This window comes from Loxodonta africana, chromosome 3 (genome assembly GCF_030014295.1).
Source record: "Loxodonta africana isolate mLoxAfr1 chromosome 3, mLoxAfr1.hap2, whole genome shotgun sequence".
NCBI classification, from domain to species: domain Eukaryota; kingdom Metazoa; phylum Chordata; class Mammalia; order Proboscidea; family Elephantidae; genus Loxodonta; species Loxodonta africana.
In genome coordinates this window covers 1,728,626-1,865,520 of record NC_087344.1, presented here as the reverse complement: position 1 = coordinate 1,865,520, position 136,895 = coordinate 1,728,626, and the positions used below count along the sequence as shown (strand labels likewise).

The 136,895-nt window shown below is 50.0% G+C and overlaps 2 protein-coding genes and 1 long non-coding RNA gene across 4 annotated transcripts; all 3 read left to right on the top strand.

The window, feature by feature from the left end:
* Positions 1 to 27,406: 27,406 nt before the first annotated feature.
* Positions 27,407 to 32,080, top strand: LOC135230586 (uncharacterized). The gene is made up of 2 exons (XR_010321143.1): positions 27,407 to 27,692; positions 28,201 to 32,080. It is a non-coding gene; the product is annotated as an uncharacterized LOC135230586 (long non-coding RNA).
* Positions 32,081 to 33,724: 1,644 nt separating this feature from the next.
* Positions 33,725 to 46,538, top strand: MKNK2 (MAPK interacting serine/threonine kinase 2). 2 transcript variants are annotated; one of them, XM_064280144.1, is made up of 13 exons: positions 33,725 to 33,857; positions 37,923 to 38,016; positions 38,139 to 38,240; positions 38,322 to 38,419; positions 40,640 to 40,719; positions 41,811 to 41,884; positions 42,066 to 42,170; positions 42,269 to 42,324; positions 42,970 to 43,065; positions 43,620 to 43,814; positions 44,307 to 44,471; positions 45,640 to 45,683; positions 45,823 to 46,538. In XM_064280144.1, the coding sequence occupies exons 1-13, from the start codon at positions 33,807 to 33,809 to the stop codon at positions 46,064 to 46,066; spliced, it is 1,404 nt and encodes a 467-aa protein (XP_064136214.1). In that variant the 5' UTR covers positions 33,725 to 33,806; the 3' UTR covers positions 46,067 to 46,538. The 2 variants fall into 2 exon arrangements, with proteins under 2 accessions (XP_064136214.1, XP_064136213.1); XM_064280143.1 differs by having other exon boundaries at positions 38,139 to 38,419.
* Positions 46,539 to 83,149: 36,611 nt separating this feature from the next.
* Positions 83,150 to 135,916, top strand: BTBD2 (BTB domain containing 2). The gene is made up of 9 exons (XM_064280142.1): positions 83,150 to 83,577; positions 125,406 to 125,525; positions 127,042 to 127,198; positions 129,902 to 130,007; positions 130,429 to 130,626; positions 133,599 to 133,791; positions 134,398 to 134,485; positions 134,632 to 134,778; positions 135,028 to 135,916. Exons 1-9 carry the CDS (start codon positions 83,180 to 83,182, stop codon positions 135,187 to 135,189), a joined length of 1,569 nt encoding a protein of 522 aa, XP_064136212.1. The 5' UTR covers positions 83,150 to 83,179; the 3' UTR covers positions 135,190 to 135,916.
* Positions 135,917 to 136,895: the final 979 nt, after the last annotated feature.

Below are 136,895 nucleotides of genomic sequence, written 5' to 3'. Positions count from 1 at the left end.
AAATTATGGTACATTCACACAATGGAATACTGTGCAACAATAAAGAACGATGAATCTGTGAAACATCTCATAACGTGGAGGAATCTGGAAGACAGTATGCTGAGTGAAATTAGTCAGTCACAGAAGGACAAATATTGTATAAGACCACTATTATAAGAACTCAAGAAAAGGCTTAAACACAGAAGAAAACATTCTTTGATGGTTACAAGGGTGGAGAGGGAGAGAGAATGACATTCACTAACTAGATAGTAAAAAAAAAAAAAAAAAGATAGTAGGTAAGATTTATTTTAGGTGAAAGGAAGGACAACACTCAGTACAGGGAAAGTCGGCACAACTGGACTAAACCAAAAGCTAAGAAGTTTCCTGAATACAACCAAACACTTTGAGGGACAGAATAGCAGGGACAGGGGTCTGGGGACCATGGTTTCAGGGGACATCCAGGTCAGCTGGCATAACAAAGTTTATTAAGAAAATGTTCTGCATCCTACTTTGGTGAGTAGCATCTGGGATCCTAAATGCTAGCAAGCAGCCATCTAAGATGCATCAATTGGTCCCAACCCACCTGGAACAAAGGAGTATGAAGAACACCAAAGATACAAGGAAAATATGAACCCAAGAGAAAAAAAAGGCCACATAAACCAGAGACTCCATCAGCCTGAGATTGGAAGAACTAGACGGTGCCCAACTACCACCAATGACCGTTCTGACAGGGAACACAACAGAGAATCCCTGATGGAGTGGGAGAAAAGGGGGGTGCAAAACTCAAATTCTAGTAAAAAGACCAGACTTGATGGTCTGACTGAGACAGGAGTGACCCCAGAAGACATGGGCCCTGGACTCTCCGTTAGCCCAGAACTAAAACCATTCCCAAAGCCAACTCTTCAGACAAAGATTAGAGTGGACTATAATACATAAAATACTGGTGAAGAGTGTGCTTCTTGGCTCTAGTAGATACATGAGACTAAATGGGCAGCTTCTGTCCGGAGGCAAAATGAGAAGGCAGAAAGGGACAGGAGCTGGTTGAGTGGACATGAGTATGGAGAAGAGGAGTGTGCTCTCACATTGTAGGGAGATCAACTAGGGTCACATAGCAATGTACGTATAAGTTTTTGTATGAGAAACTGACTTGTAAACTTTCCTTTAAAGCACATTAAAAAAAAAGATGGAAGGAATACAGAGTCACTTTACCAAAAATAATCGGTCGTTGTTCAGCCATTTCAGGAAACAGCATATGATCAGGAACCATTGGTACTAAAGGAAGATATCCAAGCTGCACTGAAGGTACTGGCGAGAAACAAGCCTTCAGAAATTGATAGAATACCAACTGTGATGTTTTAACAAACGAATGCTGCACTGGAAGTGCTCACTCATCTATGCCAAGAAATTTGGAATACAGCTACCTGGCCAATCTACTGGAAGAGATCCATATTTATGCCTATTTCAAAGAAAAGTGATCCAACCAAATGTGGAAATTATCAAACAGTATCATTAATATCACACACAAGTAAAATTTTGCTGAAGATCATTCAAAAGCAGCTGCAGCAGTACATCGACAGGGAACTGCCAGAAATTCAAGATGGATTCAGAAGAGGACATAGAACCAGAGATACTATAGCTGATGTCCGATGGATCCTGGCTGAAAGCAGAGAATACCAGAAGGATGTTTACCTGTGTTTTATTGACTATACAAACGCATTCAAGTGTGTGGATCATAACAAATTATGGATAACATTATAAAGAATGGGAATTCCAGAACACTTAATTGTGCTCATGAGGAACCTGTACATAGATGAAGAGGCAGTTGTTCAAACAGAACAAGGGGATAACAGGAAAGATATGGGTCAGGGTTGTATCTTTTTACCATACTTATTCAATCCGTATGCTGAGCATATAATCTGAGAAGCTGGACTATATGAAGAAGAACGGGGCATCAGGATTGGAGAAATACTCACGAACAACCTGCATTATGCAGATGACACAACCTTCCTTGCTGAAAGTGAAGAGGACTTGAAGCACTTACTGATGAAGATCAAAGACCCAGCATTCAGTACAGATTACACCTCAATATAAAGAAAACAAAAATTCTCACAACTGGACCAATAAGCAACATTATGATAGATGGAGAAAAGACTGAAGTTGTCCATGATTTCATTTTACTTGGATCCACAACCAACTCCTCTCTTGGTCATCTAGTGCTGCTATAAGAGAAATACCACAAGTGGATGGCTTTGACAAAGAGAAATTTATTCTCAGTCTAGTAGGCTACAAATCCAAATTCAGGGCATCGGCTCCAGGGGAAGGCTTTCTCTTCTCGGCTCTGGAGGAAGGTCCTTGTCATCAATCTTCCCCTGGTCGAGGAGCTTCTCAGTGCAGGGACCTCAGGTCCAAAGGATGTGCACTCCTGCTCGTCATTCTTGGCGGCATGAGGTTTCCTGTCTCTCTGTTTGCTTCTCTCTTTTATATCTCAAAAGAGATTGGCCTAAGATACTATCTACTCTTGTAGACCTCATCAATATAACTGCCACTAGTCCATGTCATTATATCATAGTGATAGGATTTACAACACGTAGGGAAATCACATCAGATGACAAAATGTTAGGCAATCTTACAATACAATCATGACCTAGCCAAGTTGACAGATATTTTGGGGGGACACAATTCAATCCATGATAACACCCATGACAGCAGCAGTCAAGAAATCAAAAGATGCATTGCCTTGGGCAAATTGGCTGCAAAAGACCTCTTTAAAGTGTTTTAAAGCAAAGATGTCACCTTGAAAACTAAGGTATGCCTGACCCAAGCCACGGTGTTTTCAGTAGCCTCCTATGCATGCGAAAGCTGGACAGTGAATAGGGAGGACCAAAGAAGAACTGATGCCTTTGAATCGTGGTGCTGGAGAAGAATATTGACTATACCGTGGACTGCCAAAAGAAGGAATAAATCTGTCTTGGAAGAAGTACAACCAGAATGCCCTTAGAAGCAAGGATGGCAAGACTAGGTCTCACATACTTTGGACATGTTGTCAAGAAGGACATCATGCTTGGTAGAAGATTACCGAAAAAAGAGGAAAACCCTCAACGACATGGATTGACACAGTAGCTGCAACAATGGGCTTAAGCATAACAATTAAGTGTGGTGCAGGACAGGACGGTGTTTCATTCCTGTTGTACACAGGATTGCTATGAGTCAAAACCAACTCGACAGCGTCTTACAATAACAATACCCCCCAAAGACCCATGAAGGCCTGCACTTCCTTTGGCATCCAAGGTGTGGGGTCAGCTTGTGCCTTATCAACTGTGGCTTCAGGCAACACATGGGTCTGACCTAACCAGACGACTCCTAAGGAATTCTACTAATGTTTCTGGCCCCTGAACTTTGTGGGGATTCACAGCCCATCCTATCCCCTGTAGGTGGGTGATTAGTGCATCTAGACATTCCTGTAACGAACATCTTCAGCAGTTAATATGATGTCATTAATATAATGAAACCAACGGACAGCAGTTGAGGAAGGGGAAGAGAGTCAGATCTCTAGCAACGATACCATGGCAAATAGTGGGACTATGTAGATATCCTTGGGGTAGCACCTGGAATCTCCCTTGCTGTCCCTTCCAGCTGAAGGCAAACTGGTTCTGGGTGGACAGGGCTAGAGGGATGCTAAAAGAGGCATTGGTCAGATCTAACACAGTGTGATATATGCCCAGGTCTTTACTAAGGGTTTCTAACAAGTTACGTTTGGGACTGCAGCATATATAGGAGGGATCCCCTCAAGGAAGGAGCCGCCTGCAGGATTCTTGCTTTCATTCCTGCAGTAAAAAGTTAATTGTCTGGCCCCCAGAAATGCTCAGCATAAATAACATGGTACATACCTAACTCCTGAATTAACTGCTGTAAGTCCTCTCTAGAAGACCACTTCCCAACCATGCCAGGAAGATCCCCCTCATTCGCCCATGCCCTTCTGCAACAAGATGATACTATCTGTGAGGGCACGTATGCCCTCTGTGTTCCGAGCTGTGTGTAAACACTTCTGGAGGGTGGGGTGGGTGGTGGTTATACTGCTCATTTTCTCAGCCTTGGCTCCATTTAAAGAGATACCATCTCCCCTGATATCCTACATGTGTAGTAACCAAGCTGTAATAGTTTCCTTCCCTTTTCTGCTGGAATTTCCCACCCAACTCAGTCAACTCAGTATGGGTGTACTCCCACATTGTCTTGGAACTGGATGGTGGGGATTTCGTGTCTAGGGTCATCAGGCTCCCAGGTGGCTTTCCTCTTATGAGTAATGAACGGCTGTGTCGGCGGGGGGAGGCACTCTGCACTGTCAGACTCCTTCACACTTCCACGTCCAACTCACTACTCAATCCACTCTCCCATGGATTCCACGTTTTCCAGTTGCCTCTCAGCAACACTGCTCTAATCCTTGCTTTTGGTACTTTCTTTCCTCCAGCTTTACAAACCTGCAAGTGAGCATCTCTAATTGGTCGTCTTGCTCTCAGACAAGGCTATTTAATACCAGTCGTTGCTGCACGGGACTGGTGAACATCTCTTTCTAACTGCAACTCTTCCTGCAGGGCTCTTATGCGTGCTTCAGCAGCTAGCTGGGCCCCAGTGGCCAGCTGAAAAGCCCGGAGCAGTGGCCATCCCACGGTTGCTGCCACTCTCATAGCTTACTTCCCACATTATGAAGGCACTTGATTTCCCACAACTGTGCTATGCCACTTGGCATTCTTGGGGTGTCCCTGTACTCACACCGTGGACTGAATGCACCAAGCGTATGGGCCAGACCTCCCCACGTGGAGGTCGCTAGCCAACCTAGAATATTCCCCACAGATGCCTCATGCCCACTCGCCATTTCTTTGATCTCCTTGCGGGCTTGCCCATTGTCCAGGCATGGACCAGTAACTCGAAATCTGTCTCCAAATTGGAGGGTGCTAAGAGACCAAAGAAAGAGGTGGGCAGCTCCAGTGTGGTGGTGAAAGGTCTTTATTAGGGAGATTTACATACCGAGGCAGTAGTCCCCTGTGGCAGGAGGACCAAAGCAGAACTCCACACCCAGCAATAGGGCGTCAGAGGTTTTATAGTGGTGAAGTCAAAGGTGGCTCTGAGCCAGAGGGTTACATAAGATTGCCTCAGCAAGATGACATAACAGGGCTTGGAAAACAGCAGTGAACTAACAAAGCGTGAGGGAAGCCATGTTCGGCCTCGCAAAGTCTGTTTTCCCCTTCATTCTGAACCTTGTTGACATACTTCTCTAACTGAATCAGCCTCCTGTTGGTAAAGTTCTTCTCAAATGGCTGGCTCCTCTCTCTCCAATTCCATATTCTTCCGAATTGTGTCCAGCAATTCCTCAATATCTTACTCCTTTCATACTTTTAGGAAGATCCGTCTCCTTTCATCTAAACTTTTTAGGTGTCTTCACTGAAAGACTTGGTCCAAATTACTGAAATCAGAAGTCTCATTTGTCCTTTAAGCATTTATTACAATTTAGCATATCTTTCTATTAAAACAAACAAACCTACTGCCAGCGACTTGATTCCAACTCATAGTGACCCTATAAGACAGAGTAGAACTGCCTCATAGGGTTTCCAGGGAGTGGCTGGTGGGTTCAAACTGCCTACCTTTTGGTTAGAAGCTGAGCTCTTAACCACTGCACCACATATCTTTATTGCTTTAGGTAGACAGACGACAGATAGATATAAATGCTGCTGTTTTTGTTGTGTGCTTTTCAGTTGATTCAGACTCATAGCGACCCTATAGAACAGAGTAGAACTTCCCCATAGGGTTTCCAAGGCTGTAATCTTTATGGAAGCAGACTGCCACATCTTTCTCCCAGGGAGCAGCTGGTAGGTTTGAACACCACCCTTTTGGTTAGCAGCTGAGCTCTTAAGCACTGTGCCACAAAGCCTCCTTCAAATAGAAAAAAAAAAAAAAAAATTTTTTTTTTTTTCAAATGGATTATATAATTTTGTAAGACACGTGAAGAAATCTACCGGACTTTATATATTGAGACATGTATTTCAAAAGGAAGAGTCAAAATTGAGGGAAATAAAATCTCTCTAAATTATCTTTAAAACACAGCTTTTTCCTTTTAAAACCTTAATGGCACTTTGTTTCTAAGACTTATCTGGAGGTTACTTCAAGGAGAAATAGATAAAACTCTGGATAAAAAAAAGAAGAGCGTATCTAACAGACACCTGTGGCAGTAACGCTGTGCACCTTGGGCCTGGTCCTGGCCATCCAAAGGGCCTTGGGCCATTTCTCAGGTGGCAGTGGCTGGGGATGAGGTGTTTCCTGGTGGGTTGTCCTGTGGCTGCTAAGTTATCCTGAGTCCTGTCCCAGAGCTCTCCCACCACTGCTCACGCCCGCACTGTTAACCCCACCCTGTGTCTCCCTCCGGGGTGCACTCGCCATCCCTCCTGACCTCTGCCCATGAGGTTCCCCAGGCTAGTCCACACCATTTCACTCTGGCTGTTTTCCTGGGGTTCCCGGGACTCAAATCTATGCTGTGCTACTGGGCTCCTCTCTCAGGTCTGCCTAGTCCCAGTACGCACTTTGCCCACTTTGTTGCTCCTTCCAGGCCTGTCTCAATCTGAGTCCTCCGTTTTGCTCCCTCCCTGGGCTTCTTGGTCATTATGATAAAGCTGGTGCTGGCACCTGTGGCCATCTCAAAATGGCCACATTGAGCTGGGCAGCCAGTAAGGATTGGATGGTCTGTGAATACCCACTTCAGATCTCCCCTAATGTGGTGCTCAGCCTGGTTCTCCAATCCTTTACTTGGTGTCCCAAGTTCTGAGATCGCTGATTGCACAGATTTTTAACTGTTTTGTCATCACTGTAGAGGATCATGAGGGAGCTACTATCTGTGCCGCCATGTTGCCCTTCCTCCTCTTGACTTCTGGTTTGAACCCTGCAGATTCCAGAAGAAATGGAACAGTGAGGCTCATTTTTGACAAAGTGTTTTCAGGTCCAGTCATTCGGTGGGTGTATTTGGGGTAAGCATATTCATATATTTAAACTGACATGACAATTTTTCGGCCACACATACAGGTAAGGTATTCATTCTTTTCTAATAAGAAAGTCTACTTTGGAAATAAATCCATTCTGGGCAGTGACTTAGAGTAGGTTCAGAAAACGTTTTTATAAAGGGCTAGATAGTGAACATTTAAGGCTTTGCAGGCCTAAATACCACCTTTGTAAAGACTTAACTCTGCCATTGTAGCTCAAAAGCAGCTGTAGACAATACATCCATGAATGGTCGTGGTCATGTTCCAAAAACACAGTATTTACAAAAGCAGCTGTCAGGCAGGTTTGGCCTGGGGCTGTCTAGTGTGCTGACCCCTGACGTAGAGAGTAAATTCAGGTATAGGCAACAGGCAAGTCACAGAGGACGCTGGAAAATTAACAGAAGAAAACACACGCAGCCTCCTTTTGGCGAGTGGGACTCACCTAGCAGAAGGTCCTGGATAATTATGTCCTTCAGGCTCGGCCCCGCATCCTGGCCAGTGCTGATGTGACTGTCAGACCCTCCGGATCATCCTGACTTTCCCCTACACCAACCTACCCCATTTAAAAAAAAAAAAAAAAAAACTTGCCTTTGAGTCAACTCAGACTCAGGGTAGGTATTGAGTTTCTTCTGTTTATGGTGATGGAAAATTTGACAACAGACACTGGTGACGGATGCGCGACAGGACTGATGTAACTGACGTTACTAGACTGTACACATGAAAAATGTTAAATTCACAAATATTGCGTTACATATTGCAGAATGTCACGGGTGGCTCCTGCCCGAGAATTTCACCCTTGGGACAGGGCCTTGGATTTTTGCTGGGTTTATTAACCAGCCTCTGTTGGTCGGGTGGGCCACCACTGTATTCACATCATCCCTAGTCTGTTCTTTGGACTTGATATTAACATATCATCAATGTAATGTATCATTGTACTCAAGACCCACACCAAGTCCAAGTCTCTTCTAACCAAACTACGACAGTAAGCCTGTGAATTCTGGTAACGCTGTGGCAATGTAGTGAAAGTAGGCTGAGATCTTTCCCACGTGAAAGCAAACTGCAGCTGGTCCTTATCCGAGATTGGGATGGAGAAAGAGGCATCTGCAAGATCAGTCAATGAATACCAGCCTCCTTTAGCCTTCTGTATTTTCTCCACTGCTGGCACCGTGTCCGGAACAGCTGAAGCCACAGGTGGCACTACTTTATTTAGGCCTCAGTAGTCCACTGTCGGCGTCCACGAACATCCGCCTTTTTCACAGGCCATACAGGGCTGTTATACGGAGAATCTGTTGGCACCAACACTTTAATTAAGGCAGTCATCTCCTTTTGTCCATCAGGTATCCTATACAGTTTCAGATTAACTTGAGTGAGTTTGGGCAATTCTGATAGTTCCCAATTACCATGTCCAGTCAATACTGGCCTAAGGGCAGACTTGCACACCTTCAGTTTTACAATATCAGGCAGAGGGGGCAGTGTTCCCTAATTAGACATGATATCCACACCAATAATACATTCAGGTAAGGGCGAGACAACTGCTTCACCCAAGATCTGTTGAAATCTTCCAGTTCTCATCCAAACTTCACCTTAGTCCCCTCAACCATTGCCTCCCTATAACCCCCCAGTCTAACCGGAGGCCCCTTCAAGATTTTATTGACAGGTTTTGGGGTTACAGTACATTGAGCTCCTGTGTCCAGTAGCCCCAAGAATGTCTCTTTCCCACCCCTGGGCCATTACGCCCACACACGTGCATATGGCCTTGGGTTCCCTGCTGGGGGCTGGGCCAGAAGACCCTCGCCCCCCCATCGATCCTTACCCTGATCAACTAGCTGAGCCTCTGCTTCAAATGGTCCCAGGCGGGAACTCCCATCATTAAATACCTTCCAGCTGGGGTGAATAGGACAAAATTGTTTAGGCCTCTTTAACATTGAGGGACCAGCAGAAATTTCTCTTGGTCCACCCAACCTTCTGTAGCGCTGCATTAGAACCTTTGTCTCAACGCCATCAATGTCCGCTATAGTCATCCCATTTCTTAGTAACCAACTCTCTGTCCTGCTGGGGAAAGTTCTTTCCCTATTGCCTCTTCCCATTCTCCTATAAATCACCCTTAGTTTCTTGCATCTGTAAGATCCATGCAGGGAAACTCTGCCAACAGATCCAACAAGGCTTCTCGGATTGTTGATTTGTTTTGCAGTAGCAAGGTTACATGGGATGTGGAAGGGTCTCCCTTGATTACCATGTCTGCCATGACCTGTGTAAGGGGCATGCTCGTCGGATGAACATCCTGACCACCGTAAAGCCATCCCAGCATGCCCTCCGTAAGCAGCACATCAGCTCCTTCCTCTGGATGCTCCATTGGGTATTTAGAGGGGGAGAGGGGCAGCTCCCCTTCTCGGGTAAACAGATCTCACTGCAGGTTTTATCCAGTCCACCAGGCTGGCCGTCCCCCCTGGGTTAACCTGCTGTGTAGATGGATCTCGTATCATCATTCCTGACGTTCCACACTGAGTTGTAGGCCTTGCATCAACCCAAACATACTCTTTCATTCTGCAGGATTCAAAACTAAAGACAAACCAAAAACAAAACCAAGCCCAGTGCCGTCGAGTCGATTCCAACACATAGTGACCCTATAGGACAGGGTAGAACTGCCCCGTAGAGTTTCCAAGGAGAGCCTGGTGGATTCAAACTGCTGACCCTTTGGTTAGCAGTCATAGCACTTAGCCACTACACCACCAGGGTTTCCAGATTAAAGACACTGCCCCTAAATTAGTCACCCTCACAATCCACTTTAGTACAGTTCCTCAGGAAGCTGACAACACCGATCTACAAATTGAAATAACTCCTTTACAATATACCCCCTGGATTCTATAGTTTCTTGGTTTTTCCTGTTTCCCTACCAGACTACCTTCTTGGTGGCCAACAGTTGTAGAGGAACCGCCTGTTCTGGCCCAATTTTTCATTTCCAGTTCAGCCCTGAGACTAGTGATCGGTAGTAGCTCTGACTTGACCGAATCTGGGCTTGGCTCAGTGCTAAAATCAGCACCTATGTTATTTTTCCCTGCCATTAGAGCTATTGCAGATGTCAGAAACCAAGGAATTGTGTGTCTGGCCCTTTCCTTGTCACTCTGTATTTCCCTGTGCATCCGATAAGCCAATTCCTCAGGAGTTAGATGCACCCTCCCTAAATTCCAAGAATAGCTTTCGCCTAGGGTAACTGATTGCAACAGAACAACTGCTTCAATCCGTGGGCGTTTTTAATCCCATCCAGGAACCAAAGGTTTCTTATTCTCCTGTTTATCCCCTTTTTTCCAAAACCACATATTCCAGTGAGCCTGGCCATTGCAGCAAAAGCCACCTTTCTGACACCAACTAAACAAATAATTTCTCTTAGAAGGATCAGCACAAAGCTGGTTCCTATGAGGCAGAGGTTAAAGATGTCCCAAATGTCTGACTTTTCTAAGCTCCTGTACCGCTCCATCCTCTCTAACATCATCTACTCCCTCTCCCCTCAGCACTCTCCCTCCTGTCTTTGGGTTCCCTAATTCACTGCAAAGTCTCACAGAACTCACGAACCATATAAAGGAAATGGCTCACACTGTTGTGGAGGCTGGCAAGTCCCAAATTCCTGGGTCAGATGTAGGTTTCCCCGTGGCCCTCAGTCTCTGCCCAAAGGCACTCAGCCTTCTCGCTCTGGTCCAGGAAGCCAAATGCGCTGTCTCCTGCAGGTCTCTCCTTCCTCGGTGGTGGTGGGCTCTCCTCTCTGCTCTGGAATTGGCTCTCTTTTAAGGCAAAACTGACCAATTCCCTTAAAAAAAAAAAAAACCTTAGCAGGCCACAATTATCTCATTTGCACAGCCCTGCCCAATCACCTGGGTGGGAGTTACAAGACCATGGCAGGAAAGGCCATACTAAGTAATTCATCATACCGCATATATATATTTATTTAAAAAAAAAAAACAATTTCAGGGTAGGGCAGAGCAACTAAACTGTGAACTGCCCTTGTTTGTTTGTTTGTTTGTTTGTTTGTATTCCATGTGTTTTATTATTCTTATTGTCTTTTATATTTGGAAAAGGAAATACATACCCATGACAAAAAGTATATATTCAAACAGTACCGGGTATATAACGAAAATTCTCTTTCTCACTGTTGACCGGAGTCATCCTCCCCAGAGGAATCCTTGTCCTCATATTCTTTGTATCCAGAGATATTCTATGCACACACAAACACAAATGACTTTTTCTACACAAATAGTGGGTCACCATACCTATTGTTTGCACCTTGCCTTCTCGATGTTTCCACTTAGTCTGTCGTGGAAATCGTTGCACACATAGGGATTGGACCTCTCTCTCTAACAGCTAATGGTAAATACTGCAGGGAGGGACCCCAACATATTACGCAGTGTTCTAGTGAAGACTACTCCTTTCTTTTCTTCCTGTAGACAATGGTGCTAGCCACAGCCTTGCCCTTCGTGCACATGGGTAAGTAATATCTGTAGAATAAACCTCTAGCAGTGAAATTTTTAAATATATACTTCACACTCTGATGGACACTCCCAGATTGCCTTCTGTGCCAACTTCAACTTTACCGATCATATACAACCCCCCTATGTCTGTCAGCTTGTCGTACTGTGGGGCCTTGCGTGTTGCTGTGACGCTGAAAAATATGCCACTGGTATTCAAATACCAGCAGGGTCACCCACAGCGGACAGGTTTCAGCTGAGCTTCCAGACTAAGACACACTAGGAAGAAGGACCCAGAAGCCCACTTCAGGAAAGATTTTGGTGGTGAAAACCTTGTAAATCTGTAGGGCAGTGCTATTCAGCTATATGCATCGCCTCCTAAAGGAGAGTGTTTTGCTCTTCCCTGAAGAGACTGGAGATTAACTTGGGATGAACCTGAGCTAAAGTACAAGGCCAGGAGTGGCATGACTGGGCCAGTGGCCAAGGCCGAGGAATGCCTTATCAACAAAAACATCTGTGCCTGGACATGTAGTCCCTGGAAGCACTGGTAGCCCAGGGACTTGGAAGAAAAACAAATAAGCCTTATCCCCAGCTGGAACTGTATATAAGCTTGTAGGCAGTAGCGGAGCACTACTGTGGTCTAGCCGCTGCCCTGGACTGTCCTGTACATAAGTTCCCCGAATAAACCATATGTCCTGATCACTGGTTCTGGAGTCTTGCTTTGGTCTCTTGGCTACGCAGCCAACCTTGGGTCCAAATGCCACTGAATTGTCACTCAACAATTGGCAAGCCAGCCAGGAGACCAAGGAAACCTCCTTGAGCATTGGACATATGGTGGAGAAAGGGACCACAATGGGAAGAATACTGGGATGGTCCTCGTCCTCCATGGGGGGGGGGGGTTGCTGCTATCTTGGAAAGCTGGACCCCACCATGTGAGTACGGGGACACCCTGAAAACACCTAAGGGCACTGAGGATATGTTGTGTCAGTTGGAGGCCCCAAAGCAAAAGCAAGATTGTCACGCTGTGGCAGCTAATGTGCAGTGGCTCCTATTGGCAGCCCTGAGAGGGGCGACAGACACGGAGCTAGCCACTAGGGCCTGAATTAGGCAGCTGGAAGAAGACCTGCAACTGGAGAAGGATTTGTGCGCCACACATTCCTCCTCCACTGAGACATTAGTGTCCCATTTGCGGGGACAGGAGGCCATGGCAGAGGCCCTTGCATGCCGGGTAGCTAAGTTGAAGGGGAGGAAACTCCCCAAATAAAGGGTTAGGGCAGTAATGGCCTAACCCAACTGGGACCCCAAGAAATGGGACTCGTGCAGAAGCTGTGCCTCCTCTTCAGAGGAAGAATGGGACACTGAAACAGAAGTCACCGTACGGACCACTCGACTGGTCATCACTACTGGTACTAAGGCTTTGCAGCCCAAGCTCCAGGGGTGAAAGCGGATGACCTCTCTGCGCCCGACAAGGTGAATCCCATGACTACCAGGGACTATACCGCGGCTGAACGCATAGACCTAGGGACCAGATTCCGTCAGAAAAGTAGGGAGCTGGTGGTGGGATGGGTCCTCAGATTGTAGGACGTGGGCATGCAGGGGGTCATCCTTACGGGTGCGGAAATGTCTAAACGGCCAGTGTCACCTCGCACCCCACCCTGAGGCAGCACCTCACGGCGCTGTAAATCAACAGGAGGTGTCGCTCCTCCGCTAGGCATTCTGGGCACGTAGAGAGGCTTGGCCCAATGAGGGCGACACCCCATGTCGTCCCTGTGGTGGATGGCCATGGAGAAGCTACAGGATATGGTTAGAGAGCTCGGAATGAAGCATGCCATCTATGCTGAGCACTTTAGAGGGCCCGATAATGAGCTCTTTACAACAGGAATGAAGGACGCCATCCCCTTGTCAGCCCTGAGCCAGTGGTATGGGGCTCAGGTCTCTCTAGTCTCCAAACTTAGCCCCCAGGTAGGACAACCTGTAGCCAGGGTAGCACAAGCAATAGTTGACCTGGGGGAAACGGAGAAGATTAGGCGCAGAGGGGCCCAGGCAGGAGGCATCTGGGACGTGCCTAAGGAGAAACCGAAAAGGGAGCCAAAGGGCCCCATCCCCGACACCCACAGGCAAATGTGGGTAGATTTAATGGCGGCAGGGATTCCCCTCGAAAGAATAGAAAAACAGCCCAACGCCATCCTAGAAGACCTACAGCAAAAACGGAAGCCTCATCAAAGGTTCCAAAAGGCTGGTGACTAGAAAGGGGTAGGAGCCTCCCTCGCCCCTGGACTAGGGCTGTGGCCAAGGTGCCCCGCAGGTGAAGGAAGCCCTCCGCCAGGTGATGGGGGACCAGAGGCCACACATTGAAATGATCATACACTGGACCCCCACTAACAAGCACACGTTCTGGCTTTGGTGGACACTGGAGCAGAGTGCACCCTTTATTACAGTAACCCAAATAGGTTCAAGGGGCCACTAACAGCTATCGATGGATACGGGGGCAGGCGTCAGGGTGCGCCAAGTCAAGTTAGTGTTGCAGATTGGAAGGCTACCCCCAAAGGGCTACCAGGTATACACAGCGCCGATACTGGAATACATTCTGGGCATAGATAGCTTGTTGGGGCTGGAGTTGCAGACCTCCACAGGTGAGTTCTGCCTGCGAGTGAGAGCCATAAAAACTGTAGTAAGAGGTAATGCCAAATGGTCCCCCATGTGGTTGCCCTCCCCAGCTCGCTTCATGGCCCTTAAGCAGTATCACCTCCCTGGCAGGCACCAAGAAATCACTGAGACCGTACATGCTGCACTAAGCAGGGATTCTGAGACCAGCCAAGAGCCCCTTCAATAGTCCTGTCTGGCCAGCGTGCAAACTGGCCGGCTCCTGGAGAATGACAGTAGACTACTTGGAATTCGATAAGGTGACACCCCCTTTGTTTGCAGCTGCACCTAACACCGCCCAGATGATGGAACAAATAGGGGAAGCGTTGGGCACTTATCATTTTGTGCTCAACTTGGCTAATGCTTTCTTTAGCATCCCTCTGCACCCAGACAGCCAGAACCAGTTTGCCTTCAGTTGGGAGGGGAGGCAGTGGACCTTCACTGTTCTCCCACAAGGGTATGTGCATAGCACCACCATGCCATGGCACAGTTGCCGCTGACTTTAAGCAGTGGACTCCCCCTGCTGAGGTGGCTGTATGCCACTATATCGATGATGTCATGCTGACCTCTGACTCATTTGCTTCTCTGCAGACTGCAGCGGGGATGGGTGGTGAACGAGGGAAAAACACAGGGGCCCAGCTTGTCAGTCAGGTATTTGGGTGTTATCTGGTCAGGTAAAATCTGAGTGATGCCTGAAGCAGTGATAGGTAAGGTCCAAGCCTACCCCCACCCAGGAACTGTGAAGCAACCGCAGGCATTTGTCAGGCTCTTGGGGTACTGGTGCCCCTTCATACCCCATGTCGCCCAAAGCCTATGGCCCCTATATAGGTTAGTGAAGAAAGGAGCAGTGTGGGACTGGGGAGCAAAGGAAGAGGAGGCTTTCCAAACAAATACAGGCCTTGGGAGGGTCAGCTGTGTGACTGGACGTAGCCTCTTACCCCAAGGGGTACAGGTAGTGCCTGTGGCAACAGCAAGGTAACAACAGGGTGCCACTGGGATTTTGGTCCCAGTTGTGGTGAGGAGCAGAAGAAAAGTACAGCATGTTGGAGAAACAGCTATGCACAGTGTATAATGCCTACTGCAAGTGGAAAGCATCACTAAATTGGTGCCTATCACCGTCTAAACCTCCTACCCAATAGCCGGCTGGCTCAAGACACCTTCACCAAGCCAAAGTCAGGCAGTGCCCAAACACAAACTGTCACTAAGTGGCACGCACATCTACAACACAGCACCCTGTCACCGAGCCCCCTAAGCGAAGAGCTGCATACCATTTTAGGCCTGGTCACATGCACTGTCTTGGCCGACAATGGCCAAGAGGAAATGCCCTCCCCTCAAACTCTCATCTTTCGTGCAGGAAGGACAGGGCCCTATACCCCACCATGCCTGGTATACCGACAGCTCGTCTAGAGGGAACTCCTGTCGGTGGAGGGCCGTTGCGGTCCAACCTGCCACTGAAAGTATCTGGGTGGGTGAAGGAGTAGATGAGAGTACCCAGTGGGCTGAATAAAGGGCTGTTTGGATGGCTGTCATGCACGAGCCAGACTCCACAGTCATGTGCATGGATAGACTGTATACAAGGGCCTCACCATGTGGCTCCTCCAGCGGAAGGCGCAAGACTAGAAGATAGAGGGAAGGACCTGTGGGGGGCTGAATGTGGAAGGACATGGCTAACCAACTGCTGGGCATGTCTGCCATGGTGTACCATGTGTCGGCTCACTGCCCTCGGACACCACGAGGGAATGAACAGGCTGATGCTCTGGCCAGACTATGGGCTTTAGAAGAGGCACTGGCAGAGGATGTGGTCATCTGGCTACATCTGAAGAGTGGGCATCACGGACAGCGGGCTGTCTGGGCCCTGGCCAAAGAGACCTGAAGCTCCGCTTCTCAGACATCATCCAGGTTTGTCAATAATGCCCTGCATGCCAAATCACCAAGCCCCAGCTTCTCCCTGTGCCCCCAGAAACATACCTTGGGGTACAAATCCAGTTTGTCAATGGCAAGGTGACTACATTGGCCCAATGCCTGCATCAGAGGGATAATGTTATGCACTTATTTGTGAGGACATCATGACCAGCTTGCTCCAAGCCTTTCCATGCAGGCGGGCGAACCAGCGGGTGACTATCCAGGGGTTGGAAAAGTTAAGCTGTATGTATGACTACCCTACTGACATCGACAGTGATCAAGGCATGCACTTTACCAGACATGGGATCCAAGAGCGGGCCGAGGAGCATGACATACACTGGCACTTTCACTTACCCTATAACCTCAAGCCAGTGGGTCTCACTGAATGCACAAATGGCCTCCTAAAGCACCAGCTATGGCTAGAAATACAAAGCCTGAAGGGATTGACTACCAGACGCACGGCTGCCCTGATCGCCCTAATTCGAAAGTGTTTTGTCCACTCAGAACATGGCTAAGGACTGACTCAGAACAGACCATCAATTGCTCATATGCAAGTTCAAGTCGAAACTGAAGAAAATTAGAACAAGTCCACGAGAGCCAAAGTATGACCTTGAGTATATCCCACCTGAATTTAGAGACCATCTCAAGAATAGATTTGACACTTTGAACACTAATGCCCGAAGACCAGACGAGTTGTGGAATGACATCAAGGACATCAACCATGAAGAAAGCAAGAGGTCATTAAAAAGACAGGAAAGAAAGAAAAGACCAGAATGGATGTCAGAAGAGACTCTGCAACTTGTTCTTGAACGTCGAGTAGCTAAAGCAAAAGGAAGAAATGATGAAGTAAGAGAATGGAACAGAAGATTTCAAAGGGTTGCTCAAGAAGACAAAGTATTATGACATGTGCTAAGACCTGGAGATGGAAAACCAAAAGGGAAGAACATGCTCTGCATTTCTCAAGCTGAAAGAACTGAAGAAAAAATTCAAACCTGAAGTTGAAATACTGAAGGATTCTATGGGAAAAATATTAAACGAACCAGGAAGGATCAAAAGAAGATGGAAGGAATACACAGAGTCACTATAGCAACAAGAATTGGTCGATGTTCAACCATTTCAGGAGGTACCATATAAGCAGGAACCGATGGTACTGAAGGAAGAAATCCAAGCTGCACTGAAGGCATTGGTGAAAAGCAAGGCTCCAGGAATTGAAGGAACACCAACTGAGATGTTTTGACAAACGGATGCAGCACTGAAAGTACTCACTCGTTTATGCCAAAAAATTTGGAAGACAGCTACCTACCTGGCCAGTGAACTGGAAGAGATCTATATTTATGCCTATTCCCAAGAAGGGGGATTCCACCGAATGTCGAAATTATCAAACAATATCATTAATATCACACGCAAGTAAAATTTTGCTGAAGATCATTCAAAGGCGGCTGCAGCAGTATATCAAAAGGGACCTGCCAGAAATTCAAGCTGGATTCAGAAGAGTGTGCAGAACAAGGGCTATCATTGCTGATGTCAAATGGATCCTGGCTGAAAGCAGAGAACACCAGGAAGATGTTTACCTGTGTTTTATTGACTATGCAAAGGCATTCGACTGTGTAGATCATAACAAATTATGGATAACACTACAAAGAATGGGAATTCCAGAACACTTAATTGTGCTCATGAGGAATCTGTACGTAGATCAAGGGGCAGTTATTCGAACAGAACAAGGAGATACCGCATGGTTTAAAGTCAGCAATAGTGTGCGTCAGGGTTCTATCCTTTCACCATACCTATTCAATCTGTATGCTGAGCAAACAACCTGAGAGGCTGGACCATATGAAGAAGAGTGGTGCAATAAGATTGGAAAAAGGCTCATTAACAACCTGTGTTATGCAGACGACACAACCTTGCTTGCTGAAAGTGAAGAGGACTTGAAGCACTTACTGAGGAAGATCAAAGACCACAGCCTTCAGTATGGATTGCACCTCAACATAAAGAAAACAAAAATCCTCACAACTGGACCAGTAAGTAATGTCATGATAAATGGGGAAAAGATTGAAGTTGTCAAAGATTTCATTTTACTTGGATCCACAATCAACACCCATGGAAGCAGCAGTCAAGAAATCAAAAGACAGATTGCACTGGGCAAATATGTTGCAAAAGACCTCTTTAAAGTATTGAAAAGCAAAGATGTCACCTTGAAGACTAAGGTGTGCCTGACCCAGGCCATGGTGTTTTCAATAGCCTCGTATGCATGTGAAAGCTGGACAATGAATAAGGAAGACCGAAGAAGAATTGATGCCTTTGAATTGTGGTGTTGAAGAAGAATATTTAATATACCATGGACCGCCAAAAGAATGAATAAATCTGTCTTGGAAGAAGTACAACCAGAATGCTCCTTAGAAACAAGGATGGCAAGACTACATCTCACATATTTTGGATGTGCTGTCAGGAGGGATCGGTCCCTGGAGAAGGACATCATGCTTGGTAAAGCAGAGAATTACCGAAAAAGTGGAAGACCCTCAATGAGATGGATTGACTCAGTGGCAGTAACAATGGGCTTAAGCATAACAATTGTGAGGATGGCGTAGGACTGGGCAGTGTTCCCTTCTGTTGTACATAGGGTCGCTATGAGTCAGAACTGACTCGATGGCACCTAACAACAATAACATACAGAAGTGCCTGTTTCCCCATACCATAGCCAACGGTGTTAACAAACTGTGATCTTTGCCAAACTGGAACGTAAAAAATAGTATTCCATATCAATGGAATACAGTCTGGCAGTTTCTTAAAATCTAAACACAGGCCTACCATTCTGATCCAGCAATAGCACTCCTAGGTATCTACCCAAATGAGTCAAAAATGTATGTCCGCTAAATGGAGAGAGTCTGAAAGCATTCCCCTTGAGAACAGTAGCCAGACAAGGATGCCCTTTATCACCACCCTTATTCAACACTGTGCTGGAGGTCCTACCCAGAGCAATTAGGCTAGAAAAAGAAATAAAGTGCATACAAATTGATAAGGAAGAAGTAAAAGTATCTCTATTTGCAGATGATATGATCTTACACACAGAAAACCCTAAAGAATCCACAGTAAAACTACTGGAACTAATAGAAGAGTTCAGCAAAGTATCAGGATACAAGATAAACACACAAAAATCTGTTGGATTCCCTATACCAACAAGGAGCACGTTAAAGAGGAAATCACCCAATCAATACCATTTACAATAGCCCCCAAGAAGATAAAATACTTAGGAATAAATCTAACCAGAGACATGAAAGACCTATACAAAGCAAACTACAAGACACTACTGCAAGAAACCAAGAGAGACCTAGGTAAGTGGAAAAATGTACCTTGCTCATGGATAGGAAGACTCAACATTGTGAACATGTCTCTTCTCCAAAGCAATCTCCAAAGCCAACTATAGATACAATACAATCCCCATCCAAATTACAACGGCATTTTTTAATGACATGTAGAAACAAATCACCAACTTCGTATGGAAAGGTAAGAATCCCCAGATAAGTAAAGCATTACTGAAGAAGAACAAAGAGGGGAGCCTCGTACTACCTGATTTTAGAACCTATTATACCACCACAGTAGTCACAACAGCCTGGTACTGGTACAACAACAGATACATAGACCAATGGAACAGAATTGAGAATCCAGATGTAAAATCATCCACCTATGAGCAGCTGATATTTGACAAAGGCCTAACGTCCATTAAATGGGGAAAAGACAGCCTAACAAATGATGCTGGCATAACTGGATATCCATCTGCAAAAAAATGAAACAAGACTCATACCGCACACCATAAACAAAAACTAACTCAAAATGGATCAAAGACCTAAATGTAAAATCTAAAACGATAAAGATCATGGAAGATAAAATAGGGACAATGCTAGGAGCCCTAATACATGGCATAAGCAGTATACAAAACATTCTTAACAATGCAGAAGAGAAACTAGATAACTGGGAGCTCCTAAAAATCAAACACCTTTGCTCATCCAAAGACTTCATCAAAAGAGTAAAAAGACAACCTGCAGACTAGGAAAAAAATTTTGGTAACGACAATTCTGACCAGCGTGTAATCTCTAAAATCTACAAGATACTGCAAAACCTCAACAACAGAAAGACAAGTACCCCAATTAAAAAATGGGCAAAGAATATGAACAGGCGCTTCACCAAAGAAGACATTCAGGCGGCTAACAGATACAAGGCGAAATGCTTACAATCATTAGCCATTACAGAAATGCAAATCAAAACAAGATACCATCTCACCCCAACAAAGCTAGCATTAATCCAAAAAACACAAAATAATAAATGTTGGAAAGGTTGTGGAGAGACTGGAACACTTACACGCTGCTGGTGGGAATGTAAAGTGGTAAAACTACTTTGGAAATTGATTTGGTGCTTCCTTAAAAAGCTAGAAATAGAAGCACCATATGATCCAGCAATCCCACTCCTTGGAAATATGTCCTAGAGAAATAAGAGCCCTGACATGAATAGATATATGCACACCCATGTTCACTGCAGCATTGTTCACAATAGCAAAAAATGGAAGCAACCTAGGTGCCCATCAACAGATGAATGGATAAACAAATTATTCACAATGGAATACTAGGCAACGATAAAAGAACAATGAATCCATGAAGCATAACATGGAGGAATCTGGAAGGCACTATGCTGAGTGAAATTAGTCAGTCGCAGAAGGACAAATGTTATATGAGACCACCATTATAAGAACTCAAGAAAAGGCTTAAACACAGAAGAAAACATTCTTTGATGGTTACAAGGGTGGTGAGAGATGGTGAGGGGTATTCACTAACTAGATAGTAGATAAGAATTATTTTAGGTGAAAAGAAGGACAACACTTAGTAATGGGGAAGTCAACACAACTGGACTAAACCAAAAGCTAAGAGATTTCCTGAATACAACCAAACACTTTGAGCTACAGAATAGCAGGGACGGGAGTCTGGGGACCATGCTTCCAGGAGACATCCAGGTCAACTGGCATAAGAAAGTTTATTATGATAATATTTTGCATCCCACTTTGGTGAGTGACATCTGGGGTCTTAGACGGTAGCAAGCTCCCATCTAAGATGCATCAATTGGTCCCAGCCCACCTGGAACAAAGGAGAATGAGGAACGCCAAAGATACAAGGAAAATATGAGCCCAAGAGACAGAAACGGTCACATAAACCAGAGACTCCATCAGCCTGAAACTGGAAGAACTAGATGGTGCCCAGCTACCACCAATGACCGCTCTGACAGGAAACACAACAGAGAATTCCTGATGGAGTGAGAGAAAAGTGGGGTGCAGGACTCAAATCCCCGTCAAAAGCCCAGAACTAAAACCATTCCCAAAGCCAACTCTTCAGTCCAGATTAAACTGGACTATAAGATATAAAATGATACTGGTGAAGAGTGAGCTTCTTGGCTCTAGTAGACACATGAGACTAAATGGGCAGCTCCTGTCTGGAGGCGAGATGGGAAGGCAGAGGGGGACAGTAGCGGGTTGAATGGACACGGGAAATACAGGGTGGAGAGGAGGAGTGTGCTGTCACATTGTAGGGAGAGCAACTAGGGTCACAAAACAATGTGTATATAAGTTTTTGTATGAGAAACTGACTTGAATTGTAAACTTTCACTTAAAGCACAATAAAAAAAAATAATAATGAAAATGTATGTCCACATAAAAGCCTGCACACAAATGTTTATAGCAGCTTATTCATAATTACCAGAAATTGGAAGCAACCAAGATGCCTCAGCAGTTAAGTGGGTAAAGAGATGTTGATGCACCCAAACAATGGCTGGAAGATTACCCAGGGATAAAGGAATACACTATCAAGTGAGGAAAGGACATGGAGGGATCCTGAATGCATACTGCTAAGTGAAAGACGCCAGTCCAAAAAGGCTACGTGGTGTGAGATTCCAAGTCTACGCATCCTGGGAAAGTCGAAACTTTCGAGGCCGTACAATGACGCGTGGTTGCCGGGAGGGAGGAGGAATGAACAGGTGGGGCACAGGGGCTCAGAGGGCAGTGCAACTATTCCGTAGGATACTGTAATGATGGACACACGACATTACGTGCTTGTCAAAACCCATCGGTCTTTACAACACAAAAAGTGAACCCTGATGTAATCTACGGGCTTTTGTTGTTGTTTTGTTTTTGTTTGTTGTTGTTAGGTGCCGTCAAGTCCGTTCTGACTCAGTGACCCTACGTACAACAGAAGGAAACACTGCTGTGTCCCGCGCCATCCTCACAATTGTTGCTATGCTTGAGCTCATTGTTTTAGCCACTGTGTCATTCCATGTCGTTGAGGGGCTTCCTCTTTTTCGCTGACCATCTACCAAGCATGATGTCCTTCTCCGGGGACTGATTCCTCCTGATAACATGTCCAAGTACCCGAGACAAGGTCTCACCGTCCTCACTTCTAAGGACCCTGCAGCGGTTCTGCTCTGTACACACAGGGTCGCCATGAGTCGGACTGGACGGCAACGGGTTTATTTTGGTTTACTATGTCTGTATGCTTTATTGGGACTAGTCATTTATACAATGTCCCTTCTGTAGTCCCTGCCAGTTCTATTTGTTGAAAAATCCAGGGGTTCACCTTTTTCAGGCTAGTAAGTACCACTAGACAAGCTGAGTTTACCATAGCTGTGTAAACAAGGGACTTAAAACAAGAAGCCCTTATTTCTGGATCAGCGGAGTGGGTTTCTGGTCTCGGCTGGCCTCCACGTGCCTCAGCGGCAGGTGTGGGTCTGTAAGGAGGCTGCTCCTCCAGGCTGGGTTCACATGAACTCAGGCTTGGCTGGATGCTGGCTGGTCTAGGATGGCCCTGGATGGGATGGCCGGGCTCTGCCCCACGAGCTGTTTCTTCCTCCAGCAGCAGTCCGGGCTGTTCCTGTGGCGGAGGCGGGTGCCCTGAGTGAGAGGGGCAGGCAGCGTTTCTCGAGGCCTCTTTGGGACTCTGCCCACACTCTTTTTTCCCATTGTCCAAAGCAGGTCACTAAACCCACACACATTTATAGGCTGTATTTTTCATCGTTTGGTTCAAAATGTTTTTTAATTTATCTTGTTTTTTTTTCTTTGATTTATGGGTTATTTAATTTCCAAATATCTTTTTGCTATAATTTGTTATTTAATTTAAATCTGTGTGGTCTGAGAACATACTCTGTATAATTTCAAGATTTTACAATTGAACTTGCTTTTAGGCCCAGCATGTAGTTTATCTTGGGGAATATTCCCTGTGCATTTGAAAAGAATGTGTTTTCTGCTCTTATTAGGTAAAGTGCTCAATAAATGACAATAAGGTGGAAAAAAAAAAAAACAGCTGCCCAGCAAGTCAGATCTGATTCAGGGAGACCCCATGGGTGTCCGAGAAGAACTCTGTGCAATTGGGTATTCAACGGGTGATTTTTTTGTAAGTAGACGGGCAGGCCTTTCTTCTGAGGCACCTCCAGGTGGGCTTGAACTGCCAAACTTTCAGGTCAGCAGCGAGTGCCGTGCATTCGTAGGTATTTCTGGAGCACCCCACTTTTCTCCTCAAGCCCAGAAAGTGAGGGAGGAGCAACAGCCAGCGCGCTAGGCCCCTCCCACCGCGGACCTCACGTACCTGGTTGGAAAGTTCTGCTCCCAGCGCTTGGCCAGGAAACAGCTCCCTCTGTGCAGACAAGGAGCTCTCCTAAGCTCTTAAGCAATGTGGGGTGCGGCTGGTGACAGATGGCCGAGTCCCACAGCTGTTGACACTTGGCCTTTCCTCACTACTTGGGGGAAACGTGGAGGAGCTCAAATCAGGCGTTGGTTGAACAAGGAGCTGGAAACTTCTCCCTCCTGATGCGTGCAGTGGGAGAACCTCAGACTCAACCTCCACGTGGGATGGGCACAAGGCTGGTCCAGACCCCACAGCCAGCTCTGGCTGGTCATGACACAGGGCAACAGGTGTGTGACCAGGGTGTTTGGCTCAGTCCTGCTGTTTATCTGTGCACACATCTTTCTCCCGATGGATGGCCCATTTCCTTGCCTTGCCTCACCAGAGAGCAAGCAAGTGGCTTGATGCTGGGTCACATGCATGCCTGCCTACCCGTTCCTCCCAGCACAGCCGGGTGCCCCGGTGATTCCTGAGTGCCCAGCAAGGCCGTGAGGACAACATGCGGTCTGCAGAAAGTCCTGCCAGAAAGGCTCAGGACGGGGTGAGGCCCACCCCTCCCTCTGCCATCTCAGCCTCCCTGTCCGTCAGCCCCGTCGCCAAAAGACATGGAGTGGCAGCTGGTAACTTGTTGCAGCAGCAACGAGATGTTTCTACACTCATTTCCTGAGACTCCGCCAGGGCCGAGGGCTGTGTTGGCTTCTTGTTGTTGTGAGCTGTGGAGCTGATTCCAACTTACAGCGACCCCATGTGACAGAGCAGAACTGCCCCATACGGCTTCCTAGGTTGTCATCTGTACAGGAGCAGACTGCCAGGTCTTTCTCCCGTGGTGCTGATGGGTGAGTTCAACCTGCCAACCTTTGGGTTAGTGGCTGAGCAGTTAACCATTGTGCCAACAAGGCTCGTTTGGCTTCCTAGGGCTGTTTGTAACCAATTCCCTCAATTTTGTTCACTTACATCAAAAAACAGTAGCTGTCGCGTCGGCTCGGACTCATGGCAACCCCATGTGCGTGAGTAGAACTGTGCTCCACACGGTTTTCAATGGCTGATTTTTCAGAAGTAGATCGCCCGGCCTTTCTTCCAAGGCACCTCTGGGTGGACTTGAACCTCCAACCTTTCAGTTAGTGGTTGAGTGTGTTTACCACTTGCACCACAACACAAATTTCTGATCTCACAGTTCTGGAGGTCAGGTGTTCGGACTGGGTCTCACAGGGCTGAACTCAAGGTGTCAGCTGGTTCCTCCTGGAGGCTCCAGGGGAGAATCATCTCCTGATCTTTTCCAGCTTCTAGAGGCCCCGCATTCCTTGGCTTGTGGCCCCTTTCTGTGTCTTCAAAACCACCAGGGCAGTATCTTCCAGCCTCTCTCACACACACTCACGCCTCTTACAAACATAGTACTTGGAGTGTCCAAAGACCCTTGGCCTCTACCCCCCAAAAAAACCAAACCCACTGGACTCGATTCTGAATCATAGTGACCCTGTAGGACAGAGTAGAACTGTCCCATTGGGTTTCCAAGGCTGTAATCTTTACAGAAGCAGACTCACACATCTTTCTCCTATGGAGCAGCTGGTGAGTTTGACCTGCTGACCTTTCAGTTAGCAGCCAAGCAATTAACCACTGCCCCAGCAGGGGCCCACCCCTGATGCCAAAATCAAAAATAAACGCATTTGCCGTTGAGTCAGTTTCAACTTATAGCAACCCTATAAGACAGAGCAGAACTGCGAGAGGCGTCTGGGGTCTTAAACGCTAGCAAGCAGCCATCTAAGATGCATCAATTGGTCTCAACCCACCTGGATCAAAGGAGAATGAAGAACATCAAGGACAAAAGGTGATTACGAGCCCAGGAGACAGAAAGGGCCACATAAAGCAGAGACTACATTAGCCTGATACCGGAAGAACTACAGCCCGGCTACAGCCGATGACTGCCCTGACAAGGAACACAACAGAGAATCCCTGATGGACCAGGAGAACAGTGGGATGCAGACCTCAAATTCTCATAGAAAGACCAGGCTTAATGGTCTGACTGAGACTAGAGCGACCCTGGGGGTCATGGGCCCTGGACCCTTTGCTAGTCCAAGATTGGAACCATTTCCGAAGCCAACTCTCCAGACAGGGATTGGACTGGACTATAAGATAGACAATGATACTACTGAGGAGTGAGCTTTTTGGCTCAAGTAGACACACGAGACTATGTGGGCAGCTTATCTGGTGGCGAGATGAGAAGGCAAAGGGGGACAGGGGGACTGGGTGGAGAGGAGGAGTGTGGTGTCTCATTAGGGGACAGCAGTTAAGAGTACATAATAAGGTGTACATAAATTTTTGTATGAGAGACTGCCTTGGTTTATAAACTTTCACCTAAAGCACAATAAATAAATAAATAAGAACAGGATACTCAGATTCCTGTTGCTGAGGGGAGGGTGCTGGTGGGTGCCAGCAGGTGCTGGCAGAAGGTGCACAGAGAGGAACGAGGGCCATGGGGGGGGGGAGGGGCAGGAAGCTGGGCGGTGTGCACCTCTGAAGCCCACCTCACCCTGAGGTTCTCCCTGCCATGGCCTGCAGCCCTGCCCCAGTTCATTGCTCCCTCTCTACCAAACCTCAGGGAGCCCTGGTGGCACAGTGGTTAAGTGATCCGCCGCTAACTGAATTGATAATTGAAAGGTCTGTGGTTCTAACCCGCCCTGCGGCTCCGCAGGAGAAAAGCCTGGCAATCTGCTGCCGAGGAAACTCTATGGCACAGTTTTACTCTGTCGTATAGGGTTGCTGTGTGTCTAAATTGACCCAACTGAACCCCACAACCACCCCAAACCTCCAGCATCTCTTCCGCTGCCCCCATACACTGGACCAAGCGCTGCTGCAAATACCACCCCACCCTGGGGGGGTCACACTTGGGGTCCCAAATGGGTTGGGGCATGAGGGTGCCAGCTGACCAGGCTTGTCACTCCTCCTGCCCACTCCGCAGGCCTTTTGGGGCAGGAAATGTCCTTTACCACCTTGGTTTGTGTCTCATTGACTGGGACCGCCTAAGAGCGAGGGAAAGGTCGCCTGGGGGTACCCCAGGAACTAGATCCTCACTAGCCGCCCCTTTGCCTTCAGCTGGCAGACGAGCTGGTTGCGGCATTGGGTCCCAAGACCTGGAAGCACCCACTCCCGCAGAGGGGCAGGGTCCTTTTAGGGGGTATCCTGGCCTTCTGACACAGGCAGGTGCAGGCCCGCCTGCATCAGATCCCGCTCCCCTGACCTGCTGGGTGGCTGGGCGGGGCTGAGTTTGCAGCATGGGGTGGCCCCGGAGGCGCAGCGGGCTCTGCGTACACGGTCCCAGACCCTTTTATTGAGCCCTGGGGAAAACTGAGGCTCCGAGAGCCTGGGGTCCCGCCTGGAGCCACAGGGCAGGGCAAAGAAAAGGCGTGGTTCAGTGCGACCCACTGACTACCCTTCCCGGGGTCCCGCCTCTGTCCGCAACCCGAAGCCAGCCTGGAGCGGAGAGAAGTGCGCGCAATCTCTTTAAGAGGGGCCCGGCCCTCCCCGCGGGAGCCCCAACAACAACAATCCCATTGGCCGGAGAGCGGGCTCGGCCCCGCCTCTCGAGCTCGAATCTGGAAGCCCGTTGGCCCAGCAGCCGGCCTCGTCTTCCAACCCTCGGAGCGCGGGCACAGCGCCGGGCTCGCTGGCGCAAACGCGTTGCCTCGGCAACCGCTGCACGCTTCCGGGCGAACGGACGCCCCGCCCCCGGGCGCCCAGGAAAGTGCGCAGGCGCGTGGGCCGCAGCGAACTGGGGAGGCGCAGAGGGAGCCCTGGCGCCGTCCCCCCAGGGTGAGAGGGCACTCGGGTGGCGTGCTTTTGAGTGAAGCCCACCCTGACCCCCGACTTAAAATTGCAAATGACCCCGCCCACACCGTCCTGGTGCCCGCCTGCCCCGGCGTGCCTGTTTGCACGGACCGCTGCGTCTTCCCGCCCACCCTGCGGCTGGCTTCGGCGTCGCACCGGCTCGGGCCCCCGGGCAGGGTCTCCGTCCACCTGTCTGGTTCACTGTCCGGCCGCAGCAGGTCAGTGTGGATCCGAAAGCACTTTGCGCGTCTTCAGGCGCGACGCGGACGCGCTCCGTGTGCGGGAACCTTCCCGGAAGCCACAGATGTCACAGTATTTGGGTTGGACCCACTGAGTCTGCGCGAGGGTCTCCTGTGGCCGCGGGACATGGCCGCGCGCCGCGGATCCAAACAGCCCAGGTCTCTGCTCTCACCTTTCCGGAGGTCCGGAGTCCGCAGTGGGTCTCCCGGGGCTGAACCCTGGGTGTCGGCTGGCTCCTTCCGGAGACCCCAGGGAGAATCGTGTCCTCCCTTTCCCAGCTTCTAGAGGGCCCTCGTTCCTCGGCCCGTGGTCCCTTCCTGCGTCTTCAGAGCCAGCCACGAGCATTTGTCAGTCTATCTCTCTCTCTGTCTCCAACCCCCCTTCAGTCCTAACATCTCCTCTGACTACGTAACGGAGGGAGAATAGGTAATAAAGGTTGAGAAACACTGTTGTTACTTCTCTGACCCTCCTGCCTCCCTCTTCCAGGGACCCTGTGATCGCGTGGGCCGCCCAGGTGATCCAGTATCATCTGCGGTCTCAAGACCCTTCACTTCGTCCATCCACAGGATCCCTTTGCCGTGCGAGGTACCATGTGCACAGGCTCTGAGGACCGGGACAGGACTTCTTGGGGGCTGTTGTGCCGCCCACACTGCACACTGAGCTTTGCGCAGCAGGGAGGAGGGATAGGGACACGGGTGTCACCGCACATCCAGAGCCCAGAGTCACTCCAGGCCTGGCGCCTGGCCAGACGGAGGTGACCTGGGAGGCTGGCCAGCTGGAAAGCACCCGGGGTATGGGTGCCACTTGGCTAGGGGCCCTGAGGCTGGCAGAGGGTTGGGGGCAGGTGAGCTGGGTAGTGTGACTGGCAGGGCCCAGGGTAGCCTTTTCCCTCCACCCGACTCCATGAAGCCACCCGACACCTATCCAGCCACAAGGCGTCCCATCCCCTTCCTGTCTGCCTCCCCAGGGCCCCCCAACCCACCTCAAAACCCTGGTGCTCCTGATGCCACTGCCAGGGAGCAGCTGGAGTGGGGCGGGGAGACCCAGCTCCCCCATGAGCCACCTGGGGCCCCTGCCTTGATATCAGCCCGGAGTCCCGCTCTGGACTCCTGACCCCCTGAACTGAGAGTAAATGTATGTGGTTTGAAGCCACCCAGTTGTGGTCCATGGTCACAGCGGCAATAGGAACCCTACTACAGACATAACACCCCCACCCCAACCCCGCGGTACCCTTTGCCAGGTGAGAAAACTGCATCAGGTCGGGCCAAGATGACCAAGCCGAGTGCCTTGTCACCAGGGGCAGGGTGGTGGCCTTCAGCCAGCGCTGCCCAGCCACCTGGCCCCACCCCACCAGTGTCTTGGTCACTATGCAGTGACTCCTGTCCCTGCTGGAGAGCTGACCCCCAGGGAGGTGGGAGGTCCACAGTGTGGTGACCCCTCACTCCCATGCTTACCCCCCCGGGGGAAGGCGAGCGGACGTCACAGCTGAGACGCCATGGCTGGAAGGCGCAACCCAGCTCCTGGCCACACCCGCGTCAGCTTCCCTTTCCACACTCCAGGGAGGCCAGAGGCCCTGGCTCGGTTCTGTCCCCGGGACTGGAGCCATTGGAAAGAGGCGGCGTGAGTCAGCCCACAGGAAGGGGCGCTTGCAGCCACTTGCATCAGCTGTTCTTGCCACACGGCCCACAGCCAAGACACCCGAGGGTGCAGACATGAGCCTGCCCATCTATCTCCTGGCTCATCTGGGGTCCCCCAGGGGCCTATGGGGTCTGTCCTGGGAGGTCAGACAGTTGAGAGACTGGGGTGGGTGAGAGACCCTGATGGCACCTCCCTGATACCCGCAGCCCTTTGCTGGCTGGCCCTGCTGCTCCCTGCTGGAAGGTGGCTGGGGATTGGGACCCTGCTCCCCTTTCCCTCTCCAGCTGTGGCCAGGTGCCTCCTCAGGGCTGTCCCTCAAAGGCACAGGCCTAGGAGGAGAGAGATCAGATGGTCCCGCAGAGGGTCCAGCCAGGCTCCCCCAGTGGAGTCCACCCCCACCCCACATGACACCCACCTGCACCTTCTCAGGTTGGCCCTCAAGCACATGCAGCTTCGGCGCCTCTCAAAGCACACGTGCCTGTGTCTGCTCATACACAGATCCCCCCAGCTCCCCAACAGGCCCAGCGGTGTTGGGGAGCTGGGCCTTTTCTTACACTGGGGGGAAAAGGTGTTTATCGTCACCCCCTGGTAGGGTCACCAGACAAAATCCAGGACTCCCAGTTAGATTTCAATTTCAGCTAAAAACCAATAATTGTTTGGAATATACTTATGGATGGGACAGCCTTATCCCAAAAATGACTTGTTCATGTGGCGCTCGAATTTAACTAACGGGAAACACGTTGCTCTCCCAGCTACCCCCAGCCACTCACAGCTGCGGCCGGGTGCCCTGGCCCAAGGGTTCCGCTGAGCTTCCAGTGTGAAGGCAGACTTGACCCCTTGGAGATGTCTGAGCTCAGACCCGGGCCTGGGGAGAGGCCTCAGGCCGGGGGAAGGGCAGAGACATAGTGAGGATCAGAGCACCCAGGGGCAACCTCCAAGTTGCCCCCATCCCCCAATTTCAAGATGAAAAGACATTGACAGCAGCAATTGCTTGGCACCAACTCCTTCCTCTTCTTGTCTGGCTGCCTCAGTTAGGAGTCTTTCATATTTGTGGCAACTCGGAAATGTCATTCCGTGCCTCTTCTGGCACCCCCTTGGACTTGCGCCCAGGGGCAAGTGCCCCCTCTGTCCCCCTCCCACACCTCTGGGGAGGGGCCAGGGTGGAGGCCCAAGTATCCTCAAGGGAGACTAGGTAGAGGGGGAGAAAGGAGCAGCCAGTTCCAGGATGGGCGGACAGGCTGATATGGGTCCCCAGGGGTTGGTGCTGTTCAGTGGGGATGGACTAGGGGGTTCTGTGCTCATCTTTGGGAGCATGTGCCCCAGGTGCCGATTTCAGGGTGATGACCTGGGTGCCCAGAAGTGGGGCTGGTGGAACCCCGGTGCGGGGAGGGGGTGGGGGCATCTGGGAGTCACAAAGATAAAAGCTTTCCGATACATTCTCCCCCCTGGTAGCCCAGCTCCCCAGGGCAATCCTGGGTCCCCCTCCCAGGTTGGCTGCCTTCCCTGGGGCCCTTGGGTGTGGTGAAGGGCATCCCAGGGGTCCAGTTGGCTCTGCCCAGCCTCCCGGTCTAGCCCACCAGCTGTGTCCACCCTTTGCCTGGGCTGGACCTGTCCGTGGTCGCCAGGACCGCGCTCCGGAAGGAAGGAGGAAACAGGCCTCAGTAAGCTCAGCAGGCCCAGGTGTGGGCCTGGACGCAGGCTTCCTGACCCTGGGGGCCAGGGAAGGCTGGCAGGGTGGCCTCCAGGCCTCCTCACTTCCTTCTGTCCAGGGGCCACCCAGCACCTTGGCCAGTTTGGCCTGTAAACAAGGGCCAGCTGCCCTCGGGAAGGTTCCAGGGGTCGGGCTGTGAGCCTGGCAGCCAGCCCCATGCAGGTCAGGGGTGAAGCCCAAAGGCATGGGCACGCAGGGCAGGCACTCAAGACACGAATACACAAGCGTGCATGTGTGTGCAAGCACTGTGTGTCAGCCAAGCATTGTGCATGCAGGACACACATGCTGGAGCCCAAACGTGTGTGCAGGTACCAGCTAGCCCCGTCTGTGGTGAGGCACCAGGTGCCTCCCGCATCCACAGAGATGTAGCTCCCTGCAGCCCACAGCAGGGATTGGGGGCCTGAGAGGGACAGGGGATGTGGGGAGGAGGGGCTGCACAACCCAGCTCCCCTGGCGGATGGAAGCAGTGAGTCTTCCCCCGAGATGATCCTGCCCCTCAGGGGAGACTTGCAATGTCTGGGGACATCTGTGGTTGTCACGACTGGGGGGCAGGTGTTATCGGCATGGAATGGGTCAAGGCCCAGAGATGCTGCTTGACACCCTCCAGTGCACAGGACGGCCCCATCCCAGAGAATGATCCAGCCCCGTGTCAGCAGTGCCGAGGGGGAGAGACCCTGCATGGAAACACTCCAGGGCCAGAAGCTGTCTTCCCCTCTCAGTTCCCTTAGCTTCCCCACCTGCACACCCAGAGCTTGTGAAGGCCTACAGCAAGGACTGTGCAGGTGAAGCAGATCCTTTGAACAGGGTCAAGGCAGACCCAGCATCTGGCTTGTGGGACTAAATCCATCTCAGCCAGGCCTCCCACCCTCACCTGAGCAGGACAGGACCCAGAGAGACACCAGCGAGACCTCCATTCAAATCATTCCAGTCCCTGTGGTCAGGACGAATGGGAGGTCCAGGTATGTAAACCTCGGAGAGAAATGGATCCCTACGGCCGTCAGTGCCTGGGCTCCGGGCTCCCTGCTCCCACGTCCTGTTTCAGTCCTCTCACACTGTGTTGAGTCTGGTCCTGGGACAGCTCACAACAGCGGCACGCTGGAAAACGGTTCATTGCACTATGCACAAGTGTGCACACATACCCACACACAAATGCACAGGTAGGCACTGGGCCACATCCTTCCGTTCAAGCAGTATTTAGGGAGCTTCCACCCCCACCATCTGCAGTGGGCAAAGTCCCGTGTGTGCTCAGTCCTGGAACCCGGCAGCATTGTGGAGCAGCATTGTGGAGCGGCCAGGTGTGACCCTGCACTGCATACCCGCAGGTGACCATATCCATGCCGTCCACACCAAGAGGCCCCCGGGGCAGGGTGGGGAGGGCGAGATGGCAGCTCTAAGTCTCCGCTGGGCAGGCAGGTTGAGCAGGCCCCGTCCAGGTGCCTGGGACAACATGCAAGCCTGCACATACACACACGCAGTCGCACAAATGCACGCACACGCAGGCACACACACCCAGGGGTCAGCGAGGGCTGGGGTGTGGCTAGGGCGTTCCAGCACACTCCTCCTGGGGCCGAATCTTTGGCCTTGGGGGCAGTGGGGAAGCAGATGTTGCCCAGTGGAGGTGCCGCTCTGCAACTGGAAAGTGGCCATAGTTGCACAACTTTGTAAATGCACCAAAAGCCACTGAATTGCACATTTTGGAATGTAAATTTTACGTCACATGATTTTCCCCTTAATAAACAAATTTTAAGAAAATAAAGTGGGAACTATGGCAAGTTCTAGAGCAAGAGCATCGCTCGAAGAGTCACTGTATTTCGAGCCCTGGCAGATTGGCTGGGGTGGCTGCTCCGCGTGGGACCCAGCGGGAGGTTGTCGCGGGTCCTCGAGCCTCATGCAACCCCACAAAGGCCGCCGCACCTCCCCTCCTAACACCGTTCGGCGCCCGGAACACCCCCACCACGGTCTCGCCGCGCAGGCGCGTGCGAGAGTCCACGGACACGCCCCGCGCCCGGAAAGCGCAGCCGTACAAGGAGCCCCGAAGCGCACGCCCCGCCCGAATCCTCACCGCGCAGCCGCACTCGGCTCCCCGAAGCATACGCCCCGCCCCCGAGCCCACACTGGCAGCCGCGCTCAGCGGCCTGAAGCGCACGTCCCTCCCCTGAGCCCTCACCTAGCAGCCTCACTGCGCCCCGAAGCGCACGCCCCGCCCCCGATCCCACTCCGCGCAGCCGCATTGGAGGCGCCTAAGCGCACGCCCCGCCCCCGAGCAGCACCGCGCAGCTGCACTGGGCTCACTGGCACCTCCCCCCCGCGCCCCACAACACCCCGCCCCCGAGCGCGCGGGGGCGTGGCCGGCGGCGGGGCGGGGCCTGGCCCATAAAGGCCGCGACGGCGGCGGCGCGCGCGCTCCTCTCGGCGGCGGCGGCCCAGCGGAGGAGTCCGCGGTGGCGGCGGCGGCGGCGCTGTTCCCCGCGCGGTCCGCGGATCGGGGTCCGGGCTGCGCGACGTCGGGCGGCGACGGCAGCACTGCAGCCCCGGCGCGACCCCGACCCCGGTGAGTGGGGTCGGCGCCCCCTCCCCGGGGCGGGGACCCCTCGGCCTCCCCCGGGAGCCCCCGGGCCGTCCACTCACGGCGCCTTTGTCCGCCGCCCGCTCACAGGCTCCCGTCCCCGCCGCCCCCCGGCCGCCCGCGGGCCGCCCCCCGGGCCCTGCGCCCCCTCCCCCGCTGGCGGGGCCCGGACGGAAGATGGTGCAGAAGAAAACCGCCGAGCTGGAGGGCTTCCACCGCTCGTTCAAGGTGAGGCCCGCGCGGTGGGGGCGGGCCGGCTGGCCGCCGAGCGGGGCCTCGCAGGAGCCGCCCCGCCCGGGTCTGGACTGGGGTGTGCTGGGGGGCTCAGCGGGCACAGAGCGCCCCGACCGCCCGTGGGGTTCCTCCTCCAGGGGCGCCGGGCCGGGCGCCCCCTGCCCCTGAGACCCCTGGCTAGTACCCTTTGCAAACCCCAGCCTGGTGTGCGCTGGCGGGCCCCGTCCCCACTTTCCTGTGGCCTATGGGGTTCTTCTTCTGGGGACCCCAGGCTGTGGGGGCTCATCTCATGCCCCCTGCAAGCTCCACTCGGGCTTTCCCGTCGCCTTCGCCCTGGGAGCGTCTTTCCTCTGGGAACCCCCAGGTCCGGCCCCTGGGACCCCTGGCTGGTGCGTCCTGCAAGCCCCAGCTGAGTATGCACTGGCGGTGTTTTGAGAAAGCCTTACGATCCTTTCCTCCACCCTGTGGTCTGTGGGGGGTCCTCTCTCCAAGCCAGGCTGGGGGGCTCCCTGCATCACCCAGGCAGCCTGTGAAATGAGGCTGTCTAGTGGACGGCCCCCAGCTTGCAGCCTCCTAGACACCTCAGACACCCTGCGCCCAAGTGCCATTTCCTGTAGGAGCGGGAAGTTTCTGAGACGATGGTGTTGGCTGCGAGGCTGGGTGGCAGATGATCAGATCTGAAGGAGGGCAGGTGCCAGGCAGGGGCCCCACGGGGCTGGCCCAGGGGACGCATGATGTCAGCGGCCCTGCCCCACCCGTTCGGCCGCTTATGTAATGGTCTCCTAGGGCAGGGACCTGCTGCCCGGTGGAGAGGGCAGGGGCCTGGGTGTGTTTGTGAGTGCCTAAGCATGTGTGTGTACACACTCCCCGCCAGCAGGGAGGAGCCAGCTGGGTTCCCAGGCTTGTCTGCCTCCCTGCCGCCCCACCCCGCCCCAACGCCTGTCATGCTTGTCTCCCCAAGGCCCGAGACACCGAGGGGTAGACCTGAGCCACCACCTGCAATGGTCTGTCACCTCCTGGGACTGGGCAGAAGCAGGGACAGGGTCATCGTGCAGGGGCAGCACCATCGCCAAATTAAACTGCACTTCTAGATGGTTCCAGCTGCCTCCTGCCAAGGCCTGCTGACTCTGGGCCAACGCCAGCCCAGGGCGGGGCCGCCCACACCACCGGCCTGCCTTGGCTTCATGCAGGGAGGTCGGGGCCCTGCTCGGGGTGTCCACCAGGGACCAGTCACTGGAGGAGTCTGCTATAGGACCCTCTCCCCACCATGCCACAGAAGCACGCGGAGGGACGTCTCAAATGTGTTGTGATTGTCTTCCCGTCATAAGACAGGAAGGTGGAGGCCCGGGAGGATGGACAGTTCTGGGTACCCCGCTCGTGGGTGACATGGAAGCTGGCCCTGCTGGGTGCCCAGGCACCAGCACATCTGTCCTTTCACCTCAGTGCCTGTGGCTGTCCCTCTGAGCTAGAGGCTGGGACAGGCGTATTATATGGAGATCGGGCAGTGGGACTGGGATGAGACCAGGACCCAGCAGCCACTTGGTGCTGTGAACCTTAATATGTCTCAGGAGTCAGTGCAGCTTCCTGGTCTCAAAGGCGAGGGGTGGCCCAAGGCTACAGTCACCAGCATGAGGCCAGGTCACTTCTTTCCTGGTGGTTCCCTTGGCTGTGCAGCCGCTTATTCTCCCGCCAGGTAGAGTCCAGACACCAGGTACCTCAGACAGGCCTTATCAAAGCACTTGTCAGACTCATCAGCTGGCCTGGCTGGTTGGTGTTGATCTGACCCCATGGGGACCGCACCCTCTGTAGGCTCTGGTGGGGGCTGGCTGGGGGCCCTCCCCTTCCTGAGCCCCCAGTAGGGCTCTTAGCGGTTATCTGTGGGTGACAGCAGGTGCGAGCGGTGCTGACCTCGCAGCTCCTCCCTGCTCCCCTGACCTGTATCTGGCCCTCCACTTCCCAGCCCCGCTGCAGAGGCCCCTCCTTGGTCCACAGGTCTTTCTGCCAGGAGGCCTTTCACCTAGGAGGACTGGTACAGGGATCTGGGATGGGGAAAGTGGCTCCTCCCTGCTGGTGGCACCCCCACACCCACTGGCTGGAGGCCCAGAGAGGGGTAGGTACTGGCCAGTTTGTCTAGCGTAACACTGGGACTGCAATCCAGCTACCACTGTCACCCCTCATCTTACTGATAGGCCTTTGCACCTGCCCCAGGGGCTAAGCCAGTGTCTGACTGATAAAGGAACCAGCTGGGCCTCAGTTTTCCCACTTCAAAGGCCCAGCACCTTCACAGGAGAGGGCATCAGCCCCCAGCCTGCAGAAATGGACTCATTCGAGCAGTCCTTCGTTTTGGGGGATAGATGGCTGCTCGAGCCCCTGGCTGCCTTCATCCCCCGTCTCCCACCCAGGCGTGCTCTATGGGATGCATGGGCCTGGAGACAGGGTGAGGCTGGGCCTGGTAGGTATAGGGTGGGCAGGGGTCAGGCCAGCCAGCAGCCACACTGCAGCTTGCAGATAAGGAGGGTGTGGACACACAGAGCCAGTTCCCAGGCGGTGCGCAGGGCTCCTGCACAGACGTGAGCTGGGAAGAGGTTGGTCCCAGGCAGCAGGCAAGGTGGTGGGCCTCAAAGGGCACCAGTGAGCCTCTGCCTCTAGCTCCTTTCCCAAGCTTCAGGCCGCTACCCAAGCAAGGAAGGGGGAGAGCAGCTTCTGGCTGGAATGGTGATGGGGGGAAACGGAGGCCCAGGCAGGCCCAGGGGTTTGCCCGGGTCACTGGGATGGGCCTGGCTGCCCTGAGATGGGCCAGGAGCCGTGGGAAAGTAGCCCGGCTGGCTCAGAGCCCTGCCCTCGGCCACTGGTGAGTCACCTCCTGCCCGCCACCGCCTTTGATGGCGGCCGGGCTGTGGAGGAGCCCACGGAGACGAAGATGTGGGTCCCACGTGACTCAGCCAACTCCTGTGCCCGCTGCCCTAGGCCGCTAGGTCAGTGGACAGCCCACTGTGGGTCGTCTTTGCTTCTTCATCGCAGGTCTGTGTCCCCGCTTCCTCACCATCAGGTGAAGCCAGGGTCCCTTTCTCTCAGCACTGCTGACTTGAGGGCTGGATCCCTCTGTGGGGTGGGGTATCCTGTGCTCTATAGGGTATTGGGCAGCGTCCCTGGCCTCCACCCGCTCAATGCCAGTAGACCCCCTGCAGTCATTACATCCACAGATGTTCTCAGATATGGTCCCGTGTTCCCGGGGGGCAGAATCGCCCAGGGTGAGGATCCCTGGGTTAGGGGGTTCCGCTGACTCCCTAGAGACTGCATTCCATATAACCATCTTACCTCCTGACCTCATAGGACGCTGCACACATTTAAATCCACGTGCTGAGTGGAGAGGAGAGAGGAGGGAAATCACAAGAGCTGCAGGGTCCCCTGGTTTACACTGTCTGACCCAGCAGGAGTTTTTTCTTGTGTGTGGTGTGAGGTAGGGATTGAACTCAGTTTTTTCTCAGAGAGCTAACACAGGGTTTCTCCGCCTCAGCATTGCTGACATGGGGGCTGGATCCTTCTCTGGGGTGGCGGCTGTCCTGTGTGCTGTAGGCTGTTGAGCAGCACCCCCTGTGTGTCAGCCTAGAACTGCACTCTAAAGTTTTCAACAGCTAAGTTTTTAGAAGTAGATCGCCAGGCCTTTTTTCTGAGGTGTCTCTGGGTGGTCTGAAACCCCCAACCTTTTGGTTAGCATTTGAGCGTATTTGTATCACCCAGGTACTCCCTATTGCTCTTTAGGGCCAGACAGCTATTTGTGGCGGGGTCGTCCTGGGCACTGTAAGGTATTGAGGGGAACCCTGGTCTCTGCCCACTCATTGCCAGTAGCACCCCTCCCCCCCCGCCAGTAGTAACAATCACAGATGTCTCCACAGAGTCATCCTGGTCAAGAACTGCTAGAAGGGACCAGCTGTGGTCTTTGCAGGCTGGGAGGCCCTGGGGTTGGGCAGGGTGTTGGGATCCTCTTGGCCACTGGAGGCCCTGTGGGGGCACATGCCTGGCAGGGCCAGGGCCTGAGGGTGCCTCCCTTCCCTACAGGGGCCGAATCCTTTCGAGCTGGCCTTCTCCCTAGACCAGGCCCACCACGGGGACGGGGACGCTGACTTCGGCCTAGAGTGCCCAGCCCGTCCTGGTGAGGAGCCCAGGGGCAGGGGCTGTGTTGGGGGCCTGGGGGGCAGGGGCTGTGTTGGGGGCCCGGGGGGCAGGGGCTGTGCAGCCTCCTGAGCACGGGGCCTTCTCCACGTCCTGGCACAGACATGCCAACCAGCCAGCCCATCGACATCCCGGACGCTAAGAAAAGAGGCAAGAAGAAGAAGCGATGCCGGGCTACTGACAGCTTCTCGGGCCGGTTTGAAGGTCAGGGGGCGTGGGTACAGGTGATGGGTGGGGGACCTGGCAGCCAAGGGTGGCCCTCACACCCTCCCCCCACCACCCCAGACGTGTACCAGCTGCAAGAGGATGTGCTGGGTGAGGGTGCACATGCCCGCGTGCAGACCTGTGTCAATCTCATTACCAACCAGGAGTATGCTGTCAAGGTGAGCACCCAGCACCCCGCCACCCAGCGCCAGGCACCACCAGGGAGGGAGGAGTAAGGCAGCACTTGGGCTGCCAGGACTTCCTGCAGGGAAAGCTGCCATCCAAATATGATCTTGGCACTCCACCTGCCTACAGGGGGGAGCTGTGCCCCAGAGGCAGGCAGGAGGAGCCCGCAAGAGACAGCGTCTGCCTGCTCCCTGGTGCCAGGTGGCCGCCAGGGCTCACAGTCAGAGCCATCACTGGGTCGTTTCTAGCCAGTGCCCTGGTGCCTGGCACCTGGAGCCCTGTCCCCAGGGACAAGTGCTTCACATACTGGGTAGAAGGATGAGAGGAAGACATCACCATACTTGGGGTGCCCAGGGGCTTGCCACCGGGGGAACCCAGCATGTGGCTGAGCAGCCTGGGGCCCCATCTAGGTCCCAGCCATGTGACCTTTGCAGTCTGGTATTCCAACTGCTTCGAGAGGCCACCCAGGCCGCCCGCATGACCACCACCTGCCTGCATCTGGGTTGGGCACGGCTCTCTGGGTGGGTCACATGGGCTTGCTTTCCTGAGGAGCGCCAGGTGCTCCTTGGTGAGTAGGCTGGCCTGGGGCCCTGGTGGAAGTCCAGGCTACGCCATGCCCCAGCTGCAAGAACCGCTCTCTGAGCCACACAAGGGAGCAGGGAAAGAGTGATCCCCGTCTCTGCAGCACCCTTCAACCTTTGCCAGCTGGTGAGGGAGGTGTTGGCCTGACCTTCTGGAGGCTTACTTCGGAGGGGGGCACCTGGCCACAGCAGGGACAGCAGCCATGGGCCCCACCCTAAAACTTACTCTCTGGGGCAGCTCAAGTCCTTCATGTCAGGCGTCCTGGGCTGGGCAGTCCTTGCCTGGCAGATAAGGAAACAGGTTTAATGGGGTCCAGTGCCCTGAATCACACTGTGTGGGCACATGGGGGCCAGCTTGGGAGCCCAGGCCATTCTGAGCACCAGCACAGGGACACCTGCCCAGGGAATGGCTGCCAGACACCATGTGGTGGGTGCTGGGATCAGGAAAACCCAGGGGGCTCCCTGGCGAAGGGGAACTGGTAACAGGGTGGCCTGGGAGGGACGTGGGGACTGGGCAGGATGGGGTGGGGCAGCTCGATTTGCATGGCTCGGGGGGCTTTGGGGTCCTGGTGGCCTGGCTGGGGCAGGGGTCGTCGGAAGGGGGTGAGCCTGCAGAAAGTCTGGGGCACAGCCCAGGCCTCTGTCCGGAAGACTCAGGTATCGGTGCCAGAAGAGGCTGCCTTGGGGTTTACTGCCTTCCTGGATTAACTGAACACGATTCATGGGTCCTGTGACTTAAAAAGGAGGAGAGGTGTGTAGGAGGCTGTGGTGGATCTGACCCCCCGCCCCAGAAGGGACCCCAGCCTCCTCTGGGGAGCAGGGGGACCAGTGGATTCCGATGGAGTTAGATTTTGATCCAAACCGCCTGGGGCCTTGGTGTTGGGAACTTAGCCCAGGCCTGTGGGGTGAGAGGTGGGGGCACTTGCCAGCCCCTATCCTGTGATCAGCAGTGGCTGGGGGCTACCTTGGGAGGGGACCCAGGGCCCTTAGTCCTTAGGGCCATGGGGTGCTAGAGAGGCTTTGCTAGTGGCTTCCTGAGCCCAGGGTCCTCGGCGTCTGTCATAGCCAGTTAGAGCTGAAACTGCCCAGGTTCGTGGGGCCGGTGGCATTTGCCCAGGCTGGCCTGGGGCCAGCAGCCAAGACTGCTGGGCTGCCAGCCAGGGGCCCGTGGCCTCCGCAGGCTTCCTGGTGGTGCTGGCCTGGCCCCTCACCAGCGCCTGCCTCAGGGAGTGGCTGGTGGCTACCCCAGATCTCAGTAACCCCAGCATCATCAGGGTGGGGAGGGGGCCAAACGTTTTCTCCCAGGGACCCCGAACCCTGTAGCGGGCATTTTGCAGAGACCCCAATCTGTCTCTGAGGCCTGCCAGTGTCAGTGGTAGAGAGCTGCCCCGGCTCCTCTCTGTGTTTCCCGCCCTGCCCCCTTCCCCTGTGTGACCCCTGCCCATGTCGACTCCGCAGTTCCAGCTTCTGGCAAATTCCGGGACCCCACAGGACAGCTCTGCTTTCTGGAACTAGAGGCCTAAGCTGAAAGGGTGGCCTTTTGGGCTTGGCAGGGGGGGACATTTCTGGTGGAGGCACCTGCCCTCCAGCTCTGGAGGCTCTAGCTGACCCAGTGCCTCACCCTGGTTTCAGATCATTGAAAAGCAGCCAGGGCACATCCGGAGCAGGGTGTTCCGGGAAGTGGAGATGCTGTACCAGTGCCAGGGACACAGGTAAGGTGCTCCAGGTGAGGGCCACCACACTGCCTGGCCCACACTACTGTGTGCTGCCAGGGACACAGGTAAGGTGCTCCAGGTGAGGGCCACCACACTGCCTGGCCCACACCACCTGTGTGCCACCTAACACCGGCATGCATTTATTGAGCACCTAACAGGTACCTGGCCCATTGTGCATTTATTTAGCAGCTGCTGTGGACTGTGCCAGTGTGCATTTCAAATTCCTTGAATACCTGCCATGTACCAAGGGGCCCTGGTGGTGCAATGATTAAGAGCTCAGGCTGCTAACCAAAAGGTCAGCAGCTCAAATCCACCAGCCACTCCTTGGAAACCCTATGGGGCTGTTCTCTGCCCTATAGGGTCGCTGAGTCAATTGACTCAATGGCAAGGTGTTTGGTTTTGTTTTGTGGACTGTGCCAGTGTGCATTTCAAATTTCTTAAACACCTGCCGTGTACCAAGGCCACTAGGGCTCTAGTAGCACAACTTGGTTAAAGCACTTGGCCTGAAACGGTAGTTAAAACCCACCAGCCGCTCCGTGGGAGAAAGATGTGGTAGGTAGTCTGCTTCCATAAAGATCACAGCCTTGGAAACCCTATGGGGCAGTTCTGCTCACCCCTAGGATCACAGTATTTTGGGACTAACACGATGGCAATGGTTTTCGCCATGTACTGGGCCCCGTGCATATTTATTTATTTTTTTCTATGATGTACCAGGAAACCCTGGTGGCATGGTAGTTAAGTGCTACAGCTGCTAACCAAAGGGTTGGCAGTTCGAATGCACCAGGCGCTCCTTGGAAACTCTGTGGGGCAGTTCTGCTCTGTCCTATAGGGTTGCTATGAGTTGACGCCACGGCACTGGGTTTGGTTTCTTTTTAATATAATTTGGTTTTTTTTTTTTTTTTTAATGATATACCAGGCTCCGTACGCGTTTATTGATTGCCTACTACATACCAGGTTGTGTGTGGGGTGTTTTGGGGGGATCCTTTCCCAGGAGGGAGGGTGTGTGTGTGTGAAAGCCTTCCTGTGGGGGGAGCCCACACGGGCCTCTGGAAGCCACAGCTCTTCTCCTACGCCACCCCTCCCCCCAGGAATGTTCTGGAGCTGATCGAGTTCTTTGAGGAAGAGGACCGCTTCTACCTGGTGTTTGAGAAGATGCGGGGAGGTGCGCGGTGGGGCTTCGCGGTGGGAGGCGGGGTGGGGTGGCGCCGGCCTGGCAGCGGAGAGAGGCCTCCAGCTGAGCCCTAATGGCAGTGGGGGCTGTCGGGCCGAGGGTGGGTTTTGGGCTGCAGCGGGGGGCCGGGTGGAGCCTCACGTGTCCCCCCACTGCCGGCGCCGCCACGCAGGCTCCATCCTGAACCACATTCATCAGCGCCGCCACTTCAACGAGCTGGAGGCCAGCGTGGTGGTGCAGGACGTGGCCAGCGCCCTGGACTTCCTGCACAACAAAGGTGGGTGCCCGGGCCCCGCCCGCCTTCCCAGGCCTCCCGGGGGACCCCGACCCACCCACCGCTACCCCTGCTCTGTCCTGTCGGCCTTGCCCCCGCAGGCATCGCCCACCGGGATCTCAAGCCAGAAAACATCCTGTGTGAACACCCCAACCAGGTGAGGGGCGCCGCGTGGCCGGGCACGGCCGGGTGGGGCGCGGCCGCGGGGGTGGGCGCGGCCGGGGGGTGGGTATGGCCGCGGGGGGGCACGGCCAGGGGGTGGGTATGGCCGCGGGTGGGGCACGGCCGGGGGGTGGGTATGGCCGCGGCGGGGGGCACGGCCGGGGGGTGGGCAGGCCGCGGGGGGCCACGGCCGGGGGGTGGGTACGGCCGCGGGTGGGGCACGGCCGGGGGGTGGGCACGGCCGCGGGGGGGGGCACGGCCGCGGGGGGGGCACGGCCGGGGGGTGGGTATGGCCGCGGGTGGGGCACGGCCGGGGGGTGGGCATGGCCGCGGGGGGGCACGGCCGGGGAGGGGCACGGCCGGGGGGGTGGGCACGGCCGCGGGGGGGCACGGCCGGGGGGTGGGCACGGCCGGGGGGGGCACGGCCGCGGGGGGGGCACGGCCGCGGGGGTGGGGCACGGCCGCGGGGGTGGGCACGGCCGCGGGGGGGGCACGGTCGGGGGGGTGGGCACGGCCGCGGGGGGGGCACGGCCGCGGGGGGGGCACGGCCGCGGAGGGGTACGGCCCGGGGGCCCCAGGCTAGGGTCAGCCCTCATCACCTCTTTTCCTTCCCCGCCCCCGGCTCGGCCCGGCCCCCCAGGTCTCTCCGGTGAAGATCTGCGACTTCGACTTGGGCAGTGGCATCAAGCTCAACGGGGACTGCTCCCCCATCTCCACGCCAGAGCTGCTCACCCCGGTGAGCGCCGCGGGCACGGACGGCTGGAGCCGGCTGAGCTTGGGCTTTTGCCCGGCAACAGCCGGGGATTGGTCGGACACGGTGGGCGGGTCCCCAGTGGCTACTGTTGATTGGCCAGGTGGGGAAAGCGGGGGCCGAGGTTAGGCGGGGCCGACTCCCAGCGACAGCTGGTGGTTGGGGGCAGGATAAGGCGGACAGCGGGGGGCGGGGCTGAGATAGGTCCTGGGCGGGGCGGGCTTCAGCGAAAGCCGCTGATTGGCGGGGCCGAATAGTCAGGCGCAATGGGAGCGGGCCGCTTTAGCGGCAGCCGCTGATTGGTGGGGTGCGGTAGACGCCCCGGGGTGGGGCCGGCACGGCTGCACGTTGTCTGGGTGGGCGGGGCCGGGGTCCCAGACGCCGGCAGCCGGCTGGTCAGGCGCGCGGGGGCGGAGCCCAGGTGCTCTCGGGGGCGGAGCCCAGGTATTCCCGGGGCTGCGCCGTCACGTGACGGCCGGGAGGCTCCTGCGGGCGGCTGGGTGGGGGGAGGTCCGGCTGTGACGCCGCGTCCCCCGCAGTGTGGCTCCGCCGAGTACATGGCCCCTGAGGTGGTGGAGGCCTTCAGCGAGGAGGCCAGCATCTATGACAAGCGCTGCGACCTGTGGAGCCTGGGCGTCATCCTCTACATTCTGCTCAGCGGCTACCCGCCTTTCGTCGGCCACTGCGGCAGCGACTGCGGCTGGGACCGCGGGGAGGCCTGCCCAGCCTGCCAGGTGCGGCGGGGACGCGGTGGGGGCTATTCAGGTGCGGGGGTGGCGGCGGTGCCACGGTGAGGGGCTTCCCGATGCAGCAGGGCCCACTAGTTCTCGGAATTTCAAAGGTTGTATGGGGGTGTTCCGATTCTGAGCGAAATGCCCAAGTGGGAAGGCGGTGGGGAACTGAGAAATGGGCGGGGGCGGGGGCGCCATCAGCTCTGCCTCCTGTCCACGGACTCTGTCCTCAGGATTCAAACTCCCCCTCCCAACCCAAGCGGGTGTTGTGTGAACAAGCTCCACCTGGGCAGAACCCACACAATCACCTTGTCTATCAGGCTTCCTAGTGTGGCCCTAGCTGCTCTCACTATAGCCAATCAGAGTCCCCCCACCCAGCCTCCCTGCCGAGTCCAGGGCCTGCAGGTGGGTCTGACGGTGTCTGTGTGCTGCTGCGCCGGCTGCCTCCTGTCTCTTGGGCAGTGCCCACTGATTCCTGCCATACTTGCCCCCTAGAACATGCTGTTTGAGAGCATCCAGGAGGGCAAGTATGAGTTTCCAGACAAGGACTGGGCCCACATCTCCTTTGCTGCCAAAGACCTCATCTCCAAGCTCCTTGTGCGTGACGCCAAGCAGAGGCTGAGCGCGGCTCAGGTCCTGCAGCATCCCTGGGTGCAGGGGGTGAGTGAGGGGCTGGGGGTGGGATGGGGTGAGTGTCGGGGGGGGGAGGTCACCGGCTCCCTTGAGAGCTGCATTCTGGGAGTGAGTGTACAGGAACCGTTGGAGGGCCCAGCATGAGACTCAGCTGCAGTGAGTCTGGGATCAGTCATAAGCATTCTCTAGGGTCTTCCTGGGCCAAGTACGGTCCGAGAAACGAAAATATAGAAATAAGGAAATCCAGGGAGCACCCAACGGGCGCACAGGCAGAGCTGAGAGAGGGCAGGGACCAGCAGAGTCAGCTTGGACCCTGGACTGCAAACCTTAGTTCTGGGCTCTGTCTCAATCCAGGAAACCAAGTTTATTGTGCTTCGTAGTCATTGCGTTCTTGGGGCCTGCTGTCCACATGGAAGGGGCTAGCAGACATGAGTGCAGACAGAAGCCAGGCCTCCCGGCTCTGCAGCCCCCTGTCCATGACAGAAAATCCTGCTGCTGAGGGTCGAGGCTCAGAGATAGCCCCAGGGGGACGGAGACCAGGCCCTGCTGTCACAGGGAGGGGGTGCCGGCATGACAAGTGGCAGGGGGGGACCAGTGCGGGGTTCCAAACAAATCCTTTCCGGGAGGATCTGGACAGCCATGGGTCAAGAAAAGGAGACGGGCTTTGCATTTTTATTTCTTCAGTGTTGGGGGCTTGTGACTTAACCTCACACTCTGACTACTCGGTGTCCGGGTTCCTGTAAGCTCCCTGCAATGGGGTTTTGAGCAGAGCTGCTGGGCATAGTGGCTATATGGCCAACTGGGGGTGGGGAGGCCAGCTCCGAGGCAGAGGGGACAGAAGCAGGTGTAAAGGAGGTGTTGGGGTCCCCCAGGTATCTGGCCTGACTGTGGTGCTTTGCAGGAGGGAGAGGGAGGTTCTGTGGTGGGCTTGTTGAGGGTGAGGAGCCTGGGAGGTATCCACCTGGTGCTGTGGTGTGGGGCAAGGCATGGGGTCACGGCCACACCGTGAGGAAGGCGTGTGGAGGATCGGGGCAGCTGTGCTGGGACACCTGCCAACCCCTGATGGAAGGCCCCGGCAGCTCACGGAGGGCTCAGTATAGCCCTGGACGTGGAGGCAGAATTGTGACGGGGGTGGTGCCAGACATTCACTTCTCCAGGGTACCCCATCTCTCCAGCCATGTTCCTGTCATTGCAGTGCGCCCCGGAGAACACACTGCCCACGCCCATGGTCCTGCAGAGGTGAGGCTCCTCTGAGCAGGGGAACCCGCCGGGCTCGAGTAACCCTGATGTGGGGTGGGGGCAGGGTGCACAGTGGGGTGGATGGCGGCTACAGACCCCTGACCTTGCCCAAGTGACGCCCCCCCCCCCCCCCCCCCAGGAACAGCTGTGCCAAAGACCTGACGTCCTTCGCAGCCGAAGCCATCGCCATGAACCGGCAGCTGGCCCAGCGCGAAGAGGACGCGGATGGCGAGGCAGGGCCTGGCAGGCCCGTTCTCATCCGAGCTACCTCACGCTGCCTGCAGCTGTCGCCGCCCGCCCAGTCGCAGCTGGCCCAGCGGCGCCAGAGGGCCAGCCTGTCCAGGGGGGCGGCGCCCGTGGTCCTGGTGGGCGATCGCGCGTGAGCGCCCCTCCCCGCCCCGCCCCGCCCCTCCCGCCCTCTGTACATAGCCCCGCCCCGCCCGACCTTCTCCCAGACCTACAGATTTTTTAAGCTATTGCCGCCACCGCTGGTGGCCCCAAGCTCAGCTGGGGGCGGTGTTTTCCTTATAAGGTTTTGCTGTTGGGTTTATTTCCCTTTTTTCCATTTCCTCTTCTCCCGCCTTTCTATTTTTCTATTTTTAACGGTGTTAAAAGCAAAATCGAGCACCCAGAGATGAGGGTGTGCGTGTCGCCGGGTCCTCTCTCCGCTGCCCCGCCCCCCTCACCTGTACTGTGAACGGCCCACTGGGCCCCTGCTGAGGTCACCTGCCACTACCACCTCCCGCATCCCTTCAGGAGAGTTCGGCCTTCAGGGCCGCCTGCAGAGGAGCTTTCCAGAGCCAGGGTGGCCCGAGTGCCACCCTCCTCCCCATCCCTGGGGTCTCCTCCCTCTCCTGCCTTCACCCTATTTTCGGAATGGGTGGCCCCAGCTCATCCCCTCAGCGATCCTAAAACGCCTTTGGTGGTTGTCAGGGGCAGAGGGCTCTCCGCCGGCGGGAGGACCTGGGTGCCATGCGGGGGCGGAGCACGCCGTCCGCTGGGTACCCCCACCCTGCCGGCCCCTTGCCCAAGCATCTCCCAGCTCTCGTTGGGCAGCCTTGTGTCCCTCCGCCACCACGTCCCCGTGAGAATCGACAATCCAGAGCTTCCTCCGAGGCCATGACGGCCAGGCCCGGCCTCTGCCCTTGACCTTGAACGGCAGATGCCGCTGGCTACTCAGAGCCTAGTCCCGCCCCCACCAGGTAGAGTGCCCCACCCTCACCTGTGCCCGCCCAGGAGGGAGCATCAAGGAGGCATAAGGGGTTGCACAGGTGACGGTCAGCTGGCATGGGGTCCTGCGGGCCCCGGGCACCCGATACCCCCTCTCAGGGCTCCTCCTGACCACGGCCCGGCCTGCCCCTGCCACCCCTCCGGGCTGGTACCTCGGGCCAGACACCGGGGCCCCACTTCCTCTGGCCCCGCAGGTAGCTCACTTCCGGGATGCCCTGGCTGCCGCTGCCCTGGCCTTAGTCCCTCGTGGGCACCCAGGACCTGCCGGGCAGCGTCCCGCCCCCGTCGGCCCCGCTCCAGACCCCTCTTCGCTCTGCCCGGCACCCCGGCGGCTCAAGGAAGGCGCGCCCCCTTTCCCGCCCGGGCGGTGAAATACTATGCAACACGAGCTTCCTACCTGCACACGGGCTCCGCCGGTCCGGGAGGGTCGGCGGCTGGGGCGCGGCGGCCATCCTCCCGGCCAAGCGCCCACCCTACACCCACCAGGACGGCCCAGCCCCTGAGGTCTGCTCAGGGTGGGGACAGCCCCCCGGCTTCGTCGGGGTCGCTCCTCGTGCTTAGTTAGATTTTTTAAACATCAGTGGACACCCCTTCCCTGTTCTTGAAGAATACTTGAATGTCGGAGCCGCAGGCAAGGGTGTTGGGGGGCAGACCTTGTCTTCCCCGGGTGCCCCCCTTCTTCTCCTAAGTCTCGTACGATTGTCGCCGTCTGTGGTGGCTGGTGGGGGGCTGACACCCCATCCGTAGCTCTCCACCCACCAGTATCTGTGGACTGGTTTTTCCAAAGACGCCCTGTCGCGCTTCCCGGAGTGAGTGGGGTACAGGACCTCGTCCTCCCCGCCCCCCACCATTTCTCAACCATCGGTGACTCCACGTTTTTGTAACTGGGGATTCTCTGCCTTTTTGTAAGCAGAACAAAATGCGGACACCTTCGCCCCTCGTGGGCGCCCATGACCGTCTTACTGTGGAACGCTGAGCTCGGAACAGCTCTTTTTTTGTGCGTGAAGATGGGACGGTCGCTCCCTCTTCCTCTGGCGCAACCAGACTGCGACCCGGAGGACTGGTCAGACCGTTACTGTGAAAGCGGGTGAGGCCGCGACCGGCGAGCGTGGGAAGGGCACAGTGTTCCAACGTAGAGATGTTTGAAAAAGAAAATTTAAAAATGTTTTTTAAAGTGGGGGAAAAACATCCAAGCACTTTAACTCCATTGTACCAGGTGAACTGATACAGCTGAAAAGTTTTCCTTATACACCAACTTTCAAGGCCAGAATTTTGTATTCTGTTTTGTAAGGATTTAATAAAAGTCATAAAAACTTGGCAGTGTGTACCGGTTTTCCGGTTTTCCATTGCTGCGTTACGTGTCGGCCCTGGACTGACTGATACAAGGTCGTTTTATGGTGCTTGGTGATGCTGGCCATTGGGAATTTGGACAGGGGACGGTGGGCTGGTCCATCCATGTAGTCCCGAGCTGGGAAGACTTGGATGGGTGGGATCATCATGGAAAGGGTCTTCGCTGGAATGTGGAGAAGGGGTGACCTGGAAGCTGGGGTCTGCTGGGAACAATGACCAGAGTGCCTGCATGGGGCCTCGCGTGCGACTTGGGGTTCTTTCCAGCGTGGCGGCTGGGTCCCAGAGGCAGCATCTGGAGAGCGTATGTCCAAGAGACCAAGGCGGAAGCTGCAAGGCCAGAGCGGCAACGCTGCCATGTTCCACTACATGCTAAATGGCTCGAGACTCCCCACCAGACAAGGAGGGAGAAATAGAACCACCTGTTGGTGGGGTGGAGGGACTAGGAGGCTATGTTGAAGCTCACTTCCAATAATGCCATCAAACAAAACCCAGTTGCTTCAAACCTAGCTGGCTCCCCTCGTTTTGTGGGGTCCTTCCTCTCAGCAGTAATTGAGCTCTTGCTAAATGCAGACCTCCCTTCTGGGTACCAGGGCAAGAAATGAGCAAGACAGCCCAGGGCTGACTTTAGGTCCTGTGGGATGAAGCAGAGGGTTTTCTGGAGGAGGAAGGCCAGGAATCCCAGTGATTAAGAATGTCACTCAGGGCTGGAGTCCCAGCTCCATCCTACTCAGTGCTGTGTGCCTCAGTTTCCCCAGCTGTAGGAGAAAGTCTGAGGCACTGGGGGGGTTTCAAGCAGGAAGCACGGTTTCAATGAGTGAAGCTACCAGACAGAAGACCAGACAAAGCTAAACAAGAAACGGCTCTGCCGCTGGGGGACAGGAGGGTATGCCGGCTGTGGGGGGAGGTCTGGAATGGTCCCCAGTAACCTGGATGGGAGAAAGTGAGAGAAGGGGAAGGAGTTGTTTGTACTGAGAGGGCTGGAGTGCTGAGAAGGAGAGGGTTGGGGGGGACACGCCCAACCAATGGAGGCTGTGCCCCAAGGACAATGGGGTGACCCACTAGGAGCTGTTTTTTAAACAGCAGCTTTACTGAGATAGAACTCACATGCCATACCCTTGTCCCTCCTAAAGTGAGCATTTCAGTGGCATGTGGTACAACCACCACCACAATCTGGTTCCAGAACATTCCGTCACCCCCAAAAGGAGACCCCCTACCCATTAGCTGTCACTCCCCTTCTCCCCTCAAGCTCTAGGCAACCACTAATCCACTTTCTGTCTCTATGGATTTGCCTATTCCGTGGAGCCCTGGTGGCATAGTGTTTAAGAGCTTGGCTGCTAACCGAAAGGTCGGTGGTTTGAATTTACCAGCTGCTCATTGGAAACCCTATGGGGCAGCTGTACTCTGTCCTATAGGGTCACTATGAGTCGGAATCGACTCGACAGCAACGGCTTTGGTTTTGGGTTTTTGCTTTCACCGAGTGTGGTGTTTTCAAGGTTCGTCCACACCGTGGCAGGTATGAGTTTCCTGAGCAGGTAAACACAAGGTGGCCGTATAATACTCCGTGATATGGACGGACTGCGTCGTATTTATCCATGCACCCCACCCTTTGAGGCAGGGACGTGACTCCTTTAGAGCACCACTTTTTCTTTTTGCTGGTGCACAGTGGAAACCCTGTGTGGTTTAGTGGTTAAGAGGTAGCTGCATTTGCTGACTAAGAAGTCGGCAGTCTGAGTCCCCCAGGTGCTCACTGGAGACTCTCTGGGGCAGTTCCACTCTGCCCTGTAGGGTTGCTACAAGTTGGAGTCGACTCTACAGCAAAGGGTTTATTTGTTTTGTTTTTTTTTTTTTGTACAAGATGGTGCATGTAGCTTCCGTGCAGAAGCGAAAGGATAGATGAATGAATGGAGAGCACCTCAGCTTCCAGCCCCTCAGCCAACCTCAGAACTCCTAGGCAGCTTCCCTTTCCCTGGCCCGACTTCACATGTGGGTGGGGAGTGGGAACCACATGCCAAACCCCTGTCCTGCCCGGTGGCCATGAGCCCTGCCCAGCCCTGCCAGGCGACGCGGCTGACCGCTCCCTGCCCCCTGCCGCCTGCCAAGTCCCGGCTGCACTGCAGCCGCGGGAACAGCTTGTCCTCTGAGCTGCGCCTGTAGATTTTATTTTTGTGGTTTCCTCCTGGCCGATCCCACCCTCTTCCCCCTCTCTCTGCCGTCAGACGCATAGGCAGATCTTGGAGCCCAGGCAATGTTGCTGGGAGCCTCCCAGGACGGTGGCCTGGGCTGCTGCGGCCTCGCTGGGTTTAGCCTGCAGCTCCGTAGACTGGAGAGGTCAGCTTCTGGCCACCGGGCGCCCTGCCCGAGCCGCAGCCTCACTCTTCTAAGCTGGAGAAGGGGCGTGTACAATTTGTGGCACGCCACCTCAAAATCATGTCTGTGATTTGGGGAGCTGCTCCCTTTAAAAAGACAACAGGGTAATTTTGTGTGCTGCCTTCACAATTTTCCTGTAAACCGAAAACCATTTTTAAAAGCAAAATTTACTTTAAAACCATCTGTATCAAACTGACAGCTGCGGCTCAGAAGTCAGACAGGAAGCTCAGGGGACAGAGGGTTTGTGTTCACGGAGAGAAATGGTTCAGGACAGGAGGGTGAGAATGGCTCCACGTCCCCGAGACTGGAATTGGTGTCGCCGAATTGTACATGGAGAAACCGTTGAGTCGCCGTATGTTCTGCTGTGGGTATTCTCAACAACAACAACAAAAGGCAAACGAGAAAAATTCACAGGAACAGAAGGCAGATTAGCGCTTGCCATGGGCCTGGGAAAGGGGAACGGGGAGGGGCTGCTGAGGAGGGGCACGGGCTTTCTTCTAGGGTTCAGAAAATGTTTTGGAGTTCGTAGCGGAAGGGACTCTGAACTGTACACTTTAAAATGGTTCATTTTCTATCACGTGAAATACTTCAATTTAAAAAATAATGAGACTGAATTTCTGTAGGGACATTATGACTCCGAAGGGGCAGGGAGGAGGCCAACACAATGGCTCTGGCCCCAGAGGGGAGAAGAAGGCAGTTTGATACTGGTTATGGTCACTCATGGCTGTGCGAGATCCTCCCTGTGGGCCATCTAACTCCATCCTCCTCTCTAGTCTTGTCCCCAAAGCAAACCCCGTGGCCTGTCCTGGTCTTTGGCTAACCTTGAAGGTAGAGAAGCTGGCTTAAAACGAAGCATGATAGAACCCAGTCAGATTCCAGGAAGAACATATCTCAAAGCGAGTCAAAGCTGGAATGGGGTAAATCTGGGCAAAGTATGGTTCTGGGGGTGGGGGGGAACCCAACGTGATTGAATTCATTCTGACTCACAGCGATCCCATAGGACAGAGCAGAACTGCCCCATAGAGTTTCCAAATCTTTCATCTTTATGGAAACAGAATGCCAAATCTTTCTCTCACGAGGTATGGCAGCACATGTTAATTTTTAAAAAGAAACTGCGAAACTGTTTTGCAGAGTGACTGCGCCATTCTACGTTGCCATCTGTTTTCTCTGCAGCCTTGCCAGTGTTTGGCATTGTGGCTGTTTTTATTTTAGCCATTCTGATAGGTGTGTACTGATATCTCATTGTGGTTTTAATTGGCATTTCCCTAATGACTAATAACACTGAACATCTTTGCACGTGCTTGTTTGCCATCTGTATATCTTCTTTGAAGGCTCTGGGTGGTGCAAATGGTTCGCGTGCTTGACTTGTAACTAAAATGTTGGAGTTTCGAGTCTGCTCAGAGGTACCTCGGAAGAAAGACCTGGTGATCGGCTCCTAGATCCTAAAGATCTTCCCCCATCGTTTTTTCCTGAAAACTTTATAGTTTAACATTTTACATTTAATTCTCAAATCTACTGCTAAAGACCTCTGAAGTGTTGAAAAGCAAAGATGTCACTTTGAGGACTAAGGTGCACCGGACCTAAGACATGATATTTTCAATCACCTCATACACATGTGAAAACTGGACAATGAATAAGGAAGACCAAAGAAAAGTTGATGCCTTTGAATTATGGTGTTGATGAAGAATATTGACTATACCACGGACTGCCAAAACCAACAAATCTGTCTTGGAAGAGGTACAGCCAGAATGCTCCTTAGAAGCAAGGATAGTGAGATTTCGTCTCACGTACTTTGGATGTGTTATCAGGAGGGACCAGGCCCTGAAGAAGGACATCATGGTTGGTAGAGGGTCAGTGAAAAAGACGAAGTCCTTCAACAAGATGGATTGATACAGTGCCTGCAACAACGGGCTCAAGTTGGCAATGATTGTGAGGGCGGCACAGGACCAGGCAATGTTTAGTTCTGTTGTACGTAGGGTCACTATGAGTCAGAGCTGACTCAGTGGCACCTACCAACAACATTTAATTCTCTGGTCCATTTTGACTTAATATTTGTTTAAGATGTGAAGTTCTGGTTGAGTTTTTTTTTTGCTGTGTATGCCCACTTGTTCCAACATGGTGTGTTGACAAGGCTATCCTTCTTCCACTGAGTTTGTTTTGCACTTTCATCAAAAATCATTTGAGTATATTTGTGGGTCTGTTTCCAGGTCACAATGACGAAGTAATGCAAACAGCTAATGCAATCAGCTACTAATCAAAAGGTTGGAAGCCCAGGCCCACCCAGAGGCACCTTGGAGAAAAGTCCTGGAGATCTACTTTCAAAAAATCAGCCACTGAAAATCTGAGGGCGAAGGAAAGGACAGCACGCAATACAGGAGAAGTCAGCACAACTAGACCAAAGCCAAAGCCAAGAACTTTCCTGGACACGTCCAGACACTTTGAGGAACACAGTAGCCGGGGCTGGGGTGTGGGACCATGGTTTCAAGGAACATCTAGGTCAATTGGCCCAACAAAGTTTATTAAGAAAACATTCTGTTTCCCACTTCAGAGAGTGGCGTCTCGTGTCTTAAAAGCTTGCCAGTGGCCGTCTGAGTTGCATCAATTGGTCCCAAGCCACTTGGAGCAAAGGAGAACGAAGAACACCAAAGACACATGGAAAATATTAGCCCAAGAGACAGAAAGGGCCACATAAACCAGAGACTCCATCAGCCTGAGACCAGAAGAACTAGACAGTGCCTGGGTACCACGAATGACCGCCCTGACAGAGAACCCAACAGACTCCCTGACAGACCAGGAGAAAAATGTGGAGCAGAACTCAAATTCACATAAAAAGACCAGACTTACTGGTCTGAAAGAGACTGGAGGAACCCCCAAAGCCATGGCCCTGGGTGCTGTGTTAACCCAGAACTAAAACCATTCCCGAAGACCACTCTTCAGACAAAGATTAGACTGGGCTATAAAAAGTAAAATAATACTTGTAAGGAGTGTGCTTTTAGTTCAAGCAGATACACGAGACCGAAAAGGTGGCTCCTGTCCAGAGGCAGGATGAGAACGCAGGAAGGGACAGGAGCTGGTTGGATGAACACAAGAAACCCAGGGTGGAAAGGGGGAGTGAGCTGTCACATTGTAGGGATAGCAACTAGTGTCACGTGACAATATGTATATAAAACGTTGTATGAAAGGTTAACCTGAGCTGTAGACTTTCACCTAAAGTATATAAAAAAAAAATCCTCTGGAGCACAGTTCCACTCTGACACAGGTGGGGTGGCCACAAGTCAGAGCTGAATCGATGACACGTGGTTATTTCTGGATCATCCATTCTGATCCATTGATAAATAATATTTTAACACGAAACTTTAAATTTTTTCTTTTCAAATAATTATAGATTCACAGGAAGTTAGAAATATGATACAGAGACCGCCTGTGTACCCTTCGCCCAGCTCCCCACAGTGGCTCCATCTTACTTAACTAGAGTATAATATCCAAACCAGGAAATTGATACTGATACAATGTGACTGTAGACTCCCTGGTTTGTACAAACGGTGAATGTGCTCAGCCGCTGACTAAAATGTTGAAGGTGGGCATCCACCAAGAGGAGCCTTGGAAAAAAGGCTTGGGAATCTACTTTCTAATCAACCATTGAAAACCCTACTGATGCCACAGTAGTCAAAACAGCCTGGTACTGGTACAACAATAGATACATAGACCAATGGAATAGAATTGAGAATCCAGACATAAATGCATCCACATATGAGCAGTTGATATTTGGCAAAGGCCCCAAAACAGTTAAATGGGGAAAAGACTGTCTTTTTAACAAATGGTGCTGGCATAACTGGATATCCATCTGCAAAAAAAATGAAACAAGACCCATACCTCACTCCATGTACAAAAACAAGCTCAAGATGGATCAAAGACATAAATATAAAATCTAAAACAATAAAGATCATGGAGGATAAACTAGGGACAATGTTAGGAGCCCTAATACATGGCATAAACAGTATACAAAACATTACTAACAATGCAGAAGACAAACTAGATAACTGGGAGCTCCTAAAAATCAAACACCTTTGCTCATCCAAAGACTTCACCAAAAGAGTAAAAAGATCACCTACAGACTGGGAAAAAGTTTTTAGCTATGACATTTCCGATCAGCGTCTGATCGCTAAAATCTACAACTCAACTACAAAACTCAACTACAAAAAGACAAATAACCCAATTAAAAAATGGGCAAAAGATATGAATAGACACTTCACTAAAGAAGACATTCAGGTGGCTAACAGATACATGAGGAAATGCTCACAATCATTAGCCATTAGAGAAATGCAAACCAAAACTAAAATGAGATTTCATCTTACTCCAACAAGGCTGGCATTAATCCAAAAAACACAAAACAATAAATGTTGGAGAGGCTGTGGAAGGATTGGAACACTTACACATTGCTGGTGGGAATGTAAAATGGTACAAACACTTTGGAAATGGATTTGGCACTTCCTTAAAAAGCTAGAAATAGAACTGCCATACAATCCTGCAATCCCACTCCTTGGAATATATCCTAGAGAAATAAGAGCCTTTACATGAATAGATATATGCACACCCATGTTTATTGCAGCACTGTTTACAATAGCAAAAAGATGGAAGCAACCAAGGTCCCCATCAATGGATGAATGGATAAATAAATGACGGTATACTCACACAATGGAATACTACGCATCGATAAAGAACAGTGAGGAATCTGTGAAACATTTCATAACATGGAGGAACCTGGGAGGCATTATGCTGAGTGAAATTAGTTAGTTGCAAAAGAACAAATATCCTATAAGACCACTATTATAAGAACTCAAGAAATAGTTTAAACAGAGAAGAAAACATTCTTTGATGATTACAAGAGTGGGGAGGGAGGGAGGGTGGGAGAGGGCATTCACTAATTAGATAGTAGATAAGAACTACTTTAGGTGACGGGAAAGGCAACACACAATACAGGGGAGGTCAGCACAACTGGACTAAACCAAAAGCAAAGAAGTTTCCTGAATAAACTGAATGCTTCAAAGGGCAGCGTAGCAGGGGCAGGGGTCTGGGGACCATGGTTTCAGGGGGCATCTAAGTCAATTGGCATAATAAAATCTATTAAGAAAACATTCTGCATCCCACTTTGGAGAGGGGCGTCTGGGATCTTAAACGCTAGCAAGCGGGCATCTAAGATGCATCAATTGGTCTCAACCCACCTGGATCAAAAGAGAATGAAGAATACCAAGGACACAAGGTGATTATGAGCCTAGGAGACAGAAAGGGCCCCATAAACCAGAGACTACATCATCCTGAGACAAGAAGAACTAGATGATGCCCGGCTACAGCCGATGACCGCCCTGACAGGGAACACAACAGAGAACACCTGAGGGGGCAGGAGAGCAGTGGGATGCAGACCCCAAATTCTCATAAAAAGGCTAGACTCAATGGTCTGACTGAGACTAGAAGGACCCCGGTGGTCATGGCCCCCAGACCTTCTGTTGGTCCAGGACAGGAACCATTCCCAAAGCTAACTCTTCAGACATGGATTGGACTGGACAATGGGTTGGAGAGGGATGCTGACGAGGAGTGAGCTTCTTGGATCAGGTGGACACTGGAGACTATGTTGGCATCTCCTGCCTGGAGGGGAGCTGAGAGGGTGGAGGGGGTTAGAAGCTGGCGAAATGGACACGAAAAGAGAGAGTGGATGGAGGGAGCGGGCTGTCTTATTAGGGGAAGAGCAATTGAGAGTATGTAGCAGGGTGTATATGGGTTTTTGTGTGACAGACTGACTTGATTTGTAAACTTTCTCTTAAAGCACAATAAAAATTAAAAAAAAAAAAAAACCCTACTGAGCACAGTCCATGCACGTGGGGGCAGTGTGAGTCAGAGCTGGCTCGACGGCAGCTGGGGGTGGTGGATCCCTGTACCCAAAGACACAATCAAGACAGCACCATCCCTCACCACAAAGCCCTCCCTATGCCCCCCTCTATGGTCACAATTAATGCAAAAACTCCACTGCGATGGTTCAGATTGTGTGTCAACATGGTTGGGCCTTGATTCTCAGTGTTTATATGTCATCACCCCCATGATGGGATCTGCTGTGAGTAGCCAATCAGTTAAAACGGAGTTTCCTTGGGCTTCTAGCCTGCATTTGAATATAAGTGGAGGTTCTGACTTTTGCCCTCTCTGGATCCTGCAGCTGCCTCTTGTTCATCTGACCTCCTGTTCCTGGGACATGAGCTAGCAGCTTACCTGCCGATCTTAGGATTCATCCATCTTTACAGCCTGTGAGCGAGAGTCCTGCTCTCCGACCTGCCGATCTTGGGTTTGCCAGGCCCTGCAGTTACGTGAATCAGGAGAAACCTCTATTTTGATCCACAGACTTGGGAAGTTCCAGCCTCTGCAATTTCACGAGCTGTTTCCTTGCTATAAATCTCTCTGTATATACATATATTTATATGGTTTGCTGGTTTTGCTTCTCCAGAGAACCCAGCCTAAGCCGCTCACGATGAACAAAATATCCAAATTTTAAATATGGACCAGTGCTGTGCAGAGCCATGTTGGAAGCCTACGGCAGCAGATAAACGCGAACGCTCCCATGTATGTGTTTTTTTTTTTTTTTCTTAATGATTTATTTTATTTTAAAAAAGTTATTGTGCTAAATAAAAAATTTTAGTGTGGTAAAATTCATGTGACATAAAATGTGCTGTTTTCAACATTTTTGAATGTATAATTCAGTGGCATTAAGTACATTCGGAGCCCTGGTGGCACAGTGGTTAACAGCTTGGCTGCTAAGCAAAAGGTTGGCAGTTCGAATCCACCAGCAGCTCCTTGGAAACCCTACGGGGCATTTCTACTCTGTTCTATAGGGTTGCTGTCATGGATTGAATTGTGTCCCCCAAAAATACCTGTCAACTTAGCTGGGCCATGAGTTCCGGTATTGTGTGATTGTCCACCATTTTATGTGATTTCCCTGTGTGTTGTAAATCCTATCACTGTGATGTAATGAGATGGATGAGTGGCAGTTATATTGATGAGATCTGCAAGATTAGATAGTGTCTGAAGCCAATCTCTTTTGAGATATAAAGGAGAGAAGCGAGCAGAGAGACATGAGGACCTCATGCCACTGAGAAAGTAGCACTGGGTGCAGAGCGCGTCCTTTGGACCTGAGGTTCCTGTGCTGAGATGCTCCCAGACCAATGGAAGACTGATGCATCACAAGCACTTTCGTCCAGAGCCGACTTAGAGAGAGTAAGCCTTCCTCTGGAGCTGATGCCCTGAATTTGGACTTGTAGCCTCCTAGACCGTGAGAGAGTAAGTTTCTCTTTGCTAAAGCCATCCACGTGGTATTTCTGTTATAGCAGCACTACATAACTGAGACAGTTGCTATGAGTCAGAACAGTCTGGGTAACAACTGGTATGGATTTTTGGTTTCCAAGTACATTCACCATGTTTTACAACTATCACCACTATCTATTTCCAAATCTTTTTGTCACCTCAACAGAAACTCTGTACCCATTAAGGAGTAACTCCCCATTTCTCCCTCACCCCTTTCCTTGCCCTGGTAACCACTAATCTACTTTCTATCTCTACGCATTTGCCTATTCTAGATATTTCATATTAGTGGGGTCATACAATATTGTCCTTTTGTGTCTGGCTTCTCACTGAGCGTTATGTTTTCAAGGTTCATCCATGTGGCGGTACGTACTAGAACTTCAATTCTCTTTATGGCTGAGTAATATTCCATTGTATGGATGGGCCATATGTGTTTATCTATTCATCTGTTGATGGACACTATTCCATTGTGTGCGTGGATCATATGTGTTTATCATCTGTTGATGGACACTTGGATTGTTTCCACCTTTTGGCTACCGTGAGTAATGCTGCTGTGAACATTCATGTACAAGCATCTGTTTGAGTCCTTGCTTTCATGTCTTTGGGTATATGCCTACCAGCGGAATTGCTGGCTCATGTGGTATTTGTCATAGTTGTCTACTGCTGCTAGGACAGAAATACCACAAAATGGTGGCTTTACAGAAATTTATTTTCTCACTGTTTAGGAGACTAGAAGTCTGATTTCAGAGCACCAGCTCTAGGGGATGGCTTTCTCTCTCTGTCAGCTCTGGGAGAATGTCCTTGTCTCTTCAGCTCCTATTTTCTGCTTCCTTGGAGATCTCCATGTGGCTTGGCATCACTGTTTCCCCCATCTCTCTCTGCTCACTTGTTTAATCTCTTTTTATATCTTAAAACACATTGACTCAAAATACACTTTACACTGATCCTGGCTTGTTAACATAACAAAGACAATCCTTTTCCAAATGGGATTATGACCACAGGCATAGAGGTTAGGATTTACAACACGTATTTTGGGGGACATAATTCAATCCATATCAGTATTTGTGTGTTTAACCTTTTTGTTTCTTTTTTTTTTAATTGTACTTTAGATAAAGATTTACAGAGCACATTACTTTCTCATTAAATAATTAATACACATATTGTTTTGTGCCATTGGTTGTCAACTCCACGACACGTCAACACACTCCCCTTCTCGACCTTGGGTTCCCCATTACCAGCTTTCCTGTCCCCTCCTGCCTTCTCATCCTTGCCCCTGGGCTGGTGTGTTCATTTAGTCTCCTTTTGTTTTATGGACCTGTCTAATCTTTGGCCGAAAGGTGAACCTCAGAAGCGACTGCAATACTGAGTTAAAAGAGTGTCCAGGGGCCATGCTCTCGGGTTTTCTCCAGTCTCTGTCAGGCCTGTAAGTCTGGTGTTTTTTTGTGAGTTAGAACTTTGTTCTACATTTTTCTCCAGCTCTGTCCGGGACCCTCTGTTGTGATCCCTGTCAGAGCAGTCTGTGGTGGTAGCCGAGCACCATCTAGTTGTGCGGGATTCAGTCTGGTGGAGGCTGTGGTAGTTGTGGCCCATTAGTCCTTTGGACTAATCTTTCCCTTGTGTCTTTGGTTTGCTTCATTCTCCCTTGCTTCAGACAGGATGGGACCAGCGGAGTATCTTATATGGCTACCCACAAGCTTTTAAGACCCCAGATGCTACTCACCAAAGAAGGATGTGGAACATTTTCTTTATAAACTATGCAAATTGAGCTAAATGTCCCCCAAGATCATGGTCCCCAGAAACCTCAGCCCAGTAATTCAGTCACTCAGGAAGTTTAGATGTGTCTATGAAGCTTCCATGACCTTGCCTTGGTCAAGTTGTGCTGACTTCCCAGTATTGTGTACTGTCTTACCTTTCTCAAGAGTTACCACTTATCTGTTGTCTACTTAGTGTTTTTCTCTCCCTGTCCCTCCCCTCCCTAGTAACCATCAAGAGCCGTTTCTTTCTATGTGTAATCTTTTCGTGAGTTTTTACAATGGTGGTCTCATACAGTTATTTGTCCTTTTGTGATTGACTTATTTCACTCAACATAATGACCTCCAAATTCATCCATGTTGTGAAATGTCCTGCAGATTCATCATTGTTCTTTATTGTATAGTATTCCATTGTGTGTATGTACCATAGTTTGTTTATCCCTTCATCTGTTGTTGGAAACTTAGATTGTTTCCATTTTTTGCTATTGTGAATTATGCTGCAATGAACATACGTGTGCATGTCTATTTGTGCAACGGTTCTTATTTCTCTAGGAAACATTCCTAGGAGTAGGATGGCTGGATCATATGGTATTTCTATTTTTAGCTTTTTAAGGAAGCGACATAGCGTTTTCCAAAATGGTTGTACCATTCTGCATTCCCACCAGCAGTGCGTAAGAGTTGTAATCTCCCCACAGCCTCTCCAACACTTGTTATTTTCTGTCTTTTTGATTCGTGCCAGTAATGTCAGGGTGAGACGGTTTCTCATTATGGTTTTGATTTGCACTTCTCTAATGGCTAGTGACCGTGAGCATTTCCTCATGTGTCTGTTAACTACCTGAATGTCTTCTTCGGTGAAGTGTCTGTTAATAACCATTGCCCATTTTTTAATTGGGTTATTTGTCTTTTTGTTGTAGAGGTGTTGGATTTTCCTGTAGATTTTAGAGATTAGGCCTTTGTCAGATTTGTCATAGTGGAAATTTTTTCCCAGTCTGTAGGTTCTCTTTTTACCCTTTTGGTGAAGTCTTTTGATGAGCATGTTTAATTTTTAGAAGATCCCAGTTATCTTGCTTATCTTCTGGTGTTTGTGTATTGTTACTTATAGTTTGTATCCTATTCATGCTTGTATTAGGGTTTCTAGTGTTGACTCTATTTTTCTTCTACGATCTTTATAGTTTTTAGTTTTATATTTAGGTCTTTGATTCACTTTGAATTAGTTTTTGTGTATGGTGTGAGGTATGGGTCCTGTTTCATTTTTTTTTACAGATGGACATCCAGTTTTGCTGGCACCATTTGTTAAAAAGACTGTCTTTCCCATTTAATGGACTTTGGGCCTTTGTAGAAGATCAGGTAACTATAGGTGGATGGATTTACATCCGGATTCTCGATTCTGTTCCATTGGTCAATGTGTCTGTTCTTATACCAGTACCAGGCTGTTTTGACTACCATAGCTGTATAGTAAGTTCTGAGGTCAGGTAGTGTGAGTTCTCCTTCTTCATCAATAGTGCTTTACTTATCCAAGGCCTCTTTCCTTTGCATATAAAGTTAAGGATTAATTTTTCCACCTTGTTAGAGAATTCTGTTGGTATTTGGATCAGGAGGGTATTGTATTTGTAGATTGCTTTGGGTAGAATTGACATTTTCACAATGTTTACCTATCCATGAGCATGGTATGTTTTTCCATTTATGTAGGTCTCTTTTGGTTTCTGGAAGTAGTATTTTGTAGTTTTCTTTGTATAGGTCTTTTTCATCCCTGATTAGATTTATTCCTAAGTATTTTATTCTTTTTAGGGGCTATTATAAACGGCATTGCTTTCCTGATTTCCTTTTCGCGGTTCTTTTCATTGGTATATAGGAATCCAACTGATTTTTGTGTGTCTATCTTGTATCCTGCTACTCTGCTGTATCTTTCCATTAGTTCCGGTAGTTTTCTTCTATGTTTAACTTTTTGAAGAACTGCCATACTGTTTCCCATAGCGGCTGCACCATTTTTCATTCCCACCAGCAATGCACAAGGTTTCCATTTCTTCTACATCCTCACCAACACTTGTTATTTTCTGTATTTTGATTATAGCCATCCTAGTGGTATCTCTTTCTGGTTTCGATTTCCATTTGCGTGATGGTGACTGATGTTGAGCATCTTTTCGTGTGCTTGTTGGCCATTTGTATGTCTTCTTTGGAAAAATGTCTATTCAAGTCCTTTGCTCATTTTTAATTGGGTTGTTTGTCTTTTTGTTGTTGAGTTGTAAGAGTTCTTTTTTTAAATTGCACTTTAGGTGAAAGTTTACAGCTCAGGTTGATCTCTCATACAAAATTTTTATACACATATTGTCATGTGACACTAGCTGCAATCCCTACAATACGACGGCTCACTCCCCCTTTCCACCACAGATTTTCCGTGTGCCTCCAACCAGCTCTGCAAGAGTTCTTTATATAGTTGGGATATTAATTTCTTACCAGGTATAAGATTTCTAAATATTTTCTTCCATTTTGATGGTTATTCTTTCACTTTCTTGACAATACCCTTTGATGCACAAAAGTTTTTAATTTTGATGAAGTCCAACTTATCTATATATTTTTTGTTGCTCAGGCTTTTGGTGTTGTGTCTAAAAATCTGTTGCCAACTCCAAGGTCCTGAATCTTTACCCCTATATTGTTCTAAGAATTTTATGGTTTTACCTCTTATACATAGGTCACTGACCCACTTTGAGTTAATTTTGTATGTGGTTTGAAGTAGGGGTCCAGCTTCATTCTTCTGCATGGAGAGCCAGTTGTTCCACTATTGTTTGTTGAACATATATATATTTTCATTAGTGGTAAAAATTTTTCCAGACTATTAAACTTGTTGGAAAATACTGAAAATTTGAAAAAAAAAAATAATAATAACTGCATTGAAACCCACAGCATTGTGTTATGTTTAAATGTTATATCAAAATGGAATTTATTATTGTTTATTTTCCACGGTTTAAGGGGAGCAAACACAGCGATCATATTTGCAGAATCAACTTCTTTGCTTCTCCCACTTTCAGTCTAGAGACTTGCTGGGTTTGACAATTTTCCTTGACCAAGCAACAACCTTAAATAATTTTTAATTGATTTCAGCTGAAGGAAAAGTATAATAAGTAGTGTTTTGGGTATAAATAAAATATTTTAATCATAAAATAATGTTTTTGATTATTCTTCCAAATACCAATTCCAGTATTCTTCAATTTTTAATGTCCTGGGGCAAAATGAACCATTTAAAAAAATACACTAAAAAAATGTATAGGGGGCTGCAATTTTTTCCTTTTTTGCTCAAGGTTCACATGATGTATGAGTCTCCTGTGGCTGTAGCAAATTACCACATACCCAAAAAACAGCTGTCATCAAGTCTATTCCAACTTATAGTGACCCTATAAGACAGAATAGAACTGCCCCATAGAGTTTCCAAGAAGCGCCTGGTGGATTCAAACTGCTGACTTTTTGGTTAGCAGCCGAGCTCTTAAACACTGGACCACCAGGGCTCCACCACACACCTGGTAGCTTGAAAAACTGCCCTGGAGGCACGATGATTAAGCTCTTGGCTACTAACCAAAAGGTTGGTGGTTTGAACCCACCAAGTGGCTTTGCTGGAGAAAGACGTGGCAATCCGCTCCCATAAAGATTACAGCCAAGAAAACCCATTGGGGCAGTCCTACTCTGCCCCATGGGATCTCCATGAGTCGGAATCAACTGGATGGCACCCAACAGCAACAGTGATGTAAAACAACTCAATTTATCATCATACAGTTATGGGCTTCAGAAGTGTGATGGGGTCTCAATGGGCTAAAATCAAGATTCCTTCCAGTGGCTCCAGGAAAGAATCATCTCCTGCCTTTTCCAGCTTCTAGAGGCCCTGTGTTCCTTGGCCTGTGGTCCCTTCCTGCATCTTCAGAGCCAGCAGCGAGCATCTTCCAGTCTCTCTCTCTCTCTCTGCTTCCTTCCTCACATCTCCTCCTCTGACTCTGACCCTCCTGCCTCTTTCTGTGTAAGTTTTCTTTATTACTTCACACTTATATTTTGTCCGCCTGATTCTTTCCTTCTTTCCTCTCTCCCTGCCTTCCTTGCTTTCTCACTCTCTCTCCCTCCTCCTTCCATTCTTTCTTCTCTCTCTCACCTTCTCTTTTCTCTCTTCTCCTTTCCTCTGTCCCTCTTCATCTCTCACTTCCTCCTTCCTTCCTGCCTTCCTTTCCTCCATAAACACAACATCTATTTGGTACACAATCAGAATGATTTTATTTCCCAAGATGAGAATCATATCAAATATATTTGTGCAGTGGGTTTCAAAACAGTCTTCAGGGAGTCAGTGTTTTCATTTCTGGTATCCACACTGTTGTCGAGTGCTGTTGAGTTGATTCCGACTCATAGTGACCCCACGTGACAGAGTAGAACTGTCCGGTAGGTTTTCCTGGGCTGTAATCTTTATGAGAGCAGATCACCATATCTTTCTCTCACAGAACGGCTGGTAGGTTAGAACCACCAACCTTTCTGTTAGCAGCTCAGGGGGAGGGTCTCTCACACATCGCTCATCTCAGGACAGGACAACCAAACCCCCTGGACAGGGTCCTGAGTCTCTTCCTGACCCAGCCCTGGGCGCCGCATCTGCAGCTTCACTGGCTTCCCTCCCTCAGTGTGAAGGAAACCCTCCCGTTCCCAACTCCAAGCCCCCTAGGGGCACCTTTTCATAAAGGCAGCACCACCCACAGAGAAATTCTTCTGCCTCATACAGCCCCGTTCAGCCCGGCTGTGTCCCCTGTCTCTTTGGTTTGCTTTGTCTGCTCCAGTTTCCTTCTGCCTGCTCAGAGGGCAGTCCTGGCTCCCGAGTCGTCCCCGTGGTTGGCACCTTCCAGACTGTCTTTCCATTGGCCAGGGTGGAGGTAGGAGCTGGACAGAGTTCTGTTTTTCCATGGGAACTGCGAAAAAGAACCTGGGAGGGGGTTCCCTGGACGATTTGAACCCACCCAGCGGAGCCATGGAAGAAAGGCCTGGCAGTCTGCTTCCATGAAGTTTACAGCCAAGAAAACCCTGTGGCCCACAGTTGTACTCTGTAGCACATGGGGGCACCGTGAGTTGGAATCGATGCCACTGCAATGCATATGTTTGTTTCTTTGCTTTCTGGGAGGGAAGAAGGAAGGGGCAGATTGGAACTAGAAAAGGCAGAGTGGAGAGCTTGGGTGTGACCTCTTCCCTGCCCCGCCATCACCACAATGGATGATACAGATGGTGTGGAATGTTATCTTACAAGAGCTGCCTGGAGCTGGGCTTTGCATTTTGCATTCACCTTGGCAGAGCGGAAACCGGACTCTGTCTGAAGGCGGTGGGCAAAGGGTGCCGTGACATCCCACTTCGCTCTGCTGCCGGAAACCGTGCCTAATCTGGAACGACAGCCTAGAGCCTCCGCGAGCCAGTTGCAACTCGAGGCTTGAGTTTTTTCTTCAATTCTTTCAGCTTGAGAAATGCTGAGTGTGCGTGTTCTTCCCTTTTGGTTTTCCATCTCCAGCTCTCTTCACATGTCATTATGATACTTTGTCTTCTCGAGACACCGTTTGAACTCTTCTGTTCAGTTCTTTTCCTTCATCAATTCTTCCTTTTTCTTTAGCTTCTGCACGTTCGAGAGCAAGTTTCAGAGTCTCCTCTGACATCCATCTTGGTCTTTTCTTTCTTTCCTGCCTTTTCAATGACCTCTTGCTTTCTTCATGTATGATGTCCTTGATGTCATTCCACAACTCATCTGGTTTTCAGTCACTAGTGTTCAATGTGTAAAATCTATAAAATTCAAGCCTCAATTTGCAATAGTGAAGAATTCTATGGGGAAAATATTAAATGATGCAGGAAGCATCAAAAGAAGATGGAAGGAATACACAGAGTCATTATAGCAAAAAGAATTAGTCAATGTTCAACCATTTCAAGAGGTGGCATATGATCAGGAACCGATGGTACTGAAGGAAGAAGTCCAAGCTGCTCTGAAGGCATTGGCAAAAAACAAGGCTCCAGGAATTGATGGAATATCAATTGAGATATTTCAACAAACAGATGCAGCACTGGAGGTGCTCACTCATCTATGCCAAGAAATATGGAAGACAGCTTCCTGGCCAGCTGACTGGAAGAGACCCGTGTTTATGCCTATTCCCAAGAAAGGTGATCCAACTGAATGTGGAAATTATAGAACAATATCATTAATATCACACACAAGCAAAATTTTGCTGAAGATCATTAAAAAATGGCTGCAGCGGTATATTGACAAGAACTGCCAGAAATTCAGGCCGGTTTCAGGAGAGGACGTGGAACCAGGGATATCATTGCTGATGTCAGATGGATCCTGGCTGACAGGAGAGAATATCAGAAGGATGTTTACCTGTGTTTTATTGACTATGCAAAGGCATTCAACTGTGTGGATCATAACAAATTATAGATAACATTGCGAAGAATGGGAATTCCAGAACATTTAATTGTGTTCATGAGGAAACTTTACATAGATCAAGAGGCAGTTGTTCGGATAGAAGAAGGGGATACTGATTGGTTTAAAGTTAGGAAAGATGTGCGTCAGAGTTGTATTCTTTCACCATACCTATTCAATCTGTATGCTGAGCAAATAATCCGAGAAGCTGGGCTGTATGAAGAAGAACGGGGCATCAGGATTGGAGGAAGACTCATTAACAACCAGCATTATGCAGATAACACAACCTTGCAGGTGAAAGTGAAGAGGACTTGAAGCACTTCCTAATGAAGATCAAAGACCACAGCCTTCAGTATGGATTACACCTCAACATAAAGAAAACAAAAATCCTCACGACTGGACCAATGAGCAACATCATGATAAACGGAGAAAAGACTGAAGTTGTCAAGAATGTCATTTTACTTGCATCCACAATCAACAGCCATGGAATCAGCAGTCAAGAAATCAAAAGATGCATTGCATTGGGTAAATCTGCTGCAAAGGACCTCTTTAAAGTGTTGAAGAGCAAAGGTGTCACCCTGAAGACTCAGGTGCACCTGACCCAAGCCATGGTATTTGCAATCGCATCATATGCATGTGAAAGCTGGACAATGAATAAGGAAGACAGAAGAAGAATTGATGTCTTTGAATTGTGGTGTTGGCGAAGAATATTGACTATACCCTGGACCGCCAAAAGAATGAACAAATCTGACTTGGAAGAAGTACAACCAGAATGCTCCTTAGAAGCAAGGCTGGCGAGACTGCGTCTTACATACTTTGGACATGTTGCCAGGAGGGATCAGTCCCTGGAGAAGGACATCATGCTTGGCAGAGTACAGGGTCAGCGGAAAAGAGGAAGACCCTCAACGAGGTGGATTGACACAGTGGCTGCAGCAGTGAGATCATGCATAACAACAATTGTAAGGATGGCGCAGGACTGGGCAGTGTTCGTTCTGTTGTGCACAGGGTCGCTATCAGTCAGAACCGACTCGACGGCACCTAACAACAGCAACAACATATAGTGTACCTTTCCATATATAAAAAACATTGAAGACACACTCCCAGACCCACTAAAACATCTTGAACATAATAATACAGCAACAATGATGATAATATTTTGATGTGCGTCCAAAGTAGCACTCGTTTGTTGTTATGAATCATTGCATGTACTTCCAATTTTTAATATAATGGGCTTTATAGGGTTGGATCGTAACTATGGGTTGCACATAAGGTGAGTGTTCATAACCCAGGGACTGTCTGTAGATTGCCAGGCCTTCCTTCTGAGGAGCCTCTGGGTGGGTTTCAAACTGACAGCCTAGTAGCTGAGTGCTTAAACATTTGCACCACCCAGGGACTTCAGGTACATGAGGCCCCCTTTCTGCCCTAGCCACGATTCAATTTACAAATCTCTCACTGATTTCCCTGAGTCCCAACTTACAGAACTACCTGTCTGCTCACTCAATGTGGAAACTTCGCCCCTCGCTCTGTCCTCACGAGATCAGGGTGATAAACATGGATCCAGCTGGTCTCCACGTGTTGCATTTCCAGAGGCAAGCAGCCCCCTCCTTTAAGCCCCGTTTTGTCTCCTGTTTGTTCCCTGTGACGTCATACATCAAACATTTCACTCTTCCCAAATGCTGCCTTGGGAAATTCTAAGTTACAACTCTAAAACCTTTTATGCAACTGTCTCAGTTATCTGCTGCTACAACAGAAATACCACAAGCGGATGTCTTTAACAAAGAGAAATTTATTCGCTCACAGTCTAGGAGGGTAGAAGCCTGAATTCAGGGTGCCAGCTCCAGGGAAAGGCTCTCTCTCTGTCGGCTCTGGGAGAAGGCCCTTGTCACCAACCTTCTCCTCTAGTTGAGGAGCTTCTCAGCACAGGGAACCTGGGTCCAAAGGGCAGGCTTTGCTCCTGGCACTACTTTCTTGGTGGTATGAGGTCCCTCTGCTTCTCCTCATTTCTCTCTTATATCTCAAAAGAGATTGACTCAAGATACAACCTAATCTTGTAGATTGAGTCCTGCCTCATTAACATAACTGCCTCTAATCCTGTCTCATTAACATCATGGAGGTAGGATTTACAACACATATGAAAATCACAACAGATGGCAAAATGGTGGACGATCACACAACACTGGGAATCACGACCTAGCCAAGTTGATACGCATTTTCGGGGGGGGAGACACAACTCGGTCTGTAACAGCAACCTTTGTTAAATGAGAAGACAGTAAACCTCCATGTAATGTGTCCTAAATAAAGAATCCTGTTATGCAGAGGACTTTGGATTTCCCAAGTCGCGGGCTAGGCGTTGCCCTCCCAGATAAGCTAAGTGAGAGGAGGGATGGATGTGAGTGAGACGAGGGGTGGTTCAGGCAACATCACTCATTTTACCGAGTAGTTTCTTGAGAGCTGCTCAGTCCTTCCTGAGCAGTGTACAAAATTCTTTCAGAATATTCCAACTTGATAAATTGTAAGTTCCTGGTCAACAGCCCTAGACTATAACATTCAACCTCAAAGTCTGTAAAACATTAGGTTGTTTGGACAATCTCTAGAATACGTTTGATGTAGGGAACAGAATTTGCTCACTTGAGTTGTGAAGAAATGGACGTGTTAATCAGACTCAGCACTGTATAAATCTCATAGGCCCTTCTGTTTATCTGAAAACCTTTAGACTTTGCTTCTGGTTTCTCTCCTCGCTGACTCTTTTTGGCCACGTTCCCAGAAGCAAATGCTGAGATGAGTGTTTGTGGGAAGGAATTGCCCCGGAAAATCCAGCAGAACAATTATTCTAAATAGAGGCGATTTTGCCCCAGGGGACATTTGGCAACATCTTGAGAAATTTGTGGTTGTCAGGACAGGGAAGAGTGCTACTGGCATGGAGTGGGCGGAGGCCAGGGATGCTGCTCTACACTCTACAGTGCACAGGGCCACCCTCCACAGCAAAGAATTGTTCTTGTTAGTTCTGGTCGATTCTATCCCAACTCGTAGTGACCCTATAGGACGGAGTAGAACTGCCCCGTAGGGTTTCCAAGGCTGTCGTCTTTACAGAAGCAGACTGCCACATCTTTCTTCTGCAGAGTGACTGGTGGGTTTGAAACACCAACCTTTCGGTTAGCAGCTGAGCACTTAACCAGTGTGCCACCAGGGCTCCTACATCCACAGGTATTAAAAAAAAAAAAAAAACACCTGTTATCGTAGAGTCGATTCTGACTCACAGTGACCCTATAGGACAGAGTAGAACTGCCCCACAGAGTTTCCAAGGAGCACCTGGCAGATTCGAACTGCTGGCCTCTTGGTTAACAGCCATAGCACTTAACCACTACACCACCAGGGTTTCCACAGGTATAGCGATTAGGATTTATAGCACATATTTTTGGAGGACACGGTTTAATCCCTGACAGCCACCCAGGGACCTTAACCAAGATTCATGCAACCCAAATGTCAGCACTGCATAGGTGAGAACACAGGAGGGAGGGAAGCTAAGCTGGGGGGAAATCAAAGTCCCCTGGGGGTAATGCTGGCTGCTTTCCTCAGAGCAGATGTGGAGAGAATCCTGGTCTCATCTCCAAGTGTCTCCCTGACGGTACTCACACCCGTCAATCACTGGTTAAGGACCGCCCCGCCTGGGACATAACACGCAGGCATTCCCAGATCTACCTGAGTCCAGGTGAAGTGAGTTCCAGCAGCCTGAGGGCCCATGACAGGCAGAGAGAAGCAGGTGCTGGTGTCAGGTGACTGCCCAGGGCAGCCAGGTATGCATGAGAAAGGTAATGTGACCCCAGAGGTCCACACAGTAGCTCCCTTTCTTCATAACCTGCCTCATCAAAGGGAGCAAACTACTTGTCCCAGAGTTCAACCCATCTCCGGTAGGTCTGGTGGCTTCTTCATGGAGACGTTTAGCTTGTTTCTGGACCCCCTGAATTTCATGTCAGTGGAGAATTGGACTCAAAAACTTGGTGGAGTCAAGAGAGAGGTTTTTTCACAATGGTTCCTAGCTTCAGCTTGTGTCACCTCTGGAGGCTCGGTAAAGGTGTCTCCACACTTAGACGTGATGCGATTTACCTTGAGCTTCAGTGCGAGCTCTTCCGCTAGATGTTATTGTCTGTGAGGAGATTTCAGGACATACGGTGACTCCTTCAACGACTCACCAATCAGCTCAACACCATTGGTAACCGTTGTCCCAAAGGAGAATTAATCTCACCCCACCGTGTCTCCATCCTTTCCCCAAACCCAGGTGAGACCCTTGGCGCTGTGGGTGAATATTCTGGGCATGCTCAGGCAAATACCACAGTCTGGCTGGGCCTGAAACTATAAATGGTCCAGAGATTAAATCTAGGTGGAGCCCATTGGCACCAGGCTGGTGACCTGGACCGGGCTTCACCTGTTCAGGGTCTCTGGCCCACCTGTAGGGGAGCCTTGTGCCCTCAGGAACACCCTGTCATAGGTCCCCTCCTGGGCCAGGTCTCCGAGGAGGTGACTGGACTGGCTTGTTGGAGGTGTCTGAAGAAGCATCAACCCACGATTTGATCAAGGACCCAATAGATGGAGCCTGGTCAAAAGGAGGAAAAATGCGGAATAGAACATCAAATTCCTACGGAAGCCAAACTTACTGGATCCATTGAGACGGAGGGCGGGGGGGGGGGGAGGTCCTGAACCTATCGTCCCGAAATAATCTTTAATACTTGAACCAAAACCATCCCATAAAGTCATCTGTAAACAAAACAGTTTAGCTCAATTAAAAAGAATATCTGCCTTCAACATACAGCCCTGGTGGCACAGGGGTTAGAGTGATTGATCGCTAACCGAAAGGTTGGCAGTTTGAAGCCACAGGCAGGTCCAAGGAAGAAAGATATGACAGTCTGCTTCCTTAGAGATTTACAGCCTCAGAAACCCTGCGGGGTCACTGCAAGTCAGAAGCAACTCGATGGCAGCAGATTTGGTTTTTGCTTTGGGCCTTCAACATTGTACTCTTTTAAAGAATCATCTATATGAGACCAAATTGACAACAGTAACTCTAATGCCCAGATGAGAATTTTTTTAATTTTATTGTGCTTTAAGTGAGAGTTTAAAAATCCAGTCAGTCTCTCCAACAAAAACTTATATACACCTTGCTACATATCCCAATTGCTCTCCCCCTAATGAAACGGCCCGCTCCCACCCTCCACTCTCTCTTTTCGTGTCCATTTTGCCAGCTTCTAACCCCCTCCACCCTCTCATCTCCCCTCCAGGCAGGAGATGCCAACAGTCTCAAGTGTCCACCTGATCCAAGAAGCTCACTCCTCACCAGCATCCCTCTCCAAGCCATCGTCCAGTCAAATCCCTGTCTGAAGAGTTGGCTTTGAGGATGGTTCCTGTCCTGGACCAACAGAAGGTCTGGGGGCCAAGACCACCGGGGTCCTTCTAGTCTCACTCAGACCATTAAGTCTGGTCTTTTTATGAGAATTTGGGGTCTGCATCCCACTGCTCTCCTGCTCCCTCAGGGGTTCTCTGTTGTGTTCCCTGTCAGGGCAGTCATCGGCTGTAGCCAGGCACCATCTAGTTCTTCTGGTCTCAGGCTGATGTAGTCTCTGGTTTATGTGGCCCTTTCTGTCTCCTGGGCTCATAATCGCCTTGTGTCCTTGGTGTTCTTCATTCTCCTTTGATCCAGGTGGGTTGAGACCAATTGATGCATCTTAGATGCCCGCTTGCTAGCGTTTAAGACCCCAGACACCACTCTCCAAAGTGGGATGCAGAATGTTTTCTTAATAGATTTTATTATCCCAATTGAACTAGATGTCCCCTGAAACCATGGTCCCCAGACCCCTGCCCCTGCTACGCTGCCCTTTGAAGCATTCAGTTTATTCGGGAAACTTCTTTGCTTTTGGTTTAGTCCAGTTGTGCTGCCCTCGCCTGTATTGTGTGCTGTCTTTCCCGTCACCTAAAGTAGTTCTTATCTACTATCTAATTAGTGAATGCTCCTCTCCCACCCTCCCTCCCTCCCCACTCTTATAATCACCAAAGAATATTTTCTTCTCTGTTTAAACTATTTCTTGAGTTCTTGTAATAGTGGTCTTATACAATATTTGTCCTTTTGCAACTAACTAATTTCACTCAGCATAATGCCTTCCAGTTTCCTCCATGTTATGAAAGGTTTCCCGGATTCCTCACTGTTCTTTATCGATGCGTAGTATTCCATTGTGTGAATATACCATCATTTATTTATCCACTCATCCCTTGATGGGCATCTTGGTTGCTTCCAGCTTTTTGCTATTGTAAACAGTGCTGCAATAAACATGGGTGTGCATATATCTATTCATGTAAAGGCTCTTATTTCTCTAGGATATATTCCAAGGAGTGGGATTGCAGGATTGTATGGCAGTTCTATTTCTAGCTTTTTAAGGAAGTGCCAAATCCATTTCCAAAGTGTTTGTACCATTTTACATTCCCACCAGCAGTGAATAAGTGTTCCAATCTCTCCACAGCCTCTCCAACATTTATTATTTTATGTGTTTTTTGGATTAATGCCAGCCTTGTTGGAGTGAGATGGAATCTCATTGTAGTTTTGATTTGGATTTCTCCATTGGCTAACAATCGTGAGCATTTCATCATGTATCTGTTAGCTACCTGAATGTCTTCTTTAGTGAAGGGTCTATTCATATCTTTTGCCCATTTTTTAATTGGTTTTTTTGTGTTTTTGTAGTTGAGTTTTTGCAGTATCATGTAGATTTTAGAGATCAGGTGCTGATCAGAAATGTCATAGCTAAAAACTTTTTCCCAGTCTGTAGGTGATCTTTTTACTCTTTTGGTGAAGTCTTTGGATGAGCATAGGTGTTTGATTTTTAGGAGCTCCCAGTTATCTAGTTTTTCTCCTGCATTGTTAGTGATGTTTTATACACTGTTTATGCCATGTATTAGGGCTCCTAACGTTGTCCGTAATTTTTCTTCTATGATCTTTATCGCTTTAGATTTTACATTTATGCCTTTGAGCCATTTCAAGCTCGTTTTTGTGCATGGAGTGAGGTATGGGTCTTGTTTCATTTTTTCGCAAATGGATATCCAGTTATGCCAGCACCATTTGTTAAAAAGACAGTCTTTTCCCCATTTAACTGTTTTGGGGCCTTTGTCAAATATCAACTGCTCATATGTGGATAAATTTATGCCTGGATTCTCAATTTTGTTCCGTTGGTCTGTGTATCTGTTGTTGTACCAGTACCAGGCTGTTTGACTACTGTGGCGGTATGACAGGTTCTAAAATCAGGCAGAGTAAGCCCTCCCACTTTGTTCTTTTTCAGTAATGCTTTACTTATCCTGGGCCTCTTTCCCTTCCATAAGAAGTTGGTGATTTGTTTCTGTATCTCATTAAAAAATGTCTTTGGAATTTGGATCGGAATTGCATTAAATCTGTAGATTGTTTTTGGTAGAACAGACATTTTTATAATGTTAAATCTTCCTATCCATGAGCAAGGTATGTTTTTCCACTTATGTAGGTCTCTTTTGGTTTCTTGCAGAAGTGTTTTGTAGTTTTCTTCGTATAAGTCTTTTAATCTCTGGCAAGATTTATTCCTAGGTATTTTATTTTCTTAGGGACTACTGCAAATGGCATTGATTTGGTGATTTCCTCTTCCATGTTCTTTTTGTTGGTGTAGAGGAATCCGACTGATTTTCGTATGTTTATCTTGTATCCCGATACTCTGCTGAACTCTCTCTATTAGTTTCAGTAGTTTTCTTGAGGATTCTGTAGGGGTTTTTGTGTATAAGATCATATCACCAGATGAGAATTTTAAGGGCCAGAGAGAGTAAATGTTAATGGCGGCAAAACAATATGGGTAGAGATAGTGACAATGTTCCGCTGCTATTCATAAGGTTTTCACTGGCTAATACTTCTTAGGAGTAGACTGCTGGGTCCTTCTTCCTTGAAGTTGTCAAGGATTTCATTTTACTTGGATCCACAATCAACAGCCATGGAAGCTGCAGTCAAGAAATCAAAAGACACATTACATTGGGTAAATCTGCTGCAAAGGACCTCTTTAAAGTGTTGAAGAGCAAAGATGTCACCCTGAAGACTAAGGTGTGCCTGACTCAAGCCATGGTATTTGCAATCGCATCACATGCATGTGAAAGCTGGACAGTGAATAAGGAAGACTGAAGAGTTAACGCCTTTGAATTGTGGTGTTGGTGAAGAATATTGAATATACCGAGCACTGCCAGCAGAATGAATAAATCTGTCTTGGAGGAAGTACAACCAGAATGTTCCTTAGAAGCAAGGCTGGCGAGACTGCGTCTTACATACTTTGGACACGTTGTCAGGATGGATCAGTCCCTGGAGAAGGACATCATGCTTGGCAGAGTACAGGGTCAGCGGAAAAGAGGAAGACCCTCAACGAAGTGGATTGACACAGTGGCTGCAACAATGAGCTCAAGCACAACAACGACTGTAAGAATGGCTCAGAACCGGCCAGTGTTTCGTTCTGTTGTGCGTAGGGTCGCTATGAGTCGGAACCAACTCGATGGCACCTAACAACAACAACAGAGATAGTGAGCATGGTGCAGAAATTGTTGAATGAGTGTATGTTTTGTTGTGTATATTTTCACCAAAAAAAAGAAGTATCAACCCGCATTTGATCAGACAGGCTTGAGCACTGCGCTCTTTTAAAGAGTTGTTGTTAGGTGCCTGTTGAGTCCATTTCAATTCATAGTGACTCTGTGTATAATAGAACGAAATACTGCCTGGTCCTGCACCATCCTCACACTAGTTGTTATGCTTGAGCCCATTGTCCCAGCCACTGTGTCAATCCACCTCCTTGAGGGTCTTCCTTTTTTCATGACCCTCTACTTTACCAAGCATAATGTCCTTCTCCAGGACTGATCCCTCATGATAACATCTCCAAAGTATGTGAGACAAAGTCTTGCCATACTTGCTTCTAAGGAACATTCTGGCTGTACTTCTTCCAAGATAGAGTTGTTCATTCTTCTGGCAGTCCATGGTGTATTCAACATTCTACACCAACACCACAATTCAAAGGTGTCGATTCTTCCGTCTTCCTTATTTATTGTCCAGCTTTCTCATGCATATGAGGCAATTGAAAACACCAGGGCTTGGGTCAGGCGCACCTTAGTTTTCGACATCTTTGCTTTTCAACACTTTAAAGAGGTCCTTTGCAGCAGATTTGCCCAGTGTAGTGCATCTTTTGATTTCTTGACTGCTGCTTCCATGGGTGTTGATTGTGGATCCAAGTAAAATGAGATCCTTGACAACTTCAATCTCTTCTCTGTTTATCATGTTGTTGCTCATTGGTCCAGTTGTGAGGATTTTGGTTTCTTGTTGAGGTGCAATCCATACTGAAGGCTGTGGTCCCTCTGATCTTCATGAGTAAGTGCTTCAAGTCCTCTTCCCTTTCAGAAAGCAAGGTCATGTCATCTGCATAATGCAGGCTGTTAATGAGACTTCCTCCAATCCTGATGCCCTGTTTTCTTCATGCAGTCCAGTTTCTTGAATTATTTTCTCAGTGTACAGATAGAATAAGTATGGTGAAAGGATACAACCCTAACGCACGCTTTTCCTGACTTTAAATCACACACCCTTATTCTGTTTGAATGACTGCCTCTTGATCCGTGAACAGGTTCCTCATGAGCACAATTAAGTGTTCCGGAATTCCCGTTCTCTGCAACGTTATCCATTATTTGTTATGATCCACACAGTCGAATGCCTCTTTCATAGTCAATAAAACACAGGTAAATATCTTCCTGGTGTTCTCGGTTTCAGCCAGGATCCATCTGTCATCAGCAATGACATCCCTGGTTCCACGTCCTCTTCTGAATCCAGGCTGAATTCTGGCAGTTCCCTGTCGATGTACTGTTGCAGCCGCCTTTGAATGATCTTCAGCAAAATTTTACTTGTGTGTGATATTAATGACATTGCTCAATAATTTCCACATTGGATTGGATCAGCTTTCTTGGGACTAGGAATAAATATGGATCTCTTGCAGTCGGTTGGCCAGGTAGCTGTCTTCCAAATTTCTTGGCATAGACAAGTGAGCACTTCCAGCACTGAATCTGTTTGTTGAAACATCTCAAGCGGTACTCCATCAGTTCCTGGAGCCCTGTTTTTTGCCAGTGCCTTCAGTGCTTTTTTCAGTGCAGCTTGGACTTCTTCCGTCGGTACCATTGGTGCCTGATCATATGCTACCTCTTGAAATGGTTGAATGTGGACCAATTCTTTTTGACATAGTGACTTCGTGTACTCTTTCCATCTTCTTTTGATGCTTCCCGTGTCATTTAATATTTTCCCCATAGAATCCTTCAGCATTGCAACGTGAGGCTTGAATTTTTTTCTTCAGTTCTTTCAGCTTGAGAAATGCTGAGTGTGTTCTTCCCTTTTGGTTTTCTACCTCCAGGTATTTGCACATGTCATCCTAAAACTTTACTTTGTTTTCTCAAGCCACCCTTTGAAATCTTCTGTTCAGCTCTTTTACTTCATCATTTTTTCCTTTTGCTTTAGCTACTTGGCATTCAAGAGCAAGTTTCAGAGTCCCTTCTGACATCCATTTTAGTCTTTTCTTTCTTCCCTGTCTTTTTAATGACCCCTTGCTTTCTTCATGTATGATGTCCTTGATGTCATTCCACAACTCGTCTGGTCTTCACTCATTAGTGTTCAACTTGTCAACTCTATTCCTGAGATCGTCTCTAAATTCAGGTGGGCTATTGGCTGTCATGGACTTGTTTTAATATTCTTCAGTTTCACCTTGAACTTGCCTATGAGCAATTGATGGTGTGTTCCACAGTTGGCCCTGGCCTTGTTCTGACTGATGACGTTGAGCTTTTCCATCGTCTCTTTCCATAGATGTATATTCCTGTATATTCCATCTGGTGAGGCCTATGTCTATAGTTGCCGTTTACATTGTTGGAAAAAGGTATTTGCAGTGAAGAATTGGTCTTGCAGAATTCTATCATGCAATATCTGGCATCATGTCTATCACCAAGGCCATATTTTCCAACCACGGATCCTTCTTCTTTGTCTCCAGCTTTTGCGTTCCAATTACCAGTAATTATCGATGCGTCCTGATGACGTGTTTGATCAATTTCAGACTGCAGAAGTTGGTAAAAATCTTCAATTTCTTCATCTTTGGTCTTAGTGGTTGGTTAATAGTCATATTAACTGGTCTTCCTCGTAGGCGTATGGATGTTATCTTATCACTGACACTGTTGAACTTGAGGATAGATCTTGAAATGTTCTTTTTGAAGATGAATGCAATGCCATTCCTCCTCAGGTTGTCATTCCCGGCATAGTAGACTATATCATTGTCCAATTCAAAATGCCCAGTACCAGTCCATTTCAGCTCACTAATGCCTAGGATATCAATGTTTATGTGTTCCATTTCATTTTTGACAATATCCAATTTTCCTGGGTTTATACTTTGTATATCCCAGGTTCCGATTATTGATGGATGTTTTGAGCTGTTCTCATTTTTCAGTTGTGCCACATCAAAGAGTCCTGCCACATTAAAGAATTATCTACAGGAAATACCAGAAACCAAAAACCTGTTGCCGTCCAGGAACTCCGACTCACAGTGAGAGTAGAACTGCATCATATGCTTTCCAAGGAGTGGCTAGTGGATTCGAACTGCCAACCTTCTGCTGAGCAGCCGAGCTCTTAACCACTGTGCCATAAGGTCATTGTGATCTTAGATCTTAGTTTGCAGAGAGCAGTTTTTTAAAATAATTTTATTTTTCTTTTTTAGTGAGAATCACAGCAAAACACACACCAAGTCAACAATTTCTACAAGTGCAATTCAGTTGTGCTTCTCAAGTTTTCTGCTAAGCCTTGAAAAATATTTTCTTCAATGTAAGACACTTTTGGTGAGACTATTCCTGTGTGGCCACCCCAGGGTCCTAGAGTAGGGGTCCACGGGCAGGCCTGCTCATTCTGTTTTCACTAACATTGCTGTTGTTAGCTGCCACCGAGTCAGCCCCCAAATCATGGTGACCCCATGCACAATGGAATTGAAAGCCATTCTCATGACCAGTTGTGGATCGGACCGTTGAGATCTGTACAGATTTTACTGACTAATTTTTGGAAGTAGATCACCAGGCTTTTCTTTCTAGTCTCAGTCTGGAAGCTCTGCTGAAACCTGTTCAGCATCCTAACAACACCAAGCCTCCAGGGACAGGCGGGTGGAGGTTGTGCCTGAGGTACACTGGCTGGGAATTGAACCCGACTCTTCTGCATGAAAGAATTTTGCCACTGAACCGTCAAAACCCGTTACCAATCCCATTGCCATCGAGTCGATTCCGACTGATAGCGACCCTACAGGACAGAGTAGAACTGCCCCATAGAGTTTCCGAGGAGCGCCTGGTGGATTCGAACCGCTGATCTTTTGTTTAGCAGCCGTAGCACTAATCCACTACGCCACCAGGGTTTCCACTGAACCATCACTGCCCCTATAAGAATATGGAATCTCCAGAAATAAATAAAATCCCAGGGATCGGCTTTGTAAACACCACCCCCTAGAGGCCACCACCAGCTCAGACAGGGTGGCGGCCAGTTGAAGAAGCCCTACTGAAAAAACCAAAAACACTCCAAAAATTACAAAATGGAGTCGGGACAGGTGTTTGATAAAAAAAAGGAAAAAATATCCGGAAAGTGGGGCAGAAAGGCTCCGTGGCTCTCTGCCGCCTTCTTTTTCCACCCCTGGGGTGCATATCATTTGCACGCCATTACTCGGAGTTTATTTATGTTTCTTTTTCTTTTGAGGTAAAATTTACAAAGATGTGCACAGATTTTAAATATACACTTGCTGAGTTTCGACAAAGGCACACAGCTGTGCAATTGACAAGAGCCCTGCTAGCACGACAGTTAAGTACTCGGCTGCTCACTGAAAGGTCAGCGGTTCGAACCCACCCGGTGACTCCGTGGGAAAAAGGCCTGGTGATCTGCTCCCGTAAAGATTATGGCTAGCAATCCTATGGGGCAGTTCCACTCTGCCACATGGGGTTGCCGTGGGTCAGATTCGACTCGACAGCACCCAACGACAGCATGTGAGAGACGCCCCCATTACCGTACGGAATGTTCTGTTTCCTCTGTGGCCGGCAGAAGAATGGGCCCCGAAGATGTCCATGTTCTAATCCCCAGAACCTGTGAATCTGTTCCCTTACACAGCAGAAGGAATTTTGCAGACGGGATTAAGTCAGGGATTTTGAGATGGGAGATTATCCTGGATTATCCGGGTGGGCCTGATGTAATAACAAAACCGGAAACGAGTTGTGGTTGAGTCCCCTCTGACCCGTGGTGACCCCACGTGTGTCAGAGCAGAACTGGGCTCCACAGGGTTTTCAGTGACTGGCTTTTCAGAAGTAAATGGCCAGGCCTTTCTTCCGAGGCTCCTCTGGGTGGACTTGAACCTCCAACATTTCAGTTAGCAGCTGAGCACGTTAGCCATTCGCACCACCCGGGGACTTCATATAATCACAAGGCTCCTCAACAGAGGGAGGCAGGAGGGTCAGAGTCAGCGGAAGAGATGGGATGGTGGAAGCAGAGAGAGAGAGAGAGACCGGAAGATTCTACGCTGAAGGCTTTGAAGATACAGGAAGGGGCCATGGGCCAAGGAACACAGGGCTTCTAGAAGCTGCAACAGGCAGGAGGCAATTCTCCCTGGAGCCCTCCTGACACCTTGGCTCCTGACCTCCAGAACCATGGGATCATAAATGTGTGCTGTTTTAAGGCACTGCGTTTGTGGTCATTTGTTACAGACGCCACAGGAGACTCATACATGCCCCTAGAAACTTCCCTCATGTCCTTTTCCACTCAGCTCCTGCCCACGCCCTCCAGGGAAGCCTCTACATTTTTGGGTAGCTTATTATGTTGTCACAGATAATCGAGACAGTGCTTACCAGGTAGTTGCTTATATAGCTGGTGCACAGTGTCGGGGTTATTACAGGGCACACAAGATCAAAGGCCCTTCCCTCTCTGTCATTAGAAGGAGGTGTTCACCAAGGGCAGCTGCAGCGGTTACATACCTTTGGCCGCAAGTAACAGAAAACCTGACTCAACCTGCTTAAAACCGTAGGGCATTTATTAGCCCACAGAACAGAAAGCCCCAGGCTAGAGCAGCTTTCAGGCATGCAGTGATCAGGGCGGTTTAGTAATTTCATCCTAGACCCAGATTCCTTCTGTCTCTCCTTTCTGCCATCCTGGAGGCTAGGGCCATGGTTCTGCCCTCAGGCCCCCTCCTCGCTCAGATTTCCCAAATTCCCCCTGTTTGTGCAGACTTTTTTTCTCATTTCATTGGCCAGGGCTGGAAACGTGGACATCCCTGGACCAATCGGCCAGTGACTCATTCACATTCATGGTTATAATGTAATTGTTATCTTAGATCTTGGTTTACAGCCAGCAGCTTTGTGGGTTTTTTTTTAATAAATCTTTTTTGTGTGAAGATATACGCAGCAAAACACACACCAATTCAACAATTTCTACGTGTACAATTCGGTGACATTGATGGCATTCTTCAAAACGTACAACCATTCTCACCCTCCTTTTCTGAAGTGTTCCTTCCCCATTAACATGAGCTCACTGCCCCCTAAGCTTCTCATCTAACCTTTTGAGTTGCTGTTGTCAACTGGATCCTATATACCAGTTCTTCAAAAGAGCACAATGCTCAAGGCAGACATTCTTTACTTACTAAGAGAAACAATCAGCAGTTATTCTAGATACTATCAAAATAAGTGTTTTGGTTTGGACTTAACATTTTATATTGATAAATGAAACATACGAAATTACACAAGTTATATTCAAGATCTTCGGAAACTTATACAACTCACCAAATGATAAAAGGAAATGGCATTTTCGTTAAAGGTGATGGAAAAATTCAGGAATGACAGAATGAACGTATTTAATTTCACTGAACTGCACATGTGAAGATTGTTGAAATGTTTTGTTATCTGTATGTTCACCCAATTTAAAAAACGTACTAAAAAAAGAAAATGGTAAAATTATACTTTGGGTAAGAGGTTAAAGATTTAAGCAGGCATATCATAAAGAATAGGTTCGCAAACATTTTCTGTAATGGGTTAAACAGTAAATATTTTTAGCTGTGCAGGCCATATGATTGTTCCAACTATTCAACTCTGCCATCGTAGTGCAGAAGCAGCCAGAAACAATACATGAACAAATAAGTGGGTATGCCTGTATTCCAATAAAACTTTATTTACAACAACAAGTGGTGGGCCACCTGGGCAGACCTCTTACAGAGCATTGTTAGAGAACAAGAGATGATATTCATTTTCTTACATTTTTGTCTTTCCCAAGTTTTCTTTTGTTTTTCATATAGTACCTGTAGAGTGAAAAAAAAAAAAAAACTTAAAAAACAATGTAACCCCCAGGTTCCAAATGTATTTGTCCACGGTTATTTTTTTTATAAAGTTTTACAGTTTGAATTTATGCACAGTGAAAAAGACGAAGACCCTAAATGAGATGGACTGACACAGTGGCTGTAACAATGGGCTCAAGCATAACAACGATTGTGAGGATGGTGCAGGACTGGGCAGTGTTTCGTTCTGTTGTGTGTAGGGTCGCTATGAGTAGGAACCAACTTGAGGGTACCTAACGACACATTTTTCACTCTGGAGAGCAGGGGCACTGAGCTGGCCAAGTGGGATTCTATAAGATGCGGTGGCCAAGGTCAATATCCTGTGAGGGGAGCCGGAAGACGGTGAGCTAGAAGGGCTAGTGGACCGGCCATGCAGGAACCCTGTTTTATGTTGTTAGCTCCCTTTGTCTCCTCTTCTTGGTATTTTGTCGCTGTTTCCCTTAGGCACTGTGGGTGTGGGTAGTGGTTTTCCGGTTCCAAGTTCTGTTCACACCCCCCAGCTGAGACCTGGCCCAGAGAAGACACCTTTATGTCTGCTGAGTATTGAATGCCCTCCCTTCCCCATACATCAGCAGCCTCTTGGGCCTCAGTTTGCCCACTCTATACAATGGGGTCCCCTCCACTGAGCAGGCAGAGCACCAGGGTCAGGGGTTTGGCATTTGGGGCCAGGGGTTCAGGATCTGGACTCTGAGGTCCAGGGTTTAAGGTCAGGTATCTGGACTCTGGGATTTGGGGCCCAGGGTCTGGAGTTTACAGTCTGTGGTCTTGGGTCTGAGGTATAGGGTCTGGGGAATAGGGTTCAGAGTCCAGGCCTGGGGTCTGAGTTCTGGAATCTGAAGTCTATGATCTGGCTAGAGGTTTTGGGATCTGGTATGTAAAATCTGGTGTCTGAAGTACAGGATCTAGGGTCTGGGATCTGAGATATGGGATCTAGGATCTGGAGTCCGGGATTCAGAGTCCAGGGTCTGGGGTTTGGGGCTTAGGCTTTAGAATAAGGCCGGGCTTCAGAGTTCGGGTTTCATAGTCAGGGACTCAGTCACGGTCCAGGACCTAGAATCTGGGGTCTTGGGTTTGAGCCTGGCGTTTTGGGTGTAGAGACTGGGGTGTACACGGGTTCCAGCACCCGAGGTTTGACCTCCAGTGTCCAGGTCCGGGATTCGAAGTCCAGGGTCCGGTTTCTGGGATTCAGGGCCCAGGGCCCAGGATCTAGAATCTGGCTGCAGTCTTGGGTTTGGGGGCCTGGAGTTCTGAACCCCGGGGTTCAGAGACATGGTTCTGGGGTTCAGTCTCCCGGGTTCAGACCTGGGGTCCCCGGTCCTTCCTCGCAGCCTGCACCCTTCCCCGGCCCCCTCCGGGCCCGGGCCTCTGCCCCCAATCCTCCTCTTTGGCCTTTCTCTGGGGGGCTCCAGCCCTGGACGGCCTCCCTTCTCCTTTGCCCCTCCTCCGTCTCCCTCCCCCCCTCGCCCCGCCCCGCCCCTCCTCACGCAGCCCCTCCCCTTCTCGCCCCGCTCCTCCCCTCCTCGCCCCGCCCCTCCCCTCCACGCCCCGCCCCTCCCCTGCTCACCCAGCCCCTCCCCTGCTCACCCAGCCCCGCCCCTCCTCGCCCCCTCCCCGCCCCCTCCCCTCCTCGCCCCGCCCCCGCGGCGCCGCCGAGCCGACAAGATGGCGGCGGGTGGGAGCGGCGGGCGCGCGTCTTGCCCGCCGGGGGTCGGGCCTGGCGCGGGGGGCGGCCCGGGTCCCAGCGCCAACGCGGCCGCCGCCGCCCCCTCGGCGCCCCCGGCCCCCGGGAACGCGGCCGCCGCCGCCCCGGGCCCCGCCGCCCCCGGGCCGCCCCCGCCGGGCCCCGGGCCGAGCGCACAGGCCGCGACGGGCGCGGAGCGGGCGGCCGAGGAGGCGGCGGGGCCCGGGGCGGCGCTGCTGCGCGAGCCCGTGTACAACTGGCAGGCCACCAAGCCCACGGTCAAGGAGCGCTTCGCCTTCCTCTTCAACAACGAGGTGCTCTGCGACGTCCACTTCCTGGTGGGCAAGGGCCTCAGCTCGCAGCGCATCCCGGCGCACAGGTGGGCGCGGGCTGGACCCCGACCCAGACCCCCACCCCGCGGGGACCGCGGGGCTTCGCTACGCCGCACCCCACCCCCGCGGACGCCGCGCCCCACCCCCGCGGACCCCTGCGGACGCCGCGCCCCACCCCCCCGGAGACCCCGCGTCCCACCCCCCGCGGACGCCGCACCCCATCCCCCGGAGACGCATCACCCCATCCCCCGCGGACCCCGCACCCCATCCCCCGGAGACGCATCACCCCATCCCCCGCGGACCCCGCACCCCATCCCCCGGAGACCCATCACCCCATCCCCCGGGGACGCCTCACCTCGTCCCCCGCGGACCCCGCACCCCATCCCCCCGGAGACCCAGCACCATCATCCCCGCGCCGCCATCCCCGCCGGGGACTGCGGGCCTCAGCTACCCCAGGCCACATCCTCGCACCCCATCCCCCCGCGGACGCCGCACCCCATCCCCCGCGGACCCCGCACCCCATCCCCCGCGGACGCCGCACCCCATCCCCCCGGAGACCCCGCACCATCATCCCCGCGGCGGGGACTGCGAGCCTCCGCTACCCTAGGCCACATCCTCACATCCCATCCCCCCGGGTAGCCCGCACCCCATCCCCGAACCCTGTCGTCCCTGGTATCCGGCATTCCCATCCCCAGGCCCACACCCCCCCTGCGGACCCCGCACCACGTCCCCTCGGGACCCCACACCCGATCCTTTGCAGGACCGCGAGGCTCCGCTACTCTGTGCCTCCGCTACCTCGCACCCCAATCCCCACCGAGAAGCGGGGGCCTTTGCTACCGCGCACCGCCATTCTCAGGCCCCTCTCCCCGCCGGGGTCTCCGGGCCTACGTTACTCCAGGCCCCCATCCTGGCCAGGGACCTCACACCCACATCCTCTCTGGGGACATCTGGGCTTCCCTACCCTGTGCCAGGCCCCCATCTCTGCACCAGCCATCCCCGATTCCCATCCCTGCCGGGGACCTTGGGGCTCTGCTATGCCACACACCCATTGCCTCACCCGCCTTCCCTGCTGGAGACCCCAGGTCCCCGCCATTGACCCCCAGGCCTCGGACCCCACCGCCCAGAACCCCTATCCCATCAGAGACCCCACCCCAAGACCACTGGCCCCCATGCTCCTGCTGGAGCCCCCATCCTTGGTCCTTGCTGCCGTCAGGCCCTGCGGCCAAGATTCCCCCACCCCTGGGTCTTGCCAGTGAACCCAACCCGGTCAGCATGCTCCCCGGAACCCGGCGGCCCCACCCTGCACCCCACCACTTTTGGGCCTCCAGGCTCCAGAACCCCCAGGTCCCGAATCATGTGAACCCCACCAGAGGATCTCGGGTCTGGCTATTGACCTATGATCCCCTCAAGAGACCCCCAGATCCTGTGATCCCCAGGTCCCTGCCTCACCACATCCCCAGAATCCCACACTCTTCCCCTCTTGGCCCTGCCCCCCAGATGCCCACCAGAGACCCCTACCCCACAGTCCCCTAGACCCTGTCGGACCCCAGAATTCCCTGATCCCCCTCCTACCTCCCCAGGCTGCTTGGCCCCCACCAAAAGAACCCTGCACTCTGCCAAAGCGGGTCTGCACTAGAGACCCCCATGCCATGTGACCCCCAACCCTGCAACTCCAGCCCTGTCTCCCCCAAGATCCCCTTTCCCAGGTGGAACCCCAGCCCTACATCAGCTCAGGGATCCTCCTGTCCAGCCCTGACTCCTGGCCGCTCCCCGCCTGCATCCATTTTATCCTTGGCCTGAGCACCCCCCATCTTCTCAAGCTCTGGGTTAACTCCACTCTGGCCCCAAGACCCCTGCCCCAGACCTTGGCGGAAACACCAGAGGGCACCCATCCTTTTCTGTGGGCCCAGTGGGTTCTACTTGCTCCTCTCCCCTAGTTCTCCCACCAGAGGGGTCCCTTTTGGCAAGGTCACCCCTTTCTGCACCCTCAGCTCCACCTGGGCAGGGGTCCTTTTTAAGACCTATATGCCCCCAGACTCCTTGGGGTCCTCACAGCCCTTGTTTCTGGAGAAGGCAGGGCTGGTCCAGGCTCCTCCCTCTGCCAGGGTGCAGGGGTGGCCCTTGGGGTGAGGCCCCCCGACCCGGGTCCCATCACACCTGAGGGCCTCTGGGTTGAGGGGGCTCGGGTTCCTGCTGCTCCGGGTGGAATGTCCCCCCGGGCTGCCCTGTGGGTGCTATTTCGGTTGTGCTGCTGAGACCCTTTTTCTGGGTTATTTATGTACAGCTGGTCTCCACGTGTTTTCTCTGGTGTCACTTAGCAGAGAGGTTCCTGCCCCTGAGTCCCTCTGTCCCCCAGCCTTCCGCAGGTGCCGTGTCCTAACTGCTCGGTATAGTTGTGCTTGCTGTCTGTCCGCTTGGAACAAGCAGGGATAAGTAGGGCGAAGTCACCATGCCTGCCCTCCCGCCTGACTGCGGGATCTTCGGGGATGGGGCAGGGTTGGTAGTACTATTAGGAAGGGGTGGGGCTGGTGGGCCCTCCAGTACGACCAGCATTGGAGAACTGCCCTGGGGACACGTGTCCTGTGACACTGGACTGTCTGTTTGCTTGATGATAAGGCGGGGATACCCAGAAATGTGGGAGAGGGGCCTGGCTCTTACAGAGGCTGCAGTCTGGCGGGAGGTGGAGGTGGATTTTTCCAAGACCAGTGAAGGGAGATGGGGGACCTGGTCCTGGCACCATGTCCTGAACAAGTGACACCGAGTAGGGTGTGTGGGGACGGAGGGAAGCGTCCAGGTTTGGGGATATGGGGGCCTGAGGCCAGAGGAGCAGGGCAAGTGGGAGCCACAGCAAGGCTGAAGCAGGAGGGAGTGACCAGATCTGCTTTGAAGCGTAGAATGAGCCACTGGAGGGCTCAGGTGCAGAGGCACTGAGAGCAGCCGCAGACTGTCCCCATCTGTTTCTGGGTCTCTACTGTGCCATTTGTTTATCTCTTGTGTTTTTATATAACAGTAATATTGTTTTGATGGCTGTAGGTTTGTGGTATTTTGAGAACCTCTGAGCAAGTGCTTCCTCATTGTTGTTCTTTGTCAAAACTTTTTCAGCTGGCCTCATATTACTTAATCCCCCAGGATCAGTCATCATCCATCCTTCTGTGCAACCATCAAATATTTATTGGGACATGGTGCTGGGGATGGGGGATAAGGTGGTGACTGGAACAGGAAAAACCTCTTTCCTTCTGGAACTACGTTCTCGTGCAGGGCCAGCAGACTCCTGTAAAGCGTCAGAGAGTGAATGTATTCGGTGGCCTTACAGTCCCTGTCACCAGCTGCGTAACTCAGGTGTAGCCACACAAAAGCAGGTGTAGACAATACATGGACGGATGAGCAGTGGCTGTGTTCCAATAAAGCTTTATTTACAAAAACAAATGGTGGGCCAGATTTGCTCCACCTGGGCTGTGGTTTGCTGACCCCTGGCTTATTGGTTACTCGTGATCTTTAGAATCAATTTGGTCCCATGCTGAAGAAATTTATTGGAGTGATTGATCTTCCCAGAGATACTAGGTTGGGGAGAGCTGACCATTCAGAGTACGGAACACGATCTCTCGCTCCTGTTATTCAGGGTTTTTTTTGTGTCTTTGGGAAAGTTTTATAGTTTTATTCGTATAGATCTTGGTATTTATTGCTAAGATTCCATTTAGTAATTCTATAGATTTTCTTTGCTGTCGTGAATAGCGTTAAGTAGCATCTTTTTAGAAAAGCCATAGATTTTTGCACATTTATTTTTTATCTGATTTGAACTATTTCTTTCCGAACCGCTACTAAGTTTTAAAAGCTTTTCAGTTGATTCTCCTAGACCAGTGCAGCCCAGTGGAATTTTCTGTGGTGATGGGAACTTTCTAGATCCACACCACTCGTCAGATGTGGCTAGTGAGCACTTGAAATGTGGCCCGTGTAATTTTAATCAATTAATTTTAACTAATTTAAATGTAAATAGCCATGTGTGTCCAGTAGTGACGGCCTCAGGCTGTGCAGTCTTGGACTTTCAGATTAGAGAATCATGTACCGGCAGGTCAGTTCTCCTTTGCTGACATATTTCTGCCTTTTATTTATTTATTATCTCCTTTCTGTATTTCTACCCCCTTCCCCACCCCTGTCACAAAAAGAGGAAAACCCTCAACGAGATGGATTGACACAGTGGCTGCAACAGTTGTGAGGATGATGCAGGACCAGGCAGTGTTTCATCCTGTTGTGCGTAGGACGTTGGGTCGCTAGGAGTCAGAAGCAACTCAGTGGCACCCAGCGACCACCACTCCACTCTGACATGGCTACGTAAGAGGCAACAGCAAGCAAGCGCCGTGTCTGACGTTTTGCTGTGATAATTGCCGTTGTTGTTGTTGTCAGGTCTGTTGAGTCGCTCTGACTTCTAGCGACCCTGTGCGCCCTTGCTGTTGGTTGCTGATGAATTCTCTTTAATCAGGTAAGGATGTTTCTATTCCTGGTTTACTTAGAGATTTTATGAAGTGAGAGTGTGATATTATCAAGTGCTTTTATGCCATCTATCAAGGTGAACCTGTGAATTTGCTCTGTTAATTGGTGAAGCTGATTGTCGTTAGATGCCGTCCAGTCAATTCTACCTCACAGTGACCCCGTGAGACAAAGTACAGCTGCCGCATAGGGTTTCCCAGACCGTAGTCTTTACAGGAGCAGATCTCCAGGTCTTTGTCCTGTGGGGCCACCGTTGTCTGTTGTCAGGTGCCGTCGAGGTTGGTTCCGACTCTTGGCAGCTCCACGCACAACCGAACGGAACACTGCCCTTGCTTGCACCATCCTCAAAATCATTGCTGTGCTTGCGCCGTTGTTCCAGCCGCTGTGGCAGTCCATCTCGTTGAGGGTCCTCCTCTTTTTCACTGTTCTCTACTTTACCAAGCATGATGTCCTCCAGGGACTGATCCCTCCTGACGACATGTCCCAAGTATGTGAGACGTAGCCTTGCTATCCTTGCTTTTAAGGAGCGTTCTGGCTGTACTTCTTCGAAGGCAGATTTGTTCATTCTTTTGGCAGTCCATGGTGTATTCCGTGTTCTTCGCCAGCACCACAATTCAGAGGCATCAATTCTTCAGTCTTCCTTATTCAGTGTCCAGCTTTCACATGCATATGAGGCGATTGAAAACACCATGGCTTGGGTCAGGCGCACCTTAGTTCTCAAGGTGACGTCTTTGCTTTCAACACTTTAAAGAGATCTTTTGCAGCCGGGTCGGCCCAATGCAATGTGTCTTTTGATTCCTTGACTGCTGCTTCCATGGGTGTTGATTGTGGACCTAAGTTAAATGAAATCCTTGACAATTTCAGTCTTTTTTCCATTTATCGTGATGTAGCTTATTGGTCCGGTTGTGAGGATTTTGTTTTCTTTATGTTGAGGTGTAATCCATACTGAAGGCTGTGGTCTTTGATCTTCATCAGTAAGTGTTTCAAGTCCTCTTCACTTTCAGCAAGCAAGGTTGTGTCATCTGCATATCGCAGGTTGTTAATGAGCCTTTTTCCAATCTTAATGCCCTGGTCTTCTTCTTGTGGTCCAGCCTCTCAGCATACAGATTGAATAGGTATAGTGAAAGCATAGAACCCTGATGTGGATTTTCCTGACTTTAAACCATGCAGGATCCCCTGTTCTGTTCAAACGATCGCCTCTTGATCCATGTACACGTTCCTCATGAGCACAATTAAGTGTTCAGAATTCCCATTCTTCGCAGTGTTACCCACCATGTGTTATGATCCACACAGCCTTAGTGTAGTCAATAAAACATAGCTAAACATCTTTCTGGTATTTTCTGCTTTCAGCCAGGATCCATCTGTCATCAGTAATGGTATCTCTTTTTCCACGTCCTCTTCTAAATCTGTCTTGAATTTCTGCGAGTGCCCCGTCAGTATACTGCTGCAGCCGCTTTTGAATGATCTTCAGCAAAATTTTGTCTGCGTGTGATATTAATGATATTGTTTGATAATTTCTGCATTCAGGTGGATCACCTTTCTTGGGAATAGGCCTAGATATGGATCTCTTCCAGCCAGTTGGCCAGGTAGCTGTCTTCCAAATTTCTCGGCATAAACAGGGGAGCGCTTAAGCGCTGCATCTATTTGTTGAAACATCTCAGTTGGTATTCTGTCAATTCCTGGAGCCTTATTTTTCACCAGTGCCTTCAGTGGAACCTTTAGGTACGTTTAAACTGTACACCTTTCAGTTAGCAATTGTGTGCTTAACAGTGTGCCATCAGGGCTCCTTTGTGAAGTTGTTTACATGAACAGGTTATCTTTTATAGAGTCAGCCTAGAATATTGTATTGTCATTTCTGAAACATTTCAGTAAAACACTTGAGTAATACATCACTGGGTTCCATTACAGGTATGTTATGAGTTTCACATGGATGTTCCTAAGTGGTCCGTAATTTTCTCTTTTGGTGTTTTTTTTGTAAGGCTTTCTAATAAAGACATTGCTAGCTGCGTAGAATGAGTTGGAGAACTTTCTTGCATATTCTGGACCACATGAAACAATTTAGATGACAGGCATCTTTAGTTCCTTCAAAGTTTTACAAAAGTCATCAGTAAAACCATCAGGTCCCAGTGCCTATTTTGGGATGTAATCTTTGATTATAGCTTTTTTTTTTTTTAATTGTATTTTCAGTGAAAGTTTACTGTGCAAATTAGTTTCTCATTCAAAAATTTATACACAAATTGTTATGTGACATTGGCTGCAGTATAATGGCGCTCTCCCCCTTTCCACCCTGGGTTCCTCGTGTCTGTTCATCCAATTTTCCTGTCCTTTTCTGCCTTCTCATCTTTGCTTTTAGGCTGGTGTTACCCATTTTGTCTTATATACTTGACTGACCTGAGAAGCATGTTTTTCATGTGTATTATTGTTTGTTTTATAGGCCTGTGTAATCTTTGGCTGAAAGGTGGACTTTGGGAGTGGCTTCAGTTCTGGGTTAGCAGGGTGTCCAGGAGCCATAGCCTCGAGGGTTCCTCCGGTCTTTGTCAGACTAGTAAGTCTGATCTTTTTTTGAGGTTTTGAATTTTGTTCTACGTTTTTCTCTGGCTCTGTTCAGGACCCTCTATTGTGATCCCTGTCAGAGTGGGTGGTGGTAGCCAGGCACCATCTAATTTGTCTGGGCTCAGGCTGGTCGAGGCTGAGGTTAATGTGGTCCATTAGTCCTTTGGACTAATATTTTCCTTGTGTCTTTGGTTTTTTCATTCTCCTTTGCTTCGAATGGGATGGGACCAATAGATACATCTTAGATGGCCACTCACAAGCTTTAAGACCCCAGCTGCTACTCACCAAATTAGGATGTAGACCATTGTCTTTATGAACTGTGTTGTGCCAGTTGACCTAGATATCCCCCAAGACCATGATTCCCACCCCTCAGCCCCAGTAACTCGGTCCCTCAAGGTGTTTTGGATGTGTCTAAGAAGCTTCTATGACTTAAAAAAACAAAAACCAAACGTGTTGCCATCAAATCGATTCCGACTCATAACAACCCTATAGGACAGAGAAGAACTGCCCCATAGGGTTTCCAAGGAACGGCTGGTGGATTCGAACTGCCGACCTTTTGGTTAGCAGCCAGACTCTTAACCACCTTGGTCAAGTTGTGCTGACTTCCCCTATATTGTGTTGTCTGTCCCTTCACCAAAGTTAACACTTGTCTACTATCTAGTCGGTGATTTCCTCTCACCGTGCCCCCCTCCCTTGTAACAATCAAAGACGGTTTTTTTCTGTGTGTAAACCTTTTCTTGGTTTTTTATAATCATCTCATACAATATTTGTCCTTGTGTGATTGACTTATTTCACTCAGCATAATGTCCTCCAGATTCATCAATGTTGTGAGATGTTTCAAGGATTCCTCATTGTTCTTTATTGTTGCATAGTACTCCATTGTGTGTGTGTACCGTAGTTTGTTTATCCAGGTTGTTTCCATCTTTTTGCCATTGTGAACAATGCTGCAGTGAACATAGGTGTGCGTATGTCTATTTGTGTGATGGCTCTTGTTTTTCTAGGACATATTCCTAGGAGTGGAGTTGCTGGACTGTATGGTGTTTCTGTTTCTAGCTTTTTAAGGAAGCGCCGTAGCATTTTCCATAGTGGTTGTACCATTTTACTTTCCTACGAGCAATGTGTAAGAGTTCCAGTTTCCCCACAGCCTCTCTGACATTTGTTATTTTCTGTTTTTTTTATTTGTGCCTGTAATGGGTTGAGATGGTATCTTGCTGTGGTTTTGATTTGCGTTTCTCCTGTGGCTGATGATTGCAAAGATTTCGTCATGTGTCTGTTAGCTGCCTGGATGTCTCCCTTGATGAAGTGTCTGTTCATATCTCTTGCCAAGTTTTTAGGTGGGTTATTTGTCTTTTTGTTGTAGAGGTATTGGATTTTCCTGTAGGTTTTAGAGATTAGACCTTTGTCAGATTTGTCATAGCCGAAATTTTTTCCCAGTCTGTGGGTTCTCTTTTCACTCTTTCGATGAAGTCTTTTGATGAGCATGTTTAGTTTTTAGAAGTTTCCAGTTATCATGCTTGTCTTCTGGTGTTTGTATTAATTATGGTTTGTATCCTATTTATGCCATGCATTAGGGTCTCTAGCATTGACTTTATTTTTTCTTCTATGATCTTTATAGTTTTTGGTGTTATATTTAGGTCTGTGATCCATTTTGAATTAGCTTTTGTGCATGGTGTGAGGTAGGGGTCCTGTTTCATTTTTTTACAGATGGACATCCAGTATTGCCGGCACCACCTGTTAAAAAGACTGTCTTTTCCCTCATTTAACGGACTTCAGACCTTTGTCAAAGATCAGGTAACCATAGGTGGATGGATTTACATCTGGGTTCTCAATTCGGTTCCGTTGGTCAGTGTATCTGTTGTTGTACCAGTGCCAGGCTGTTTTGGCTGCTGTAGCCGTATAGTATGTTCTGAGGTCAGGTGGTGCGAGCCCTCCTACTTTATTCTTCTTCAGTAGTGCTTTACTTACCTGGGACATTGATTTCTTGACTGCTGCTGCCATGGATGTTGACTGTTGTTCCATTTATTCCGTTTTTCTTCTCAATTTGGGCAATGTATATATTTTCCAAAAAAAAATCTCCCATTTCATCTGGAATTTCAAAGTTTATTTGTATATCTTTAGACTTTTTAATAGTGTTCTCTTTTAATTTTATACTATTCATTTATAGTTTTAAAAGCTCAGAATCGGTAGTTATAACTTTATTCATGAAGCTTTCTTTTTTTTTTTTTTTTTTTTACCTTTGGTAGGATTTAGAATGAATGTCTCTTTTCAAAGAACCAGCCTGTGGTTTTATTGATTATCACCTGTTTGTTGGTTTCACTTATTTCTGCTTTTAAAAATTACTCCCTTCCCCCATTTGTGGCTTATTTTGTTGCTTTTCTAACCATAAAGGTTGTATGTTTATTTAATTTATTATTTTTTTTTATATTATGGTAAGATATTTATAACATAAAACTTGGCCATTTTAAGCATACAATTTAGTGGCATTAATTATATTCACAGAGTTGTGCAACCATTGCCACTGTTTTTTTTCTAAAACTTGTCACTCCAAACAGAAATCTGTGCCCATTAAGCAATAATTCTCCACCCCACCCCAGCTGCAGCCCCTGGTGACCACTAATCTGCTTCCTGTCTGTATGGATTTCCCTGTTCCGGACATTTCCTGTAAATGGGATCATACACTATGTGTCCTTGTGTATTTGGCTTATTTCACTGAGCATGTTTTCAGGGCTCATCCATGTTGTATCAGGACTTCATTTACCTTTATGCCTGAGTAGTATTGCATTATGTGGGTGGACCACATTGTGTTTATCCATAATCTGTGGGTGGATACTTGGGTTTCCACCTTTTGGCTGTTGTGAACAGTGCTGCTCTGAACGTTGGTGTGCAACGATGTGTTTGAGCCCTGCTTTCATGTTCTTTGGGAACATACTTAGGATTGAGATTCCTGGGTGATATGGTAGTTCTGTGTTTAATGTTTTGAGGAACTGCCAGACTCTTTTCGAGTTTCACTTATTTTTAGTCCTTCACGAAGTATTTAAGGTTAAGAATTTTCCTCTGAATACAGCCTTGGCCACGTCTCAGGTTTTGACATCAGGTGTTCTCATTGTCCATTTTGGAGTAGCTATTAATTCCCGTTTTCATTTTGTCTTTACCCCAGTAAGTTTTTTTCTTTCTTTCTTATCTAAATTTCTTTTATTTTTTTTTAATTTTTAAAAATAATTTTTATTGTCCTTTAAGTGAAAGTTTACAACTCAAGTCAGTCTCTCACACAAAAACCCATATACACCTTGCTACACACTCCCAATTACTCTCTGCCTAATGAGACGCCCACTCTCTCCCTCCACTCTTTTCGTGTCCACTTCACCAGCTTCTAACCCCCTCCACCCTCTCAACTCCCCTCCAGGCAGGAGATGCCAACATAGTCTCAAGTGTCCACCTGATCCAAGAAGCTCACTCCTCACCAGCATCCCTCTCCAACCCGTTGTCCAGTCCAATCCATGTCTGAATAATTGGCTTCAGGAATGGTTCCTGTCCTGGGCCAACAGAAGGTCTGGGGGCCATGACCACTGGGGTCCCTCCAGTCTTAGTAAGACCATTAAGTCTGGTCTTATGAGAATTTGGGGTCTGCATCCCACTGCTCACCTGGTGCCTCAGGGGTTCTCTGTTGTGTTCCTTGTCAGGGCAGTCATCGGTTGTAGCTGGGTAACATCTAGTTCTTCTGGTCTCAGGATGATGTAGTCTCTGGTTCATGTGGTCCTTTCTGTCTCTTGGGCTCGTGATCACCTTGTGTCCTTGGTGTTCTTCATTCTCCTTTGATCCAGGTGAGCTGAGACCAACTGATGCATCTTAGACGGCCGCTTGCTAGCGTTTAAGACCCCAAACGCCACTCTTCAAAGTGGAATGCAGAATGTTTTCTTAATAGATTTTATTATGCCAGTTGACTTAGTTGTCCCCTGAAACCATGGTCCCCAGACCCCTGCCCCTGCTACGCTGGCCTTCAAAGCATTCAGTTTATTCAGGAAACTGCTTTTGGTTTAGTCCAGTTGTGCTGACCTCACCTGTATTGTGTGCTGTCTTTCCCTTCACCTAAAGTAGTTCTAATCTACTATCTAATTAGTGAATACCCCTCTCCCCCCTCCCTCCCTCCCCCCTGTCGTAACCACAAAAGAATGTTTTCTTCTCAGTTTAAACTATTTCTCAAGTTCTTATGATAGTGGTCATATACAGTATTTGTCCTTTTGCAACTGACTAATTTCACTCAGCATAATGCCTTCCAGGTTCCTCCATGTTATGAAATGTTTCCCAGATTCCTCACTGTTCTTTATCGATGCGTAGTATTCCATTGTGTGAGTATACCATAATTTATTTATCCATTCATCCCTTGATGGGCTCCTTGGTTGCTTCCATCTTTTTCTGTTGTAAACAGTGCTGCAGTAAACATGGGTGTGCATATATCTGTTCATGTAAAGGCTCTTATTTCTCTAGGATATATTCCAAGGAGTGGGATTGCAGGATTGTATGGCAGTTCTATTTCTAGCTTTTTAAGGAAGTGCCAAATCCATTTCCAAAGTGTTTGTACCATTTTACATTCCCACCAGCAGTGTAGAAGTGTTCCAGTCTCTCCACAGCCTCTCCAACATTTATTATTTTGTGTTTTTTGGATTAATGCCAGCCTTGTTAGAGTGAGATGAAATCTCATTGTAGTTTTGATCTGCATTTCTCTAATGGCTAATGATCGTGAACATTTCCTCATATATCTGTTAGCTAACTGAATGTCTTCTTAGTGAAGTGTCTATTCATATAATTTGCCCATTTTTTAATTGGGTTATTTGTCTTTTTGTAGTTGAGTTTTTGCATTATCATGTAGATTTTAGAGATCAGGCGCTGATCAGAAATGTCATAGCTAAAAACTTTTTCCCAGTCTGTAGGTAGTCTTTTTACTCCTTTGGTGAAGTCTTTGGATGAGCATAAGTGTTTGATTTTTAGGAGCTCCCAGTTATCTAGGTTTTCTTCTACATTCTTCATAATGTTTTGTATACTGATGTATTAGGGCTCCTAACGTTGTCCCTAGTTTTTCTTCCATGATCTTTATCGTTTCAGATTTTATATTTAGGTCTTTGATCCATTTTGAGTTAGTTTTTGTGCATGGAGTGAGGTATGGGTCTTGTTTCATTTTTTTGCAAATGGATATCCAGTTATGCCAGCACTATTTGTTAAAAAGACTGTCTTTTCCCCCATTTAACTGTTTTGGGGCCTTTGTCAAATATCAACTGCTCATATGTGGATGGATTTATGTCTGGATTCTCAATTCTGTTCCATTGGTCCATGTATCTGTTGTTATACCAGTACCAGGCTGTTTTGACTACTGTGGTGGTATAATAGGTTCTAAAATCAGGTAAAGTAAGGCCTCCCACTTTGTTCTTCTTTTTCAGAAATGCCTTATTTATCCGGGGCCTTTTTCCCTTCCATATGAAACTGGTGATTTGTTTCTCCATCTCATTAAAGAATGTCCTTGGGATTTTGATCAGAATTGCATTAAATGTATAGATCGCTTTTGGTAGAATAGACATTTTCACAATGTTAAGTCTTCCTATCCACAAGCAAGGTATTTTCTTCCACTTATGTAAAGTCTCTTTTGGTTTCTTGTAGAAGTGTACTTTAGTTTTCTTTGTATAAGTCTTTTACATCTCTGGTAAGATTTATTCCTAAGTGTTTTATCTTCTTGGGGGCTACTGTAAATGGCATTGATTTGGTGATTTCGTCTTTGATGTACTTTTTGTTGGTGTAGAGGAATCCAACTGATTTTTGTATGTTTATCTTGTGTCCCGATACTCTGCTGCACTCTTCTATTAGTTTCAGTAGTTTTCTGGAGGATTCCTTAGGGTTTTCTGTGTATGAGATCATGTCATCTGCAAATAGAGATACTTTTACCTCTTCCTTGCCAATCTGGATGCCCTTTATTTCTTTATCTAGCCTAATTGCTCTGGCTAGGACATCTAGCACAGTGTTGAATAAGAGTGGTGATAAAGGGCATCCTTGTCTGGTTCCTGATCTCAATGGGAATGTTTTCAGGCTCTCTCCATTTAGGGTGATGCTGGCTGTTGGCTTTGTATAAATCCCCTTTATTATGTTGAGAAATTTTCCTTCTATTCCTATTTTGCTGAGACTTTTTATCATGAATGAGTGTTAGACTTTGTCAAATGCCTTTTCTGCATCAATTGATAAAATCATGTGACTCTTGTCTCTTGTTTTATTTATGTGGTAGATTACATTAATTGTTTTTCTAATGTCGAACCATCCCTGCATACCTGGTATGAATCCCGCTTGGTCATGGCGAATTATTTTTTTGATATGTTGTTGAATTCTATTGGCTAGAATTTTGTTGAGGATTTTTGCATCTACATTCATGAGGGGTATAGGTCTGTAATTTTCTTTTCTTGTGGTGTCTTTACCTGGTTTTGGTATCAGGGATATGTTGGCTTCATGGAATGAGTTTGGTAGTCTTCCGTCATTTTCTATGCTCTGAAATACCTTTAGTAGTAGTGGTGTCAACTCTTCTCTGAAAGTTTGGTAGAATTCTGCAGTGAAGCCATCTGGACCGGGGCTTTTTTTTGTTGGGAGTTTTTTGGTTACCTTTTCAGTATTTAGTTGTTCTACCTCTGTTTGTGTTAGTTTAGATAGGTAGTGTGTTTCTAGGAATTCATCCATTTCTTCTGGTTTTCAAATTTGTTTGAGTATAGTTTTTCATAGTAATCTGATATGATTCTTTTAATTTCAATTGGGTCTGTTGTAATATCACCCATCTCATTTCTTATTCAGGTTATTTGCTTCCTCTCCTGTTTATCTTTTGTCGGTTTGGCCAGTGGTTTATCAATTTTGTTGATTATTTCAAAAAACCAGCTTTTGGTCTCGTTAATTCTTTCAGTTGTTTTTCTGTTTTCTATTTCATTTAGTTCTGCTCTAATTTTTATTATTTTCTTCTGGTGCCTGTGGGTTTCTTTTGTTGCTCTTTCTATTTGTTCAAGTTGTAGGGATAATTCTTTGATTTTGGCCCTTTCTTCTTTTTGGATATGTGCATTTATTGATATAAATTGGCCTCTGAGCACTGCTTTTGCTGTGTCCCAAAGGTTCTGATAGGGAGTGTTTTCATTCTTATTGGATTCTATGAATTACTTTATTCCATCCTTAATGTCTTCTATAATCCAGTCTTTTTTGAGCAGGGTATTGTTCAGTTTCCAAGTATTTGATTTCTTTTCCCTCCTTTTCCTGTTACTGATTTCTACTTTTATGGCCTTATGGTCGGAGAAGATGCTTTGTAATATTTCGATGTTTTGGATTCTGCTAAGGCTTGCTTTATGACCTAATATGTGGTCTATAGACTGTTCCATGTGCACTAGAAAAGAAAGTATAGTTGGTTGCTGTTGGGTGCAGTGTTCTGTATACGTCTACGAGGTCAAGTTGGTTGATTGTGGCATTTAGATCTTCCGAGTCTTTATTGAGCTTCTTTCTGGATGTCCTGTCCTTCACCGAAAGTGGTGTGTTGAAGTCTCCTACTATTATTGTGGAGCTGTCTATCTTATTTTTCAATGCTGATAGAGTTTGTTTTATGTATCTTGCAGCCCTGTCATTGGGTGCATAAATATTTAATATGGTTATATCTTCTTGGTGTATTGTCCCTTTAATCATTATATAGGGTCCTTCCTTATCCTTTCCGATGGATTTAACTTTAAAGTCTATTTTGTCAGAAATTAATATTCCCACTCCTGCTCTTTTTTGATTGTTGTTTGCTTGATATATTTTTTTCCATCCTTTGAGTTTTTGTTTGTGTCTCTAAGTCTAAGGTGTGTCTCTTGTAGGCAGCATATAGACGGATCTTGTTTTTTAATCCATTCTCCCACTCTCTGTCTCTTTATTGGTGCATTTAGTCCGTTTACATTCAGGGTAATTATGGATAGGTATGAATTTAGTGCTCTCATTTTCATGTCTTTTTTGTATGTTGACGGTTTCTTTTTCCCACTTGATTTTATGTGCTGAGTAGATTTTCTTTATATATTGTCCTTTCCTCATATTTGTTGTTGTTGATTTTGTTTCTGCTGAGTCTGTATTTTTCCCTTGTATTTTATTTTGATGAGTAGGATAGTTTATCTCCTTTGTGGTTACCTATTATTTACCCCTACTTTTCTAAATTTAAAACTAACTTATTTCTTTGTATCGCCATATCTTCCTCTCCATATGGAAGGTGTATGATTGCATTTCTTAGTCCTTCTTTATTATTTTAATGTTTTCTTCTTTTATATAATAACATCACCGTTACCCTGTGTTGGGCTTTTTTTTTTTTTTTTAAATCTTGCTTTGTTTTTTTGGATTTCCCTGTCTGGGTTGACTTCTGGTTGCTCTGCCCAGTGTTCTAGTCTTGGATTGATACCTGATATTATTGATTTTCTAACCAAAGAACTCCCTTTAGTATTTCTTGTAGTTTTGGTTTGGTTTTTACAAATTCCCTCAACTTGTATTTATCTGGAAATGTCTTAATTTCACCTTTATATTTAAGAGACAGTTTTCATGGATATATGATTCTTGGCAGGCAATTTTTTCCTTCAGTTTTTTAAATATGTCACCCCATTACCTTCTTGCCTGCTTGGTTTCTAACGAGTAGTCCGAGTTTATTCTTACTGGCTCTCATTTGTAGGTGACTTTTCTTTTATCTCTCGCTGCTCTTATGATTGTCTCTTTATCTTTGGTTTTGGCAAGCTTGATTATAATATGTCTTGGTGACTTTCTTTTAAGATCTACCTTACGTGGCATTCGATGAGCATCTTAAATAGGTATCTTCTCATCTTTCACAATATCAGGGAAGTTTTCTGCCAACAAATCTTCAACAATTTTCTCTGTATTTTCTGTTATCCCTCCCTGTTCTGGTACTCCAATCACGCATAGGTTATGTCTCTTGATAGAGACCCACTTGATTCTTAAGGTTTCTTCATTTTTTTTAATTCTTTTATCTGATTTTTCTTCAAACATATTAGTGCCAAGTGATTATCTTCGAGTTCAGAAATTCTAGCTTCTACTTGCTCAGTTCTGCTCTTCTGACTTTCTATTGAGTTACCTAATTCTGTAATTTTATTGTTAATCTTCTGAATTTCTGATTGCTGTCTGTCTATGGATTTTTCCAGCTTATTAAACTTTTCATTATGTTTCATTTCCTCCCTGATGCCTTGAAGGGTTCTGTATATTAATCTTTTGTATTCTGCATCTGGTAATTCCAGGAATGCACTTTCATCTAGAAGATCCCTGGCTTCTTTGTTTTGAGAGCCTGTTGAGGTGATCATGGTCTGTTTCTTTGTGACTTGATATTGATTGTTGCCTCTGAGCCCTCTGTAAGTTATTGTATTAGTTTATGCTTGTTTACTGTGTCGTATCTGCTTGCTTTGTTTTGTTTTGGTATACCCCTAAGGGTTGCTTGAGTGAGCTAGCTTGATTATTTTTGCCTTTGGAGCTCTGATGTCCTGTCCCCAGCTGGCTAGAGCTGCTATCCGGTATATCAGTCTAGGAGTCCATTCAGTTTTCTTGTATGAATTCAGCTCAGTTTCCAGGTAGCTGATATCAAGTGTGAGGTACAGGCTCTGTCCTACAGTCTTAGTGGGGCAGGGGTGATTGGTGTATATACCTGTATCTGATTGCAATGGGGGGTCACACTCTGAACAAGGCAGGGGGCTGAGGACCAACCCCCAAGCGTCTCTGAGGAAAACGCATCTCTGTTCCCTAGAGCGTGCAGGTGGGTGGGTTCTGCAGAGGGGCCATGGGCACCCAAAGTTTTTGTTGTAAGGACTGGGAGGTACCAGTTATCTTTGGACCCCTGTCGTGGGTGGCTGGGTGACCCGAGTGGAGCTACCAGTCCTTAGGTCCCTGTTGTGGGTAGGTGAGGGCCTTCTTTAATAAGCAAAGCAGTGTCAAACGTCAGACACCCACCTCTCCACTGCACAGCTGAAATGGTTGGAGTTTGCCAACAAGGGCCTATTCTCCCGAAATAGGCCCACACAGGTCCATGCAGAAGAGAAAGGTGCTCAAGGTCCACGGATAGTTTATGCCTGGACAGAAGCCGCTTCTGTCCTGAGCTCCCCCAGTTAATGGAGCTAGCAAATTATCTTTTCCCCCCAGTTGCAAATTTTTTCCTTCCTCAAGGCCAGGAGGATGGCTCTAGGTGCTCACCAGGGTCTATCTCAGGCCCAGGGATTCAGCCGCTGAAGCTGGCTTGGTGGGAGGGGGGGCGTGGTAAAATATCCGCAAGTCTTTAGCTTTTGCCGGGAGCGACCTTCTCCTCAGGCTCCGGAGGTGTGAGTGGGCTGTGGGGCTGCTGCTTCTCCCGAGGAAACTGCTTCGTTCTCCTCAGGTCCCGGAGGTGTGAGTGGGCTGTGTGGCTGCTGCTTCTCCCCGAGGAAACTGCTGCGTTCTCCTCAGGTCCCGGAGGTGTGAGCGGGCTGTGTGGCTGCTGCTTCTCCCGAGGAAACTGCTGCGTTCTCCTCAGGTCCCGGAGGTGTGAGCGGGCTGTGTGGCTGCTGCTTCTCCCCGAGGAAACTGCTTCGTTCTCCTCAGGTCCCGGAGGTGTGAGCAGGCTGTGTGGCTGCTGCTTCTCCCGAGGAAACTGCTGCGTTCTCCTCAGGTCCCGGAGGTGTGAGTGGGCTGTGTGGCTGCTGCTTCTCCCGAGGAAACTGCTTCGTTCTCCTCAGGTCCCGGAGGTGTGAGTGGGCTGTGTGGCTGCTGCTTCTCCCGAGGAAACTGCTGCGTTCTCCTCAGGTCCCGGAGGTGTGAGTGGGCTGTGTGGCTGCTGCTTCTCCCCGAGGAAACTGCTTCGTTCTCCTCAGGTCCCGGAGGTGTGAGCAGGCTGTGTGGCTGCTGCTTCTCCCGAGGAAACTGCTTCGTTCTCCTCAGGTCCCGGGGGTGTGAGTGGGCTGTGTGGCTGCTGCTTCTCCCCGAGGAAACTGCTGCGTTCTCCTCAGGTCCCGGAGGTGTGAGTGGGCTGTGTGGCTGCTGCTTCTCCCCGAGGAAACTGCTGCGTTCTCCTCAGGTCCCGGAGGTGTGAGTGGGCTGTGTGGCTGCTGCTTCTCCCCCAGGAAACAGTGGCCGAACGCTAGGACCAGCCCGCCGCTGCCCCCACTGCTCTGGGAATGGTGCCTGAAGGTTCCCCGCGATTCAGGTCCGGCAACTCCTCTCCGCTTCTGAACGGTCTCTTCCTTCGCCTGCCCCTCAGTTCGTTGTCTAAGCTTGCCTTTGATGCTCAGGGCTCCCAGCTTGTCACAAATGTACTCGTTTCACTTGTTTTTTCGCGTCTTTGTTGTAAGGAGGACTGGCCGGAAGCGGCTGTCTATTCCGCCACCTTGGCTCCGCCCCGCCCACCCCAGCAAGTATTGAAAAGGGCGCTGGGTTAACGCTTGGATATACCATCCTTATTGCCTGTGTGGTTTCTACTTTTTTTTTATTGAGCTTTAAGAGAAAGTTTACAATTCAAGTCAGTTTCTCATGCAAGAACTTATACAGACATTGTTAAGTGGTTTCTATCTTTTGAAATTTATTGAGACTTTCTTTGCAGTTTAGTTGATGGATGTTTTTGTTGTTAGGTGCCATGGGGTCAGTTATGACTCACGGTGACCCGTATGTACAACAGAGCGAAGTTGGTGGATAGTTCTCATAAATGTTCCATAACCGAGTGCCGTCAAGTCGATTCTGACTCATACCGACCCTATAGGACAGAGTAGGACTGCCCGTAGGGTTTCCAAGGAGCACCTGGCGGATTCGAACTGCCGACCTTATGGTTAGCAGCCGTAGCACTTAACCACTGTGCCACCAGTGTTTCCAAAAGTTCCATATGCGTCTGAAAAGAATGTGTGTGCTTGGTGTTAGGGAATTAAAGCATTCTCTGTGTTTTCAGTAAATTTGTTAACTCTTGTCTAAATCGTCAAAATCTCTACTGGATTTTATTCTGATAGGATTATCTCCAGAGAAAATTTGTACAGTTGTGTAGCAAGCACCACGGTCCAGTTTTAGAATATTTCTGTTGTTGTTGTTAGGTGCCATCAAGTCTATTTCGACTCATAGTGCCGCCACGTGACTGCGTAGAACCCGTAGGGTTTCCCAGGCTGCAGTCTTTACAGGAGCAGATCGCCAGGTCTTTCTCCTGTGGAGCCGCTAGATGGAGTCAGATGACTGACCTTTCAGTTAAAGGCCGAGCACTTAACTATTGCGCCACAAAGGCTGCTTACGTATTTCTATCACCCCCAGAAGTTCCCTTTTGCCCATTTGCAGTCAAACCCTGCTCCTTCCCCCAGCCTCAGTCAATTTGCTGATCTGCTTTCTGTCTCTGTAGTTTTGCCATTTTTAGGAATTTCGTATACTCGGAATCATATGCTGTATGGTCGTGTACCTGGCTTCTCTCATTTAGGGTGATGTTTTTGAAGTTCACCCACTTGGCATGTGTCAGTGCTTCATTCCTTTTTTCTAGATTTGTGTGTGTGTGTGGTAAATATATATAAAACAGATCGTTTGCGTTTTCCTCACTCTTCACACGCACAATTCAATGACATTAGTTACGTTTATCATGTTGTTCAGCAGTCACCGTTGTCTGTCCCCACATTGTGCCATCACCTTAACAGAAGTTTATCATGTTCAGCAGTCACCGTTGTCTCCACATTGTGCCGTCACCTTAACAGAAGCTCAGTGTCACCTAAGTAACGGCTCCCCCCCCAGCCCCAGGTACCACATTGTGCCGTCACCTTAACAGAAGCTCAGTGTCACCTAAGTAACAGCTCCTCCCCTCAGCCCCAGGTAACCATGGATAAACTTTGGTCTCCATACACCTGCCTGTCCTAGAAGTGCCCCCTAGAAGCGAGGATGACGAGACTTCATCTCACGTACTTTGGATATGTTGTCAGGAGGGGTCAGGCCCTGGAGAAGGGCAATTTATGCTTGGTAAAGTAGAGGGTCAGCAAAAAAAGATGAAGACCCTCCACGAGACGGACTGACACAGTGGCTGCAACAGTGGGCTCAAACAGCAATGATTGTGCGGATGGCGCAGGACCGGGCAGTGTTTCAATCTGTTGTATATAGGGCCACTGTGTGTCAGAACTGACTTGCTGGCCCCTGACAATAACAGTAACAATATCCCATCGTGTGTATGTACCAGATTTTGTTTATCCATTCGTCTGTCGTTGGACACTTAGGCTATTTCCACCTTTAGGTTGTAGTGAAAGGTGTTGCAGTGAGCAGTAGTGTACAAGTATCTGTTTGCATTCCTCTTTCGGTTCTTTTGGGTATGTGCTTAGAAGTGGGGTTGCTGAGTTGATTAGTAATCCTGTGTTTGATTTTTTGAGGAACAGCCAAACTGTTTTCCATAGTGGTTGTACCATTTTACAGTCCCGCCAGCAATGGATGAGGGTTCCGGTTTCTTTGCATCCTTGCCAATACCTGTTGTTTTCTGGGTTGTTTGTTTAATCATAGCCTTCCTAGTGGGTGCGAAGTGGTATCTTATTGTGGTTTTGATTTGCGTTTCCCTAATGGCTAATGAGGAGTCCTGATGGCACAGTGGTTAAGAGCTCGGCTACTAACCAAAGGGTCAGCAGTTCAAATCCACCAGCCACTCCTTGGAACCGCTGTGGGGCAGTTCTCCTGTGTCCTATAGGGTTTTTATGTGTCAAAATGTATTCAACGGCAACGGGTTTTTTTGGTTGTAATGGCTAATGAGGAGCCCTAGTGGTTCAACAGTTAAGTGCTCGCTGCTAACCGAAAGGTTGCTGGTTTGAACCCACCCAGTGGCTCTGCAGGAGAAAAGACTCTGCATTCTGCTCCCATAAAGATTACAGCCTAGACAACCCTATGGGACAGTTCTACTCGGTCACATGGGGTCACCATGAATCAGAATTGACTCCACGGCACCTAACAACAACAACAACAACAGTGGCTAATGACATTGAATATTTTTCATATGTTTATTGGCCATTTGTATTCTTTTTTTTAGAAGAATGTTGTGTTTTAGGTGAAAGCTTACATAGCAAATTAGGTTCCATTTAACAATTGGTATACAAATTGTTCTGTGACATTGGTTACAATTTTCATAGTGTGTCAGCGTTTTCATTGTTTCCATTCTGCTTGTTTTGTTTCCATTGATCTAGCTTCTATTAACCACACTTTCAAATATTTGCTTTTGGTAAATGTTGTCTGTTTGATCTGATATAGTTGATTGTTTAAGGGAGCACATTACTCACGAGTGTTGTAAGTCAGTTTATTATTTGGCTGAAAGGTGACCTCCAGAAATAGCTTCAGTTCCAATTTCAAAGGGTATCTTAGAATGATAGTCTCAGGGGTTCCTCTAGTCTGTATGGGTCCACTAGGTCTGGCCTATTTTAGTAATTTGATTTCGTTCTACATTTTTCTCCCATTCTATCCGGGACCTTCCGTCGTGTCCCTGGTCGGAACTATCGGTAGTGGTAGCGAGGCACCATTTAATTCTGGTCAGAGGTTAGAAGAGGTGGTGGTTCGTGTGGGGTGTTAGTCCTGTGAACTAGTCTCTTTTTTCAGTCTTCAGTTTCCTTCACTCTCCTGGCTCCAGACGAGTAGAGACCAATAGTTGTATTTTATGTATTTCTTCTTTGATAAAATGTCTGTTCCAGTCCTTTGCCTATTTTTTAATTGGGTTCTTTGTCTTTTTGTTAAGAAGTGTTTTATTCCATCCTATTGCTAAATCATTTTACATTGTATGGGTGAACCACGGTTTGTTTATTCAGTCACCAGCTGGTGGATATTTGGGTTGTTTCTTGTTTTTTATTAACTATTTTGACTCATGCTCCTGTGAACTGTGAACATTCGTGGACACAGATTTGCATTTCTCTTGGGTAAATATCTAGGAGCGGAATTGCTGGGTCACACAGCAACTCTCTTTAACTTCTCCAGAAGCTGCCAGGCTGTTTTCCATAGCGGCTGTACCATTTTACAGTCCCAGCAGCGGTGGATGAGGGTTCCAGTAATGCCTTTGACTGGCTTTGATATCACAGGAACAGTGGGCTTATAAAATAAGTTGGGAAGTATTCACCCCTCCTGCGTTGTTTGAAAGACTTTGTATAGGATTGGTGGTGTTTCTTCTTAATGTTTGGTGAAATTCCCCGGGAAGACCGTTGGGATTTTTCTTTTTTTGTGTGAGAAGATTTTAAATTCCATATTCACTTTCTTTCCCTGTTTTATGTTTACTTAGATTTCCATGCTGGAAACCCTGCTGGTATAGTGGTTAAGAGCCATGGCTGCTAACCAGAAGGTTGGCAGTTCGAATCCACCCCATGCTCCTTGGAAACTATGGGGGCAGTCCTGCTGTGTCCTGTAGGGTCGCTATGAGTTGGAATTGACTCGATGGCAGCAGGTTTGGTTTGGGTTTTTTCTTTCTTCATGAGTCAATTTTTTGATGACTGTTGTCTTTTCTAGGAATTTGTTTCATCTTAGTTGTCTAATTTGTTTGCATAAAGTTGTTCAAATATTTCCTTAAAATACTTTTTATTTCTGAAGCACCTATAGTGAAGTGGCCTCTTTCACTCCTGATTGGGGTAATTTGCATCTTTTTTTTCCCTTGGTCAGCCTAGCTAAAGCTTTAGCAATTTTGTTGAATTTTCTCAAAGATAACTGTTTAGTTTCATTGACTTTTCTCTATTTTTCTGTCATCCATTTTATTAATTTCTCTTTTGATCGTTATTTCCTTCCTTCTTACTTCGGGTTTGAGCTACTCTTCATTTTCTAAGTTTTTTAAAGTTGAGGTGAATTCATGTAACATAAAATCCACAGTACTGAGCCCATTCACAGTGCTGTGCAGCCAGCGCCTCCTCCTAGTTCCACAGCATCTTCATCGTCCCAGAATAAAATCCCGTGTCCACGGAGCGGTTACTCCGTATTTCTCTCCCCGCAGCCCCTGGCAACCACTAATCTAATTTCCGTCTCTATGGATTTGCCTGCTGTGAACATTTCATATAAATGGATTTATACAATATTTGTCTTCTTGCGACTGGTTTTTTTCAATAAGCACGATGTTTTCAGGGTTCATCCGAATTGTGCCACACATCAGTATTTTGTTCTTTTTGCTTATTTGTTTTAGTATATGTACTTTTACTCACCCCCTCCTCATCCCTAGTAGCCACTAATCTACTTTCTTCTTGATAGATTTATTTAGCTGTTCTTGTTATTTCAGGCCCCCACGTGTCTGTCAGTTGGTCATAGTGTGGGGGCTTGTGTGTTGCTGTGATGCTGGAAGCTATGCCACCGGTATTCAGATACCAGCAGGGTCACCCGTGGAGGACAGGTTTCAGCTGAGCTTCCAGACTAAGACAGACTAGGAAGAAGGACCTGGCAGTCTACTTCTGAAAAGCATTAGCCAGTGAAAACCTTATGAATAGCAGCGGAACATTGTCTGATACAGTGCTGGAAGATGAGCCCCCCAAATGCATAAACATCAATACCCTAGGCATTAGTGAGCTGAAATGGACTGGTATTGGCCGTTTTGAATCAGACAATCATATAGTCTACTATGGTGGGAATGACGACTCAAAGAGGAATGGTGTTGCAGTCATCGTCAAAAAGAACATTTCAAGATCTATCTTGAACTACATTGCTGTCAGTGATAGGATAATATCCATACGCCTACAAGGAAGACCAGTTAATACGACTATTCCAATTTACGCACCAACCACCAGGGCCAAAGATGAAGAAATAGAAGGTTTTTATCAGCTGCTGCAGTCTGAAATTGATCGAACATGCAATCAAGATGCGTTGATAATTACTGGCGATTGGAATGCAGAAGTTGGAAACAAAGAAGAAGGATCAGTAGTTGGAAAATATGCCCTTGGTGATAGAAACAATGCCGGAGATCGAATGATAGAATTTTGCAAGACCAATGACTTCTTCATAGCAAATACTTTCTTTCACCAACATAAACGGCAACTATATACATGGACCTCGCCAGATGGAACACACAGAAATCAAATTGACTACATCTGTGGAAAAAGATGATAGAAAAGCTCAATATCATCAGTCAGAACAAGGCCAGGGGCCGACTGTGGAACAGACCATCAACTGCTCATATGCAAGGTCAAGCTGAAACTGAAGAAATTCAGAGCAAGTCCACGAGAGTCAAAGTATGACCTTGAGTATATGCCACCTGAATTTAGAGACCATCTGAAGAATAGATTTGATGCATTGAACACTAGTGACCGCAGACCAGATGAGTTGTGGAATGATATCAAGAATATCATCCGTGAAGAAAGCAAGAGATCACTGAAAAGACAGGAAAGAAAGAAAAGACCAGGGTGGATGTCAGAGGAGACTCTGAAACTTGCTCTTGAGCGTCGAGCAGTGAAAGCAAAAGGAAGAATTGATGAAGTAAAAGAACTGAACAGAAGATTTCAAAGGGCCTCTCGAGAAGACAAAATAAAGTATTATAATGACATGTGCAAAGAACTGTAGATGGAAAACCAAAAGGGAAGAACACGCTCGATGTTTCTCAAGCTGAAGGAACTGAAGAAAAAATTCAAGCCTCGAGTTGCAATAGTGAAGGATTCCATGGGGAAAATATTAAATGATGCAGGAAGCATCAAAAGAAGATGGAAGGAATACACTGAGTCATTATACTAAAAAGAATTAGTTGATATTCAACCATTTCAAGAGGTGGCATATGATCAGGAACCGATGGTACCGAAGGAAGAAGTCCAAGCTGCTCTGAAGGCATTGGCGAAAAAACAAGGGTCCAGGAATTGATGGAATATCAATTGAGATGTTTCAACACACAGATGCAGCGCTGGAGGTGCTCACTCGTCTATGCCAAGAAATATGGAAGACAGCTTCCTGGCCAACTGATTGGAAGAGATCCATATTTATTCCTACTCCCAAGAAAGGTTATCCAACCGAATGTGGAAATTACAGGACAATATCATTAATATCACTCGCAGGCAAAATTCTGCTGAAGATCATTCAAAAACGGCTGCAGCAGTATATTGACAGGGAACTGCCAGAAATTCAGGGCGGTTTCAGAAGAGGACGTGGAACCAGGGATATCGTTGCTGATGTCAGATGGATCCTGGCTGAAAGCAGAGAATACCAGAAGGATGTTTACCTGTGTTTTATTGTTTATGCAAAGGCATTTGACTTTGTGGATCATGACAAACTATGGATAACACTGTGAAGAATGGGAATTCCAGAACATTTCATTGTGCTCATGAGGAACCTTTACATGGATCAAGAGGCAGTTGTTCGAACAGAACAAGGGGATACTGATTGGTTTAAAGTCAGGAAAGGTGTGCATCAGGGTTGTATTCTTTCGCCATACCTATTTAATCTGTATGCTGAACAAATAATCCGAGAAGCTGGACTATATGAAGAAGAACGGGGCATCAGGGTTGGAGGAAGACTCATTAACAACCTGTGTTATGCAGATGACACAACCTTGCTTGCTGAAAGTGAAGAGGACTTGAAGCACTTACTAATGAAGATCAAAGACCACAGCCTTCAGTATGGATTACACCTCAACATAAAGAAAACAAAAATCCTCACAAATGGACCAATGAGCAACATCATGATAAATGAAGAAAAGATTGAAATTGTCAAAGATTTCATTTTACTTGGATCCACAATCAACAGCCATGGAAGCAGCAGTCAAGGAAATCAAAAGACGCGTTGCAGTGAGCAAATCTGCTGCAAAGGACCTCTTCAAAGTGCTGAAGAGCAAAGATGTCACCCTGAAGACTAAGGTGCGCCTGACCCAAGCCATGGTATTTTCAATCGCATCATACGCATGTGAAAGCTGGACAATGAATAAGGAAGACCGAAGAAGAGTTGATGCCTTCAAATTGCGGTGTTGGCGGAGAATATTGAATATACCATGGACTGCCAAAAGAACGAACAAATCTGTCTTCGAAGAAGTGCAGCCAGAATGCTCCTTAGAGGCAAGGATGGCGAGACTGTGTCCTACATACTTTGGACATGTTGTCAGGAGGGATCAGTCCTTGGAGAAGGACATCATGCTTGGCAGAGTACAGGGTCGGCGGAAAAGAGGAAGACCCCCAACGAGGTGGATCAACACAGTGGTGCAACAGTGGGCTCAAGCATAACAACGATTGTAAGGATGGTGCAGGACCGGGCAGCGTCTCTTTCTGTTGTGCATAGGGTCGCTATGAGTCGGAACCAACTCAATGGCGCCTAACAACAACAAGAAGTTATTTCAGGAAACCCTGGTGGCATAGTAGTTAAGAGCTACCTCTGCTAACCAAAAGATTGGCAGTCTGAATCCACCAGGTGAACTGCCAATCTTTTAGCTAACAGAGTTATTTCATTTAAGTTGGTGTCTTAGTTACCTACCCATCAACCCACTGCCGTCGAGTACTGCTATAACAGAAATACCACAAGTAGATGGCTTTAACAAAGAAAAATTCATTCTCTCACAGTCTACAAGTCCAAATTCAGGGCGTTAGCTCCAGGGGAAGGCTTTCTCTCTGTGTCGGCTGTGGATGAAGGTCCTTATCAATTTTCCCCTCGACCAGGAGCTTCTCCGTGCAGGAACCCCGGGTCCAAAGGATGTGCTCTGTTCCTAGAGCTGCTTTCTTGATGGTATGACCCTCTGTCTCTCTGCTCATTTCTCTCTTTTATATCTCAAGAAATTGCCTTAAATGGTGGATTAATTTTGTAGATTGAGTCTACATAACTGCCCTTAACCTCATTAACATCACAGAGGTAGGCTTTACAACACACAGGAAGATCACATCCGATGACAAGATGGTGAGCAATCACACTGTCTTAGTCATCTAGTGCTGCCATAACAGACGTACCACAAGTCTCTGGCTTTAACAAAGAGAAATTTACTTCCTCACAGTAAAGTAGGCTAAAAGTCCAAATTCAAGGTGTCAGCCCCAGGGGAAGGCTTTCTCTCTCCTGTCAGCTCTGGAAGAAGGTCCTTGTCCTCAAGCACAGGCATCGTGGGTTCAAGGGATGTGCTCTGGTCCTGGTGCTGCTTTCTTGGTGGTATGAGGTCCCCAACTCTCTGCTTGCCTCCACACCCCAGAGAAACTCCCTTTACCTTGGATCAGGGAAGTGACCTGAGTAAGGGTGGTGTTACAGTCCCACCCTGATCCTCTCAACATAAAATTACAATCACAAAATGGAGGACAGCCACACAATATTGGGAATCGTGGCCTAGCCAAGTTGACAGACATTTTGGGGGGACACAATTCATTCCGTGACAGTGGAGTTAATATTTGTCCTTTCGTGTCTGGCTTATTTCACTCAGTGTAATGTTTTCAGGCTTCGCCCATGTTGTGGTGTGTATCAGTGCTCTATTTCTCTTTATGGCTGAGTAATGTTCCGTTGTGTGAGTGGACCGTGTCTGGTTTATCCATTCATCTGTCGATGAACGTGTGGGGTGTTTCCACCTTTTGGCTGTTGTGAATAGTGCTGCAGTGAACATTTGTGTACATGTATCTGTTTGAGTCCCTGCTTTCAAGTCTCTTGGGTATGTATCCAGGAGCAGAGTTGCTGGGTCATATGGTAGTTCTGTGTTTTACTTTTTTATTAAACTTGTGGTGAAAATATACACAGAATATGCGCCCGTTCAACAGCTTGCACATGGACAATTCACTGACATTGGTTACGTTCTTCAGATTGTACAGCCACCCCCACCCTTCTTTTCCAAGTCATTCCACCACCATGAACATGAACTCAGTGCCCCCTAAGCAGAAGTCCCCCTTTCCTCTCCCTTCCACCCCTGGTAACCACTGATAATCTCTGGTTTCTGTATATATATTTTTTATTTCTTGTAGGTGGGATCATACAGTATTTGTGCTTTTGCACCTGACTTATTTCACTCCTTTTTAGAGGTTCACTTGTGTTGCGGGATGTATCAGGACCTCCTCTGTCTTTTCGGCTGAATGATATTCCGTTGTGTGTATGTACTGCATCGTGTTTACCCACTCATGTGTTGTGGGATGTATCAGGACCTCCTCTGTCTTTTCGGCTGAATGATATTCCGTTGTGTGTATGTACTGCATCGTGTTTACCCACTCATGTGTTGTGGGATGTATCAGGACCTCCTCTGTCTTTTCGGCTGAATGATATTCCGTTGTGTGTATGTACTGCATCGTGTTTACCCACTCATGTGTTGTGGGATGTATCAGGACCTCCTCTGCCTTTTCGGCTGAATGATATTCCGTTGTGTGTATGTACTGCATCGTGTTTACCCACTCATGTGTTGTGGGATGTATCAGGACCTCCTCTGCCTTTTCGGCTGAATGATATTCCGTTGTGTGTATGTACTGCATCGTGTTTACCCACTCATGTGTTGCGGGATGTATCAGGACCTCCTCTGTCTTTTCGGCTGAATGATATTCCGTTGTGTGTATGTACTGCATCGTGTTTACCCACTCATGTGTTGCGGGATGTATCAGGACCTCCTCTGCCTTTTCGGCTGAATGATATTCCGTTGTGTGTATGTACTGCATCGTGTTTACCCACTCATGTGTTGCGGGATGTATCAGGACCTCCTCTGTCTTTTCGGCTGAATGATATTCCGTTGTGTGTATGTACTGCATCGTGTTTACCCACTCATGTGTTGCGGGATGTATCAGGACCTCCTCTGCCTTTTCGGCTGAATGATATTCCGTTGTGTGTATGTACTGCATCGTGTTTACCCACTCATGTGTTGCGGGATGTATCAGGACCTCCTCTGTCTTTTCGGCTGAATGATATTCCGTTGTGTGTATGTACTGCATCGGGTTTACCCACTCATGTGTTGCGGGATGTATCAGGACCTCCTCTGTCTTTTCGGCTGAATGATATTCCGTTGTGTGTATGTACTGCATCGTGTTTACCCACTCATGTGTTGTGGGATGTATCAGGACCTCCTCTGCCTTTTCGGCTGAATGATATTCCGTTGTGTGTATGTACTGCATCGTGTTTACCCACTCATGTGTTGCGGGATGTATCAGGACCTCCTCTGCCTTTTCGGCTGAATGATATTCCGTTGTGTGTATGTACTGCATCGTGTTTACCCACTCATGTGTTGCGGGATGTATCAGGACCTCCTCTGTCTTTTCGGCTGAATGATATTCCGTTGTGTGTATGTACTGCATCGTGTTTACCCACTCATGTGTTGTGGGATGTATCAGGACCTCCTCTGTCTTTTCGGCTGAATGATATTCCGTTGTGTGTATGTACTGCATCGTGTTTACCCACTCATGTGTTGTGGGATGTATCAGGACCTCCTCTGTCTTTTCGGCTGAATGATATTCCGTTGTGTGTATGTACTGCATCGTGTTTACCCACTCATGTGTTGTGGGATGTGTCAGGACCTCCTCTGTCTTTTCGGCTGAATGATATTCCGTTGTGTGTATGTACTGCATCGTGTTTACCCACTCATGTGTTGTGGGATGTATCAGGACCTCCTCTGCCTTTTCGGCTGAATGATATTCCGTTGTGTGTATGTACTGCATCGTGTTCACCCACTCATGTGTTGTGGGATGTATCAGGACCTCCTCTGTCTTTTCGGCTGAATGATATTCCGTTGTGTGTATGTACTGCATCGTGTTTACCCACTCATGTGTTGTGGGATGTATCAGGACCTCCTCTGTCTTTTCGGCTGAATGATATTCCGTTGTGTGTATGTACTGCATCGTGTTTACCCACTCATGTGTTGTGGGATGTATCAGGACCTCCTCTGTCTTTTCGGCTGAATGATATTCCGTTGTGTGTATGTACTGCATCGTGTTTACCCACTCATGTGTTGTGGGATGTATCAGGACCTCCTCTGTCTTTTCGGCTGAATGATATTCCGTTGTGTGTATGTACTGCATCGTGTTTACCCACTCATGTGTTGTGGGATGTATCAGGACCTCCTCTGTCTTTTCGGCTGAATGATATTCCGTTGTGTGTATGTACTGCATCGTGTTTACCCACTCATGTGTTGTGGGATGTATCAGGACCTCCTCTGCCTTTTCGGCTGAATGATATTCCGTTGTGTGTATGTACTGCATCGTGTTTACCCACTCATGTGTTGTGGGATGTATCAGGACCTCCTCTGTCTTTTCGGCTGAATGATATTCCGTTGTGTGTATGTACTGCATCGTGTTTACCCACTCATCTGTTGCGGGATGTATCAGGACCTCCTCTGTCTTTTCGGCTGAATGATATTCCGTTGTGTGTATGTACTGCATCGTGTTTACCCACTCATGTGTTGCGGGATGTATCAGGACCTCCTCTGTCTTTTCGGCTGAATGATATTCCGTTGTGTGTATGTACTGCATCGTGTTTACCCACTCATGTGTTGTGGGATGTATCAGGACCTCCTCTGTCTTTTCGGCTGAATGATATTCCGTTGTGTGTATGTACTGCATCGTGTTTACCCACTCATGTGTTGTGGGATGTATCAGGACCTCCTCTGCCTTTTCGGCTGAATGATATTCCGTTGTGTGTATGTACTGCATCGTGTTTACCCACTCATGTGTTGTGGGATGTATCAGGACCTCCTCTGTCTTTTCGGCTGAATGATATTCCGTTGTGTGTATGTACTGCATCGTGTTTACCCACTCATCTGTTGCGGGATGTATCAGGACCTCCTCTGTCTTTTCGGCTGAATGATATTCCGTTGTGTGTATGTACTGCATCGTGTTTACCCACTCATCTGTTGCGGGATGTATCAGGACCTCCTCTGTCTTTTCGGCTGAATGATATTCCGTTGTGTGTATGTACTGCATCGTGTTTACCCACTCATGTGTTGTGGGATGTATCAGGACCTCCTCTGTCTTTTCGGCTGAATGATATTCCGTTGTGTGTATGTACTGCATCGTGTTTACCCACTCATCTGTTGCGGGATGTATCAGGACCTCCTCTGTCTTTTCGGCTGAATGATATTCCGTTGTGTGTATGTACTGCATCGTGTTTACCCACTCATCTGTTGCGGGATGTATCAGGACCTCCTCTGTCTTTTCGGCTGAATGATATTCCGTTGTGTGTATGTACTGCATCGTGTTTACCCACTCATGTGTTGTGGGATGTATCAGGACCTCCTCTGTCTTTTCGGCTGAATGATATTCCGTTGTGTGTATGTACTGCATCGTGTTTACCCACTCATGTGTTGTGGGATGTATCAGGACCTCCTCTGCCTTTTCGGCTGAATGATATTCCGTTGTGTGTATGTACTGCATCGTGTTTACCCACTCATGTGTTGTGGGATGTATCAGGACCTCCTCTGTCTTTTCGGCTGAATGATATTCCGTTGTGTGTATGTACTGCATCGTGTTTACCCACTCATCTGTTGCGGGATGTATCAGGACCTCCTCTGTCTTTTCGGCTGAATGATATTCCGTTGTGTGTATGTACTGCATCGTGTTTACCCACTCATCTGTTGCGGGATGTATCAGGACCTCCTCTGTCTTTTCGGCTGAATGATATTCCGTTGTGTGTATGTACTGCATCGTGTTTACCCACTCATGTGTTGTGGGATGTATCAGGACCTCCTCTGTCTTTTCGGCTGAATGATATTCCGTTGTGTGTATGTACTGCATCGTGTTTACCCACTCATGTGTTGCGGGATGTATCAGGACCTCCTCTGTCTTTTCGGCTGAATGATATTCCGTTGTGTGTATGTACTGCATCGTGTTTACCCACTCATGTGTTGCGGGATGTATCAGGACCTCCTCTGTCTTTTCGGCTGAATGATATTCCGTTGTGTGTATGTACTGCATCGTGTTTACCCACTCATGTGTTGTGGGATGTATCAGGACCTCCTCTGTCTTTTCGGCTGAATGATATTCCGTTGTGTGTATGTACTGCATCGTGTTTACCCACTCATGTGTTGTGGGATGTATCAGGACCTCCTCTGTCTTTTCGGCTGAATGATATTCCGTTGTGTGTATGTACTGCATCGTGTTTACCCACTCGTGTTGCGGGATGTATCAGGACCTCCTCTGTCTTTTCGGCTGAATGATATTCCGTTGTGTGTATGTACTGCATCGTGTTTACCCACTCATGTGTTGCGGGATGTATCAGGACCTCCTCTGTCTTTTCGGCTGAATGATATTCCGTTGTGTGTATGTACTGCATCGTGTTTACCCACTCATGTGTTGCGGGATGTATCAGGACCTCCTCTGTCTTTTCGGCTGAATGATATTCCGTTGTGTGTATGTACTGCATCGTGTTTACCCACTCATGTGTTGCGGGATGTATCAGGACCTCCTCTGTCTTTTCGGCTGAATGATATTCCGTTGTGTGTATGTACTGCATCGTGTTTACCCACTCATGTGTTGCGGGATGTATCAGGACCTCCTCTGTCTTTTCGGCTGAATGATATTCCGTTGTGTGTGTACTGCATCGTGTTTACCCACTCATGTGTTGTGGGATGTATCAGGACCTCCTCTGTCTTTTCGGCTGAATGATATTCCGTTGTGTGTATGTACTGCATCGTGTTTACCCACTCATGTGTTGTGGGATGTATCAGGACCTCCTCTGTCTTTTCGGCTGAATGATATTCCGTTGTGTGTATGTACTGCATCGTGTTTACCCACTCATGTGTTGCGGGATGTATCAGGACCTCCTCTGTCTTTTCGGCTGAATGATATTCCGTTGTGTGTATGTACTGCATCGTGTTTACCCACTCATGTGTTGCGGGATGTATCAGGACCTCCTCTGTCTTTTCGGCTGAATGATATTCCGTTGTGTGTATGTACTGCATCGTGTTTACCCACTCATGTGTTGCGGGATGTATCAGGACCTCCTCTGTCTTTTCGGCTGAATGATATTCCGTTGTGTGTATGTACTGCATCGTGTTTACCCACTCATGTGTTGCGGGATGTATCAGGACCTCCTCTGTCTTTTCGGCTGAATGATATTCCGTTGTGTGTATGTACTGCATCGTGTTTACCCACTCATGTGTTGCGGGATGTATCAGGACCTCCTCTGTCTTTTCGGCTGAATGATATTCCGTTGTGTGTATGTACTGCATCGTGTTTACCCACTCATGTGTTGTGGGATGTATCAGGACCTCCTCTGTCTTTTCGGCTGAATGATATTCCGTTGTGTGTATGTACTGCATCGTGTTTACCCACTCATGTGTTGCGGGATGTATCAGGACCTCCTCTGTCTTTTCGGCTGAATGATATTCCGTTGTGTGTATGTACTGCATCGTGTTTACCCACTCATGTGTTGTGGGATGTATCAGGACCTCCTCTGTCTTTTCGGCTGAATGATATTCCGTTGTGTGTATGTACTGCATCGTGTTTACCCACTCATGTGTTGTGGGATGTATCAGGACCTCCTCTGTCTTTTCGGCTGAATGATATTCCGTTGTGTGTATGTACTGCATCGTGTTTACCCACTCATGTGTTGTGGGATGTATCAGGACCTCCTCTGTCTTTTCGGCTGAATGATATTCCGTTGTGTGTATGTACTGCATCGTGTTTACCCACTCATGTGTTGTGGGATGTATCAGGACCTCCTCTGTCTTTTCGGCTGAATGATATTCCGTTGTGTGTATGTACTGCATCGTGTTTACCCACTCATGTGTTGCGGGATGTATCAGGACCTCCTCTGCCTTTTCGGCTGAATGATATTCCGTTGTGTGTATGTACTGCATCGTGTTTACCCACTCATGTGTTGCGGGATGTATCAGGACCTCCTCTGTCTTTTCGGCTGAATGATATTCCGTTGTGTGTATGTACTGCATCGTGTTTACCCACTCATGTGTTGCGGGATGTATCAGGACCTCCTCTGTCTTTTCGGCTGAATGATATTCCGTTGTGTGTATGTACTGCATCGTGTTTACCCACTCATGTGTTGCGGGATGTATCAGGACCTCCTCTGTCTTTTCGGCTGAATGATATTCCGTTGTGTGTATGTACTGCATCGTGTTTACCCACTCATGTGTTGCGGGATGTATCAGGACCTCCTCTGTCTTTTCGGCTGAATGATATTCCGTTGTGTGTATGTACTGCATCGTGTTTACCCACTCATGTGTTGCGGGATGTATCAGGACCTCCTCTGTCTTTTCGGCTGAATGATATTCCGTTGTGTGTATGTACTGCATCGTGTTTACCCACTCATGTGTTGCGGGATGTATCAGGACCTCCTCTGTCTTTTCGGCTGAATGATATTCCGTTGTGTGTATGTACTGCATCGTGTTTACCCACTCATGTGTTGCGGGATGTATCAGGACCTCCTCTGCCTTTTCGGCTGAATGATATTCCGTTGTGTGTATGTACTGCATCGTGTTTACCCACTCATGTGTTGCGGGATGTATCAGGACCTCCTCTGCCTTTTCGGCTGAATGATATTCCGTTGTGTGTATGTACTGCATCGTGTTTACCCACTCATGTGTTGTGGGATGTATCAGGACCTCCTCTGTCTTTTCGGCTGAATGATATTCCGTTGTGTGTATGTACTGCATCGTGTTTACCCACTCATGTGTTGTGGGATGTATCAGGACCTCCTCTGCCTTTTCGGCTGAATGATATTCCGTTGTGTGTATGTACTGCATCGTGTTTACCCACTCATGTGTTGTGGGATGTATCAGGACCTCCTCTGTCTTTTCGGCTGAATGATATTCCGTTGTGTGTATGTACTGCATCGTGTTTACCCACTCATGTGTTGTGGGATGTATCAGGACCTCCTCTGTCTTTTCGGCTGAATGATATTCCGTTGTGTGTATGTACTGCATCGTGTTTACCCACTCATGTGTTGTGGGATGTATCAGGACCTCCTCTGTCTTTTCGGCTGAATGATATTCCGTTGTGTGTATGTACTGCATCGTGTTTACCCACTCATGTGTTGTGGGATGTATCAGGACCTCCTCTGTCTTTTCGGCTGAATGATATTCCGTTGTGTGTATGTACTGCATCGTGTTTACCCACTCATGTGTTGTGGGATGTATCAGGACCTCCTCTGTCTTTTCGGCTGAATGATATTCCGTTGTGTGTATGTACTGCATCGTGTTTACCCACTCATGTGTTGTGGGATGTATCAGGACCTCCTCTGTCTTTTCGGCTGAATGATATTCCGTTGTGTGTATGTACTGCATCGTGTTTACCCACTCATGTGTTGCGGGATGTATCAGGACCTCCTCTGTCTTTTCGGCTGAATGATATTCCGTTGTGTGTATGTACTGCATCGTGTTTACCCACTCGTGTTGTGGGATGTATCAGGACCTCCTCTGTCTTTTCGGCTGAATGATATTCCGTTGTGTGTATGTACTGCATCGTGTTTACCCACTCATGTGTTGTGGGATGTATCAGGACCTCCTCTGTCTTTTCGGCTGAATGATATTCCGTTGTGTGTATGTACTGCATCGTGTTTACCCACTCATGTGTTGCGGGATGTATCAGGACCTCCTCTGTCTTTTCGGCTGAATGATATTCCGTTGTGTGTATGTACTGCATCGTGTTTACCCACTCGTGTTGCGGGATGTATCAGGACCTCCTCTGTCTTTTCGGCTGAATGATATTCCGTTGTGTGTATGTACTGCATCGTGTTTACCCACTCATGTGTTGTGGGATGTATCAGGACCTCCTCTGTCTTTTCGGCTGAATGATATTCCGTTGTGTGTATGTACTGCATCGTGTTTACCCACTCATGTGTTGTGGGATGTATCAGGACCTCCTCTGTCTTTTCGGCTGAATGATATTCCGTTGTGTGTATGTACTGCATCGTGTTTACCCACTCATGTGTTGCGGGATGTATCAGGACCTCCTCTGTCTTTTCGGCTGAATGATATTCCGTTGTGTGTATGTACTGCATCGTGTTTACCCACTCATGTGTTGCGGGATGTATCAGGACCTCCTCTGTCTTTTCGGCTGAATGATATTCCGTTGTGTGTATGTACTGCATCGTGTTTACCCACTCATGTGTTGTGGGATGTATCAGGACCTCCTCTGTCTTTTCGGCTGAATGATATTCCGTTGTGTGTATGTACTGCATCGTGTTTACCCACTCATGTGTTGTGGGATGTATCAGGACCTCCTCTGTCTTTTCGGCTGAATGATATTCCGTTGTGTGTATGTACTGCATCGTGTTTACCCACTCATGTGTTGCGGGATGTATCAGGACCTCCTCTGCCTTTTCGGCTGAATGATATTCCGTTGTGTGTATGTACTGCATCGTGTTTACCCACTCGTGTTGCGGGATGTATCAGGACCTCCTCTGTCTTTTCGGCTGAATGATATTCCGTTGTGTGTATGTACTGCATCGTGTTTACCCACTCATGTGTTGCGGGATGTATCAGGACCTCCTCTGTCTTTTCGGCTGAATGATATTCCGTTGTGTGTATGTACTGCATCGTGTTTACCCACTCATGTGTTGTGGGATGTATCAGGACCTCCTCTGTCTTTTCGGCTGAATGATATTCCGTTGTGTGTATGTACTGCATCGTGTTTACCCACTCATGTGTTGTGGGATGTATCAGGACCTCCTCTGTCTTTTCGGCTGAATGATATTCCGTTGTGTGTATGTACTGCATCGTGTTTACCCACTCATGTGTTGCGGGATGTATCAGGACCTCCTCTGCCTTTTCGGCTGAATGATATTCCGTTGTGTGTATGTACTGCATCGTGTTTACCCACTCATGTGTTGCGGGATGTATCAGGACCTCCTCTGCCTTTTCGGCTGAATGATATTCCGTTGTGTGTATGTACTGCATCGTGTTTACCCACTCATGTGTTGCGGGATGTATCAGGACCTCCTCTGTCTTTTCGGCTGAATGATATTCCGTTGTGTGTATGTACTGCATCGTGTTTACCCACTCATGTGTTGCGGGATGTATCAGGACCTCCTCTGTCTTTTCGGCTGAATGATATTCCGTTGTGTGTATGTACTGCATCGTGTTTACCCACTCATGTGTTGTGGGATGTATCAGGACCTCCTCTGTCTTTTCGGCTGAATGATATTCCGTTGTGTGTATGTACTGCATCGTGTTTACCCACTCATGTGTTGCGGGATGTATCAGGACCTCCTCTGTCTTTTCGGCTGAATGATATTCCGTTGTGTGTATGTACTGCATCGTGTTTACCCACTCATGTGTTGCGGGATGTATCAGGACCTCCTCTGTCTTTTCGGCTGAATGATATTCCGTTGTGTGTATGTACTGCATCGTGTTTACCCACTCATGTGTTGTGGGATGTATCAGGACCTCCTCTGTCTTTTCGGCTGAATGATATTCCGTTGTGTGTATGTACTGCATCGTGTTTACCCACTCATGTGTTGCGGGATGTATCAGGACCTCCTCTGTCTTTTCGGCTGAATGATATTCCGTTGTGTGTATGTACTGCATCGTGTTTACCCACTCATGTGTTGTGGGATGTATCAGGACCTCCTCTGTCTTTTCGGCTGAATGATATTCCGTTGTGTGTATGTACTGCATCGTGTTTACCCACTCATGTGTTGTGGGATGTATCAGGACCTCCTCTGCCTTTTCGGCTGAATGATATTCCGTTGTGTGTATGTACTGCATCGTGTTTACCCACTCATGTGTTGCGGGATGTATCAGGACCTCCTCTGTCTTTTCGGCTGAATGATATTCCGTTGTGTGTATGTACTGCATCGTGTTTACCCACTCATGTGTTGCGGGATGTATCAGGACCTCCTCTGTCTTTTCGGCTGAATGATATTCCGTTGTGTGTATGTACTGCATCGTGTTTACCCACTCATGTGTTGTGGGATGTATCAGGACCTCCTCTGTCTTTTCGGCTGAATGATATTCCGTTGTGTGTATGTACTGCATCGTGTTTACCCACTCATGTGTTGTGGGATGTATCAGGACCTCCTCTGCCTTTTCGGCTGAATGATATTCCGTTTTGTGTATGTACTGCATCGTGTTTACCCACTCATGTGTTGTGGGATGTATCAGGACCTCCTCTGTCTTTTCGGCTGAATGATATTCCGTTGTGTGTATGTACTGCATCGTGTTTACCCACTCATCTGTTGTGGGATGTATCAGGACCTCCTCTGTCTTTTCGGCTGAATGATATTCCGTTGTGTGTATGTACTGCATCGTGTTTACCCACTCATGTGTTGTGGGATGTATCAGGACCTCCTCTGTCTTTTCGGCTGAATGATATTCCGTTGTGTGTATGTACTGCATCGTGTTTACCCACTCATGTGTTGCGGGATGTATCAGGACCTCCTCTGTCTTTTCGGCTGAATGATATTCCGTTGTGTGTATGTACTGCATCGTGTTTACCCACTCATGTGTTGTGGGATGTATCAGGACCTCCTCTGTCTTTTCGGCTGAATGATATTCCGTTGTGTGTATGTACTGCATCGTGTTTACCCACTCATGTGTTGCGGGATGTATCAGGACCTCCTCTGTCTTTTCGGCTGAATGATATTCCGTTGTGTGTATGTACTGCATCGTGTTTACCCACTCATGTGTTGCGGGATGTATCAGGACCTCCTCTGTCTTTTCGGCTGAATGATATTCCGTTGTGTGTATGTACTGCATCGTGTTTACCCACTCATCTGTTGATGGGCACTTCAGTTGTTGCCACCTTTTGGCCCCTGTGGAAACTGCTGCATTTCTTTAAGGAGCCCTTGCCCCTTTTATTATAAACAGTATTTGCTGTGAAGGTTGGACTATATAGTAGGGAATTAGGCCGTCCTGTGCACTGTAGGGTGTTGAACAACATCCTTGGCCTCTACCCACTTGATGCCAGTAGCACCCTCCCCTCCCAATCGTGACAACCACAGATACTCTTTGTTGTTGTTTCTCGTTGCCATAGAATGGGCTCCAACTCACGGCAACCTGATGTATAACAGCGCGACCCTTCCCGGTCCCGCGCCATCCTCAGTCATGACGCTGGAGCCCATTGTTGCAGCCACTGTGTCAGTCCATCTCATTGAGGGTCTTCCTCTTTTTTCTGACCCCCGACTTTACCAGGCATGATGTCCTTCCCCAGCAGTTGGTCCTTCTTGATAATGTGTCCGAATTAAGTCTCACCATCCTTGCTTCTGAGGAGCACTATGGCGCTGTTTCCTCCAAGATGGATTTGTTTGTTCTCATGGCAGCCCACGGTGTGCTCGGCATCCTTCGCCAACACAGTCTGAAGGCACTAACTCTTCTTTGTCTTATCCGTCGTCCAGCTTTTGCGTGCATATGAGGAGGTTGTAAAGACTGTGGCTTGGGTCACGAGCTCATTAGTCATAAAAGTGACGTCTTTCTTTTATAAGATTGGAGAGAGAGCTTTTGTACCTGATCTGCCCAGTGGAATACATCATTTGATTTCTTGACTGCTGCTTCCGCAGGCATTGATGTGGATCCAAGTAAAATAAAATCCTAGACCACTCAAGTTTCTTCACCGTTTATCTTGCTGTTGTTCATCGGTCCAGGGGTGACAGTTAAAATGTCTCGTTGTTGGGTGCTGTCAAGTAGATTCTGACTCATAGTGACCCAATGTGACAGAGTGGAACTGCCCTGTAGGGTTTCCTAGGCTGTGACCTGCAGGAGCAGGTCGCAAGGGCTTTCTCCCATGGGAGGGTTTGAACTGCCAACCTTTCCTTAGGAGCTGAGTGCTTAACCGTTGCACCACCAGGGGTCCTTTGGCAAAGTCTAGAGACATCTTGAGGAGCCCTGGTGCACAATGGAGAAAGATGTGGCAGTCTACTTCCGTAAAGATCACAGCCTTGGGAACCTGTGGAGCAGTTCTGCCCTGTCCTGTGGGGTCGCTGTGAGTCGGAATCGAGCTGACAGCAGTGGGTTTGGGTGCACAGTGGTTACGAGCTTGTGTGGACGACAGGCTCACTGCTGAGCTGGCCTACCCAGGCAGTGCGGGTCTGTGAGGTCGACAGACCTCCTTGGTCTTTCGTTGGCTTCTGGCTTCCTGACGGGATGAGGGCGCCCTCGGGAGGCCGCCTGGCGGGACTGCACACACCCTGCGATTGTCTTTTGGATGCTGGGGGGTTGGGGTGAAGTGGTGTCCCTGTGGTTTTGATTTGCATTCGTGATGATGGTTTTAAAGCTGAAAGGAGAAGGGAGGCTTGCAGAGACAGGGAGAGGCCAGTGGGCATGGGGATGGGCAGGCAGAGGAGCCCAGGGACGGGCGTGGAGGTCAGCCTTGGAGCCACAGGAGGGTCTGAACTGAGCGGTGGAGGTGGGGGGTGTGGGAGGAGCTGGGCAGGGTGCGACAGGAGCAGATCCAGCCTAGGATGGGGTGGCCGTTTCCGTGCCCCTGAGGTCCATGTGCAGGGCACAGAAGGAGAGGACCCTCTCAGCAGACAGACCCGTGTCATCAGGTTGAGCTTGGCGGTCTCCAACCCCTTGCTTCTGAAGCCTGTAAAAGACTCTCCCCAGAGGAGGAGAGAGTGTTCTCTCAGCTAAAGGAGGAGGAAGAACATAAACGCGAAGGCTGTTATTTATGGAACGGAGCGTGGGAGTCAGCGTGTCACTTGGGGACACAGCTCCCCTGAGACAGAGCCAGCAGCGCTAGGCCTCTGTAGCAGGTTTCTGAGTGCATGCGGGGTGTGGGGGCTGACGGAACACCCCAGCATATTGCTGTCCTGGGGCTGTGTGGCAAAGGACCCAAAACGAGGGAGCTTAAAACAGCAGAGATTTATCGTCTCACACACGGTTCTGGGGGCCAGAAGTCTGAGATCAAGGTGTCAGCAGGGCTGCACTCCCCCTGAAAGCTCTAGGGGAGGACCCTTCTCTGACTTGATTCTAGTGGCCGCAGATGTTCCTGGGCTTGTGGCTGTATCCCGCCCCTCTCTGCCTCTGCTGTCATGTGGCGTCTTCCCTCTGTGTGCCTTTTTTGTCTCTTATGAGGACATTCTTATTGGATTTAGGGCCCAGCTAAATCCAGTGGTTGGGTGGATGGATGATGGATGGATGGATGGTGGAAGAACAGGTGGTGGGTGGGTGGATGAATGGATGTCAGGTTAGGTGGATGAAGGATGGATGGATGGGTAGGTGGGTGAATGGATAAATGACGAGATGGATGGAGGGAGGACGGATGGGTAGGTGGATGGTAGATGGATGGATGTCAGGTTAGGTGGGTGAAGGATGGATGGATGGGTAGGTGGATGGTGGAAGAATAGGTGGTGGGTGGATAAATAGATGACAGGTGGATGGATAGGTGGAGTATGGATGGTGAGTGGCTGGATGGAGGGAGGAAGGATAGAGTGGGTGGTGGATGGATGGGTGGGTTGGGTGGGTGGTGGATGGGTGAATGGATGAGTGGGTGGGTGGCGGATGGGTGGGTGCGTGGGTGGATGGGTGAATGGATGGGTGGGTTGGGTGGGTGGTGGATGGGTGAATGGATGGGTTGGGTGGGTGGTGAATGGGTGAATGGATGGGTGGGTGGGTGGGTGGGTGGCGGGCAGATGGGTGGTGGAGGAATAGGTGATAGGTAGATGATGGATCCCAAGTAGACGGAGGGAGGACGAGCGGATGGATGGGTGGCTGAGAGATGCAGTTGGCAGAGAGGACTGAGCCACTGTATGACCTCGGGGAGGTAACTTCACTTCCGCCTTCTGTTGCTGTTGATCTGTCTGAATGGCTTTCTCTTCCAACGCCCCGCTTTCAGAAGCGTTTACAGCCAGGATGCTTGGGGCAGCCCTGTCAATGCTGAGGGCGTCTGCGTGGGCAGGGAAGGGCATTGCTGCTGTGGGTCACCTGGGCCTCCGGGTGGGGAGGTCCCACAGACACCTGTGACCTAGCCCAGGCACTCCCATCAGACGCGCATCACCAGCCCCTGGGAACCCCCCACTCCCAGCCCGTAGGGGTAGGCAGCAAGGAGCTGGGGTGCCAGTCACAGGGCACAGGCCCCAGGCTTAACGCAGGACTTTTCTGACATGATAGGTTCGTGCTGGCCGTGGGCAGCGCCGTCTTCGATGCGATGTTCAACGGGGGGATGGCCACCACGTCCACGGAGATCGAGCTTCCCGACGTGGAGCCTGCCGCCTTCCTGGCCCTGCTGAAGTGAGCCTGCCCCACCGTGGGGGCCGGGGGCCACAGGGCTGCATGTGGGGGCCTCATGGGAGCCGGGTCCTTTCAGGAGGCAGGAGGCAGGGTCAGGTCTTGGGGAGAGGATCACGGTGACGACAGTGCTGGCAGGTACATCTCATACCAATATGCGATTCATTCGTAGAGAGCGTGCAATTTAGTGGTTTTTCGTGTATTCACAGCTGCGCAAACATTACCAGGGTTTAGTTCTAGAATATTCCATCACCCCAAAGGGAGCCCCTGTACTCATTAGCAATTACTCCTCATCCCCCCTCCCCCAGCTCCTGACAACCACGGATCCACTTCCTATCTCTTGGATTTGCTTGCCCTGGGCGTTTCACGGAAGTGGGATCACACACAGCATGGCCTAGGTGTCTGCTGCTTTCACTGAGTGTAATCTTCAGTTGTCAGGAACGTGTGTGTAAAAGACGTTTGCCATCTTAAGGCTCTTCACGCTCAGTGACGTGTATTATTTCGTCATGTTGTTCAACCGTCACCATTAACTGTGCCCAAATATCCCACCACCCTTCATGGAAACTCAGTGTCCCCTAAGCAGGGACCCCCCTCCCCCACTTCCTTCCCGCACAGCAACTGCTAATCTGATTTCTGTCCCTGAATTTGCCTGTTCTGGGCATTTCATGTTGGTGGGATTGGACGGTATTTGTCCCTTTGCGATTGAGTTACTTCACTCAGCATCACGTGTCAAGGTTCTTCCACACTGTAGCCTGAGTCAGGACTTCACTTCTCTTTATGGCCGTGTAGTGGTCCATGTTGTGTGCATCCATCATCTGGTGGACTCGTGGCTCGTTGCCACCTTTTGGCTACTCTGAACAGTGCTGCAGTGAACATTGGTGCCAAGTGTTTATTTGAGTCCCTGCTTTCAAGCCTCCTGGGTAGACACCTAGGAGCGGAATTGCTGGGTCATGTGGTAACTTTATGAGGAACGGCCAGATTGTTCTCCACAACGTCTGCACCATTTACATTCCCACCAGCAATGGGGGGTTCGATTTCTCCGGGCACTCGCCATTTTTGCCCTTTTTTTTAATCCACCCTCAAGTTCTAACCCACACTTGGTGCTGCGTCAAGGTGAACGGGCAGTGATACCAATGTGCACCTTTGTCTAGAGGACGGGACTTGAGGTCCTCCATCTGATCCACCAAGGGCGCGGGACCAGCACGTGGCCTGGTACCTGGAGCCGGGGTGTGGGGGTCTCCACATGTGAGGGCAGGTCCTGGAAGAGCCGGGAAGAGCCATGCGGCCTCTCATGGGTGTCACGTGTGTCTGGGGACAGTGGGATATGTCTCCGGTGTGCTGCGAGGTTTGTCCCCTGCTCATTTTCTCAGGCAGCAGCCTTGCCGAGTCGTGTCCCCAGGTCAGAGAGCAACAGATGGCTGGTTCTGGAAGGTGCCTCGTGGCCAGCTTCTGTGACCGTGTGGCCACCCTCCCCCAGGGCTGGTGCAGCAGCCCCCGTCTCACGACACTGCCTCCTCAGGTTTCTTTACTCAGATGAGGTTCAGATCGGGCCTGAGACGGTCATGACAACCCTGTACACCGCCAAGAAGTACGCCGTGCCCGCCCTCGAGGCCCACTGCGTGGAGTTCCTGAAGAAGAACCTGCGTGCCGACAACGCCTTCATGCTCCTCACGCAGGTGCGTCGGGCACTGCCTGGTGGGCGCAGGACACACGTGCTTGGGGCCAGGGGTGTTAACGGGCTGGGGGGACGCCAAAAGTCTCGGTCATCAAGGTAAGTAACACTGTAACGCAGTATCATACAGACCCAAAGCTAACACAGAGCAGCTATGATGAACAAAACGCCGACATCGTCAATGAAGACAGCACCCGACAGGGCCAGGACCAGGCAAACAAGCCGGGCAAGGTGGGGCGCGCAGGGTGGGACCCTGTTGAATACACGGTGTTCGGCATGGATGTCTTTGCGTTTTCCAATATTGCAATGCCACGTTATTTATCTTTATGTCTGAGTTTCTTGGCACCCCCAGTGAGGGCGTGACCAGCGTCACGCATGCTGGCCCTGCAGGGCTCCGAGCTCCATGCCAGGAGCCCAGCTGTGGAGGCTGGGTCACCCCGGGCCACTGCTCTCCTGCGGCATCCAGCAGGAGTGCTTTTCTGAGTGCGTGTCTGGTTGTTGTTAATGAAAAGAATGACGTTGAATTTGAGGGTCTCAGAGCACCAGGAATGCGCCCCCATCTTGTAGACTGGGAAAACGGAGGCTTGGTATGCACCCCCAAGTTCCCCAGCTCCAGGGGGAGGGGGCACTGCAGAGCACACTGTGTCCCTGAACACACTGGGTTGTGCCAGGGTGGCTGGGTGCTGTTTGTGTTCTGTTTATTTCATTCTCATTTGTTTTTAGTAGTACAAGTAATAAAAAAAGTTTTATTATGGTAAACTTACATACCATGAAATTTGCCATTTTATCCACTTCTGAGTGTACAGTTCAGCAGCGTTCTGTTCACGGAGTGTGCAACCATCACCTATATCTGGTTCCAGAACATTCTCGTCACTCCAGAAGGGGTCCCCGCACCCATCAGCAGTCACCCCATCCCCCTCCCCCAGCCCCTGCACCCACCAGTCCACTTCCTGTCTCTGTGGACTTGCTTGTTCTGGACGTTTTGTGTCACTGGGATCAGACACTCGTGGCCTTTGGTGTCTGACTGCTCTCACGGGGCATCGTGGTTTCACGGGTCCTCCACAGTGTAACATGAATCTGCTTCATTCCTTTTTATGGCTGAGTAACATTCCCACCTGTGGCCGGGTGACATGTGCATCGTGTGCGTCTGTCACCTGTTGGACATGGAGGCCGTCTCCGCCTCTGGCTCCTGGGAGCCGTGCTGCCGTGAAGGCTGGTGCACAGGTGTCCGTGCGTCCTGTGGCGGCTGTGTCTGAGCCGCGGAGGCTGCTCCCTGCTGCTGACCACCAAGCTGCTGCTGGGAGGCCTTTCTGTGATGTATGGGGGCTACTGTCCTTCTTGGGGGCTCAGGTCGAGGAGACACATTCGTCCTCACCCCGTGCTGTGGCCTCTGCTCCCAGGAGGGCCCGCGTCCTCACGCCCGTCACAGCTCCATCTTCTCCATTTGGTGGTCGTGTCTCTTCAAGTCGCTGCCACAGTGGGAGGAAGCAGGTTGGGAAGGAGGTGCTGGGGTGTTGGGGGACACCAGGCCTGGCTCTGTGCTCTGGGGGCAGGGTCTGGTGTGGCCACGCATGTGCATAGCCTCCCAGGGGTGTGGACCAGAGGGTCAGGGCGAGAGTGGGATTCCAAGTGGGGGCACAGGGACACCCGAAGACCTGGCTATCTGACTCCAGTTGTTCTGGGGTGGGGGCGACCCAGGGCTGTTGGAGGTGACAAGCTAGCACCGTCCTCTTCCTGGGGTGGGGGGCGACCCAGGGCTGTCGGAGGTGACAAGCTGGCACTGTCCTTTTCCTGGGGTGGGGGGTGACCCAGGGCTGTCAGAGGGGAGGAGCTGGCACCGTCCTCCTCCTGGGCTGAGGGGGCAACTCAGGGCTGTTGAAGGTGAGGAGCTGGCACCGTCCTCTTCCTGGGGTGGGGGGCAACCCAGGGCTCTCGGAGGTGAGGAGCTGGCACCATCCTCTTACTGGACCTCAACACTGACCCCAGACGTGCCTGGTTTGCAGGTGGCCTCACTGTGGTGACATGTCCCCTGCCAGGGGTGTGGGCCCTCTGGGGTATGTGGAAGTCTCAGGATATCTGTGTCCCATGAGGCCTCCGAGTGAGTCCTCATGGGGTGGACACAGATGTGGCTGGAGCTCTTGGCCCCATATGCTGTGCAGATCTGGCCACCTCGGTGGAAGGCGCCAGAGGCACCCCAGGGCTCCCTGCTGGGTGTGCGCCGTGGTCTGGGACTGCCAGGCAGCCGGTCATTGTGGTCCCCTTGAGGCAGGGTCTCCCTTCCTAGCATGACTGCCGATGCAGGCCTCCATCCAGGCAACACGTCCGACCGTGGGCCAGGTCCCTGTCAGTGCACACTCCAGACACCAGCTGACCCTGCTCTCCCTAGTGCCAGACTCTGGGCCCTGGTTAGCCTGGTCGCCCGTGCCCTCCCCTCCTGCCTGTGCTTGCCCAGTATGCCAGCCTCTGCTGAGCAAGCCGCAGCCTCCAGAAGCTTTCTCCAGAGGGTCCTGATGGCCCAGGTCCACCATGGGGTGAGACCCCCTCCCCATGTTCACAGGCAGAGGTTCCAGAAGCCCAAAGGCCCTCGATCTCGAGAGCAGACCACACTCGCCCCGTGGTTGACCTGGGCCTGGGGTGCTGCCTTCAGTCTTAGGAGACCGCGTGCTTCGGCCTGCCAGGCACTGACGCTCCCCTGCCCTCTCTGCAGGCGCGACTCTTCGATGAGCCGCAGCTGGCCAGCCTGTGCCTGGAGAACATTGACAAGAACACAGCCGACGCCATCACTGCCGAGGGCTTCACTGACATCGACCTGGGTGAGGGGCTGCCATGTGCGTGTGCGTGTGAGGGGCAGTGGTGCCGTCACGGGGCCACACTCCTCCCGAGGTGGGAAGTCTGCTGGGCCTCAGACAGGGGTTAGTGGGGAAGCGCTCCTGGGCTCGGGCAAGAGGGGTCCCTGTGGGAGCTGGCAGGCGAGGACGCCTGGCTGAGTGGAGATGGGGGAGGCCTTTGTGCATCACAGCCCCAGCCATGAGGACCACCTGTCCTGAAGGCAGGCTCGGCACACCACCCTGTGGGCCTGGGTCGGTGTTTCCAGCCGGTCTCAGTTCTGACCGCCAGGCTCTGCGCTGTGGAGCCGAGCACTAGTGTTGATTGCGTGTGGCCCCGTGTTGGTGCAACTTTGTTCATGAGACCAGCCAGGGATCAGGAACCCACACTGACTCCCCGCCCCTGCAGACACGCTGGTGGCCGTCCTGGAGCGCGACACACTGGGCATCCGTGAGGTGCGCCTATTCAATGCCGTCGTGCGCTGGTCTGAGGCCGAGTGCCAGCGGCAGCAGCTGCAGGTTACGCCTGAGAACAAGCGCAAGGTGCTGGGCGCGGCCCTGGGCCTCATCCGCTTCCCGCTGATGACCATCGAGGAGTTTGCCGCAGGTAATGCTGCGCCCACCGAGCCCGCTGACCCCCGGTGACCCCACCTGCTCCCCCGGTGGGACGCAGCCTGTCCAGTCCTCAAGCCCCTGTGAGCGTGTAGGCAGTGGACGGCCCCCTGTGTGAGAGTCCAGCACCCTCCTGCGTGTCCACCTGTCCCGCACATCCTTGTGTGTCTATGGGAGGCCCTGTGGTGCTCCGGGGCTGCAGGGCTGACATGGGTGAGCCTGACGGGACCCCAGCCAGCGCCATACTCCTTCCTGTCTCTGAGGTGGTGCCGGGCAGTGGCAGTGGGAGGAGAGACCTGGAAGGTTCCAGGTGGTGCAGCCCTGTGGCCACTCTCCTGAGCCTGCAACCCCACCCTCGCATGAGCTGGGCTCACTGCCACCAGGTTTGGTGGCTTCACTTCCCTGGTGTAAGTGTGTGCCATCTGGGATGTACTTACGCTGAGAAGCTTTTCGCTGTTTACCCAACACCCAAATCCAGCACCTTGCGTTTTGTCTGGCTTCCCCCCGGGGCTCCCCAGGGCCATGGGGTCCCTGCCCTTGAGCACACGTGCTCTCTTCCCTGTGGTTCATGCTCCTTGTGGCACATGGTGTGGTGTTGGGCTGTTACAGCCCTGGGGTGCGGGGAGGTGGGCTCTGAGGAGGGGTTGGGGGCAGCTGCTGGGAACCCTCCCACCTGGGGTGCCTCAGCGTCACAGCTCAGAGAGTGTCTCCACAGTGTGGGGTCATTCACAAGCAGGTGTGTCCTGAGTGCCTGCTGTGTACCTGTGATCATGTGACCAGGATGGCCATGGCCATGCTGACACAGGCTGATGGTTCTGGGGGTGGGGGATAAGGAGGGTGTCTGCTGACTCAGGGCCAGATCCTTCTCTGGATTGGGCCATCCTGTGCACCTCAGGATGTTGAGCAGCGTCCCTGGTGTCCACTCAGTCGATGCCAGTAGCCCCAGAAGTCATGACACCCACAAATGTCCCCAAACGTCACCCAGTGTCCCCTGGGGACAAGATTGCCCAGGCGAGCCTGGTGACAGTGTCGATACATTCAGTCCTCTGAGCCAGACTCCTCGCTGGCCCTGGCCCCACGGTCTGAGTCAGTCCACTGCACTGTCCCCCTTGTTCCCACCAGTTCTTACTGGGACTTCCTCCCATCGGCTTTACCCCTGCCGTGGCCACCCCGTCCAGCCCCCTGGAAGCACCCCGTCCTTTTGCTCGTCTGCCTTTCTTCTTGGCCCCCCATCCCTGGAAATGGCCCTCTGTCAGCCACCACCAGTTCCACCCACAGCCCCTGGCTGCTCCTCCCCATGGGCCTGGACGTCATGGCCCTGCTGTCTGAAGCTGTCTCCACGTCCCTGTCCCCGTCCCCAGCACCCGGTCTAGACTGTGTCCCCTCTGCTGTCCCCCCAGCCTGCCTCATGGTCAGGATGTGCCACCCCCTGGAGCGACTGCGTGTGTGTGCAGCTGTATAAGAGCACGTGTAAACACACGTGCATGTGTGTTTGTGTCTGTACATCTGTGCGTGTGAGCGTGTGTGTGTGCTGCGCGTGCACGTGTGTATTCTACTGGTCTGATCTGGGGTTTCGCCTCGGCCCCGTTTCCTCTGTGGTGGCGCCCTCAAGGACGGGGCTCGTTGTCACCACTCAACTGGGCCTGTGGAAGGTGCTGGAAGTTGCCTGGGTCCAAAGATGGCCCCGCTCCTCTGGAGCTGCGACAGCGACAGATGGAGCCGCTGCCCGGCCTCGCCCCGCTGCCCCTCTGTGTTGGCAGGAGCGTCCCTGTCCCGGGCCACCTGCCATCACAGCCACTGCGGGAGATGCAGGGACGGAGGAAGAAGTTTGAAACACTCCTGCGACGCACCGATCGCGCAGAGATGGCAGCTGCGCCCCGCGTGCTTTTCTTCTGGGACTGTTTTCTCTGCGGAGACTGTGTGTAAATGCAGCTGTGAGCCTGCGTATTTCCTTGTTGCCGCCTCGCCTCTGCTGCCTGTGCGCGCTCTCGCCGCGTCCTGTCCGCGTGCCGCGTGGAATAAACGCGCTTGTCCTGTGTCCTGCGTTCTTTCCTGCGAGTGGAGCTGCAGGGGATGGGCAGGGCCACGCTGAGGCTCTGGAGAGGCGGGAGGGGACCCCAGCTCATTGTGCCCACGTCCTGTGTGTGGCCTCTGCCGTCAGACCACCTGTGTCTGAGGGGCCATGAGATGGGAAGTGATGCTCGTGGGGGCGTGGTGGGAGGGTCCTGCCTCGAACATCTCAACATGGCTGGGACCCTGATGCCCGTGTGTCCCTCCCTTGGTGTGTGTCCCTCCCTCAGCATGTGTCCCTCCCTCGGCGTGTGTCCCTCCCTCAGCGTGTGTCCCTCCCTCGGCGTGTGTCCAGGCTGGCCGAGGCAGCCTTGCGGCCCAAGGAGGTGATGGAGATGTAGCTGGTTTGAGGCGCTCCAGGCCAAGCTGCTCCAGAGGGTGCGGCTTCCTTTCTTCTTGTTCCGGACCCGACCTCTGGGTGTCTCTGCGGCTCCGGGGCTGTCCCAAGCGGCTCCCTGTCATTCATCACCGGAGCCTGTATGTGGAAACGTTTTGGGTCCACTGCTGGGGGGCCCAGGAGCTGTGGCCTGGGCATCAGCTGAGAAGGAAGCCATGAGCGACCCAGCCCCCGGCTCAGGCGCACGACTCCTCACAGCCGGCACACACGTGGGCCACGAGGCCAGTTCCCAAGGACTAGGGGTTGTAGGCGGGCAGGGGTCCAACAGAGCCCCTGGCCCAGGCCACCCCAGGGGATGTCAGTGCCACAAACCAGGGTCGCCCCCAGCTGCTTCCATCCAGGCATCAAGGCCCTGTGGCTGTGGGGGGGCACAGGGTCCCCAGAGGAGGGGCCAAGGGGCTCCTGACACTGCGGAGAGGACCCAATGGTGGCGTCGTGGCTGTGGCACCTTCCGGGGCTTTCCGGGGCCCTCCCAGCCCCAGTACGTCCTCTGCCCGCAGGCCCCGCACAGTCCGGCATCCTCATGGACCGCGAGGTGGTCAGCCTCTTCCTGCACTTCACGGTCAACCCCAAGCCACGCGTGGACTTCATCGACCGGCCGCGCTGCTGTCTACGCGGGAAGGAGTGCAGCATCAACCGCTTCCAGCAGGTGGAGAGCCGCTGGGGCTACAGCGGGACCAGCGACCGCGTCAGGTGGGCTGAGGGGGGCGACAGCGGGACCAGCGACCGCGTCAGGTGGGGCTGGGCAAGGGGAGCAACAGTAGGGACCCTGAGTGTTGGGGGGAAAACCCTAGCATGGGGGAGTGACAATAGGGGGCCCTGAGTGTCAGGCGGGACAACAATGGGGGAGCCCATGTGCAGGGGGGGATGAGAGTGAGGGGGGCCTGAGTGTATGGGGGGGCGACCCGTGATTTAGGGTGAACCCTGAATGTCGGGATATGTCTGAGTACTGGGGGGCAGCCTGAGCATGGGAGGGCCTGAGTATCGGGATGTCTCTGAGTGTTGGGGGGGCTGGCCCTGAGTGTTGGGGTGGACCTCAAGTATTAGGGGATGTGCCAGAGGATCGGGGGTGTCCCCATGTTGGAGGGAGCCTGAGCATGGGAGGGGCCCAAGTGCCGGGGGCGGGGTCCACAGGCACTGCAGACACACGCTCCCCCGGAAGGTTGGAAGATGAACTCGGGGCCCCCGTTTTGGCTCCTGGGCTGTTTCTGGCCAATGGGCCATAGACCTGGTGACCCACCATCCCCCACAAAGCAGCTTTCCTGTGGGGGGCCGTCTCTAAAGCCACCCCACCCCCAGGTTCTCAGTGAACAAACGCATCTTCGTGGTGGGCTTTGGCCTCTACGGGTCCATCCATGGGCCCACCGACTATCAAGTCAACATCCAGGTACGGCCCGTGGGAGCCCCTCACCCTTGTTCTGCTGACTGTCCCAGGGTGCTGAGGGCCGCCGGGCACCAACCACCACAGGGGACAGGGTGGGGGCGGGCCCTGCTGGGGGGCAGCACTGAGTGGCATCCCCCCACCTGCCGCAGATCATCCACACGGACAGCAACACCGTCCTGGGCCAGAATGACACGGGCTTCAGCTGCGACGGCTCCGCCAGCACGTTCCGCGTAATGTTCAAGGAGCCCGTGGAGGTGCTGCCCAGCGTCAACTACACAGCCTGCGCCACACTCAAGGTGCACAGCCCAGCCCCAGGGCCCAGACAACCACCCCTAGCCTCACCCCCAGCCCTGACACCCACCCCCGGTCCCAACACCCATCCCCACCCCTGGGCCCTGACACCCACCCCCAGCCCCTGGGCCCCAACACCCACCCCTAGCCTGAACCTCTACCTCTGACCCCAGCCCCTGGCCCTGACCCCAGCCTTGACCTCTGAGTAGATGTGAGTCCCCAAGTTCCCTGACTGCACTGCCCCCCCACCCCAGGGCCCGGACTCACACTACGGCACCAAAGGCCTGCGCAAGGTGACCCATGAGTCGCCCACAACGGGCGCCAAGACCTGCTTCACCTTCTGCTACGCAGCCGGCAACAACAACGGCACATCCGTGGAGGATGGCCAGATCCCTGAGGTCATCTTCTACACCTAGTGTCTGCACCCCGACCTCACGCCACTGGCCCATCCAGCACCCCTCGGGGACCTGTGTGGACGCTGGTCAGGGCACTGTGGGGTGGGGCAGGAGGGGGCCCACTGGACCCCTGCCCAGTGCCCCCGCCCAGCCCCTGTCAGAGCTGGAGCCGCCAGGCCTGACTGTGGGGCGCGCAGGAGTTGTCGTGTTTTATTTTTTTATGCACATTGCAATGCATTCTGGGTTCCGTTTCCTGGTAGAGACATTTTAGGGGGCTCATGGTGCGTTTGGTCTGAAACAGTCGTGTTTTCCTGTGTTCTTGTCCATTCCCAGGGCCTTCCAGGCCCAGCTGGCCGTGTGCTCCAAGGCCCCCCTGACCCAGCCATCTGCCCCTGGGGAGTGAGGGCTCTGGGGGGGCTGGGCCCCCCACCCAGCCTCAAGCGGGCAAGGGTTTGCTGGTTTCATTCTCGTCCATCCAGGGCCTGGCGGTGACCCTTCTGCCTGGGGGTGGGGCTGTCCTGCAACATCTGGGCCCTGAGGCACAGCGTGGGGTCTGTCCCCATGGGCCTGACGGGGTCTGAGGATGGTATCTACCTGTATACCATGCCTGTGCCGCCACCCGTGTGCCCAGAAGTATGAAGGTGCCGCCCCCCGGCCTCTCATGCTCCTACGAGCTCCTGCCCAGCAACTCCCTCCTCATGCCACATCCCCCGTGATTTTTTTTAATAAAGGAAAGAAACGTGCTAAACTGTGTTGTTCTTCCACCCAGGGTGCTAGGAGATGTTCCTCTGATGATTTCAGTTCCCCCCTCCATGAGGGGTCAGTGGACTAGGACCAATGTGAGTGGTTGGTGACACCCCCCCCCCAACTACAGACCCTGGGCCCCAGGGGGAACCAAGACCCTCTGTTCCTCCCCCCTGCACTCACCCCTGCCCAGCGTGGTGGCAGGTGCTGCTATGCAGGGCGGGGGGCTGTGCCCATGGGCCGTTTGTGTGCAGTCAAGGTCTGGGGTGTGAGCATCCGGGGATGTGATGCTCCCCCGGGTCCCTTGGGGCCGGTCCCCTACCCTATGGACACCTGTTACTCTCCCCCCAGGGTCAGGAACAGTGCTGGGGGTCCCTGCAGCTCAGAGCTGCCTCCCTGTGAGGACAGGTGACACGGGCAGAGGATGCCAGCACCAGATGTGTGTTGGGAGCCAGCCCAGAGGTCAGAGGGCAGCCCCCACATGTCCCCGGTCCTGGGAATGTGGTGCCTGACGTGGTAAAGGGACCCTGCAGGTGGATGATGTGAAGGGTCTTGAGATGGAAGATGACCCTGTATCACCTTGGGGGCCCATGTGCTCACAGGGTCCTCATCAGAGGGAGGTAGCAGGGTCAGAGTCAGAGGAGGAGATGAGAGGACGGAAGCAGAGAGACTGGAGGATGCTCACTGCTGACTCTGAAGACGCAGGAAGGGGCCATGGGCCAAGAAGGAATGCGGGGCTTCTAGAAGCTGGAAAAGGCCAGGAGACAATTCTCCCTGGGGTCTCTGGAAGGCACCAGCTGACGCCCAGATTTCAGCCCAGTGAGATCTCTGTCAGACTCTGGACGACCCTTAGAAGAGTGAGAGCATACATCTGTGCTGTTTTGAGCCACAGGTTGGTGGAGATCAGTTACGCAGCCACAGGAGACTCACAGAGAGCAAACCAGCTGAGTGTCCCTAGCACCTGGTGTCCCAGGCAGCCAGGA

Coding starts and splice junctions, on each gene's coding strand:
- MKNK2 (XM_064280143.1), top strand. CDS start 33,807: ATGGTGCAGAAGAAAACCGCCGAGCTGGAGGGCTTCCACCGCTCGTTC. Junction 43,066..43,619: donor CGCCAGAGCTGCTCACCCCG/GTGAGCGCCGCG, acceptor CGTCCCCCGCAG/TGTGGCTCCGCCGAGTACAT. Junction 45,684..45,822: donor ACGCCCATGGTCCTGCAGAG/GTGAGGCTCCTC, acceptor CCCCCCCCCCAG/GAACAGCTGTGCCAAAGACC.
- BTBD2 (XM_064280142.1), top strand. CDS start 83,180: ATGGCGGCGGGTGGGAGCGGCGGGCGCGCGTCTTGCCCGCCGGGGGTC. Junction 127,199..129,901: donor CCTTCATGCTCCTCACGCAG/GTGCGTCGGGCA, acceptor CCCTCTCTGCAG/GCGCGACTCTTCGATGAGCC. Junction 134,486..134,631: donor ACTATCAAGTCAACATCCAG/GTACGGCCCGTG, acceptor CACCTGCCGCAG/ATCATCCACACGGACAGCAA.